The 128,859-nt window shown below is 38.6% G+C and overlaps 2 protein-coding genes across 5 annotated transcripts; both read right to left on the reverse strand.

Annotated features, from left to right (window-relative positions):
- Positions 1-39,912: 39,912 nt before the first annotated feature.
- Positions 39,913-65,147, reverse strand: Uev1A (Ubiquitin-conjugating enzyme variant 1A). 2 transcript variants are annotated; one of them, XM_083143582.1, is made up of 4 exons: positions 64,685-64,830; positions 52,345-52,487; positions 48,313-48,438; positions 39,913-41,557 (listed from the first exon to the last, which is right to left on the reverse strand). In XM_083143582.1, the coding sequence occupies exons 1-4, from the start codon at positions 64,689-64,691 to the stop codon at positions 41,417-41,419; spliced, it is 417 nt and encodes a 138-aa protein (XP_082999708.1). In that variant the 5' UTR covers positions 64,692-64,830; the 3' UTR covers positions 39,913-41,416. The 2 variants fall into 2 exon arrangements, with proteins under 2 accessions (XP_082999708.1, XP_082999707.1); XM_083143581.1 differs by lacking the exon at positions 64,685-64,830 and adding an exon at positions 65,028-65,147 and having other exon boundaries at positions 39,914-41,557.
- Positions 65,148-74,264: 9,117 nt separating this feature from the next.
- On the reverse strand, positions 74,265-121,636 carry LOC146004695 (protein arginine N-methyltransferase 7-like). Of its 3 annotated transcripts, none has more exons than XM_083143644.1 (10): positions 121,355-121,636; positions 112,628-112,817; positions 108,277-108,426; positions 103,771-103,992; positions 101,707-101,951; positions 95,890-96,204; positions 91,106-91,448; positions 84,568-84,804; positions 82,684-82,841; positions 74,265-74,663 (listed from the first exon to the last, which is right to left on the reverse strand). In XM_083143644.1, exons 2-10 carry the CDS (start codon positions 112,811-112,813, stop codon positions 74,390-74,392), a joined length of 2,130 nt encoding a protein of 709 aa, XP_082999770.1. In that variant the 5' UTR covers positions 112,814-112,817; positions 121,355-121,636; the 3' UTR covers positions 74,265-74,389. The 3 variants fall into 3 exon arrangements, with proteins under 3 accessions (XP_082999770.1, XP_082999768.1, XP_082999769.1); XM_083143642.1 differs by having other exon boundaries at positions 121,291-121,636; XM_083143643.1 differs by having other exon boundaries at positions 112,628-112,818; positions 121,278-121,636.
- Positions 121,637-128,859: the final 7,223 nt, after the last annotated feature.

Raw genomic sequence — 128,859 nt, forward strand, 5'->3', positions numbered from 1 at the left:
CAAATATGTATCGTATAATTTACACATATGTTTGAGGGGAAGGGGTTTGTAGATGGAAGAACTTTCTCCCCCCACCAAGTTTTCAATGATTTCGCATCCTGGAGTTCTACCCAAATATCACCCTTGCAGGCATTGTTCGTTCGACTATGTTCCCCGCATCGCCACAGACGCAGCGATTGATATTTATTCCTTGTCAAAATACGGAAAACCTTCAAAGAATCGAAAAACTCAAAGTTTTGACAGAAACTGCCGTTCAAAATTCCAAACGGCGTTTTCAAACCAACAAGCGATTCGCAGACAAGAAACACAAAAAGGAAGATTTTCCTATTGGTTCTGAAGTTCTCATTCTTGACCCTGTCGTCCATAAAGGAAAATCCAAGTCATTTTCCAGAACTTATTTTGGGCCTGGAACAATAAAGGTAAACGACATTGCAATATTTGTTGTATTCAGTGGAAATATGCGAAAGGTAAATTATGTAGATGACATACTAAGTATTACTCGCTTGAAAAAGTATTATCATCTAGGAACACAACAAACGTTTCCATGGTCCTGGATTCGAGTCCCGTTGGTAGCAAAGTTCACGTAGTTGAAGGCTCCATCGCCTCACAGGAAGCTGAAGTCATAGCGAGGATCTCTCCTTCCATCCGGAAATGATTCGTTGCGTGATCAACAGTCACACGTGGAACGTGCTGAAACGACAGATGTGCAATTTACATCCGCTCCTACCGCAAACGCTGACTACACATTTCACGTCGTTTCTCCTGTTTCTTCCAATCAGCAAGATTCGGAGGTTCTTAAGAAATGCTTCACGAACTGCTTAAGTAGAACTGCTCGTTGCGCTGAAACAAAGAAGCATCGCATTTCCTCTCCTGACTACCACGTCTCGCAACCTTGACGTGACAGCGTTAGCTGCAATGATATATATGATATCATTGGTTAGCTGTCACTGCAATTGTTCCCGTTCGAGAATTTCTTGCAAAATACAATGACCAAGTAGATGTCATAACATTCTGCGTTGACACTCAAGAACACTGGGAGATATTTGCGAAAGAAATCGAAAGCCTTTCTTAGTATAACAAAGCTTAACACCAAATTATATACAGGGTAGGGTGTACACCAAATCGCATTCTAATGTTGGTATAGTTAACATACTCTGTAACATCTCATCACATTCATGATGCGGGCTCGGCATTTGTTGTGACCAATGTACAGTTTCACTGCTACACCTCGGACACATACACATCAACATTAAGTAAGCTAAGCATCTAATAATAATCACTTTACGCGTTAAAAGTAATGCTTGCGATTTAATGTGGATCAGGTAAGGTATAACTTGACAAGTTTAAAAACAAGACGCTGCAAATAGCTGTTGCGCAGCTCACACCACATTTCCCACCTCCATTCTTCGCAGCGACGTTGGTACGCAGTGTTGCAACCTGGAGGGATAGGAATGGTCTGAGGATTTTCAACGAAATTTGTATTCGCTTTTTCCTGGGCTGTTTTCTACCTGTCGATGTACAGAACTTCAGCTCACCTTTCGCCAACGACTCTTTTCCTTCTTTTAAAACTTGAACTCCCCGGTGGCGCAGTGGTAGCGTCGTCGCCTTGTAATCAAGGGATCCCGCGTTCGATTCCCGGTGGAGGCACATAGTGGTTGGGATCTCACTTTAAACTGTAGATCCAGTCCCGATTAGCCTTACTGTGCATAAAGTAGACTTAAAACAACAAATCAATCCAATCCAATTCTTTTAAAACTTGAGAAACCATCCATTTAGATACTCCTTCTGATTTCGCAAATATGTTGCAACACTGTAAACAATTTCTCTGGCCTGTCCTCTAAGGGGCTTTCCAGAGCAGATTGTGGATTTCGTTGGACCCGGAATGATTTGATTTTTGCATTTCAAAAATATGCAGCCAAGAGTAAAGAGCAAGAACATTTCAGTACTTTAAAAAAGAACACAGGCAAGCGTGTTATCAGATTGCCTTCTCGTAGTGATTGTTGTTCGATAAACAAAAGAACCCCCACCCCACTCGGCTTTAAAAAAAAACAGGCCACTGTTCGATGTCACATTCAGGAAATGAAGTCATTCGCCTAGTAGTTTCTCTTCGTTAGAAACGTTAACGCGCGTGCGTAATAATACAGTTTACGATCCGCGCACCGCACGCATTTTCAAAGACCGGATTAAATCAAATGAACCACTGATAAACTGATATGAGCCTGCACCGACAATCTACACAGTAAAAATAGTTTGTCATATTTGTTTTAGCTTAATTTTGCTGAGTTGGCACCACTCGTAGTCTCAAGGCCAGACCAGTACGTAGACGAGTGGTGGGGAGGATGACGTAATAGGAAGTGCTCCGCAGCGATCTACGCATATTGGGACTTAACTTGTCAGACTTATAGCTTATTTAATTAAGCAGTTACACGCGTTTTCTTTGTCTTCAGTAAAGATTCTATAGTTCATACGAACAAAACAATGTACATTATAGACGATCGTCCTTGTACACATCATGTATTTGTTTATTACCCCCCCCCCCCACCCTGGAACATACGAAAGAATGTTCAATAAAGGAATATGAAAGGTATACAGTTATACTGTAAGAAATTACTAGTAAAGGAGACATTGCACATATGTCAGATTTTAAAAAGGGATTTGTTGCAATTACTATAATTTGATCATGTTATACCTTTGTTATTACCATAGGTAAGATTTAAACTCCAGTTGCAATTTTAACGTGATGAGGATAATTATTTGCACATAAAACATTTACATACCATAGCTACACACTTAGGACAGTCCCGAATTGCCGAACCATTTGTCAAGCTGCTCCAATGGGTGCGGGGCAGTTCAAAGCTACAACAGCATCCGTAAAATATTCCCAGGCAATGGGGAACCACAGGCCAATTGGCAAATGGTTTTGCAATTTGGCAATAATCATACCCCCCTCCCCACCCCCGCCTACAAATTCCAGTCCCTTTTTCTTAGTTTTATTAAACACACACCCACACTGGTAACATTTAGCTATACAGAAAAACAATTTGTGTGTACATAATTACCTTTTATAACTAGCTATGCATATAACTATATACACTACTAATGGCATTTTCAATTAAATACTCATAACATTTCCTTTTTCGTAGTCAACATGGAATTTACACCGCCTCAACCTTTTCTCCTATTAACAATAGCGTCGATATTTCAAATGACATGGTGCACTCAGGAATTCCAGATTGTCTCAGGTCTTTACCTCGCTGCCTGATGCTCTGACGTATGATTGATTGATTTGGTATTATAAGTCCACTTTATGCACAGTAAGGCTAATCAGGACTGGGCCTACAGTTTAAAGTGGGATCCGAACCAGTATGTGCCTCCACCAGGTATCGGACCCGAGGCTCTGACGTATGATTACGTCATTCCACTCACTTGTAAGGTGACACTGCAACTCCCCCCTCTTCAGAAGTTTGACACCAACCTTCGCAACGTCATGTGCAACTCCACATACAAAACTCACCCTCACTGCGTATGGGCTCACTGCCTGCAAGAAGTGCGAACTCATTTATTTAATCAGACAGACTTAATGCACACGTACTACTATACTCCATGAGGCCTTAAAAAGATCGCTTCGCGGGCTTGCAGCAGACGACAATATGGGGGTGTGTTTGCGAGAACCAATCAGGTCCGTGAATGAGCGAGCCCGGTTGCCACAGTTAGCTCGCTGCATCCTTCTGGAACGGTGAGTGACCTCTGCCTCTTGCTACCTCGGCCTGTTTGTTCGGTTGAGGAGCAGACGGCACGAGAGTATTGGCAACAGTGTGAGAGCTACGTCTGCTGTTAACCCGCGAAGCGCTCTTTTTAAGGCCTCCTGCAGTATATAAAGATACAGAATATTTAACAACCGACTCTTCTACTTCACACGTACGTAATAAACGTACCATTTTTAGTTTTGTTTCCTCCTTCGCAAGCCTCTGTTCTGATTTCGCCACAAAATCTCAACTAGATAATATTCGCACCTCCGAACAAAATGTAGAGCAAGACATTTTAGCAGTAAGACAATAACTTACGAATAATCACGTTTTTATTCAGACGGTCTCTGATGAAATAAAGGAATATGATACAAAAGTCAACAAAATTGTGACTCGCTTTAACGAGTTTGTTTCAGCTTTGGATGGCAAATTTTAAAATACTTCAGAAACCGGTTAACCTACAATTTCAGGGATTACTTTTAGAGCAAACCACAACATTAATGCAAATTTCTCAAATCCTTCAAATCCAACGTTTTCAAAGTACTTCAAAATCGTGCCGCATGGGATATTTGGATAGCGAAAGCATTCCCCTGAAGACGCTCCTCATGATCTCCGTAACGTAGAAGCAAATATTCTTCACGATGGATACGAATTAGCCATTCCATTAGAACTGATTGAAATTTTTTACGGCACGCCTCCTGACACAAGATTGGCAAATGGAAATTCTCTCATTGGATATCCCGACCTTTTAGGTCACTCCCATCCCCGAGTATAAGCCATTTTATAAACACAGTGATGTACCTATTTACACTCTCTGGAACCTGGCTCTCACATTTGCATTATTATGTATAACAGGTTTGCACAAGAAAAGCTTCAAACAGCGAGTTCAAGCCTTTGATTTGGAATCGCCCACACAAATGGTTTCTGCTTCTGAGTTGGTCTTTCTCATCCTTATCTTGTGTGTCATTTTTCTATTGTACATTGTCCTGAAATGTCCATGCCTTTTACTTTGGTGTCATTGTTCTAAAAACAGGCCACCCACTAAGTGAGTGACGTATCCGCCGCACTCGTATTTCTAGACCCAGAGCACTTCCACCGCTGCCCCCAGTACCTAAGGTGTCCACCGCCGTTCCCTCGAACCCAGCACCTCAGCCCCCTACATGCAACGACGCTTCTTCATATCAAGTTCCTCGCAACCCTCCCTCCGCCCATGTCAGATACTCCGCATACGCCGACATAGCTTCAATCATGTTCGACACACAATAAATAATACCTTTTCCTTACCCTGATTGCCTTTGTTTACGCCAGCACGAGCCCAACCGGACAAGCAACAGCAGCTTGGAGCCAGTGCAGTCAACGTCCGAGACATGAGGATCCCGAGTGTCACGGATACAAGTCTGGACTATCCACGCTCCAGTGTAGTTTTCTGGAGACCCAGTGGCCATTATCCCCCAGGATCGGACCTTGAAAGTGGAATCCAAATCACGGTGCTATGTATCTCCACCAGAAACCGAAACCAGAACCCTCTGGTTACCAGTCATACCTGAACTCTTGGCTCCGCAGCAGAATATGCCATACTATCAGCAGTGTGCAGTGAAGAGACTTACTTCATCTTGGACAGAAGACGCTCAGCAGTGACAAGCCCATGCACCTAGGGCCTGAACCATTGCTTATGCTGGTTATATAACAGCAAGAATTCTTAACCATATTTTGGAGATTGGAAATGATCGGAAAATCATTATTTGATGTTGTGCTCATACTGCTTGTGAAATTAAGGCACAGATGACAGAATTGAATTAGACAATTGAATTTGAGAAAGAAAATTAAAGAGTGCATAGGCAAAGTGATCATATAAAACCTGCTTCGAATGTCATGATTGATATTTTGAAGTCACCTGGCCAGCGTTATATAAAATTGTTTGGTCGACGATCCTAATTTAAAAGTCTAGTTTTCTGGATAATTAAATAATATTTCACCTATAAATAGCAACTTTCTATATCCTTCATGCCATCATTTATTAGTGCATGTTCTTTTTTTAATATTTTTTTCATTCAGACCTTCTTTTCAGGCACAAGTGGTAATTATTTTAATAAAAAAATAATTTACCCTTAATCCTACATAGAGACCAAGAATAGCGCACCTTTCGCGATAATTCAGTAACTTGCGAGGTTCTCAATTTTGTAATAGTCCGTAATTCTTAGTTTCCTTAATTCATTTCTTCAATATACATTTCTTAAGATCCGAAAGCATCATAATACTTATAGTTGTCCAGTATAGTGCACTTAATTTTAGAGTCCCATATGTATCTATGTATAAAAATACACATTATTTTATTAACCTTTTTTTAGATACGTCGCTGCTAATTAAATGTTGTGAAGTTTACACATTGCTGTTCATTCTTATTTAGTTTCTGATTTGCCAATAGGCGGTACTGGACTATAATCTGAATCAACAAAACTTAGAATGGTATTGATTTATGTTAGATTAGATATTAAGCAATTAACATCCAATTATAAGCATGCAGAGTATATTGGTAAAAAAGATCTCCATGTAAGGTTTAAATGAATGGAAACTTATTAAAGCCTACTAAATAGTATCGTGGGGAGCTCCTTGCAAACATCTATAAGATTATTAAGATATCAAACCAACAAAGTTCATCCCCTTCTGATAAAATCATAAATTGCACCCTGGTAGGTGATTATTTTCAGTTGACGTAGATTCATTACATACCTACATACATATATAGAACGTTACCTTGCATACCAGTGTCATCGGCTACAGATGAACTGTCTTTTTCAGCAATGAGACATATAAAGGCATGGCTAATGTCAACTATGGGCAAAACAAATTTTCTTCATCACTGTTGAACATTGAAAGGGAAATTGTAGTTGACCGACAGATTTTTTCGAGAATTTATACAGATGAGTAATAAACAGAGCATTTCTATTGAAGTTTTAGATAAGGTAAATACGTAATTAGTGCAATATCTTAAAACTTTTCTTCACGAATATAGTCGCAAGTGGTTCTCAGTTGTAGTAAAATTAGGAAAATGCGAAGTATTGTTGAATAGAAATTATATAAATTTAATTTTTTACTATTCCATTACCTATGTAGATTGTGCTTTTAAATACCTTGCAGCGTTATAATTTGCTCAGTACCATGAACAGAGGATTATTTATTAATATTATAACATATGAAAATTATACCTTCTTTATTTTAAAGAAGAAATGTTCTTTAATAAATTTGCAACCATCCATTATAGCCTATTTTTTCCTTTCCGTTTCTTTTGGATAAGATGATGTAGGGATCACCTGTCTCCCAAGGAGAATGCTGATGATGGTTTTTGTAATGGATAAAAGTATGAATAAAGTTAGCCCCAGGTAGCCTCCCCCCCAAGCATACGGGCAAAACTACGCCTATGATTACAACATATAATAGTTTAAGGCCTCTTAAGTATTTTATTAAACACGTCAGGCAGGCCCGTAGCCAGAATTTTATCTATTATATCTAGTGAATTGACATGGTTCCATATAAAATAATATTTTCACTTCATGATTTTATTCTATAACTAGCTGACTGCCCGGGTACTTATTTATCCTAATCTTCTATTAGACAGGAAAATAATGAATTCTAACTATAGCGTAAAATGAACTTGGAGTTGAACGGCATTGGGAGTGTCACTATTCATCTTAGCGACGCCGAAAACTATGGATTCCACACTAATATCGGTCGTTTTCGATTATTTTTACGTCACCCCCTTTCTCACCCCCACCACTAGGGGTGTCTTACCCCCCACAGTATTTCTTTCCAGATTGTAAGTCATATGTGTACCAAGTTTGGTTGAAATCGCTCCAGGATAGCAATATCGCACTTTCTGTGTAGGCAACCAACTTCGCCATGCTGTGTAGCGGGGTATATAACTTGCAGGGTATGACACGAATATGCCAAGCAACAGAATGCTATTTTATGTCCCCTTCCCACCCCCACCCCTAGGGGTGCCAGGGGTGTCTTACCCCCATAGTATTTCTTTCCAGATTGCAAGTGATACGTGTACCAAGTTTGATTGAAATCGATCCAGGCGTTTGAGAGTTATGCCGGAACAAACACACATATATATATATACACACATACATCCATTTTTATATATACAGGGTGTCGCAAAACTCTTTCAACAACGCTTGGGTACTGGTAGATATCATAAAACAAGTAACTTTTCCCTATAAAGTTAACCTCGAAAGCGCTTAGTTTCTGCGCTATAAGCGTTTAAAGTCTATCCTGTACGTATGCAACACAACACAGCAAACGCTTGCTCTGACATAACTACCAGGGGCGCGTGGCAGGTTTGCCACTAGCGTTCCTCGTTAAGAGAGACGACTTGAAATCAACAACTTGGGAGTCTTGCCTTAGCAAAATCCAAAACATTTATGATACTTGCGATGTTGTAAGAAGCATTCAAAGGATTTATAAACTGACCAAGACAAGACAAATTAATGGGCAGACTGAAATTTAAGATTATTCATTCTAATATATATCCATAATTGATTGACTGATTGATTTGGTTTATTTCAATTCGCTTTTCTGCCACATTTGGCTAATCGCGAAGATGAGGATGATATGATGAAATAACAAATGACACCAATGTCTAGACCAGGATTTACACCCGAGACACCTGCCGCCGTAGCGAGGTATTCTAACCACATAACTACGGAGTGTTTCGTGTATTATGCAATATACGGCGCCAGGTGTCTCGGGTTTAAATCCTGACCTATACATTGGTGTCATTTTTTATTTCATCATATCATCCTCCTCTTCACGATTAGCCAAAGGTTGCATAAAAGCGAATTAAAATAAACCAAATCAATCAATCAATTATGGAGATATTTTAGAATGAGTAATCTTGAATTTCAGTCTGGCCATTATTTGTCTTGGTCAGTTTATAAATCCTTTGAATGCTTCTTACAACATCGCAAGTATCATTAATGTTTTGGATTTTGCTCAGGCAAGACTCCGAAGTTTTTGTTTTCAAGTCGTCTCTCTTAACGAGGAACACTAGTGGCAACCCTGCCACGCGCCCCTGGTAGTTATGTCAGAGCAAGCGTTTGCTGTGTTGTGTTGCATACGTACAGGATAGACTTTAAGCGCTTATAGCGCAGAAACTAACTTAGGTTAACTTTATAGGGAAAAGTTACTTGTTTTTATGATATCTACCAGCACCCAAGCGTTGTTGAAAGAGTTTTGCGACACCCTGTATAATAGAGATTAGAGGAATAAATATAATAAAACCATGGCGCAACAGCAAGTGAGGCCTACCTACCGACTGCTGGCCTCACTTCCACATGCCGTGGTGGGAAATCATCCAACCAGTTATGGGGTGACGTGTGGTTAGCACGACTAACCCCAGTCATTGTTGAAGGTTTCCGTGACCGGGTTTACGCTACTCTTACTTAGCTCCTCAATTCACTCACGATGGTAGGTGGCCACCGATTGTGTGGCCAAAATCTCAGGAGAAAAGTTGTTACGCTTCCCCAGGCCAGGAGACTCGAATCTGCATGTGTCCCACAGCTGGAGCTTCGAAGCATGAAGCCCTAGATCACACGATGCCGGACCGTTTGTCATAGAGTAGGTTAAAAATTAAAGGGATCAACGAATTCTTAATAATCAAAGGAATAGTGCCTATTATTTTTTATTGATATATTTGAATACGGTTTTTATGTAGTACTTTGATTAGAAAATGGTTTCAGTAATTTTGGATATTTTAAGTATGTTGAAACAATCCATGAAATCAGGTGAGTCCCTTAATTGGAAGGACCAGGCCACCAGCGTCCTATAAACTTGCAACAAACCGTACAGATAAAATATATTCCCCTGAAGTGCGAAAGCTCAAATATGCATATATATGCACTATAAAACTTTGCCAGACCATTCCAAATCAAGTTAAATTAATTTATCTGTTGAAAGCATTTGAATTTTTCCCAGAGGCAAGAATACGTTCCTTCAATGTAAATAACATTACATGTTACAACCTGTTAGCTAAATTTTATACTTACAATGTGTCATTTTATTATAGGTAGTTCATGAAAATGAAGTCCAATATGAAACAGCAATTGAAAATGGTTCTGTGCATTCTATATTGTGCTGAATCATATTGTATGAAGATCTCTGTAACAGTGGAAAGCAGTGATAGATACAGTGAAAGGATAATGTTACTAACAAACATGATTTGCTCGAAATATTTCAAAGGGGAACGTTTCATGGCAGTAATCACATCTTCATTCCAGATTGGTTCTCGAAGCAAATATCTGAGTGAAGTCTTCTCTTTCTGCAAGATACCAATTCTGTTAACAAGTAGTGAGTTATACACCGCCACAACTCTTGAAAAAATAAGCTATTCACATCAAAGGATAGGCAAAGCAACTTGCTTCCTGTTAGTTCTAGGAAGTAGTGATAACATCGCTCAAGTAATCCAAACAGCTATGAGAATGCCTTTCTGGAATTCGAGGGCAAAGTTTCTCATTTTATACACAAAGGCATTCAGTGAAGTGTCCACATTCCTGTTTCAGTTTCTGTGGTCAATGAAAATCCTTAACGTTGAAGTGTTTTTTGGGACCAATGAGATGCCTCTGTCCGAGACTCTATGTCCAATGACATACAACCCATTTGCAAAGTTTAACAAGAATGATAAAGAGATTGACACTACAGTGATAGATATTGTACATCGAAATGAGTCTCAGGTCTGCAAGTTCCTATTTGAGGATAAAACTCAAAATCTTAATGGATTCCCTCTGGTAGTAGGTGAAGCTAATGTTTTACCATTAGTTGCTACAACACGGAATCAAGATGGCACCATAAGAATTCATGGCTACACAGGGAACATCCTACGAAGTATTTCAAAGTCCATGAATTTCACTTCCAAGGCTTCTGACAGTAAGATCCAAATATCACATCAGAAGTTCGGAAACGGTACGCATGCAAGAAAAATAGGAGAAGTGTCTACAGGTGTTTTGGATATGTATGCCATGCCTCTCATGGTCAGAGGAAAAAGAATGAAATTTGTTGATTTCAGCACTGTGATTTTTGTTAGCAAACTTATTATTCTTGCTCCTAGTGCAGATCAAGTTCCACAATGGATGATCTTCTTCATTTCATTTAATAGTCACCTGTGGTTCTGCATCATTGGTGTTTTCATTTTATATGTGTCAACCGAACGTTTGATGCAGCATATGGTGTTAAGAAAACATGCAAAGACTTTACTTGACATCACCTTTTACTTGCTTTCCATAGCACTACAAATATCTGTCCCACGAGAACCCAAGAATGGATACTTAAGAACCAACTTTATCCTGTCTGTAATTGGGTTTATAATAACTAGTACGCTGTTTCAAAGCTCCTTAGTAAGTAACATGACTAATCCACAATATTTTAGCGAAATTAATACGCTCCAAGATATATCAAGAGAAGAACTGCCTATTCTGTGTTTACCTCAGTTTCTTCCTTCGCTTAAGTCTTACTTGGCAAAAACATCATTGCATCTTAAAGTTCAAGTAATGTATAATTCAACTGAATCAGTTGAGCGTATTGCATATAATAAGGATGCTGTATCCATAGACGATTATAATTCAATATATTATTACCAAGGCAAATATATTACCAGCAATGGGCGCACTTTATTGCATCCTACAAAAGAACAAATAGGATTTTCTCTTATGTCATACATTCTACCAAAATCTTCTCCGTATATTGCAAGAATGAACAGGATCATCCTGAGTTTAATAGAAGCAGGTCTCGTTGACAAGTGGAAATTGGAATACAGAAATTTCTTCATTTCTCTTCAATCAAAACTCAATATACATCGCAAGATTACATTATCTCTTTATCATGTTCAAACTGCATTTTATCTTTTGTTAATAGGATTGTCTCTTAGCATATTATCATTTGCTCTTGAGATCTGGTGTAAAATTAAATGCAAATTGAAGTTCTTGTAAAAATAAAGGAGCATTTATTTTCTCCATATGATAATGTACAATCCTGTGTGATAACAAATATAGGCTTGAGCAAAGCTACTGAATCCAAATACAATAGAAGTGGGGTGATTTCCAATGGAAAATAAGCTAGGTCTGATTATTTTCAAAGGAAATATTAAAGCTGATAAATTATGACATGTAACAGCAAATCAGATTACAATTCCTCACATACATCAGGCTATTCAGAGTGTCAGTTTCATTAGATTTTCTAAAAAAGCACATGCATTTGTCAAAAAATTGTTTCAGTTAGAATTCTAACACCAAAAGGTACTGGAAAAGAAGCTTTGTACAAGTACATGAATATAAGCTTTCATTCACTCCACACGTGTGTCTGTTAAATGGCAGCGTTCTATCTTCAAAAATAAGCAATTATAATTAATTATTTTTCAAAAGTGGCAAATCAATCTTAAAGACGTTGTACTTTGTAGCTCTACTAAGCCAGATAGTCTAATAGTTTCTAAGATACCATTACAGTTTATTTACATGATGGACAAAAGAACTGTGTGTGAGTTGCTTCAAAGTGATCTTGTACAAACATACATTATTTTCAACAAATTTATTTGCAAAGAAAAAGATATAAGTGCTGTTTGAAGCTATTGATAGCTCACCATAATCTATCTTCATAGGTTGCGAATGTTTGAGTGCGCACGCACCTTCAGACTATGCGTACAACAGAAAAATATCACAGGTGTTCCGGAAAAGAAGCAAAGTTTTGGAAAACAATAACTTTCGGGAAATTTCGAAAATTAGACATTGGACATTGGACTCCTAATGGTTGCACGTTGTGAATATGTTCATTATTACATGTAAAGGTGAAATACTATATCAGCAAAAAGCAGTTGCCGAGGATTAAATAGAGCATTTATAAGATCTATCCTATAATGTGGTGAGCGAAAAATCTCCATTCTCAAATTGCGTTTGTTAATAATAGTAACAATGGATATATTCATGATGGATGCCGTAAATGTTAAGTATTACTTGCGCACTACCATCTCTGCTCTTTACGCCATACCCTTAGTGCATGAAGGCAATGAGCCTTCGAAATTAATAGGAAAAAATATCCAATTGTACAACGCAGAAACACGAAACTTCACGTAAGTAATGGATATATTGTGTTGTTACTCCAGTATGTCATGCTTTCATATGTATATAAATGAACCAAAAAGATGGAATTGAAATATCATCTGTATGTATATTTTAAGATTGAAGTGTTAATGCTGCCACCTGGAGGTGGTTTGATCGAACTGGCTGTCTGCTTTAGGTTCTAGTTAGGATGTTGGCTTCTAGCCAGGCAGTTTCTGGCATGCTGTCTTCCAAATTTCAGTAGGGGGTCCATTTCTGGTTGTTAGAAACCCCACATAATCTTCCTTACAATCCAATGTAACCACTCGAAGAGTGGATACTCAAAGGTCAGGGAATTGTGGAGAGAACAAGGGAGACATCATAAGAAACCATAATTTCCAATCCACCCATCGGAACTCTGTGAGTCGTAACAAATAACATTCCACTCCAAGATCAGCAGTGACGTAGGAAACGCACAACATTCTTAATTCACTGCCGGGTCCGACGGCTGAAATAAACAAGTAAACAGCCGCCGACCAGGAACGATTACTAAGCAAAACGTCACGCCGCCAAAGGCGTACAAAAACCTAAATGGTTCTCGACAAGGGACAGTTGCTAAGAATCCAAGAACCACGAGAGTCTGCGGGCTCTTGCGGCCTCAGGACCGCGACAGCAAGACAGCGAGCGTCGTAGAAGACAACCTCCGAGCATCACCATCGCCGCACAATCCTTATCCATTCTGATGGCCCGACCGTTTGCCGTCTCCTTCCCCTCCGCTTCATGGGACCGACGCTCGCTCATCATCCTTCACGTCGCGACTTCCACAGGAGCTTCCACTCATCACACCGAGGCCCTTCCATTTAGTACCAGCCGACGGGCCGAAGTCCATTGCCAGGCCGCTCCAGACGATCCACGATGGGCAATCGCCAGCGGCTGGTTAGCCCTGCACCTCGCCGGAACGGTCATCGCCAGTCTTTCGAGGAAGCTGGTCGAATCTGTGAGTCCATCCCCGACAGACTCCTCAGACTGCCTGACCGAGAGGCGAGTTGTCTTTCGACTGCACATCCCTTGCTTCTCTCCACACCTTGTCACGGGACTATCGAGGGAGATTGTGCGGGGACCGATGTACCATCTAACGCTCTATCGTCTGACTTCAAGTAAGTGTTCACCCATCGATCCCTGACAGTAAACCAAAACCCGGTGAACACATCATGGTGGAGACGCTTGGCGTCAACGTAATTTTGTACACTACCGCACAGTTTACATAAATTGTAAACCCTCCTTGGCTCCAAACACAACAAAATTTACTTCAGTGCATAACTTTATTGCAGCTTTTGGGCGCGACCGTACATGCAACTCTAATTCTTACAACTTTCTCCTTTGTTAATTAACAATGATCCCAACGTTAATCACAAGCTAATTAACAAGTGCGAGTGACATACTACCCCCACCCCTTGCTTTTGACAATAACAAAACATCAGGTGACAAACGTACATAGCATCGTGGAGATGTCGATTTTAGTGCATTTCTTGTTTTTTGCACTCAAGGGCACACCAACTCAACGTACCCAAGCCGTTACACCCACACCAAACATGCAAAAATAACGCAACCGCTTGAAATCTTTACGAACTCGGCTGTACATGTTTTCTCAATTAACTCCCATTCCCCCTTACACTAATCGTACAAGTAAAGCAAACAGAAAATAATAATATCTAAATAACCAGTGCGAGTGAAAAATAATAATGAGCCACAATAAATAATAATTAACAAGAATAACAATAATAATATTCCCCCGCAATCATAAACTAGTGCTCAAAATAACAGATGAACACATTTAAAAAATAATAATTAACAAATTCAACCACTGAACGAAATCTTCAATCCAAACCCTCACCCCCGAAATGTATAATAATATCCCCCTGGACGTTTTTAACAACCAAACAAATAAGAAGACCCCCGATCTTCATTCAAGAGTCAGGGGAACATAAGCAACTCACAGACCCTGACATTAGATGACAAATAATGATAATAATCTTCTCTGTATCTACCTTTTTCTCTTTCCCTCCATATTCTCAAACGCAATCTCACCTACTTTAAATGATCATACAAGGTACATTCAATAAATAACCGGAAATAATTTATTTTACAGAATCTATTATTCGAATGGAATACAACACATGATAATTATTCAACTTAGTCCCCCTCAAGTTCAATGCACCTGCGCCAGCGCTCCACAAGCCTCCCAATTTCACGTGCAAAGAATTATTTTGGGCATGTGGGTAACGAGTCATGCACTGCTGCCTGGACTTCCTCATCATCCTCGAACCTAGAGCCACTAAGAGCGTCTTTAAGTGGGCCAAATATGTGATAATATGAAGGTGCCAGATCCGGGGAATATGGGGGGTGGGGTAAGCAGATGAACTTTAGGTCATTGATGGTAGCTAATGTGACTCTAGCAGTGTGTGGTCTCTCGATGTCATGCAGTAACAGGACGGCACTGGACACCGGACCACGTTGCTTCTTCAAAATTGCTGGTTTCAAATTTTCACGCATAAGGTTTGCGTATGTCATACGGTTCACATATTGACCTCTAGGCATGTAATGTTCAAGAATTGTTCCCTTATGATCCCAAAACAAAGTCAACATGACCTTACCAGCACTTCTTTCAGCTCGCACCTTCTTGGGTCTTGGAGATGAAGAATGTCGCCACTCCATTGTAACCCGCTTTCGTTCAGGTTCCTAAAAATGTACCCAACTTCCATCTCCCGTGACAATACGGTGAACAAATCCCTCCCCTTCAGCCTCGTACTGTCGCAAAAGCTCCCCGCACACATCCATTCGCCTGTCTTTCATTTCTGGTGTCAAATGTTTTGGAACCCACCTCGCACACACTTTCTTGAACATCAGTACGTCATGAACAATATGGTGGGCTGATCCGACACTAACGTTCATCTTTTATGCAATCTCACTCACCGTAATACGCCTGTTTTCCCGTATCATCTCGTCAACTCTCGCAATGTATAAACACACTCGGAAAACCTATATATTGAACTGCAAGAATATGCCACGCGCGGACTTTTATCCATGAGAAAAAAGTTAAGAAACACCGTTGCCAAATGTCCAGTATTACAACCGATATATGAGCAGAAAGAAAATGTAAACAATTCAGAGCACAGCTTGACCATGAAAGCACGTGATAAATGATAATTACAAAACGCTGAGAATTGTTACCTTGAATCAATATGGAAAGTTAGCATATAAAGCATTCGGAATTGCATGTGAGGATTGTGGATAAATGAGGCCCTATGTGTGACCCATAAAGGTCACGCGTCTCGCCACAATCAGCTGAAACTGCAACTGCCTAGAATTACTGATGATTAGGGAGAGGAGGTTGATGAAATGTCATCTTTTTTCTGACATCTCGGACACAATGCCCATTAAATATACACAATATTACACTTCGTCTAGAACCCAAAAAAGGTAATTCTAAAGTGCATTGTTTTGCATTTTTCGCCAATTTTCAGGTTTCAGGTCATTTTCCCCGATTTTCGGCATTTTCCAGTCATTTTTGCAATATTCAGTGTATTGTTTCTTCATATTTTGTCACTTCTTTCATTTGGTAATATTCTTGAGTCTTTTCACCAAGGTGGACAAAGACCTATATATATCTCGCAGGATTGCAATTTACGAGCAAAAGAAATGCTGAACTGGTGACAGTCTTTGTTGTGACGTTTTTTTTTTTGTTGTTGTTTTTTTAAAGCAAGATTGTATTTTGTTTAATTTCCTTTTCATTTCAATATTTAACCTGAAACTAACAAATTTAATGGTCATTTTTTACGTCATTTCCCCCCATTTTTTAGGACATTCTATAGGTCATATACCTATATTTTTTAGGTCATCAACTTCCGCTCCTTACTGATGATACAGTTTTGGCAGGTAGGATGGAAACAAAAGAAGAATATTGTAAATAAATAATCATCCTGTACTGAATCAGCTATAATGCTGCAACTGCCAACGAATACTGGTCATGACACACTTTTGGCAGAAGTATATAAATGAAACAAAGACGTGAACACCGGAAGATCCGAATTGCTCGCTCAGGAAATATATGTATAACACCATTAAGCCTTGTTTCCATGATATGAAAAACTCAATATGCTGACCAAGGCAGAAATTTATTTTATTATAAAACATAAACTAAACGTTTCAACCTTCTAGCAAGGTCTTCTTCAGACTCTGCACCAAGTACAAATGTAACAAGGTACAAAACAGGACGATATATATACACAAACATTACTCCCCTCCAGACTATTATGAAGTTGTTCTGGAACATCCTAGCAGGTGGCTTTCCCTTGTCAACTGTACTTTCACCTAAAAGCAGGGAGTCGTAACGTACCCAATTTGCGTTACACGGTACGTTCCATTTTGTAGGAGGAAAAGTATGGTTCCACTGCTGGTACCCATGTAACGTAACGAAATGCAATATGTTATAGACTGACGTTACAAGGAACGTAACAAAATGTATTGTGGTAGATATTAACGTTATAAAGGAACGGAACGAAATGAGCACATTGGAACATAACGTAATATGCAATATGGTATATACTACCGTTACAAGTTACAAGGAACGTAGTAACGAAATGCAATATGGTATATACTAGCGTTACAAAAAAACGTAACGAAATGCAACATGGTAGTAAATAACGGTATACATAGGAACGTAATGAATGCAATCCTCCGTAACGGAATGAAGTGAAAGGCAATATGGTTAATTAACGTTACATAGGAATGTAACAAAATGTAAACCACTGTAGCGGAACGGAACAAAATGCAGTTGGGTACATACCATCTACATAAGGAACGTAAATAAATTCAGTATGGTAGATGTTAACGTTACAAGGAAAGAACAATTCACAAATGTTAGCTAGTAACGTTATAGGCGCGTGACGAATATAATCTATTTAACATCACGGAAGAAAAAGGAATAGCCAAAATCTCTTACCTTTCATTGGAACATTGCGAAAAATAACTCAGTATATCGTATGGGATTAATGTGAAATAGCCGTGAAAAATATGGTTGTTTGTAAACAAATGGATTTCAACCAGGGTTGTTAAAGGGTCAGGAATTTTACATCAATTCAATTCCGGTTCAGCAGGGAATATTAGCAAGCATAAATGGATCTGGACCGTAAAGAGCCTTTTTATGTATTTCAGATCGTTCCAGGGACCTTTTCTCCTGATCAATTGAAATACGGCAAAGGGACCTTCTTTCCGGATCAATTTAAAAGACGGTCTAAGTTCCATATTGAAATGAAAGAATACGCAACTTGGACCGAATTTAAACTGTGCGATAAAAAAGTTTCCAGTCTTGTTGCGGAACCCAATAGAACCCATTAGAATTTATGGGTTCGTGGACGTTTAACAACCCTCATTTGATATTAAATTACATTTTTGGCTCGAAACTGAATAAAGCTTCCAACTAGTGTAGAAAGGAGTAGCAATAGGCGTGCGCACGGGGTGCAAGGGGAGGGGTAAAATGCCCCCCTCGTCATGGACATCAGAGAAATATGCCATATGCAATTGCATATTAACCCGATAATAGTGTTGCCCCCTCAAGAAACACCACTTGAATTCGAAATTATCGCATTCCTGCATCCCCATTATAATAATTAATGTAAATTAGTATGACAAATCAAATTATACGTGTGAAATATATACTTTTAGCTGACATTCGTTTTCTAAAGGGGAGAGGTGGCCATCCTCGCCCCCCTTCCAGATTTCCATGCCCTTATATTATTATACTTTATTCCAGAAATTTAGGGTAGAGGAATCATATCGCCGGTTATTAAACGATATTATGCTCTTGAAGAAAATGAAGTATTTTGAAGCCGATGAAAGTTCACAAAGGAACAACGGCGGAAGAAGGTGTTGTGGCACAACCACAGGGGGCAGGGTAGATTAGCCCTCAAACTTGTACAGAAATCAATTCTAGGAGGTAAGGAAGGCAAACATTGGACTATAGAAAGAAAGGTTGCAGAATCTAAGAGTAGCAAGACAAAAGGATACTCAAGATGGATTTAGTTTTCACGTCTTTCGTGCACTATTTCTTCCAGACGGCAAGAGCACCTGCAAGGGGGCACAGAGGGGCAATTGCCCCCTCTCGATTTCTATCTTTATACCAATTTTAAAAAAAGTTATATAAACTTGGACAGTTGCTGCTGATTACGGTGTAAGTTTTGTCCGTGTAAGGTAATAAATAGATTTATTATTAATTTTTGAATTTTTTCATTTATAAACACACTGTATATGAGTCATTGTGAATTCGAGTCAATTTAAACATTTTGCGTTGTTGCGAGATTATCTATTAGGATACAATTTGGACATAAACAATCTAAGTAGAAAAAGTGCATCTTGTATATCAAAATTGCCATGTCCATCTGATCTCCGAAAGTAGTATTTAGCACGTCATTTTTCAAGTATATGATTGATTGATTTGGTGTTTTGAGTCCACTTTATGCACAGTAAGGCCAATCGGGACTGAACCTTCAGTTTGAAGTGGAATCCGAACCACTTGTGCCTCCACCGGGTATCGAACCCGGGACCCCTTGATTACTAGGCGACGACGCAACCACTGCGCCATCGGGGAGGCCATTTCAAGTATAGTCCATGATTGTATCTAGTATATGAATGAGATTTGTCCCTCCTCTCAAACAATTCGTGGCTTGTCCCCACCGAACGAAGTGTGTCACTTATAAATTAAGTTTCCGAAAGCAGGCATTATGCATGAACAGAACAAAAAATACTCCTGAGAAATTACAAACATTATAAGCCAGTTCGTGACCGGGAGTTATTGACGGTCTCCCCCCCCCCCCCAACCTATCCACTTTAGGTCCCGGGTTCGAGTCCTGGTCTGTAAATATCTTTTTTAGGTGTCTCTTCATCAATTTCATCTATTTATCATCCATCTTCATAGTTTCGATTAATTATAAAAGTGACAAAAGCAAAGCAAAATAAGAACAAATAAAAATAATTGCAAAATGACTACAATGTCAGAACTACATTTGAAAAATAAAATGCGAGCAGAAGATTCATTTTCAAACAGGTATTTGGGTAGAATTGTGTAGACAGACAGCATGCTCCCGAAAGTTGCCAATCCACGTGTAGCATGACCTTCGATACTGGGGTTGCGCTTTTTCAGGAAAGTTTTCTCGACCCTCCTCAGGCGTCTTATCAAGAATGCCTCAGTGTTCGTAGCATTGCCAACTTATTTTCCGTCGGAAAAAGTATTTTTCCTCCTATTTAATCTGCGGTTGGCTCTACAATACATACAACAACTGAATTACGGCGAAGTAGGTTAGAAACCCTGCGTGCTCAACAGCAGCTTCGATAAGGCACCTGATTGTTTCGAGCTGAACCAGGAAATGGGCGATCTTTATTCCCCAAGGCCATTCCGTAAAACTAATGCCACAAGAAGTTTTCTGTGTGGATTTGAGAGCATGAAATTGTAGGCTGATGATAGTACTAGAAGACGTCAAGTGGATTTTTTTTCTGTTTCGTTATGTTATATAGCTTTCCTACCTATATAGTTTGAATAACTAATCAATCATTTGATGAGTAGACAAACACGAAGAAGCCGATCCCGTGGCAAATTAGTTAGCGTAATACACTGCGAAGTCTAATGTCGGATTAGAAAATATGGATGGGTCATTTGTCTTTATACCACTTCCATCACCTATCACATCCTTTATCATCGCGATTAACCGAAAGTGGTAGACGCGAAATAAAAATAGAACCTTTGCATGAATGTCCGAAAAAAAGGCAAGGGCACGAACCACCTGGAAAAGGAAAGTCAACCAAAAATTATATATATCGCGCAATTGCATTTTAGCTATAATAATATATGTTAATTATTGCATGAACATGCTTGAGGGGAGGGTGGGGGAACACAATTTTTATCCCGAAATTTTGGAATTTTGAGAGTTAGCCCCCTCCCCCATGCCACATATTTGCAAAAATTTCTTATAGTCTGAATCTCTGGTTCATTCCGCGTACAACGGTATATCACTCATCTCTCTAGGACAATTAGCTTCCGATCTACACTTATTTAATTGAAACTCTGCATTTTGCTCAAAATCGGCTCGGTACCCAGAGGCTTACTTGTGAAAAAGGTCTTGGGCGTCAAAAGGTTAAAACAAGACAAACTTTCATTCTAACCTCAGTCAATTGTGGGAGCTGCTTAGAAATAGTAGTGTTGCTGGTATGGTGGACTTCGGTTCTTACTTTTGCTTTTAACAGATAGATACATTTTGAATAATAGTGAAATCAAAGTAATCGATTATTTTACCGAATGACAAAGTTATAATGGAATTGTGTTATCTCCATTACAGAACAACTACCTAATCTCATTCAATTCCAGTGTTCTATCTGGTAGATAGATATATCAACCTTTGCAATGATGTAAACTTTCAGTGCAATGGCGACAAAAGTCCAAGAACTATAATGTCAAACTTTAAAGGTTTCCTGACAAAATAAAAAAGGGACAGATCATTTACATTCTCAATGGACATGTTGAAAAAAAGACTAATATTCATTTTTTAAAATTTCTTTTTTTAGCGTAGGTAAAAGGAAGTCACTTGAATAAAGTGGGAATATAATCAAAATGTCCATCAGGTATTCATTGATTTCAAAAAAGCATATGATTCGGTCAAAAGAGATAAATTATATAATATATTAGTCGAATTTGGAATACCTAAGAAGCTTGTTAATATGATACAAGTATGCACCAGTGAAACAGAAAGTAAAATTCGTGTGGGTATTTATGTGTCTGACAAATTTACAATTCATGATGGGTTAAAACAAGGAGATGCATTATATCCATTGCTCTTTAATTTTGCCTTAGAATATGCTGTCAGGAAGGTAACAGAAACTAACGAAGGACTAAAATTAAATGGTGTGACTCAGTTGTTAGCATATGCAGATGATGTAGACTTATTAGGGGATGATATAAATACAATTAAGAATAATGCTAAAATACTTTTCAAAACTGCTAAAGACATAGGTTTGGAAGTTAACAAAGAGAAAACTAAATATATGCTTACAGGCCGAAACCAAGTGTTAGGTAATAATCAAAATATAATTATTGATAACAACTCGTTTGAACCAGTTTCCAAATTCAAATACTTAGGAGTAATATTAACCAATGAAAATTATATTAAAGAGGAAATAAAGAGTAGGCTTAATTCAGGAAATGCAAGTTACTTCTCTCTTCATAAACTTTTGTCTTCTAGTTTAATAACTAAGAAACTAAAAGTTAAAATATACAAAACAGTAATTTTGTATGTAGTGCTCGTATTAAATGGGTGTGAAACTTGGTCCCTTACATTGAAAGAGGAACATAAATTGAGAGTATTTGAAAATAAGGTTCTTAGGAAAATATTTGGACCTAAAAGGGATGAGGAGACAGGTGAGTGGAGAAGGTTACATAATTTAGAACTACATAATTTGTATTCATGTCCAGATGTTATTAGAATAATTAAATCAAGAAGACTTAGGTGGGCAGGCCATGTGGCACGAATGGGAGAGGAAAGAGGAGTTTACAGGATTCTTGTTGGGAAACCTGATGGTAGGAGACCTGTAGGAAGGCCAAGACGAAGATGGAGGGACAACGTTGACATGGACCTAAAGGAAATCGGTAGGGATGGAAAAGAGTATATAGATCTTGCTCAATATAGGGACAGATGGAAGGCCTGTGTTGCTGCAGCCATGAACCTTCGGGTTTAAGAAAGCTAGAGAGTTAGTTAGTTAGTTTAAAAGGAAGTAGCTATAAATGAGTAAATAAAAAATATTACGTGGCAGAGTGGTTAGCACAGCGCACTACGACGCCAGGGGTCCCGGTTTCGAATCCCGATCTGCACATGAGTGTTCTCTGTGAGTGTCCCTTCGTCAGTTTCAGCATTCGTCGCTCATGCTCATCCTCGCTTTCTGAACCGCCAGGTGTACAGCACCTGGCGCAGCGTTTCGCGTCCGAATTCCAGGAACAGGCAACTTACGGTTACCTGACCAAGTAGCGTTTCGTCCGAGGGCTACCATCCTAATAGTGTTTAATGAAGCAAACTCTTGCTAACACTCTTAAATGCTCCATCGAAGAAAATATATATTTTTTTGTTTTAATATTTCTTTCCCTCTGGAAATTGCAAATTTCACCTTCGTAGTTGACAGATAGTAAGAAAGTGTTGCCATCAGCCATGACTAAAATTTCTAGATCCAAGTTCACTTCCTCTCGACGATTTGTTTTGATTTGATTTGTTGTTTTAAGTCCACTTTATGCACATTAAGGCTAATAGGGATTGGACCTACAGTTTAAAGTGGGATCCGAACCACTTGTGCGTCCACCGGGTATCGAACCCGGGACCTCTCTCTCGACAATTTGTCTTGAGTCTGCACTCCGCTGTCTATGCAATGTAGTTTTAAAAGTTGTAAACCGAGGTATACTAGTCACCAATTCCATCGCTGCCAGTGGTTAGTCAAGGTGTGACTCATCATCAGCCAGGATCGAACAAAACGCAACTCATTAAACCGTCGCAGACGAACTGTAGCATTTTTCTAGAAATTTCGCTTTCGGACGAAACGCTACTGAACCGTACAGCAGTCCCAATGCCTACTCCAAGTTGCACAGCTGCTTTCGGAGCTCTTGGTTTGGAAAGGGGGTCGGGATGAGGAAAGGGTCTTGATTTTTTATTCGCGATTAAAATTACCACCTGAGCGCTAGTGTCGCTTCCAATATGCCCGCTCTAAGTAGGATAAATCTCTGTTTACATTCAGCAGTAGTACAAATAGCAGCGTGTTGTCATGACTGGTATGGTAGAAAACGTTTAAATTAAGCATTATTTTTAAATATTGCGAATGCGATGTGAATTCCAGGTACTCTATCAAATGTTAAGCTGTACTGAGAATGAAGCCTTTAATTATGATAGGCAAAAATAACACGGAAAATGCAGACGAAACTATGGATACACACTGGTTGTCGAAAGCATTGCTGTATCATCTGCACGTCATGTTGTAACTGGGGTTCTCGGAAATTATTTGAAAATAAAGGAATTGAAATTGACCTGTACTTGAAGAGTTGGGACAGGAGAAAATTGCGAACATATCGTTGCAGTTCTTTCTCGAGAGAGAAAGGCTGGTTTAATAATAATATTCACGATTTCATGACCAGGCTATACTCACTGGAAAAGGACATCTTACTGAATGAAACAGTAACATTAGCATGTCCACTTTTTTTTCTGGTTACATTTGACATTAATTCATTCTCAAACTATTTTCATCTTCCCTCTTAATCGACTTGCACCTGTTCCAAATTCCACACATACGTAATACCGATAATACATGGACGCATTGGGTAAGACGCTTAATGATTTTTCGAAAAAAAAAGCTTTATTTATAATGTGCAATTTAAAACTTTACTTTCATGGTAATATATATTTATCTCTCGAAAAATAAAGTAAGCAGACTCGTGCATTCTTTGTAATTTCCTTGCCCATACCAATCTTCTGTCAATTACGTTTTCCCTGATTTCTTAACAAATTTCATTTTGTTGATTCCACGGGGTGGAAACACATGACAACTTTTAATTTGTTGTGACCCATAAAACGATTTAGAGCCAAAAAAAACCTGAACAGTAGACCTTACTCTCTCGCATATTCCCCATGCTTTAAATGACTTCAACACAACGTATCCTACTTAGAGTACTTCCTGAAAATCCCACCAGATGGCATATCGGTTAATTTTAATCGCGAATACTGAAGCTCCTTCATTTCAGTCTCCTATTTCTCTTGGTTGAATTTTCTGAGATACGGAATCTACCTCATTTTGCTTGTCATTACGTTTTATTGCATCACCCACGGTACGCTTACATATACTACTTAACATTTTCAATTTCCCTGTACCCTTTGGTTAGGTACGGTAAAAATAAATAGCTGCCATTCGTCAAATGTTGTATTTTTGTTTTTGTTACCCATTTTTCTCGTACTTCAGTCAGGGAGCAATGCAGCTACTGGTAACAAATGTAGTCAGGAAGTAGCATCAATTGTTCCTTCCCCGCACTGTAGTTGACCAGTAAAAAAAAACGATGTAAAGCCTCGTTTCTATTACCACAAATTTGCCGCGCAACATGACGCGCGGCATGCGACGCTGCATGTGCCAAGCATTTGTTGAAATGGAAATTGTCTGCAACATGCCGCGGCGCAAGTGCCGAGGACAAAATTGCCCCAACAATTAAGACGCACAACATGCGCCGCGGACAATGGAAACAGCCTGCAGCAAGTTCCTGGGGCATGCGCACTAGAGTAGAAACAGACGACGCGACTACAATCTGTGGTCCAACAAGATTTAATAACAATGCAAAATCACTTACAGTCATTCTTACAAAGTTTTCGTATCCACTTTGAAGACGTAAGTCTCTCATCAACGAGTTATATGCTCCTTCCGAATTTCTTTTCGCTAGAAAACTTCTAATCCACCATCTAGGTCGTTTTCGCCTCTTATTTTTACAAGTTCATGGTACGCGCCTGCCATAACCACAAAACCCGCCATAGTTGTATTGTTCATCTTTACACAAGTTAAATCACTACCAAATTATTACAATACAAGAGAAGAAACACTGACTACTCTAAAGCACAATGGAACAACGCTACACTCAAGTCCTGCACTCCGGTGCTGTTGTAGGCGTATTTTGCAGAAGTAGTTTTGAATTGGAAACAGTGCACTGAATGACGCGCAACATGCGCCTGCACATGTTGCGCGTCATGGGTCTGGAACTTGTCAGAATGGAAACGTAGCTTAACAGAAACAGAAGGCTTTCACGATTTGTCTGAATATTAAAGTGATCTCTTTTTTCACACCCAAACATAAATAACTATTTTCAAATATTTAAACGTAACAGGGGTGTAAGGGGTGACCTTCCACGTATTACATCCAATCCTCAACTTCATTCCACGTAGTACGCCCTGGACTGCTCTTTCCAGACTAACGAGACTCTGGCGACTGGCCCTATGGCCAGTATAATTCTGTGTGTTCTCCTGCTTTCTGTCATATGCGCTGAGTGCCTCTTTACAGCCTCAGCTTTTAACCTAAGTCAGAATATTTTAATATTTCAGTTATGCGACATTACAGTTATGTTATTTGTTATGGTAAGGGGCTGCACCCCGTATAACGTGGCGGGTGCAAAATAGCCTAAGTGCTGACGCACCCAAATTTTTTTAAAAAAAGTTACATATAACTTTAAGAAATGCGTATAAATATTTCACCATCGTTTATATTTATGTACATGTTGTTAATTTTCAAATATTGTGAAGGAATGCAGCAAGATGCTACGTATTTGATTACTAATGTGAGCCACTGTATATGTTATGTTTTTATTTCATGAACAATGTATGGTCAAACATTATTTTGCAGAGCTCCGTGGCGGAGTGGTTAGCACAGTGCAATACGACGCCACAGGTTCCGAGTTTGGATCACAGCCTGTGCATTATTTTCTTTGTGATGTCCTTTCATCAATTTTGCCATTTCATCACCCATCCTCGTCTTCGCGATTAGCCAAAACTGGCATAAAACCAAATTTAAATATAACAAATCAAAATCAAACATTACTTGGCATGACAAGAATGGATAGGTTATTTTGAAGCTGCTGTTATTAAAAGCAAATTGTATGTAGCTTTCCTAGACAGAAGTTTCACACAGAGAAACTGATTGATTGGATAACGGCTGCGGATTCCTACTCGAGCAGAAAATATATATATTTCCATTTATTACTTACAACAATAGCAGACTGATTTCCTGCTAAATCAAAGAAAACTTGCATTCACAGTTACAAATTGACGTGTTGAATGAACTTAACTACAGATTTCTCTCACTCCAATTCTGATTAATCGAACAGCACACCACAACGTGGGTCATTATATATTTCCAGCTTACTCTCGAGTTCCTCAACTAAAAATAAATTGACTGCGAGACAAAAACTCCTCTCCGATAACACATTATATGCAGATTGTACGTAAGTTGAAATTCCATCATAATAATAATTTGAATTCTTCAAGTAGTAGCTACAAATATAATTTTTCATACATATTTTCTTAGCAAAATATGAAGTTCCTCACTTCACAAGGATAACATATACACAGTATTTCACAAGAGTTTTTAGTTCGAGCTAGTCGTAGGCCTAATATGAATATAAACGTCACTTCATTACTTAGTTAAAAAAAAAAGTGCCAGGCAATCAGAATTCAAGGGTATGCCTGAAACTATTTGTAGTATCTCATGTATAAAGGGGGCTTTTTAAGTAAAATGAAGGATACATACCACATGCTTTGGTCAATTCAGAGTAGTAGAAACGTAATTATACTGCATGTTGCAACTGAAACCGTAGCCTCGAAGGCCGAAGTCGTTTAGTAATCCATTCATACACTCGGTACGTACCAAACATTTCAAGTTCGAGTAGACATCTGGGCATGGCTGTTTTTTTTTATAACATCCCTTCATAGATTTAATATGATCATCATTCATCTTCATAGTCGCGATTATCTACAAGTGGCAGAAAAGCGATATAAAACATGAATAATACAAAAGTATAACAAACAAAAGAGGATAAAAGGATGAACTGAGTTTGAGTTAATTATAGGAAGTTTTATAAAATTACTGTTTCTTGAATAATCTTGTCCTTTGTTCCGATTGTATTTCTCAGTCACACGTTGCTCAATATCCATGTCGACTGCCGTTCTTGCGTTCTTGAAAATTACTTTCTTGTCTGTCTATGACCTTCTTTCGAACGTGGTAGGTAGGCGGGCATTCTGTCTGTTTCTACACCAAAAAGTTTAATGCACCTCCTGTCCAAGAAGACAAGAATTACTGAAAGTAATTTTCAAAATTGTAAGCGGATGAGGGCCCTTGTAAATGATAAAATATACTGTCATTTTATTCGCTTAGTTTTAAGAATCAGTTTCCATACAATTCTTGCCTTCTTGAGAGTCCAATGGCCCTGTCTAGCTACAGACCAGTTGCACAAACGCGGTTTCGTTTGTTTCGTACAACAATTCCATCTAACATTTCGTTTCTACGCATTTTCTACTTGCCAAAAGTGCCTTTCATATCGCCCCAAGGCGTTGTCTACTCGGATGCTTCGTGATCGAAAGTCACGTGTACAAAGTTTCAGGATTCAGATTTTCCGATTTTGCGTGGTGCTGCTGCTATCAGTTCGGTTCGCCTTCTCAAGGTCGCGCAACAAGCAATTATTTTTGGTCTTCCGATAGGAGAAAGCTTGCCTCTCGCTTAGGTGGACGAACGATTGGCACGGATGATTTTTTGGCTCGACCATGGTTGGTCCTTTATGTTTCGTCCTTCAGCAACTTAATCTAAGCACGAATCATTCTCATCGCCAAACAACTGTATTTTTTTTAAAAAAAAATGATGTAACACATGTAAACAGAGAGAGAGAGAGAGAGAGAGAGAGAGAGAGAGAGAGAGAGAGAGAGAGAGAGAGAGAGAGATGAGATAGATAGATATAAACGTTTTCCCTCAACAAACGTTTGCTTTGCTATCGTATAAAGTGAACGTACATGTTAAAATTCATCTTGCATAAATAATCAAATTAGAACAAATTCACATAAAGCGATTAAGTATGCAGAAAAGAAATATATTTGTGATAAATACATAGTTAATAAGTAAATTCCAATAACCAGAACTTTTGTCACGCCGAATCTTGTTTACGGATGTTTTCAAACGTTTTGTTTTACAATTTAATTTTTTCACTGACATCCAAAACGAAAATACGTATTATAACTTAGTGACTTTCAAGGGGTCAAAGTACTGTAATGTTAGTATGCTGCCGATCATAATTATGAGGCTTCTTCGAAAACGCCTTCGATAACGGTATTTGCTATTCGTAACGGATGTGTATCACTTTTTCGAAACAGACTTTTGTGGAGGAAAAGAACTGTAACGTTACAAAAGTGACGAGCACAATTATACGAGAGACCTATGTTATTCTCTCCGGAACACGGCATCGGACACGGTATTGCACATCGGAACGTCTGTATCATACCAGCTATAAATAACGTTGTTGCTTTGAGAAAAGGAGTGTAACGTTTTTACAACCGTGACCTCAATTAAGTTACTGGTTAATTGTAACGTTACTATCACTTTCCACACACACTAAAGTTACTAGTCAATACGTGACGAACCTCTTTCTTACCCTGTAACGTTACTGGGTGCCGGCAATGGATGTAACGTTAAAGTGTCACGTGAAGACCTACTCCTTTAGAGATCAGTTATGGTTCGGTACCGTTATGCACACCTGTAACGTAATGTTCATATACCTGAGGTAACGTTTCTGTTCACGAAAAAAGTTATTCTGTTTCTGGTTGTAACGTAACGGAAACCGTAATTGAAAATACCGTTCCATTTCGTTACGTTACGACTCCCTGCCTAAAAGGCTAAACATATTTACTTCCATCTAGAATGTGGTTGGACTCTTTATCTCATGCTCTTTTTCCTTCATTCTTCTCTCCTCTTTCTCTCTTGTCCTTTCCACTGAAGTTAAACAAAGAATGGAGGAAGGTGTTAGAAAGAGTGGAAAGGACGAGAGAGAAAGAGGAGAGAAGAAGGAAAAAGAGCGTGAGATAAAGAGTCCAACCACATTCTAGATGGAAGTAAATATGTTTAGCCTTTTAGGTGAAAGTACAGTTGACAAGTAAAAGCCACCTGAAAGAATGTTCCAGAACAACTTTCTAATAGTCTGGAGGGGAGTAATGTTTGTGTATATATATCGTCCTGTTTTTGTGCCTTGTTACATTTGTACTTGGTGCAGAGTCTGAAGAAGACCTTGCTAGAAAGTTGAAACGTTACGTTTAGTTTATTGTTTTATAATAAAATAAATTACTGCCTTGGTCAGCATATTTAGTTTTTCATATCAAGGAAATATATGTTCTTTTCGCTTCACATTGGAAAGCATATGCAGTGCGTGCAGTAATAATAATAATAATAATAATAATAATAATAATAATAATAAAGGAAAATAAAAGAAATCCCTTAATAAAACATGATCACTTTCGCTTAAAAAGTCCCGTCATAAATATACCCTCCAATTTTTGTTTCTCTCTCCCTTCACATAAAAAAGAGAAGTAAAAAGAAAACCCTATTCTTATACAGGGTGTTGCCTTAAAAATAAAAAAAGTGTCACTTATCAAACCAGGACTCCATCTCCATGAATCACCTTCTCTAAATCTATCTCCCCTCACCAACCTCCCCTCTCATGAAGCAGTCAAGGACGCCATATGACAAAATGACCAGCATTGGATCTGGTGAACAACTTCATCAACACCAATGTGGATATCAGTGCAGAGTGAAGTGATACACGGCGATAACACACTAAGAAATTAATACAAAAAAATTGCAACTAATACTGAAACAATGAATCAAAATTCAGAGAAGTAAAATGGCGAACGCTGAATATAAATTAATAAATAAGCTACCTAGAATGCCTAGGGTCAATTTAAATATTCAGGAGTATTATCATCACATGTAAATGTTACTTAAAGGTTAAATTAAAACCAGAGTAAAATAAAAACAGTGCATGCTAAAACAAAGAAAAAATAAGAGAAAAGAGAAAATTATTGTCATAATTCAAAGACTTGATAAACGAAATACTAAAAGGACACAGTGAAAAGAATGCCTACATAAGTTTTTACTTTGTTCCTCGATCAGTGAAAGTACAATAGTCCATATGATGAATTAATTGTTTATTCTTTGTTGTAGTACTCATGAAACATGTAACGTGCAAGGTTTTGTAAATATAGAAACCCCACATAATGATCCTCCAAGCTCAATGTAATGTAACCATCAGAGAGTGGATACACACAGAAAACTAAATGCATCATATCGATTGATGCACCGGAATGCATCGATTGATGCACTAAAGTGTGTTGTATGGCTTCTTTAAAGAATCAGATTCACATTTGATGCATTTGGGTGCATTTTTTGTATGTCGTGAAAGAAACACCAAAGTGCATCATTTGATTCAAGTGAGGATTTCTTTCAGTCGAGATGCACTTCAATGCATCAGTTGATGTTCCTTGATGCATTTTCATGCACCAGAATGCATCTTTTTTGATGATGCACTTAAACGTTTCGTCTGAGCTATATAAACTCTGTAATACCAGGTATCTATCAAACCTGCATCCCAACTTCCCACTATATTTTAAGTCTTCATGGCCATGCTCTAAATATAAGCTATAAAGAGTTTCATTACTTTATTTCAGTTTGTGAATCATTGTTTAAACAGGGCTTTGAAAACACCAGCAGAATTTTGAACTCACTCGCTTCATAGAACTATTAAAATTATATATATGCATATTTTCTAACTGAAGCTAGAACAGGAGGGGGCTGAGGTAAAGAGTACGCCGAACGAGCAAAGCAAGTTTGTAAGGAGTAAACATCCTGGGATGCTGTCGCTATGTTAAATTAATAATATGCATAATCAGTTTGCAAAGAAATAGTTCTAAAAATTTTCTTGCTCGCTTTAAGGCGAGGAGGGACAATTACTCACTAGTTGTGCATTTATTTCAATATCGTCAAATTGTGCACTGCTTTTTAAAAAAAAAAAAAGGTTTAGTATGCAAGAGAGTATGAATTTATTTCCATGTTGCAAGTGCAAACTGTTTTTCAAGTTGATTTGTAAGCTAGACATGATGTTTGAAACATATGATTAATAAGTATTTACAGAATCCCATGTGTTCCTTATGGGAAATCGACTTCAACTTCAAGTTCCGGCTAATCAAATTGGAGTTTTGACTTTTCCTTCTAATATGACATAGTTCAACGTGTCCTTTTTCTGTCCATGTACTTTTCTACGTCATTGGATGTTTGATATTCCCGAGAGAATGAATAAAATAATGGTCCCATAAACCTAATGTGTGAGGCCCGTACATAAGTATAAGTATCTCGAAGGCCCTGCACACACACATACTAAATATTTCTGAGCACGGATGTTGAGATTGATGTACATGATTATGCTAGTTTTGTGAGGTACGATAGAACAATGCATACGTAAATATTACAATATAGTTGAAGATTTGTCAAGGATTGGATTGGATTGGCGAGGCTCGTATGTAGTCTATACTGTATTGTGTAGTGTTACTCGTGGGAGCTTGAACAGATATTGCTCATTACATTCCAAATGGAAAATTATGTTATTGTGTTGATCAAGGGGGTGCGGGTGGCTGATGATGGTAATTCTCTTATCTTTCAGGCACGATGATATGGGCGTAAACACCTATTGTCTTCGCCCAGAAGCAGTACACGAGGAACTTCCTCGATTTGCATTGTCACACGGTCCACAGCCACAGTATTATTGACTATTCAAGGAGGAAATGTATAAGCATGTCGATTAACCCGTCACGGAATCTCTTCTATGCAATTATTTTCCACCAGAGTGATTCGAAAGGCACCATTTGCATTGTTATTGTGCCTGGACTGGAACGTTATCAAGCGGAGAAATATATTAGCGACCTATATCTCTCTGCTCTCTTGTAATTTTCTATTGCCTCTGCCTCACAGACAGTGACAGACAGCTTGGTTGTTGCCAGAACTTTTTGTACACTAATTTATAAACACTAAGTTGCTGACCAAGGCAGATTTATTAAGAAATATAAACACTTAACAAGTAACTTTTCAACCCTGTATCAGGGTCTTCCTTAGACGAATTAAACTAAAATGACGAAATACAGATACAGAAAGATTAAATACACATAGCAGGGTGACTAACCACACAAAAACAAATCATCCTGAAGGTCCTTATCTTGGATGATTTCTCCAAAGGAAATAAATACACATCACCTCTTGACAGTTGACTAATGAGCCTACCACACTGACAGGTGATTGACAGGTCAAGATTAGCCAGAGTCTGGAACTATCTGTTTATCTTTCCCCCACCCCTCCTGCCTTTTTGGATATGGTTGAATACCTACTCCCCTGGACTTCTTCTCTTCTCTTTCTTTCTTTCTTCCTTGTTCGTTCTTCTACTTTTTCCTTCCTTCCTTCTTCTCATCCTTTCAATTTTCTCTAACACATTTTTCCATTCCTTGTTTATCTTGAGTCCGCCATTCCAATTCATGATGTTTTCTCCTTTCTTCTCTATTTCTTTGGACTCCTTCCATTTTCTCACTAGTTCTCTCTTCTCTTTTCCTATTCGCCTAGCCGAATACCATTCTACTTCATGTCCCGTTTCTCTAGTGTGTTTGAATATGGCATTCCTGTCTCTCTTCAATCTCACATCATCCATATGTTGCTTTAACCTGTCTTTCAGCCTCTTCTTCATTTCCCCTATATATACAGGGTGATTCTTTATGTAGTTTACAACTTCAATAAATTATTATTATTTATTGGAACCACATACAGACTTGGTTTATATGTCATTATGCAGCAAAACACTTCAAGTTTTGATACACGTAGTGTGTAGTTGCGGAGTTGATCACATGCGGCACCACCGGTCCATCGTTGAAAATGGCGACTTTCACTGGTGCGGAAAGAGCTAAGTGCGTGTTCTGGTTCGAAGAAACCAAGTCAGGAACGAGTGTACAGCGAAAGTTTCGCACAGAAGATGACCATGATGGGCGCATATGGTGGCAACAAGATGGTGCCCCGCCGCACTACCTGACAGAGGTAAGGGAATTCCTTGATCATCGTTTCCCATACAAGTGGATAGGTCGTGGTGGACCAATTGCCTGGCCACCCCGGTCTCCAGATTACACTCCACTCGACTAGTGCAGAAAAGTGGCCATTTGTGACCAAAAACATGTCTGATTTTTTCAGATTTTTTGGAGGTCGTTTAGGTGGCGCGCATCGACCTTGAAGTTTTGATAGTGATTTGGTTATGCAACACGCACAACAATTACACAAAAATGTCATTATTTGGCTATTTCATATCTTTTTTTCTGCATTATGGTCATTTATTGTTTTGTTTATGACAAATATGTTACATTCGTGCCTTAGGGGTAGTTTCCTATGCTGTTTCTACCTCATAATCTTCATGAACTTCAAGATCGAATCACAACAGCCATCGCTAATGTTACCCCTGAAATGCTGGTTAATGTTTGGCAGGAAATTGACTTTCGTTGGGATGTGTCCAGGATGACCAACGGTGCACACATTGAACCATAACAGATTTCTAATAAAAAACTTAAAGGGGTTTGCTGCATAATGACATATAAACCAAGTCTGTATGTGGTTTCAATAAATAATTATAAATTATTGAAGTTGTAAACTACATAAAGAATCACCCTGTATATACTTTTGCATCCTCTGTACTCCACCTTGTAGATAACCCCCTCCTCTTCTTCCTCTCTCTTTTCTTCCTTCTTCTTGTTGGTTATACTTAACACAGTGCGTCCTCCCTTCCTGTAAGTTCTTATACCCACTTTCCTCAGCACTTTGCATATTTTCTCTGTGGCCTCTCCCATACTTCTTATACCAAACCATCTCTCTTTATCTTCATTTTCTTTCGGTGCTCTCTCTTTTATTTATTTCCTTCTTCTGTTGATGTGTCTTGTCTTTCTTTTCATAGCCATTCTCTTCCAGTTGTTCCCACAGGCTATTAATCTTGATTTCTTCTTCCCCTTTCTCTGTGCATATCTTCTTTATTCGGTCTTCCATGTTCCTTATATAATTACGTTTCATTGCATCACCCCACATCACTTCTCTTGTGACACTCTCGTGCCGAACACTTCTTTTGGTACCATGTAGCCACAATCCCCATTCCTCTCTTCTTCTTCATCATCATAATATCCAAGAAATTTAATGTCCCTTCCTGTTCAGTTTCGAGCTCAAGGAATATTCCTGCTCTCTCATCTTCTATGTCTTTAACTAAATTACTCACTCAGCTGCGTCTTCGTTCCCTTCTATATCCCAAAACAATCATCCACGTATCTACAAAACAGAATTAACTTATCTCCTCCTTTCACTATCACTTCCTTCTCCCATTCATTCATAACCAATTCCGCTAGCACAGGGCTCAAGCAAGAGCCTATATTCAGACCTTCACTAATCTTGATGATTTTACCTCCCACTCTGCTGTACCCAAGGTCCCAAATGGTTTCCAGTGCTTGCACCACTCTCTCACTATCCCATTCCCCTATAATGTTCTTCCCCATCTTCCTTCTAACTATATCCACTATGTGCCCCCTTTTGATGTTCGGGAACATGCTTCTAACATCTAGGCTGAACATTGCAGTTTTATCCCCAGTCTCCTTCAGACCTTTTATAAGGTCCACCACCTGCTCACTGTTTTTCACTGCTCTGCTTTCTTGTTCTCTCACTAACACTTCAATTACCTTTTTTAACTTCTTCTCCAAGCGTTCCATATTATTGTCCCTGCAATCCATCACTGGTCTCAACTTTATCTCTTCTTTATGTATTTTGGGAAATCCTTTTAAATTGGGTAGTCTTCCTGACTCCGTGGACTTTTTAAACCCCCTCCTCCCACAATCTTTTATGATCTTCTCTCTAATATTGCATTCGTCTTCCATTCCACAAATCTCCTCATACGTGTCCCCTCTCAGGTCTTCATACTTCTTCTCGTCCCATTCTTTTTCCATCACTAATGTGGCCCCTCCCTTACCTGCCTGTTCCATCTTGTAATAAAAGCAGTTCTTAAATTTTCAGATTTTGGATTATGTTCACAATTCTTAAACCAAAATGTCATTTTATATGCAGCTCTCGTTCCTATTTTTCACCTTTATAACTGAAATTTTATTCTTTTTACCGCTTCTTAAACCGAAATTGACTCTTTTTATACCGAAATTTTGCTCTTTAATTTACCAAAGATACGTATATGCCTCTACTTATCACCAGTGACCAGATTGGAGAAAAATGCCTGCCCCAGCGCATCGTAGAGTTCCATAAGCTCAGCACACACCTCACTCCAATCTCTGTCACATATCTTTCATTATATGCTTTGGAATCCACTCAGCAGACTTTATGGTATCGCAAACTTTCAATCATTGCCTGTGCTGACCCATAGGACACGTGCACTGCATCAGCAATTTCCTGGATGGTGATGCGTCTATCCAATCAAATGAGCTCATCAGTCCTGTGCCGGTTGTTGTCTGTGACCCACTGTCTGCTACTCCTTTGCTTGTCCACAATTTCGGTATCTCTCTCTCAACTTCTTTACCTAATGCTTAACATTGCTCACATTGATTACTGCATCAGCCAGATCCACACAGAAGGACATGGCAAACTTGTTCTGGGATGACCAAGGAATTTATTCAAACAGGTTTTGAGGCCTGTGTAAAATGCTGGCACAAATGCATCTAATGTGGTAGGAACTACAGAATTGGAAGGGTAACTCTCAGTGGATCACATTATAGGCAAACTAATTGTTTGTTCATTGTTTCAAATTTTGGATTATTAAACAAATTATACCTCAAAAGGCAAATTTTTTTGATGCACCCTCGTACATCATTTTCAACAAATTTATTTGCAAAGGAAAATATATAAGTGCTGTTTGAAACTATTGATAGCTCAACGTAATCTATCTTCATAGGTTGCGAGTGTTTGAGTGTACACGCACCCTCAGACTATGCATGCAACAGAAAAAGATCACAGGTGTTCTGTTGTGCACGGTAACCGGGAAATAAGCAATGTTTTGGAAAACAATAACTGAGAAATTTTGAAAATTGGACATTTCCTACTGGACCCCTAATTATTGCACATTATGAATATGTTTTCTTTGTTTTCATTATTACATGTAAAGGTGAAATATATCAGCAAAAGGCAGTTGCCGAGGAGTAAATAGCACATTTGCAAGATCTATCCTATAATGTGGTGGGGAAAAAATCTCAATTCTCAAATTGAGTTTGTTAATAATAGTAACAATTAGAGCTGAGATGATACCATGACCGATACTGACGTCGATACTTGTATAATTCCAGTACAAAATAACAAAGGCTAGTTACCGAGTCATACTAACTCGTCACATTAGGCACATATTTAGAAATATATAATTTGGGGAGCCAGTCAGAGCCAAGTGTCTCAGAAATATAGTAATAAAATTGTTTCTATTTAATATGTTAATATAATTATTTGTAATAAAGTGTTCCCCCATGCTACGAATGCGTATATGGGGTGTAAAGTTTCCACACTTTCTTGATCACGGCCAAAGGTGGGGGTCATGTAATCAGCACCATTCCCCTGGCTACCTTTACTCCCCAGTTTCCTCCAAGTACCCACTTTATATGACGCTGGGTGGATGCCGGAACCGCTTGAACATGTGGAAAAAATCCCGGTTCTTTCCTGCCGGGGGCGATCGAACACGGGTCTCTCTCATGGTAGTCAGATGCGTATGCATATGGAGTATTGTATGTAACCACAGACTAATAAACTGAGGAAAGACAACATTAATACTACTTGTTCTTTCTACCTTGACTAAAAAATATTGTTATTACATAAATAGCAAAAAAGACGATATAAAATCAGATATATTCATCATCTAGCTTACATGTAGTTAAGACCGCTAAAATTTTTCTAAAAACAACAGTCAGGGCAAGGAAATTTATGTCAAAGTAGTAAAAAAATTGAATATTTATTGAATAACAAAGAGTGATGGTACGTCCATTTGATGAAAAGTAAAGTTCCTGATAAATATGTTATGTATATTATTGTAAGTAGTAGTATACATAAATCTTCAGAGGGGCCTCTCCGAAGGTGTTGCCGTCGCCTTGTAATCAATAGATCGTGGGTTCCATACTCAGTGGAGGCACATAGTGGTTCGGGTCCCACTTTAAAATGTAGATCCAGTCCCGATTAGCTTATCTTTCTTAGTATTGTCATTCAGAGCCGTATGTTCCCAATCTAATCTCGACGGAAATTATTGATTGATTTGCTTTATTTTAGTTTGCTTTTTGTTCCACTTTTGGCTAATTTGCGAAGATGGGGACGAGTGATGATGTGATGAATGGACACTCGCAAACATCCATCCCAGGTCGGGATTCGAACCCTGGCATCCATAGCTTGATGTTTTTCCTACCACTTCGCCAAGGGGGCCCGCTTTCGGCAGAAATAAATAGCCATCATTGGCTGATACCGGCAGTCATGCAAAAGACAAAAGTGAAGAGGATAAGTATAAATTGCTGATTCCCCTTCGCTCTTGAACGTAGATAAAACAAAGCTAATTTCAGAGACCTTCATCCCTCTTTTCCAAGAACTCGGCAACTATCTGACCCGGCATTAGTGCGGCGGGAGGTTACAAACATCCACCTATCTTACAACCAAGATCTTCAAGCAAGAATTGGCAATTGCCTTCCTTCATGGTCACATTTGGGTTCAGCTTTCACTTACCCATGCTATTAATCTTGTCATCTGCTTCCCAGGAGGGTGGGGATTTATCCAATGTTTCTAGGAAAATGAACTTCCTGTGCTGGTCTCCCAATCGGTCGCAAGGAAGGGTGAATGAACTTTTAAAGGGACAAATGTTGAGCCGAGCTGTTGCCTTTGCCTGCTCTTCTAGCCACTGAAATCTTTGGTATCAGTAAAAGAAAATCAACCGATACTCACCGATATCGTTACCGGCTCAGCCCTAGTAACAATGGATATATTCATGATGGCTGTGGTAAATGTGGTTTAAGTATTACTTACACCATACCCTTAGTGAATGAAAGCAGTGAGCCTTCGAAATTAATCTGAAAAAAAAATATCCAATTGTGCAATGCAGAAACATGAAACTTCATGTAGGTAATGGATATATTGTTTATTCCAGTATGCCATGCTTTCATATGTATATAAATGAACAAAAAAAAGAGGGAATTATCATCTGTAGATGTCAAGAATGAAGTGTTAATTGCTACCATGTGGAGGTGGTTTTGATCGAACAGGCTGTCTGCTAAAGGTTCTAGATAGGATGTCGGCCATGCTGTCTTCCAAATTTCAGTAGCGTCTCCATGTCTGGTTGTTCTTTCTGGTATATTTGCAAAATGATGCACACTTGTCACTGGACTATTATATGTATGAAACATTAGAACTAAAGTGCTTTGAAAAGTACCTCTTACCGCATCTGAAAACCCGTTGCTTGGCCCCAAGGCCTCTGTCTGGGTTTGAACTACAATGGAACAATTTCCCCATCTTTCAGCAGAGATCTCACCATATCCATAAGGTTGAAAATCATCTCCTACGGGATCATAACCCAAAGTAATTTACCGCTTTGACTGAATTCTGTGCGAGTGTTCATGTAATCACTCAAGAAGAAATTAAGCACTTAATCCAGCTTTTTGTGAAGTAATGAATATTTTCAACAATTTCCATGTAGTAAGATTTATGGAAGAATGTGTTATACTGCTACACATTAATTAAATGTAGAGAGTAACACTGTCGACATCCACTGAGATTCAATTAAGTTAAAAATGGAAATTCTCATCTGCCAAGCAGTCAGCCTACTTCAGTTTTGGTCATGGTGGAGGTGATGGGATCAACACCATACTCCAACAATCTTTACTCAGGGTCGCCACTCTAAGACCACGATAAAATCCAAGTATAATTCCTGATTTTCAAGGCGATTTTTTTAAAAAATTGAAGGGTACAACCAGATATTTCAATTTCAACCTTATGTATTACCACTTCTCATACACATACACACAAAAAATATATTAATAATATATAAAGAGGTCTGAGTAATTCCAACGTATCCAAAAATTCTAATTTAATTCAATTAAGCGGTATTTAGGATATTTAATTTAAGGAAGGCAGTTTACATTTGCTATTTCACATACTCAAGACTCGAAATACATCTAAACACAAGTCATGAGTTACGGGATACCTTATCTTGAAATAATCTTCCGGAAAAAATAAAAGCTAAAGTATGAAAAACTTGCCTCGGGGCATTTATAAATACGCGTAAATTCAGAGAGATTTGGATGAATAAAAGTTTCCATTTTTCACATCTGCGAAGAAAAATTCATGCAGAATCCCCGGAGCTAATAATTCACGTGGGCTGGAGAGTCTAAGAGTTGCTCTTACAAGAATAATGACAAAAAAATCGCTTCTTCAGATCACCCACACTGGGATCTGAACCAGAGTTCCCAGTATGGCTGTCTAGATGCCCTACCAACAGGACAACAGAAGCTGTAACACAGGGAGTGGAAGGACAACACATGCAAAGAAACTATAAATAAATAAACCATTAATTTATGTGGGCAGTAGAACATGAAAAAGTACACGAGGAATGCACTTCTTAAAAACATTTATGCTTAACTTAGGAGATGTGTTTATTTTTGGTGCAAAATCAATCCAATATGTAACAAAATTTCAAGTTGGTTCACATCATCAACGTAAGGAGTTTTACACATTTTCAAGTATATTAACTCCTATGTCTGCAGAATACAAACAGAGAATTGAATGAACACAAGTTTGTATGTTATATTATATACTATTTATTATACATTCTAGCTTGCTTGTTGACTCTGTAACTCTGAGATTTATAAAATATTATTACTTTCTCTTTATTTTTTTGTTATTAAACTGGGTGGAAAAAAGCCCAGAACACACACGAGCAAGTCTTGGAACTGATATGACTTGCTAAAATGCGCCAACGATGAAATTAAAATACACAAAAGCAACATAATATACAAGTTGAGGATTTCTTAAACTCTTTGGAATATCCAAATGCTTAAACTACCAAGTACTCTATATATATATTTATAAAAAAATGACTACTCAGTTATTAAATTCCAATGAATTCTATTCTCATGATGAAGCATATGTTACAAGCCAGTGCAGAACAAAGAAGGAGAATTACAAAAAAAAAAAAAATTATATATAGTCACCTTTGCTATCACCATGTAGTTTTTTCTCAAAACCTGCAAAATGTAGATCACTCACAATGCAAAGGGTATTTCCTTTTTACTTTTAATATTGAGAATTATGAAGCTGCTGTCATGCAGGTGTTCTTTCCTTGATGTTATAGTGGAAGGTAGAATGTCACAAAAGGAATCAATGTATATACATACGGTATATGTCCATACACACATGTATTACATACACCTAATAGCAAAAAAGAGCTGTTATTGTTTACCTTTTCTGTTTCTAAGTATTCCCTACCTGCATGATGCTGTCGTTTCTTACAACTAAGTTCCCAAATTGCTGTGAAGGCATGCCTATTTTAAAAGTCTTTCTCAATTAAATATGTCTAGTCTCATCAACCTTGCAAATAAGCCGTTCCCAAGTTTGCAATCTTTTCACAATGTATAAAGCACCATACCTTTGCCCATTGTATTCTCTTTAGTCAGAGCAGTGCAGTGTGAAATAAAAACAGTGGTGCACGTTTCGTCCAGAAGCTTATACAGTATGGGCTAGAGTCGAACCAAAACAATTTTTTTCAATTTCTTCTTTTTTCCTACAGAACAGTTAATTTCTTAGAGATTTACAACGAAGTACAATGCACATACTCTGAGCCAAGAAGATACATTAATTATTGGGCCTTTATGTAAGTGTACACATCTTCAATAATATCCTACAAATTTCATCACATCTTCAATTTCATCTTCCATGTGGCTAGAAAGAGCTTCCTTCTGGGGGTTGAGACAGCTTCAAGTTTTCCTTCAATGTCATAAGCCTTCGGAGCTCCTGCAAGACAGTCTTAATAGTGTATTCACGTTGCCATCTCGCTAGAACAGGGACAGCCCTGTTATCAACCTGAAAAGACCAGAGAAAGAAAACATGTAAGCAGAGTATTGTACCAAAGAAACTAAACATGAAAATATGTACGCGGCTGGGCAGAATTATACTGGTGCTACATATGGGACAAGCAAAGCAAGAGTGGCCCAAAAGTTGCTGGTTCCCCTGCACTGTGTGGCAACGTCAACCGGGCTGCGTTGTGTAGTCGGAGCACCAGACCGACCTCTCTCCGGGGCACTTTTGTGTCATCCCTGACCTTTCGAGCCAATACTCTCAGTTTGTATCACATCGGTTACAAAAAAAACATCTGTACGAGTTCTCTTAAATGTGTTCTGATGTGGCAACAGCACAAACTTCTGTCACCTGCCTAATTTCATGGCCACGCATTTAAAATATCTCCCCATGTAATCAAACCAGGTTTGATTATTGTAAGCTGAACACTGCCACATTGAAACACTTGTCCCACGGTTCTCGTTCATCTGACCAATCAAATTCTCTTATCTTTCCAGGTTTCCCGGGCGTTTTGAAGTAATTTCCAGATCACTTTGGAATGTTTCAACTTACTTCAACTCTCCCTATGATATACTTTTAGTAGGAACAAACTACCAAAAAAAAATTCACCGATAACCAATATTCTACCAATCTGCATGTCTTTTTTTGAAAACAAAAAAGGGTGTTTAATACAAGACATGAGTATATGAATTATACCTTCATATTCATGTAAATTCATTCAGTCAGAATTATGCACTAAATTACTGGATATTATATCAGTAAGATGATCAGTAATGTTACCATAAAGCAATACACAAAAAAACTGAGTGATAAATAAATGAACAGTTTAATCTGACATTTCTAGGATTTAGAGAGGAATTATGAAACATTGGTTCCAGATAGAGGAGGTGCCATTTTTCCCTTCGAACACATAACACCTGTTGTAGCAAATTAGTGCTTACAATTACATGAAAAATACAGACAAAATTTGCAACATTATTATTTTACATTCCCTGATTTTTCTAGGGTTTCGGGAATGTTTATGAAGGAAGATGAAATTCCCAGATCTTTCCAGATCAGTGGAAAACGTACCCAATCTGCCAGTCACTAAAAAAAAGCAAGAAAAAAAGCAGCAGTCATCTGTTATCTTCAAACGCTTAGATTTTTCTCGAATGCTTTAAATTTACAGAAGATATTTCTTAACAATTAATCCACATCAGAAAAAAACTAAAGACAACACACATTGCAAACATAGAAATTCAAAATTGAAGTATTCAAATGCAAGTACAAGGGCCAGTCAATAAAGAGAGAGAGAATGGATTTGTTACCTAAAAAAAAGTTTAGGCAAGGCACCGAAGTATTCTCTGTCACGTTGGGCTTGGGCTTGCCAATTTTGGAGTGCGTGCTGAAATTTGTTTCACTACGACAGTCCCTGCTGTAGTTCGTTTTTGCTCAGCTAGAACAAATTAACTCCAGCGCTGAACTACCTGTACAATGTGTTCCTGATTAGCAGTAGTGGGAGACTCCGCACACTAGTATCAAAAGAACCGGGCCAATGCAAAAGTCTAGTCACTAAATACACTCCGAACTTTTTTCACTTGCAAGCATGTGGCTCACGGGGGTATGAACAGATAAGTTGCTGTTGCAGGCTCCAAGATGGCACTAACATGTGACGATGGCTGAAAAACTTGGAGGTATGGGTGGCTGGTAGTTACCTATATGCCATGCTGGTAAATTTGGGTTTGGATTGGCACGATGAGATTTGATCCAAATAGATTCCCATCTCTACTATTCGACACAAAGAAGAAGGGGCGATTCCTCCATGTAGGAAGTGAGGAACTTCCTACAGTTCATTTGTATTTGTTTCCAGTTCTCTACTTTTTAGGAGTTTAATGTTGATTAAAAGTTAAGTGCGCAATGTGTGTACACTTGACGAGGTTCCCTACTGTTCGCTATCACTCACTTACTCCAGCTGCCAGCCAAAGATGAGTCTTCCCTGCTGCTGAGGTACCTCAATCTTCCACCTACAGCGGGATGGGTGAGGAGTTAGGAAGGGAGGGGGTTGTTCGGTTATATGGTCCAGCAAGGAAGAAGCAGTTGCTTCCTCATTCAGTGATGCCAACCCTAGCATTATGGTTCTAAATCTAGCATAATTTGAACTTTGTTGGCACTTAGCAGCATGTGTTTGGCATAAGGGTAAAATCTAGCATCATTTCTAAACACACATCCCTGGGAGGTAGATAAATCGAACAATGGAAGATACTTTGAAGGATATATTTTTTAAAGCTATATCTTATTTGTACTTCTCCAACAAACTTGTTTCAACCAAAAGGAAGTATGACGACCAAAGGACAAGCTTGTACAATCACATCTCGGTACATAATATTCTTTTCATCTTTTCTTTATCCTCCGCGATTTAGCAAATTAACATTTTATGAAATGAAATCGGTAGAAAGTTGGAGGTCACAAATTAAACAAAAGCTGCCGTTTCCAATCGTAATTTTTGGCCAACTTTTTCAAGCACTATATTAGAATCCATTTAATTAGTTGGTTTATCTATTGTAATTGATTTGATGTGCGAAATTCTGAAATGTTGCTTAACTACAGTAAGTTCACAACTCCAAAATAGCTGCATAACTTAAAACAACATAATTAGTTAGAATAATTTAAGAGTTGAAGAAGCAATATTCTTATCACGGGATTGGCAAAACACACGACCACAGGCTGGAAGGACGCCACAAACACCAAACCACAGATAAACGTATTATACGTAATCTGTGGTCAAACCAATCAGCTTGGTCCACTCCAAAGTGGGTACAGTGTTGCAGCTAAATGGAATGGATAGTACAAGTGCCTGTTTAATTGAACACATTTTCAAAGTCTTTCCTCGGTTTGTTTACCATAACTTCCTACACCTTAAAAAATCCACATTTGTAACTATTACATGCATATTGTGCTGCTTGATTTGTTCGGATCACTTACGAGTATCGTGGAGTGTTTTTTTCACTTATGCTGTGATTTACTGGGACCACATGGTCCAAGATACTTTTATAATGATGCCTTGATGCACCAACTTACCATCCGTAGAAGTGCAGTGCAAAAAAGTTGCTTTCTGACTGAGAGTAAGGACTGCTGTCCACAGAATAATAAAGGAATGGTGGTTTCCTGTGATTGGCTGCTCAAGGCACCCTTGAAGCTTGCCTTCACGTTTTTGGGCCTTCCTAGGTCTGCTAGCCAGCCCTAAATTAGGATTTATTGGTGTTGATTACCTGGATGTAACAAATGAGCATCAAAGTAACATTAATTTTTAAAAAAATGTGTTTTCTTAGTAAAGTTGGGCCCTGGGATATGATTTTTGAGTTCCGCGAGTTGCACAGTACATGGGGAAGTGTTATTTCCAATGTTCTCCTTGAAGTAATTACATTTGTGAATTTTTAGTGGCTGCCATACTGGCATCTAATGAAAAATTTTACACTCTTTAGAAAGGGCTGTTTTTTGTTGATTTGATTTATTTATGATCCTAATATGCTTTTGGGAATGTATGGCCAAACTTTGGTTGATCATATGACATGGCCTTCAGAATGGCCTCTGCCATATTCACAAGAACTCCAGTTATCTAAATGTTTGCCTCTTTGTTGCATTTACAGTGTTGCTATGATTTTTTAATTATGAAATTCCCCGACATTTACAGGTTTTCCAGTCCGAAAATGAAATTTTTCTAGACATGTTTATCAGAATGATTTTTGGTTTAGAACCTTGTGTTTTTCAATATCATCTGTTAATTATTATGAATATTCACTTTCACAACTTTTTTTTTTTTGCAAATTTCATTCTACATGCACAAAAACACATGAAAAATTGAAGAATAAAATGTAAAATTACAATAGGAATCAAATGTATTGGGTTCTACCATCCTGTGCATCAAGCCTTCAGGCTAAGGTAACATTATTTTACCATAACAGATCTCCACAATATAAAAACAACAGAAAAGTTCATAAACCATACACAATTTTTCATTTTCTAGCAGCTTTATAATGCCACAGAAAATGCTGCTTTTTTGCTTACATTTATAAGTACACAACATCTGGAGTAATTTTTGTTGCATATAGGAATTCTATAGGAAATACCAAGAAGACAAAGATCTATAAAATAATAGTCGATAAGCTCATGTTCACCAACCTTTCCAATAATTATGATCACATTGTCAATGTACTTTAGTTATCAATCAGGTATTCTTTCTAAAATTAGTGAATTATAAAAGTGAAAATTTATTACAGAAATTTGAAGCAACCATAATTACACAAGACTGAGAATCATAAGAATGAAAGAAACAAGTTTCTGGACTGAATCCTTTTTGGGAGTGGAATCACAAGAACCGAATCCAGAAGTGGAAGTGAACTGCTTGTTCATTTTGCAACTTTTCCTCTTGCAGACTCCAAATTCTAGACGATCTGCAAAATTCCCTGACATTTCCCTGTTTTCCAGATCCGTAAGAACCCTGACTTACATAGTCCCAGTGATTTTCATCACCAGTGATGATAGACTCATAAACAAGATACTGAAGTTCCTTACACATTCTTCTGCTCAGCTGTAAGCAACCTTGGAACCCACCTTGCACAAACACTTGTCACGTGCTCATGTAAAAATAGTGACGGCACTGTCACTAGAGATGTGTAACATGTCTGTCACGTCATAAGGTTATCCTGTGATCATCACTAACAATGACAGCAGCTGTGTTTATCGTTAGCTTGTTCACAGCTGTAGCTGGAGTACTTGGACCATCTACCTTTGCTGTCTATACACAACTTTCCTTAACCCTAGAACACTACTATACGTAAAATTTACGTATGCTTTGCACTCAAATCCCTACCTCCCACCTTGCACCCACCCTCCCCTCTGCCTAGCAGTGCCTCAAGTTGTCTGTCTGACATAAGGCAGCACTGTGGTAAGAAGGGTGCAATTTTGTCTTGATTTGGTTTGTTATGTTGTGCACTGTACGTCAATTTTACGTAGCTGTAGTAAAACGAGAAAAACTTTCACAATTTTGGCATTTGTAAATTCGATTTGGATATTTAGAATTTGAAAACAAAAGTTTAGAAGCTTGCACTATTTTCTTGTAAGACTTTAAAATTACATTCGTTCCTTATTTTCAGTGTTATGAATATTATTATTGTTTGCTTTTCATGGTTTGAAATGTTCGCCTTCATTCGTAATGTACGAACGAGCTTGACAATCAAGACCTTCTCTTAAAATATTCTGTTTAATAAAACCATGTTTATACATTTTAAAATGACGAATAACACTCCAATATAAGGAAAAATAAGCAAAATAATGTTCACAAAGAATCGTAATTTGTTTTCATGATGTAGAGGTTGTTTTAAAAATCGATTCATTCATGTACGTAAAATTAACGTAGCGGTAGTTGCACTGTAATATTGGAACATGGTAGTGTTCTAGGCTTAAACTCTGAGAACTATCAAAATGCAGTTGATTGTGCCAGAGTATTTTCCCCTTAAACTTGCTGCAACAATTAATATCCTTCAAAGGCAGATTTCTTCAGCCAGACACAAAATTTCAAAGCAACATACTGTTTCTCCAGTACAGACTTTACCTTCAACAAGACAGCAAGCTGAAGGCAAAAACTGTCTGCTACTTAGTCACTTCAATACACGGCAGTCCATTTCTGTCGTTACACGTGGTCTACCTGATCGTGGTTTTGTTGAGTCTTCAGGGAGAGCGAACATAGGGAACATGCAATGAGAGAAAGGGACTGCCGTGCGTTGAAGAAAGTAGTTCGTCAAAATCGCCAGTCATCATGAGAGAACATCGCCCAGGAGTTCCAAAGAGCTATCAATTGTCCAGCGAGCACCATGACTGTTCCACGGTCAAGCAGCCAATCACAAGCCAAAAATTACTGCTGTAAATGCTGTGCCGCCTGCAGTGGTGTAATGAATGCTGCCACTAGACTGTGGACAACTAGTGACGAATCATGCTTAACCATGTGGCAAGCCTGAAGATCAATACCTGCCAGCATGTGTAGTGCCAACAGTGAAATTTGGAGGTGGTGTTTTTCATTGAATGGAATGGGCCCTCTTGCAAAACTGAATGCAAATGTAAATGTAAATGCGGAAGAGTAAATAAATTTGCCTGTATCAGCATGATAACACTCCTCATAAACAAGAACCTGTGAGGGAATGGTTTGCAGACAAGAACATTATAGAACTAATTTGGCCAGACCAGAACCCAGACTTGAATCCTATTGAACACCTTTAGTTTGAATTAGAATGCCAGGTTCGATTCAGATCACAACAACCCACATCATGACCTACTCTGGCTAGAACTCTTCAGAAAGAATGGGCCGCTATTTATCCGGAGATGTTCAGACACTTGATTGGAAGTCTCCACTGCAGAATTAGATCTGTACCGCAGCAGTTTTGTTTGAAAATTTCAAATGGCCAGAAGTTAATTCCTAATTGTCCTATAGAAAAAAAAATCAACAAAGGGTGGACCCACTCCGTATTAATGTCAATTACTGGCACTTGTGGCACAAGGTATGTCTGATAACAGTTTCAAGTAAGTGTACAGATAATTTTGATCAGTGTATTTTTATACACGGTCAAAAAGAATAATTGAAAAGATTAAAACAAGGCACAACACCCATAGCTTGCCTACGCATGTGTGTATTACATGTCACAGCACACAGTTAACTTATGCAGGAGCATGAAAATACAAAAACTGTTTCTACAAAACTAAAAAAAAATAATGCAAAATAGCCAACTTACCACACCCGTTGAATTGTTAACACAATTCATATTAATCCTAGAGATAAATTTAACTCCTGGTGGATCATCAGGATATCTTTGCCCACATTCTATTTTTAAACTATACATCCTATTTTCATATGGAGTCTGAAATAATATAAAGTATATTAAACATATTATATTACAAGGATATGTAAAATGTAGATGCATTCATTGACCAGAATCAGTAAGTAGCATACACTATCCCTTTAAAGAATAGAACCATTATGCAAACCCATTCAATGATTGTAGAGTAGAACATAAGTATACTGATAATACATATTTTTCCAAACTGACATAAAATGACAGGGTTTTACTTTAGTTCAATAACACATTATCACTATTGAACACAATATTTTCGCAGTTAACATTAGGTGAGTATTAATGAGGATAAGTAGTAAGTGATTTTCTTATCATTTTATTACAAATAATGTTATTCATGCTACAATTCATAATGCTTATAATAAATTTAAGGACAAACTTGAATGATTAAATACACTGAAGTGCCAAAAGTCATGGGATAGCGGGAGGGAACTAGTTATTGGCGTGGTAACATAACGGCAAACCAGCCGAACGTCGTGAAGCAATTGCAGTGTTGTCAGGTAGACTTCTGTGAGTGCAGTGAAACGTGTACCATGGTGATGGCAACCCAACAGGAATTTACGGCATTTGAGCGTGGGATGATAGTTGGTGCAAGACGAATGGGGCATGCAATTTCGGAACTGAAATTTTCTCGCTCCACAGTGTCAAGGGTGGACCGTGAGTACCGCATTGGAGGCATTACGACCCATCAGGGACAAGGCAGTGGCCACCCACGAGTGCTGAATGACCACGACCGGCGACATCTGGGCAGACTTCTCCGGGCAACAGTGCATGATCTGACAGCAGGAATCAATGCAGGACGTCCCAGGAACGTGTCTCAAAGGTCAGTGCAATGCAATTTGGTCTCCATGGGTATCACAGCCGAAGACCGACACGTGTACCGCTATTAACCGCTGTCCATCCGCGACGGCGGTGCACATTTGCTCTGGAACAGGTACATTAGTCTTAAAGAGGACTGGCAATGTGTACCGTTGCCAGATGAGACACGTTTCTAATTGGTACGCCCGGATGGTAGGGTCCGGGTGTGGCACAAACCCCATGAAGCCATGGACACAAGTTGTCAACAAGGCACTGTGCAAGCTGGTGGTGGCTCCATCATGGTGTGGGGCGTGTTTACTTGGCATGGTTTGAATCCTCTGGTCCTTGTGAATCAGACAATCAATGCTCATCGCTATGTTCAGCTGCTTGGTGACCATCTCCAACCCTGTATGGACTTCATGTACCCTGCCAAGAATGGGATTTCCCAGGTTGACAATGCACCATGTCACCGGGCCGCAATGGTGCATGACTGGTTTAAGGAACATTCTGGAAATTTCCAACACATGAATTGGCCTCCTAGATGGCCAGACATGAACCTTATCGAGCACATGTTGGATGTCATCGAACGCACTATTCGTGCCCAGGATCCTCCACCTGCAACAATGACCGAATCATAGACGGCAATCGAGACTGTATGGCTGCACATCCCTCCAGCAGAATACCAGCGACTTGTTGCGTCCTTGCCACGTCGAATTGCTCCACTTCACCATTCTTGAGGGGGTCCCACTTGTTATTAGGTAGGTAACCTATGACTTTTGGCACTTCAGTGTAATTAGTGAATAACTCGTAAGTTCTAACTTAGAAAAGTTGTTGCATATTATTAGGATGAGACAAGTGTGACTGAGACAGCAAAAGCAATTATTTGGCATGGCTTATTTTAAATCCACTTTATGATCATATAGACTAATACGGACTTGAACTACAATTTAAATCGGGATCTGAATCATTATGCAATGTGTCTCCACAAGGTGGGGTTTGAACCTGGGACCACTTGATTAAAAGGCAACAGTGTTATCAAAAATACACTGAGGAGGCCTTTTCTTGTAGCTGAATGATCTTGCCCACAAATCTCGGCATGCATCTATAGGATGCAAATGATTGCCAGGTAGGTAGCTACTGCGAAATTGAAGGAAACGTTAATGAGGAATGGGAGTTGCAGGGACGTGAATTAAAATGAATGCTCCAATAGAACAATGTGGTGTAATTTGATTTTTGATGGTTCAAGATGTTTGGCAATGTGATAATATTGCTGCATGTCCATGGCAAAGCAATGGAGAAAATAATTCAGGGAAGTGTTTCAGAGCCAGGACTGGGGCAAAACGATGCTCAACAACTATAAAGGCCAGTTGGATGTGTTGATCAGATAAAGATCACTGACAAAGTGGATTTAGAAAATGTCGATCCCCCCCATCATAATTTTGGAATAAAATTTTAATTCACTTTGGTCTATTATAATGGCGACAAGGGCATGTCGAATACCAATTGTTTGGGTATTTTCTTCTTCTTACTTTTACTTTCATTATCAGGAAGTACAATGTATAAATTTCACCTACACTAAGACTTGTCACTGACATCTCTCAATGACACACACTTCTTGAGCTGCATTTTTTTTTATCACAGCAACTGCAAAGCACACGTTTGAAAGATCCCATCCAGAGAGGCTCCCATCTATAATGGTTAATCAATTACCACCCTATTACTAACACATGTACATGTTTTTTGTTACTATGGCATTATAGACTAAATTACTGTACATTTCTCAGAGTTTGTTTACAAGTCCTCTTTATACACAGAAAGGCTGATTGATGTGTGTTTACACTGGGTATCTTAGCAAGGACCCCTTGTTTATAAGGTGCCGACATTACCACTATACCAGCAGGGAGACCTTATTCAAGATTAAAATTATCCGATATGCCATCTGGTGAGATTTTCAGGAACCACTCCATTTAGGATACTTTGCTGTGTTGAAGCCGTTCAAAGCATGGGGAACATGCGAAAAAGTAACATCTACTGTTCAGTTCTTTTGCTCTAAATCATTTTGTGGGACAGGACAATTGAAAAGCTTACATGTGTTTTCCACCCTGTGGAATCAACAAAATTAAATTTGTAAACAAATCAGGGAAAACAGAACTGATTGACAAGATTGGCATAACTGAAATGTGGCAAGGAAATTACGAGGAATGCACGAGTCTGTTCACTTTACTTTCCAAAAGATGATTTTATTACCATGAAAGTAAGCTTTAAATTGTTCTTTATGAATATAACATTTTCTTTTCCAAAATTTGGAACAGGTGCAAGTCGATTAGGTGCGAAGATGAAAATAGTTTGAGAATTAATTAATGTCTGTAATCATAAAGGTAAGTCAGAAAAATGAAATTGACATGCTACTGTTGCTGTCTCATTCAGTAAGTCATTTATCAGTGAAGACTGAAGATAGCCTCAATGAAATTGTTGTTAATTATTATTATGCTGTGTTGTTACTAAAGCAGCCTGCATCTTGGGGGAAAGAACTGCAACGGCATGTTTACATTTAATTTCCTACCCAAGCTTTGCAATACAGGTGAATTGCTTTATTTTCAAATCATTTTTGAGAGACCTAGTTACAACCGAAGTGCAGATGAAACAGCATATACATTAGTTTCGTCAGCGTTTTCAGTGTTACTTTTGCCTATCATAATTAAATGCTTCGCTCTCAGCACAGCTTCCTGAAATTCACATCGCATTCGCAATATTTAACGTAATGTAAACATTTCTTCTATACCAGCATTGACAACACGCTGCTATTACGTACTACTACTGAATGTAAACAAATATTTATCCTACATAGAGCGGCCATATTGGAAGCGACAATAGCGCTCAGGTGGTAATTTTAATGGTGAATAACCTGATTTATACTGATCAAAATGGCATATCATTCGTGACTCTACTACCATTAGTTTCAGAGATCAAATGTTAGGTAGTTAAAATTTCACACTGAAAACAGGCTTGGCATTGACGGTTATTTGAACTAAAAGCCTTAATGCAGTAATAAATAATAAACATGATTTTTTCTTAACAGCAAGGAACAAGAAAAGGCATGATTGAATTACTTACTCTTGGGGGTCCAATTATCATCCCAGTCCAATGAGTGAGTGTCATGTCATCATCACTTTCTAAGCCCCAGCTGATAGTCCCATCGCCAACTCCTTTTTGCCCTTGCTCCAGTTCCTCTAGAAGCCGGAAGTTTCTTGGCACAACTGAAAGAGAAACATCACAAATGAGATAAGGTCCATGTTCCGATTGTATGTTTCTTTGCAAGACCTACAGTTTAAAGTGCGATCTGAACCACTGTGCCACCACAGGGTATCGGACACGGGACCCCTTGATTACAAGGTGACGATGTTACCTCTATGCCACCAGGGAAGCCCTAGAGTGTGAGTGATAACTAACATGATTTTCCCCTTCTGTATACTCCCATATGATTCTTTGTGAACAACCATTCGTTTACTGTCGGCCAGAACTCATCATCAGAGATGACCGTAAACCAAGAACGATTGCTTGCCACAAAGTGAGATCACTTGTATTCGTTACTTTTCCATTTATAATTTCTCTTGTAGTGAAGGTTTTAAAATACCAAACACTAATAAGTTTCTCCAAGCTTCTAACTTACTTTCACAGTTGTTTCCAGTATTCTAAAGCACTTCCTAATACTCCTATAAAATTTGGGGAAATCATTAAACATTTGGAATCGTTATCAAGACAAATTAAATTTCATTGCTGTTCAGGAGAAGGATCCAGATTTGGGCTCATTCTTCGTTAGAAACGTATTTCATTCAAGGTTCTGATTAACCTTTTGAGTCCCAAGGCCATTTTCACATGTAAGCCTCTCGGTCCCGAGCCGATTTTGAGCAAAATGCAGAGTTTCAATTAAATGAGTGTAGATCGGAGACGAATTGCCCTAGAGAGATGAGTGATATACCGTTGTACGCGGAATGAACCAGAGATTCAGACTATATGAAATATATGCAAATTCGGCGTATATGTGGTGGGGGGAGGGGGCTAACTCTCAAAATTCCAAAATTTCGGAAAAAAAATTTGGTTCCCCCACCCTCCCCTCAAGAAAAAAGTACATGACAGTGTCACATGCACATGGAAATGATCGCTGACATGTAAGGAACACAAAAATATTTGCATTATTATCATATGACCAATGTAACTTGAGTTGTACCCCCAAAAGGAATGGTCGGCACGCCACTGATTCAAGCTTCAAAATGCAGTGGTACCTTGAAATGACTTTAGCTCAGAAACTATTTGCCCTGGAGATATGAACGATATACCGTTGTACGCAGAATGAATCACAGATTCAGACGATATATAATTTATGCACATTTGGCGTACATATGGAGGGGGAAAGGGGGGAAATCCCCTGAAAATACTATTTTTTTAAAAAGAGATGCAAAAGAGAAGTCCCTTTTCCCACCTTTTCACCTCCATTTTCATGAAGAAAAAAAAAGGTGCAAGAAACATTTCTGTTAAATACATGTGTTAGGAACAATATATATATATAAAAAAAATTGATATTCTAGCCAAAAATAGAAAAGTTATAACGTAAAAACTACGACCTTGACACAGCATCTCGATCGAGACACTTGGGACCGTGAGGGTTACATTTGGGTATCTCGATCGAGATGCTTGGTAAACTAAAGGTTAAGTCATGATTTGTTCAAGTTATACAGGAAGATGAGGAATGCATTTAGAAAAGATTGTTGAAGTAAGTTTGAAGTTTTTAGTGAAGCATTCCAATGAATACTAATGAAATCAAACCTAAACTAATTAAAAATACATAGATAGTAAAACAGCAAGCACTCAGAAACATTATTATATAGCATAAAACCCATCCAACCTACTCGCATTAGCATATAAAATATTGATGAAAACATTGTTCAGCACTAGGGATGTGCCAAAGCCGATTACAGATGTATAAAAATCGGCAGAAATTGACACATCGGTATCGATATTTAAACTAATACAGATTATACCAGAGTTTTACCTTCTAATAAGTTTGATATTTTAATTTTGTAAGATTTATTGAAAATTAGGTTATGATTCCTCATTATTGTAGAGTTTTTGTAATAAAATTATTTCAAACTCTCATTCAGAGGATCAACCTAACTCAAAATCAGAAATAAAACAGTACATTGCTGAACCAGGATCTGCTGTTGTATTGGAAATTCAAAAGTGAGTATTCAAACCTGAAGCAAGTGCTGAGAAAATACTTGGGCATACCTGCTGCATCAGTATTCAGTGATTGAGTGTTCCGTGTTGCTGAACAGATTTGCGATAAGAGAAGTAGTAGGCAACTTCCTGAACTGCTTCTAAAACTCATCTTTCTGAAGTTGAATCTGGCAGCAGTAAATTTCCAACATTAAGAACAGGGATTCATTTTGAATTTCAAAGAACTGCTTGTGTAAAATCTCTTGAGAATCCATGTTCTTTTTAAAAGGTTCACATAACCACCTTTTGTAGATGCAAATGTACATTCGCATCTCTTGAGAATATATATGTATATACATATGATATGCAATACAAATGTACATAGCAAATTTATTTTTGTCATGCTGAAAATAACATCCCATTTCTGTTTAATAATCTTATTATCGGAATCGGTTAAATATCGGCATTGGTATCGGTTCCAAAAATTATCGGTGAGTACATCGGCATCGGTAAATTTAGCTTCGTCACATCCCTATTCAGCACAAAAACACAATGGGAAATCAGAAAAACTGTTCACTATGTACAGGGTGAGTCGAAAGTCCCTTAAGACCTCCTATAAAATGTAAAGGAATTATGCTGAGTACAACTGGTTACGACAGAAACAGGCTAGGCTAAGGACAGGGTGACCAACTCTCCCATATTTCCCGAGATCCCCTGCAGTAGTGCTATTTTTCTTTAATTCTCCTGACTCTCGAATTGACATTCTTATTTCTTCCGTGTACTTCATTAACAACCAAAATCACGAAACTTCAACTAATTTTGAGTTCGGTGAGGCATAGGAAACTCCAAGTCAACTCCAAGATCTTGCATGTTTAACATTTGGCGGAAGTGATGTCATATCTTGCAGTAGTTGATTGACACTCATTTCTGCAGTAGCAGTGGACAAATACATATGGGTTAGGACTAAGACACTTGCAAATTTGAAAATGTTTATTCTCTATTGTGATCCGTATACAGTGTGGCCACTCTAGGACCATGAAAAAATTCAAGTATAATTCACGGTTTTCAAGGCGAACTTCCCAACAATTCAAGCATACAAGTAGATGTTTTCTCTATTTCAACCTTACGTATTATCACCTCTCACCACCCACACACCTACAAAAGCAAATATATTAACATTATAAAGGGTCTATGTGATTCCAATGTATCCAAAATTTCTAATTCAATTCAATGATATATTGGGTTGGCCCATAAGTCCTGGCATTTTTTTTTTTAAGTGAAAATTTTGTGTGAAAAATAAAATGTGTTGGCAATGCGTTTTATGTTATTCGATAGAGAATTATGTGCTCTACAAAATAGTGTTTAGTTTTTTTTATGCTGATATACTTTTTGTTCTTTTCAGGTCATTAAAATGGAGTGTCAAGTTGACAAAAAAGAGCATTTTCGACACCTGCTGTTTGCGTTTAATCGAGGTGCCAAAGCCACAGAAGCTGCTCGAGAGATTTGTGAAGTGTATGGCGAAGAAGCTCAAAATTGGTGTAATATTGACGTAGGCACAATTTTTCGTCGCCGGTAACAATTCGGTAGAGGAATCGTTGCTTGGGTCGATGAGTTGACCGATGACGGGCATGCAAACCAGCGGTCGTAGGTCGTTGATTTTTGTTGTTGTCGTTCAAAGCATGCGGAACCCATGTGCCCAACTTTTGAACCTTTCCCATCGAGTGAAGGTGACGCTCTATGGTACTGTGGGAGCATTCCATTATCTCTGCCAATTCCCTTGTCGTTTGGCGTGGATCTTCGTGAATAAGCTGAGTCAGTCGCTCCTCATCGAACTGAACGGAGCGTCCGGTGCGATGCATGTCCTTGAGGTCGAAATTGCCGTCTTTGAATTGCTTCAACCAATTTTGAGCCATCCCTTGAGGCATTGCTTCTTCGCCATACACTTCACAAATCTCTCGAACAGCTTCAGTGGCTTTGGCACCTCGATTAAACGCAAGCAGCAGAAGGTGTCGAAAATGCTCTTTTTTGTCGACTTGACACTCCATTTTAATGACCTGAAAAGAACAAAAAGTATATCAGCATAAAAAACTAAACACACTATTTTGTAGAGCGTATAATTCTCTATCGAATAACATAAAATGCATTGCCAACACATTTTATTTTTCACACAAAATTTTCACTTAAAAAAAAAACGCCAGGACTTATGGGCCAACCCAATATACAGGGTCTGTATTTTAAGTAATGAGAATAAATCCAGAAAACAAAATTTATTACAGATATCGCTACAAACCTTTAGTAGTCTTCAAAGTATGCCCCTTGAGCGTCAACACACTTCTGCAGTCGAGTTTTCCACGCGTCGTACGCTCCCTGAAAGTCAGCAACTGGAACAGCCTTCAGAGCACGCATGCAAGCCGCTTGACCGCATCCAGGGTTCCGTGGTGGTGTCCTTTGAGAGCTGTTTTCACTCTGGGAAAGAGGAAAAAATCTGCAGGGCCAAGGTCGGGGCTGTAGGGAGGCTGAGGAATCTTTGTGATGCCAGATTTCGTCAGGAACTCTCTAACCACGAAGCACGTGTGACATGGCGCATTGTCATGATGGAACTTCCAATCGGCGGCAATTTCTGGTCGCACTCGGTTGACCCGTCTCTTCAACCTTTTTAACACCACCACGTAGAAGGAGCCATTGACTGTCTGTCCTGCAGGAACAAATTCCGCGTGGACCACACCTTTCTTGTCGAAAAACACAATCAGCAATGCTTTGATTCTGGACTTGGACATGCGCGCCTTTTTTGGTCGAGGCGACTGCGAAGTGTGCCATGCGGTGCTCTGCCGTTTCAGCATGCCTGTCCACGTTCAGCAAATCTCGCACACGTTGTTCGTTGTCTCTGGTTCTTGAGGTTGACGGGCGCCCTGCGCGGGGTTCGTTCTCCACGCTCTCCTGGCCTTCTTTGAACATTTTGTGCCACCAAAACACTTGCGCTTGTGATAAACTGTCACTGCCGTATGCTTGCCGAATCATTTCCAGCGTTGTGGCACCAGATTTTCCAAGGCGCACACAAAATTTGATCGCATACCGCTGTTCCATGCTTTGCTGCATTTTGCTCTTGCACACACCACTTTGCAGACGTCCACGCCACGCGTGATCATGCCTCGACGGACGCCAGCAGGCAACTGCTGTTTGGAGCACTTTCAAGGTCACACACCCCACTACCGACTCCAACCGCTCCCAGAGCGCTCTGACATCTAGTCGCAGCAGAAAAAAAATATTCTCATCACTTAAAATACAGACCCTGTATATTTAAAATATCTAATTTAAGGTGCGGAGTTTATATTTGCCATTTCACATACTCTGACTCGAAATACATCTACAAATATGACTAAATTATGAAAAATTGTTCATTGTATGACAATTCCAAATTTAAATTTACCTAACTAACTTCTAGATATCTTATCTTGCAATAATAGTTTGTCTGTTAGAGACCTTTTTCAGCAAACGACACTAACAAAGTAAAAGGAATGATATGTTTTCTTTTCTACGCAGCTTTCTTTTCCTTCCTCAATAAGAATAAAGGCTAAACTGTGAAAACTTGCCTCAGGACATTTATAAATATGTATAAATTCAATGGGATTTGGATCAACAAAGATGTAATTTTTCATATCTATGGAGAAAAATTCACATAGAATTCACGCATAATCCTGGAATTCAAGGAATTCCCGGTGAGTAGCCACCCTGGTATTTTGTTCAATATTATCTATTTCATAAAACATTTGCTCATGCTGCTAAAAATGTGCACAATTTGCCATGTCTAAATCTCCTATAAATTCAATGTCGAAAATTAGAAACCAACATCCAGGGAGAATCATAGTTGTGTTTGTCACGCTGAAGTCTGCCATACTGAATTCAACTCAAAACTTTAAAATAACAAAACAATGGAACAGTTACCCTCCTTTAAAACTTCCAAAAAAACAGTCAACATTCTGAACCATTGCTACCCAAAACACACCTATTAGTAACGGTTCAGATTGTTTTATAATTTTTTTCAAAATTTCCTGGAAGAAAGACAAATTATCGTAGAACGTTGGCAGTGATTGTGTCACGAAATTTGGACCTTCCTTAAGGTAATGAGCAATGTTTGGATTACAAAAAAGTAGCTATTAATGATAAAATAACTTTAAAAATACCTTACGCAGGCATGTTTTCTTCCAATGGAAAAGTTATTTTCTGTTTATAAAAGCGTCAAGTACTGGAAAGTACTGGGAACGAATGTGAATGTAATTTGGAACCTTACTGAAACTAATATCACAGTTTTCATTTCGATAAAGTCCAAAGCATAGGTGAAATGAGTTGTTGGAATCATGTTGCGCAAAAATCGCAGTTTTGCAAACTTGACGCATAACACAGACAACAACCGGAAGCTGTTTTCCTCCTCTTGCGAGTCCACAGGGGTTTCATGTTTGAGAACAGCAGTAGCGACATCTGATGTAATACAACTGAACGTATCAAGTGAATAGTAATTTTGCAAATAGGATTATGAAGGAAATGCTATGGAAACCTAACCACGAAAGGAGCATTCCCACGTAGGCAATCCTAGTCTGATGACTGAACGCAAAGTTTCTGTAGTGTTGTGCGATAAGAGAAAAACCCAAATGGCTAGAATTCGTGTACCAATACCGGAAACCCCTTCGTACCTCACACATGGGAAGAAGACAGAAGCAGTTAGTAACCAAGACGATAGTAAGCAAATGGTGGTTGTCAAGTATCGGATTATATGGAAATGAAAAAAAAAAAGTGTCAAGGAAACACGCAGTAAGTAATCGCTAAAACTCAGCAGAATGTTTTAATAGACGTAATTTAAAATCGAACCATGTAAAAATTGTGAACGTAGCATGATGAAATCACAATACAATGAAAGAAACTTGGGCCTTTTTATTTTCAAGAAATGGTAGAGATTCTTATTCATACTCATTCTGGGAAATCAAATTCACCGATGTTCCTACCTTTTCCAGACAATTTTTTTAAAAAAATATTCTTGTACTGTTCTCTGCTGTTTTAACATGCTAATAAAAATAACTTTTAAGTCTTAAACTACACTTGTTAGTTTATGTTTTATATTAAAATAAATTTCTGCCTTGGTCAGCATATTAAGTTTTTCATAACAAAAATAAAGTATAAAAGCAATATTATGCCGAATATCTCTCATCAATAGACTGGATGAACACACAAATCCTCTAAGTACAAACAATACTTATTTTCCAGGCTTTCAGGCAACTGGGAACCTTGTGAAACAAAGACAAAGTCTTTACTAGAACTAGATAACGGATGTTTGGATGTTAACATGCACATTTGACCTCTGATGAGAATACCAACACAAAAAATGTTTATTTTAAAGGAATGAATGATCTCGAAGTGAACTTCAGCCATGCATGTCAGTCACTATTTCACTATAATTTCTTGACTTGTATATTCAAATATTAGTTTGAAACTAAGCACTTAATGCACGTCTTTGTTTGGATACAGTGGTATTCATTAGCTTCAGTGAGCAGCCATGAACATGTACACATCAATAAAATGTAAAATGGCTGTACAGTGGGATCTGAGTACTAACATTTAAATTGTCCATCACCATGTTCGTACACTTGGTAACACTTTACTATACCGGAGACGGATTTCTTCAAATTTACAGGAGAAAGTACTTACGCAAATCATTTTCTGTAGCATTGTTGATGTACGGGAATGTAGTTTTGATCCATTTTAATGCGAATACATGTGGTTTTCTATGAAAATCTATTTCCGATGCGCTATTGCTGCTGCCGCCACGATGTTGTCCGTATATGCTAAATTGAATGAAAGGAGTGCTAATGGAACCTAACCTAACCTAGTAGGCATACCTCGTCCCTGTGATGGTTCATGGGGCTATCGTGAATTTTTGGGCTAACGTCAATGGCTTTTGGGGATACCCTTGGATGGTTTGTGGGAAATAAGGAACAACAGTAAGTACTCATTAATGTAAGAAATAGACTTTATTTTAGTTATAAATTCATTATTTCACCTAAAGAACTGTTTCGTAATGCGGAAGAGTATGTTAATGTAAAAAAGGTATACCGTAAAAAATTGTGAAATAAATCATGGTAAAAATTTACTATCCTTCCGTCACCTCAAATTTTTTCATTTCGTCAATTTTTGACATTCGTACTTACGTATCTGCTTCGCGGAACATTCCTGAAGGTGTATCAACGTTGTTTTGATGAAATTTGAACTAAAGTGAGAATCATAGAACTTCAGACCTTCTGTAAACAAAAGCACGTGTACCCTAACAGTGTTGCAAACTTATGAAAAAAATAATCCACATAGCCTGCAAGGTGTAAAAACATTCAATTTGTCAACAGATGCGGAATAAGCAGTGTATCACTGATGACCTGTTGAAAGTTATTGAATGTATGTTAAAAAAAAAGTTAAAAATGTACATCTTGCCTGGGTGGCCGACTTTCAGACTCATCACCGAAGTTCCGGCTCGGGTGTTATTTGTGAGTGTCCCTTCATCAATTTCATCTGACGATCACTCATGCTCATCGTCGGGATTAGCCAAAAGTGGAAGAAAAGCAACTCTAAATTTAAAAAATCAAATACAAAATTTACATCTTATCCCCCAGGAGTAAGACGGTTCCGTACCAAAGGATTAATTTTCTCTCATATTTTACTAAAAGAAACCTTGCTAGAAGAATGTGACACATGAGATAAATTACGTTTTGAAACCGGGGTCTCTTCATTAAATTTATTTCATGTTTGAAAGTGTTATGATTTATTATTATAGATAATGAAAGTAAGCTAATACATATGATTTGATTGACTAAATTAATAATTATTAATTAGATAAAAATAATGGAAATAACTCATTTGGTTTGATTGATTTGCTTTATTTTACTTCCCCTCTTGTGCCACTTATGGCAAATTTGCGATGGGGATGAATGATGATGATATGACGAAATCGATAAATGGAAATTCACAAACATCCATGCCCAGGCCACGATTCGAACCCGGGACCCCTGGCGTCGTAGCGCGATGTGCTAACCACTCCGTCACGGGGGCGGCTAACTAATTTGGAATTCAAATATCACCTATCCCTCATCGTCTCCTTACTAATGACAAATGTGCGTGTCGATCTACACCTCAATGTCACACATTCCAGTATCTTCCAGAGTGTACTTCAACATCTCTAAAGTTACTTCATCCAAAAACACACTCGTATGTCCTTATCATCCCGTTCAAAAATGCTGGATTATGCAGTAAAGACACCAAGCGAAACTTAGAGAAGCATAAAAGTGGGGAAAGAAGACTGTAGAATACAGAAATATTTTGAGGTAGTCACATTTTATTGTACGCTACATATAAAACAAAATGCATATTTAGGGGTGAATTTTTAAATATTGTCACATTTTTCTTCTCCTTTGTTGAGAGGTGTTCATTTTAAATCAACCTCCCTCACCCTACGGCCTGCCCTCCTTCACCCGCAAAAGTATTCCGGGGTGTGAGGATGTCACCATGCGGATGGTAAACACCTTTGGATTATAGATCGACTCCTGCGTCCCACCCCCTCCCCCATCCCCGGAGGATCGTCACTGACAATGTGAAATCACACTATCATATGCCGACATTCGACATACCACTTACGTTTCTGTACTTGACTTAGTGAGAAGTATTGAGGTTGGCAACAGCCTAATAACGGATTTCTTCGCATCATGTAGTCCGTTCTATGAAAGTAAGCTAATGGAAGAAGAATGTGTAAATTACATTGCATTATACATTTTAAAATATATTTTCATTAAAGGTTTCTGTCTATAATAATAATACGTGGTTATTGTATAAATTACAATCGATCACGTGAACAGTAAGAAAATAGCGCCAGTTTCGAACATGGCGACTTCCATGCGTGCAGGAAGGTCTCCCGTGTTTTCAGAGTAGTCTTTCGGAAATACAGCCGTTTGAAAAGTGGCAAGAAGCAGGTTGTTCTTAACGTTTATGTGACGTTGTGTCGGTGCTATCCTGAGCAAGCAGTGAAGTTGGTGTCCAAGTGTAATTGTGTGTCTGCGTCTTTGTGTTTTCGGTGTGGTGAAATAAAGGAAAACGACCGGTCAAGTTGTGAGTCCCGCGAAAAAAACACGTTGTTGCTCGTATAAACAAGTACACCGATTTTGAGAAGCGCAATATAACGCGAGGTGCTTTCGTATTCTTTCAATCAAAGAGCCGTCCTGTCCACTGTTGGGAAGATGTTGATAGTGATGATTGATGACGATCTCCCCAATTTTAGCAGTCGACGTTAAATCGCCTCTTGTGCCACGTTGAGTTCCTTTTTGGGAAGCAAATTTGACAGACCGTACTGTGACAGGATGATGTCTAGCGCCGAAAATGCCTCAAGTTCAAAAAGGAACTGCTGAATCAAGGTAAGAAAATACATTACTTGCTTGAGACGTGCGTAAATAATGTGCTTATTATCGTCTTCTTGTTTTCTAGTGCACAATAAACCGAGTGAAAGATAAAGAATCTCTTTTTATTCCCCGCCTTATCTTTGTTTAGCTTCTGTTAAAACTGGCGGTATATTTGTTGCACAAAGGAGAAAACAATACTCTACATGTCAACAATGTTGGGCAATAATTTGGTGGAAGAGGAAGCAATAAAACCAGAAGGCTTGAATTTACTGAAACGAATATCTCACTCTCTTGTACGTATAACTTTGGCGTTGTCATACTGACAGAGGAGGGGGGAAGGGGGATCTGTTAACCCAGTGTCAGATAAATGGGACTTTTGGTTTGGCGTAGAAAAATATGTTCATTCTTGAACAAGAACACGTATTTAATCACTTGTAGAAAATGTATTATTCTTCAATGTGTAGATTAGTTAAAATAAGAATAAGTTTTTCCATGTTACGTAAAATTAAAGGTTGCGAGTGAGCAGCATATGATGGCCGTGTCATTCACGAACAGCTGGCGCGGAGTGATACGTTACTCGAAGTGAGACGGTTGTTTACAGAAGGTCGGAAGGTTCGTGATTCTTACTGTATGTTTCCTAACCTAACCACGTGCCAATGCTTCGTGGGGCTAGCGCCAATGGTTCGCAATTATTTCCAATTTCTAGATCCTGATACTAACACGACACCAAATTTTAACTATGTTTCCTAACCTAACAGAACTAACCTATCCACGCGCCAATGGTTTGTGGGGCTAGCTATTCTCCGCCGGAGAATTAATTTTCAATGAACAACATGAATTTCAGCTATGAAACATTCCCACATCACACAAAACACCTTCCCGATGTTCGACAATGCTACAGGAACTTATTACGGTAAGTAGTTTCTTCTATAAAAACAAATAAATGTGTCCGAAGGATAGTAAACAAGTACCTAAATCATTGATAGGTGTCTCCGGTATAGTAAAGTAGTACCATGCACTTTATTTGGTCCAATATGAGCTTCAAGAATTAAAAGAAAACTCAAAACAAGCTGTCGACAACTTCTGCACCAGCAAATATAAAAATCCATCGGTTAAAAAAACACATGTAAGAGAAAAATTAATGAAAATAGTCAAACAATTTGCACAGTAATACTCATGGATCCCACTGTACAAGGCTAGCCTAAAGTTTCGTCCTTCAAATTTACAAAATATTCAAAGCCAATAGGGCACTTTGGAAACATGAAAATTATCTGGAAAAGGGGGGGGGGGGATAGCAACCTTCAAACACACAATTACATGAACTAATGACATGAAACTATTAAACCTGCCATATCTGCAACTGCCTTGTAGGTAGACCTTTGCTTCGAAACCAAAATTTCAAGTGAATACAGACATGGAACAATAAAAGTGACACGGTGCTCTAGTCTGTTTTGGCACCATGATTTCAAGAAAAATGAAAACTAACGTCTTCTGCCACGTCCATTACAACAGGAAAATAACTAACACATAAGTATATGGATGAAGAATTTCAGGCAGATATAAATTTTATGACTTGAGTTATGAAGTAGCCTATTATTCGTCGTATCGGTCGTAATAAATAAAAATAATTATATTTATTCGAGGAGGTACGATCAGAAGCATCATTAATCTTTACAGGTATTAATATGCAGAGCAAAATCGGAAAATAAACAACATATTCCTCTTTTCTTTAGGTTGGTATCATCCACCCTTCGCATAGTTTACACAGAAGCTGCACACCAACAATCGGTAAATCAACATAACGTGCAAATACTTACTATACATCAGCGCAATATACTCTTGATGTGTGGATCAAATACTATTATTCACAAAATATTTGTGAATAGACAACTCAGCACTGTACTTCACTGAAAATCGTTCTTCTAACAGCAAGTTAAATTAAGCTATTTCATGTTAGTGGATAACCCTAAAAATGGCGGGTACTTCGGCAAATTGTATGGAAAGCTAGGAATCTACTGCCATATAATTAAACATTTTCATGCTCTACAGAAAACATATTTGGCCATGAGAAACAAATTATATTACATAAATATAATAACAATTATCCACATGATTTAACGTCTCTAATTACAAATATTTAAAAGTAACGTCTGCACATACCCACACCTCCCGTGGATGCCGCCATGTTGGTTTTTCACCAGTGATGACCACACACAACCGTAGAATCATGACACAATAATTCACCAATTTTTCCGATTAAATTTTATTTTCACTAGAAAGGGGGCAGCAGCTAAAGTAAATATTTTTGGTTTGGTTTCATTCCAAAACAAACATATACATTATTACCTTTAGGAACATATTAAATCTATATAAGAACGGACATCGTAAACGAAGGGGAGCGGGGGCGCCTAGAAAGGTGTGCCATGCGATAACTCAAAAAGCGTTTAGCTGCCTCGGTGACAAGTGCATTGTCGCCGCACGGACCACACCGAAAGTTCTATCCTAGATTTCTGGCCTAGTTCCTTTGTGTGTCCATAGTTTTCATCTGATAATTCAACGGCGGCAATTAGGGAGGCGAGAGGGCAGTTGCCCCCCTCCCTAGTTTTTGCTCCTGCACTACATCATCTTAATGCTAAGCCTTGACTTCCAAGAGAAAGTGCACCTCCGTTTTGGCACCCAATCGCCGCTACCAGTGGCGTGCCCAAGGGGGGTTGGTGGGGGTTATAACCCCCCCTTTTGGTCCAGTATTTCTAAAAAAGAACATCAAAGGTAGGAAAAGATGGCAAAATGAGAGCTGACTACCAGAAAAAGTGTACGTAACCCCTCCCTTTCGAAAATCCTGGGCACGGCACTGGCCGCTACTGCTAATAATCATTGAAACCCATCGACGCGCTGAACGGAAATATGCAGAAATGTGACATGTAAAATAAGGGCAATGCAATACGTTTATCCCTCACTGAAAATGTCACATTAACCATCAACGAACCATGGAAACGTTAATTTTGAATGACGATAATTCTTATTAGATATAAATTTTCAAATACCGAAAACTTTTCAGTTTAATAGAATATAAAGTGTACCGTCCATTTGTGAGGAATTGTAACTTGCAATTCCTCAAAAATGGAAGAATGTAATGAAACAACAACAAAAAAAAATAATCAGAACATATTCACGACGCCACAGCATTGGAAAAAGTTAGTATAGAGTGAGATTACCCTGCTTGAAATATCTACTGTTTACAATAGACAAATTCTAGTGTGTTCAAATGTCTTCTACTGTGTACTATGAAATTTACTGAAATCCTATTGTAGATCTACTGTACAGCTAGTGCACTCTACAGTAGGGCAACTGTACTGACAGTAGACTTTGTAATCAGGTAATAATTATTTTAGCATCTCGTTCAACATGCAACTCTTGCTTCGAGCTATCAATGTTCTGTAACACAACTTTCCCACATTTCCTGCCCTGCCAGCCTTTGCATGGAAGACGAGGAAAAGCCACAATTACCCTATCATTGAAAGATGCAAAGTGTGTTGCCTACCCTTCTGCATTACTTAATATTACTGAATAACTAGGGTGACCAGACGTCCTCTTAAATCAGTAAAGTCCTACTTTTTTTTGGAAAGAGTATAGAATCGACCGTAACAAATGTGCTCCACAGAGAACGTTTCCACACATAACGATCATCCATCATATCACTTGGGGCGCATTAAGTATTCGAACAATGCTCACCTAACATAGGAGCTGAACACTATCACTTTCCCGACTGAGTCATTAGTAAGGGTGTGTGGGATCCAGAAAAGTCGGTACCGGGATCGGTTTAAAAAATCTGCCATCCCGATTCCGACTTCTAGAAATGATTTCCAGACTTTTCTGGATTCCGAGCAGTCCGGAACTTCCAAATGGCAATTTTTAAAAGTGGTTCATTCTTGATGTTTTCAGCATTGTAAGTGTCCTTGACACTTCCCGGAAATTATTAGATTTTTTATTTTTTTTAAAAAAAAAATAATAATAAGTGTAAAGTTCGAGATTTCCACAGCGTTGGAATTTTTTTTTCCCGTCGAGAAAATGTCATGACTTCATCGGGAATTTGTGAATTTTTTCCGTTCTGAACGTCGGGATTTAAAACAATTTCCCATCCCGAACAAACAAAGTTCTGTCCCCCAACTAACTTGTTGCTTTGCAATCTGATGAGGATGAGCGATGATATGATGAGATGAAGGAACACTCACAAAGAACACCCATGCCCAGGTTGGGATTCGAACCCGGGACCTCTGGGATGCTCCACCAGAGGTAAAGTGTAAGGTGGCTGTCAGTTTCCTCTGCAGTTGATGAGTACTAGAAATGTTTGTGGCATTAAAATCATATTTTTTGACCCAATCTAAACTACAATGTAAATTAGGTTCTTGGAAATAAGTTTCAGCGAAGCTTACTTGTTACATTTGCATTCTAATATCCAAGAATTGGCAAAAGAGTAAAATTCTGTGCTTCAAAGTATAGATATCTTAATTATGATTGTCATGTGTTAAATAAGATTAGGAGATTGCTTTCGTTGCTTGAAAGCAAGAGGAAATTTCAAAGTATTGAAAAAATCATCAGAATTTTATGTCAGCAAAGTGTTGGTACTTTATTTATTAATGAAATTATGAGTAACGGCAAATGAGTCGCCATTTTTTGCGGTGCCCTCTTTTTTATGACATTGTCCTCCTTTTTTTGAATGTGTGTCTGGTCACCCTATGAATAACTTTTCCATGGCTGTACATTCCAAGGAATTTGTATTTGATTCTTCTTTGATCCACCCAATGCTTTACTTATTTGAAAACTTTAAAAATTGATTTTCTACTCTCTGTTGAGTGCAGAATATAAATTGTTTTTTACAAACATATCACCCTTTCCAAAAGAATTCAAACCATTGTAAACCAATTCTACTATATTATGGTACTATATAGTTAGTTCACTTAGCTGGTGCTCTTGGAAATCTTTTTTAAGGAGATGAAAATTGCTCGAAATGATTGTGAAAGATGTGAATATAAGACTCATCCTAATTTTTCACAATTGAAATTTGGATAAAATGTGCAGCTTATATTCGGGCCAGTACCATGGACGTCTGCAGGATTTTTTCCAGGGAGGGGAAAGGAAGGTATTTTTTTCCAGAGTGGGGCAAACAAGGCAGATTTTCCCCAAAAATAGTGTTGTTCCCTAAAAAAACATTGCTTAAATTTGAATTTATGGTGTTCGTGCAATAATTAACACATATTATTGTGGCTAAAATGAAATTATATGTGTCAAATACATAATTTTTGGTTGAACTTAATTTTCCAGGGGGGGAAACTGAAGGGATCAAAATGACTGTATGTGACTACGCATCCCAAAATTTTAATTGATCATCAATAATTGCCTACTTCTTTAGAAAAGTGTACTCTCCCTAACCCCTTTACATTAGCCTGCAGTGTGATTTCCTAAAACTAAGCCTATATTTCGTCAAATCATATGCTGTTAAAAATGTGCCGATTTCTAGTTTGAAATAATGATAATGCAACAATAGCATTGTTGTTACCAGTATTCTCTTTTCTTCCCTCGGCTTATATTCGGGTATCATCTTTTTTTCCTTTTCGCTCTTTCAAATTTTAGGGTGCGGCTTATGTTCAGGTCAATACGGTATCCTCTTATCTAAAATCCTAACCTGAGAGTTAAAGAAGGTGTGAAAAAAGCCCCTTTATAAAGTCTAAAAGTGTAAGGTTATAAAGGGACCTCCACACAACAAACAACACATTAAAAAGGTGAGGATACACTAAAAACATTATCAGAGACAGTGGAAGAGACCCACTCTTCTCAAAAAGCTAAAAATACTACTTAAAACTTTGTCCCCAACAGGGATAAAAAACAGATGGGAAGATTAAAAGTACAAGGAAAGTAAAATTGGCACATTCAATAAGAAAATGCCGTACAATTAAAATGACATTACATACACGGCACATTGGAGTGTCCAGCCCTTTTAGCAAGTCACCATGGTTGAGACAACTGTCTAATCCAAGGCCAAGTGCAGAATGACTTCATCTTGACAGGACGGATGGTAAGAGGAGCAATGGAGCATGATAGCATGAAGTTTGTTCCTCATTCCCTCCTACCACTCTTCCTAAGAAGTGTCAAGAAGGGAGCAACAAAATCCATCGATAAGATTTAAATCTGCTTTAGAAGAGTACATGACTGATCTCTTTTGAAGTTTTCAATTTTCAGTACATAAATACATTCACAATTGCCACAAAAGAAAAAGTGGGGTTTTTTACTATGAAATTATACGAATTATAACCTTTCATATTCCATCGTTATAAGCAGAATTTATGTTTTCCCCATTTATGCATACATAAATTCATTAACGCCAGGGGTCCCAGGTTTGAATCCCAGCCTGGGCATGGATGTTTGTGTGTTTAGTCATCAATTACACCATATCATCACTCATCCCCCATCTTCACAAATTATCCATTAGTGACACATAAAGCGAAGTAAAATAAAAAAAAAAGTTAAAGTGCTCTCTTGTGCTTAGCACCACACCATGAAGGCATATAGAAATAAATAAATGCATTAAAAATGTCACAATTTTATCATGATTTTTCTATTTCTATTTAAACTGTAAATCTAGTCCCGTTTAGCACATACGAGCATAAAGTGACTCTGGAATGGATGCTGGGGGGCTCCTTTCTTTCGGGCAAGGGGGGGAGATAAGAGGAGAAAAAGAAAAGGGGGAGCAGGGGGAAAGATGGTGGGAAGAGAGACATCTCTCTCTCTCTTCTTCCTTACTTTCCCTTTGTTGCTTGCCTTCACCCATGGGGGATCCCCCTTCTCTCTCATCGTCCCCATTTGTTTCCTCCCCCTCTTTTCCTTTCATTTTCTCTCTGCTCTCTCTCTCTCCTTTTCAAGTTTTGACAAATTTATGAGTAGAGACCGAGATGATAACAAGTACAAACAAGACCGAGAAAGTATTTGTAACACAGGAGATAAGACAAGGCTCGACTCATCTTATCTCTATGCTATTCTTAGCTGAAATGGAGCATAGATTTCCTAGACCTTAAAACAGGGAAAGGGGTGAACTTATTAGGTTTACTATCTCAGTAAGCTAATATATGTTTGTCACTAGTTCCCCAGAAAAACAGGTTTCCATTAATTTGAACCTCGCATGCAAATATACATGTTCCTGTATGTTTGATGGTTTCCCAGTTGCTTTGTCAAGGGCAAATTTTTCTTCATCAAAGAAATGAATTGAAAGCCCATTCATGTCAAGAAAAAAACAAGTTTAAAAGTATTGCAACTTTCTCTGTTCAGTTAAGGTTAGATTCATGGCACTTAACCTGGTTTTACATTCAGCAGGTGCAGATATCGATACATTTTCGATTGCACACACAAGATCTTTGAGTGAGGTATGTACCAATGTGTTTTGGATTTTCTTTGTGGATGCGAAAATGTTTAACTTGTGAAACAACACATGCTTTCACTTACATCAAAGTTCGCCATTTCACATAAACAAGGGGTTGACATGTCACCATAAAGTACATGTTCACACCAGTGGCATGCGGTGCCATTTTCCGTTGGGGAAGCCGATCCAGAAAAAAATAAGAAAACCAAGAATTCATTGCTTCTACATGGTACGTTATACTGAAAGAAATTAGCACTCTACCTGATACTGTTTCCTTAACATCCCTAAGGGGAAAGATTAATGTCTTGGCGCAGTTGTTCATTTATTTGAACTTCATTTGGTCTGTTGTCAAACGTATGTAATGCAGCAGAAGATCGAGGATGATTGAAACAATTTTCACATGTTGCAATATCCACAAATCCACTTTGGCACCACGTAGTTCTTTCCATAGAAAATAGGAAACAATACCAACACTTACGTTTTTGAAGCTTTCGGTTTCCACACAACCCCTCGAACTTCCCGTAGTTTGAAAGTTGGTTACATTTGAAGCCCTTCTCTGCTGGCACATTTCAGGAATAGCTGGAGTTGAACGTCCAATTTTACATTTTTGATTGCACAACACACACTCACTCACACACACACAGAGAGAGGGACAGATAAAGAGAGAGAGATGTGCAAAGACAAACAAAACAAATAGAAATTCATACGAAAGACAGTAAGTTTTGCCTCGCAAAGCGCTTGAAAAATTTGTGTGACAGCGGCCAGCCAGTGTGTCTATGAACGTGTTAGCTGTCTCAATAGACCGAACGCTCTGAAACGTTTATCTTCACATATAATATGTCATACGTATGTCAGCAATCATATTTTTGTGATTCTCATGTCCTTTGAACGCTGGCAGTATACAGTGCATGTGGACACTTAATCGTGCAGTTCGCAAGACTGAGGACATCAGAAGACTATAACGATGGTGCTCTGGGTTTCTTTTCCAGCCCTCTATTGGAAAACAAAGTCCCCCGTCACATAACATACCCCTTCCCATTGGATCCTCAAGGCTGCGTGGTGAGTTTTCTGATCGTTGCTGGCTTTGTAACCTACAGGCTGGGTGTCGCAGATGTTTTGTCAACATGCCACAAGAGGGTGTGGATGGCATCATATCGGAACCTTGGAGGCTTGCACAAGGTTGATTCTTTTGCGGTAACAGGGACGAAATAATGAAAAACCTGGATCTCCCACGTAGCAGTCAGATGCTCTACCAACTAGATCAACATGGCTCCTTGTCCACCTTGAAAGAAAATTCTTTTGAACGTAGGTTTCCCTCAACTACTGTTGTCATACACAATGAACCAATCGTTTTCAATGTTACAGGAGTTTTTGTATCCTTTCAATTTCTTGCTTTACTCTAAGAACTGAAGGATTTCGATTTAGTGCAGCTATACAATTATAGTACTTTAAGTACTTCTAGAGGCACACAAATGTCAACCTCATGTTCACATAGTACACTCTGGACTGCATTGTTGCAGCTTAACGAGATTCTGCCACCTGGCCTCTCAGTCAGTATAATCCTCTGTGGAGCCTGAGTTTGTCCTGTCCATGTGTGTTCGTGATTCGCCAATTTCATCATATCACAATTCATCCTCACTTTTGCAATTAGCCAAAGTTGGAAGAAAAGTGAGGTAACATAAAATAAATCAATCAAAGTATTGTAGAACATCTCATAAAGTAGAGTTCGTTCCATTATAAATAATAATTTTGTCAACGTCAACTATTTACCAGTCCTTCAAACTTGGGAAACCGTCATGACTCATTTTTCTTAAAAACACTACAGCACTCAACAAGTGGTCGAACAGCATTGAAGGACGAAGTGACCTAAATGTCAAAAACACTGAACAGTTTTAGATACCCATAGAAATAACAAACTGGCAGAATTTTACTCTATATTCCAGGCTGTTTATGGCCATATTGGAATGCTAAAATCACCATACCAATTAATCTGACCTATCCCTACAACAATCAACTGGTGGGAGATGTGCTCCCCCCATTTTGTGTTGCTTCAGGTTCCAAAGTGCTTGTCCTCTGCTTGGGCGACACCCAAGAGCCTAAAAACATTCCCATTTAATAATCATATTGCAGTTGAATCAATGTTTAAATTATTTAAGTTGTCCTCCAATAAGCATTAACCTTTCTGGTCTGAATACAACAAATTGTTGGAACAATTTCCTGACATTTCCATTATCCTGCACTTCAAGTTTATTAGTAGGGAATGGATTCTAAGGTGCAAAATTAATGGTCGGGAAAGGGAAAAAAAGGTTCTGAAAATAAAAAATGTGCTGATAAAATGTCTTTTTCAATGCTCTCAATTTCTGCGCCTTCTGTATATATTGCACGTGGACCGCATAGAGAACTGTGGTTTTGACGAATAGGTTTTGTTGAAGTTCGTGTATTCTCTCGCGGGTTTTGCTACATTGTCTCAGAAACTACTGGGGCAGCAATGATTATATTATACCATTTTATAGCTCTTGTTCTGCTCTACAAAATGAGACTATAGAATTTTATGTAGCTGCTTAAGAAGAATGAAAAGCATTAATTTTTCTGTCCAATATTTTAACAAAAAAATGAAAGAAAATGGTGCTGAAGCATCAAAGAGGGGGTACAAAGGTGATAAATGTGCTAATTTCACCAAAAGATGCAACAAAGTGTGTTCATTTTACTGATTTCATGTCCTAAAATACATATCTCAAATGGTGTGAAAACAGCTATATTTTTGAAAAGGTGCAGCACCATAAAATCCGTTCCCTATTTATTAGTTGCAGCCCCAGAAGAATATACAGGGTGGCTATAATTCAAGTTCCCCTATCCAGAACCAGTTCGAAGCAATGCATTGTGCTGAAACTTGGTATAGAAGCTATGGAGACTATGGGGAAGCAAATACTGAAGAAAAGAATAGTTCAAATTTTCACGTCCAGGTGGAACAGTAGTGCTGAAATAACAACCAGACATCGGACATGCACATCTTTATTTTCAGTTTATGTCAAAACAACAGTCTTCAATATGGTTGCCATTAACGTGAATGACCCTTCGGAATCATGAAGAATCTCCCAGGATGTATTCACTCTGTACCAGATATGAGCACCACATTTCCACCTAGTGGTGACAATTTGAAGTATGTTTTTTACATCAGCATTCACATCTCCGTGTACTTTATAGCATCTATACCAAGTTTCACCACAATTCGATGTTTCAAACAAACTCTGAGTAGGGAAATGTGAACAATTTTTCAATATTTTTCTAGCTAAGACAATGTATCTACAATTCATGGTTGTATGGAAAAAGTTTCATATCTCCACATCCCTCGAGAACCTACAACAAAACTGGTAAGAACTGTCAAAATTAATTGGTGGCAAGAATAATGAGCAACGCAGAAGCATTTCCGAATGGTATTTACAGTTATTTAACTGGCACTGAATGAATTAATTTAAACTTTTTGGCCACATGTGGCCAATTTCCACCCCTCAATGTGTATGGGGAAAATCTTCTTATCTAAAATCTTTAGCTGAGAGTTAAAAAACAGGGATGTTAAAAGTCCTTGAGAAAGGGACAGGTTGGAAAGGGACCTGTACAGGACACACACAACACATTAAAAAGGTAAAGACATACAAAAAAAATAATCTCCGAGAGGGGGTGGAGGTTTCACAAAGCTAAAACTGATCATCCCCCAACATGGATGATAAATCACTGGGAATGTTAAAACACTGTCGGAGAAAATTAAAATCAGCACATTCAAGAAGGATGTGCTGAAAACTTAAAACAACATTCCAGACAGCACAGAGGAGGGTTTAGCCCTTGGCGCAAATGACGATGTGCAAGATGGTTGGGAACAATTCGAAGCAGAGTTAAAATAACCTCTTCTCAACAGGATGGATAGTACGAGGAATGCCATGGCACTGAACAATGGGTAAATTAATTTTAAAAAATGCATAAAGTGCTGTGTATATTTTTAATAACATCTTGACTGACAACATTCATCATAAACTAGAGACAAAAATATACAACATATTTTCTCTTACAGAGGCTTAATCTATTTTCACATAGATTACAACAAATATTGCGCAGTTCATGAACATGGTTTATCCATCACATCAAAACCAAAGATGATATCTCCAGTATCAGGTACAAATTCAGCCGAAAAATCCATACTGCATGAAACACTATTAGCTCTTACTTTTCTGGAATCATTGAAGAAATATACACCCTGGCGTGTGTGCATGTCCCACATGATTTTTTTGTTTATTTGCGGTGTGGCGACTGGTCCTGTCGTAACAACATATTTCGAGTCTGGGTCCAAATGCCAGTCCACCCAGAGGGCCACACCATTGCAGGTGCCAGATCTGAAATTAAACACGTGAGGAGTAAATGAGTGCACCATGGAGGAGGATTAGTCAAGCACCTTTAGAAATAATTAACACTTTGTTGACAGATCCTGACTAGACTTGGTGGAGATCACTGTTGCCAGATTGCATGTAACCTCACATTTTTGACAAACTGTTATTTTAGGCCATCTGCAACTCTTGAAGTGATCGGTTCATTCCAGTATTGTACCCAAGTTTCCCACTCATTTTGCTGATTTTTAATCCCTGACTTTCATGTATTTTGAAATTCAGAGAGAGGGAGAGAGAAATGTTTTCCTTTCTCCATTTCACTCTCCCTCCCCCCATGAACAGAGGGAGGGAAAGAGAAAGAGAGAGAAGGAATGTTTCTTATAACTCTTTAAACACTATTTTTTAAGTGGAAATATGAAATCACTGGTTCTATATGCAAGAGATATCATTTCATAAAGTTTTTTCTTTTAAAATACAAAGCACATGTAATAAAACATTAAAATGCTGACCAAGGCAAACTTTTATAGTACAAAGGCTGTCGCAGAGAAGGTGAGACAGATTTTATCCTGGCTTGGCAACACTGCCTATGGTTTCATCACTAGTCACGTCGTGTAGGATGACTCATTCTGTTTCCGTAGCAAGTTGTCACATGTTGCGAAACCACGTTAGTGAGCAGTTGTGTTGATTTACGTGGAACGTGTTTCGTTTACCCCTCCAGGTTTTTGTGCATAACACTGCTTGTCCTGATGAGTATTCAAGATGAACAGCGACATGCCATAAAATTTTGTTGGTGTTTAGGGAAAAGTGCTGTGGAAACATATGCAATGTTTCAACAGGCATATGCCGATCAAGACAGACTGAATAGAGCCACAGTATTACCAAGGAGTCATTGAGACTCTGTGCCAGCACATGGCAAAAAAAGAGGCTGCATTTGAAGAACTCCTTCATATTGCACCACGATAACGCACGCCCGCATACCACGTGGGCTTTTCAGGATTATGCGACTAAGAGAAAAATTGAAATTTTCCCGCATTCAGTATACAGCCTGGACCTTGCACCCTGCGACTTTTGCCTATTTCCACTTTTAAAGGCCGCTTTACGTGGTCGTCACTTCATGACAAACAAAGAAGTGATCACCGCAGCGCAAGTTTTCTTCAGTTCGCTACCTGACGACGAATTTTCAAAGACATTCACAAAGTGGCAGGAGCGTATGGACGCTTGCTTAGCTGTCAATGGTGCCTATTTTGAAAAAGATGTACGTCTACTCAATATGGCTGATTCTGAATAAAAGTTTTGTGGTTTGTAAATTTTTTTGTTTCATTTTAATGATTCTTGGAGGGGTCCATGTACATGCTTGTCTTTTAACTGCTACGCAGTCACAACTTTTTGACCTATTGCGCTCATTTTGGTCTCAATCGGCAGCTAATGAACCAAATTTTCACCCTAGTACATTTGCTAGCCAATGGAGGTTGCTGTTTTCCTACACAGGAATTAGTCTCACCTTCTCTGCGACAGCCTTTGTATAAAAAATATACAGTAGAGCGTCGATTATCCGAAGTAATTGGGGGACATGGGTGTTCGGAAAACTGGTTTGTTCGGATAATCGAACTGTACATGTTTATTTGCCAAAAAGAAGTACTGTACAGTAAATTTATTCATAAAAACAGGCATCTCTTTAAGTATGTATTACAAAGTAACGTACAAAGGCAACTTTAGTAGGAATATATAGTATGTGGTACAGTTTATTAAACAAAAATATGTACATATTACATACGCATTTTGCATGAACAATACACACAGTACACAAAATTAACGTTTAAAAAAATCCTTTATTTTGGTCTGTCTAAGCAAGCCTACACGCTTACGAGCAGCTAAGTCACGTACTTTTTTCATTACAGATATCTGAAAGTGAGCAAGTACACAGTTCGGTTAAGCGGTCGTTCGGTTGACCGACGTTCGGATAATCGACGCTCTACTGTACATAAAAACCTAACATTTCCACCCTCTAACAGAGTCTTCTTCAGACGAATATTCATAATAAATTGATGAAAGATACAACCATCATCTTATATATACACTCCCAGTACAGGGTCCATACAGAAAAGAATACGACGGCACCAGTTCTAATGTTAGGACATTTCCTGTCAGTATGAGAGTGTGTACATAGGGGAAACAAGAGACTGAAAGACAGGTTGAAGCAACATAATGATGACGTAAGATTAAAGAGGGAGAAAATGCTATATTCAAGCACACAAAAGAAACGGACACAATATAGAATGGGAGAAGGCTAGGTGGATAGGGAGGGAGAAGAGAGGATTAGTGAGGAAGTGGAAAGGGGCCAAGGAAATAAACCATATATCTAGCACTATAAAAGAGCTAGAATGAGTGGAAAGGATGAAAGGATGAGGGAAAGGAAGGAGGAAAGAAGAAGGAAGAAAAACGAAAAAAGAAAAGAGGAGGGAAGGAGTCCAGGAGATAAGGAACGTGTCTATGTCCAGAAGTGGATGAATTGATAAGGCACAGACTCTCACCAGGTACCTGTCAATCACCTGTCAGGTAGTGTCAATTACCTGTCAGGAATTCCAGACAAGAAATGTCCTTAGATAAGAACTGGTGCCTTCCTGTTCTTTTGTGTATGGACTCTGTACTGGGAGTGTATATATAAGATGATGGTTCTATCTCTCATCAATTTATTGTAAATCTTCGTCTGAAGAAAACCCTGTTAGAGGGTGGAAACATTATGTTTTTATATATATTTTTTATACCATAAAAGTTTGCTTTGGTCAACATTTTAATGATATGATTTATTTGCAGCCAAGGACTACAATTTTGTACAAGTAGGTACATCTGTAGTATAGCACATGTCAAATAGAAATACATGATAATAAAGTTCGGTAATTTTAACATTATACACACATATACCGGATGTCCCAGAAGTCTTTCCCTGATTACAAACTTTATTCATATCCCCTATATGCAAGGTAGAGATGTGAAAGTGGTGCTAAAATATTGGAAAACTAACCAAGTTTTTTTTGTTGCAGGTTTGAGTAACGTGGCTGTAGTGTAGCAGTGTCAGAGCCCAGAAAACCGGAAATGTTCACAAATCAGGAAAAAGCTCAGCATGTCCTCTGGTATCAAGAGACCCGGTCACCAATAACAGTGCAGAGGAACTTGAAATGTACAGAATTCTTTCGTCTAGAATATCTGCCACCAATAAGTTGGTATTTAAAAAATGGAATTTTTCTTCATCCCCAAATCCTGTTAAGTCCAAGAAACATTGTATGGAAAGATGCCACCTGATGTCAAGAGCATGAATTCCGGATTCCTTTGCACTGACACTGCTACACTACAGCCACACTACTGAAACCTGCAACAAATAAACTTGGTTAGTTTTTCAACATTTTGGCACCACTTTCACATCTCTACATTGCATATAGCGGATATGAATAAAGTTTGTAATCAGGGAAAGACTTCTGGGACACCCAGTATTATTGGTGTATCATAACCCTTGCATATAAAGATATGACAATTTCAGTTTGATGTGCAACAGCAAGCTCTGCATGTATGGTAACTAACCATACCTTTTAACATTTATTCTGATTATTAGAGGCATGCAAATTTCGTTTTTGATGAAAACAAGAAATATGAAATAACATGCTGTAATGTTCATTTTTCATGTTTCTGAAAGGTCTGAGGTGCATTTTCTACCCTGTTTTGTCACGAAATAATGCGAAATGAACTGCAAAACACGAAATTTACCATTTATATACTGACGCGACACTTTCTGAAGTCTGAAGTATCCTGTGAGTTATGCAATTCATGGAAAGTTGATTAATTCATCTGTAAATATTTGAGAAGTAAAAATGGACTCCTTTACACAGGAATAAACTTAATACTCTGGTAACTACATAAATGTGCTATTAGAAGTGATAAGTTTATTTTGTGTATTAAGTGCAGTTTTTAAATCAAATTTACTATTATATTCACAATTTTAAAACCAAAATGTCATTTTATATAGCACTTTTAATGTGATTATTCACCGCTATAACACCGAAATTTTATTTTATTAACCGCTTTTAAACCCGAAATCGACTCTGTTTTTGTACCAAAATTTTGCTTTTTTATTTACCAAAAATATGTGCCTCTACTGATTACACTTACACAAGACCTTTAGTTCTTCACACTCTGCTCAATAGATATGTCTGTATGCATTCAAAAGATGAGTGTTGCCTCTGTATATTCTTGTATGCTGTAAAATGAATGTTTAATTAGCATGGTTTTGATTTTATTTTTAAACCTTTCCACTTTTGGTTCGTATCTTAACTCTCTGGGCAACTTGTTATACAGGTCAACTGATGAGTTTTAGGTCCCTTCTTGTAGAGAATAAGATAACATGGCAAGTCTTCATTCGAATTTTATCTTTATTTCTCGTGTTCAGGCTATGGATATCTTCATTGGTTTCAAAAGTACTAATATTTTGTTTGATGTATACGAGACATTCACAGATATACAAACAGGGTATTGTAAGCAAGCGGAACTTACGGAAGAGATTTCTGCACAAATATTTCCCATTGACCCCTGCCACAATTCGAAGTGCTCTTTTTTGTAATTTAAACAGTATGGAGCTAAGTGCCCTTTTTTGTAATTTAAACAGTATGGAGCTATGTGCCTTGTTTCCCCAGCTCATGATTCCATACCTTATTACTGATTCAAAGTTTGCTACAGCTACATAGAGACTTCTGACAGACCAGACTTTACTTAATTTTTGTTGAAGCATGTCGATGTGGTTTGAGAATTTCAAGTGTTCATCTAAAACAATACCCAAAAATTTATTTTGGGACTTAACATTAATATTTATTAACGTGGAAACAAGGCTTAACAGTATTACCAAAGCACATGTAGTTGGCCCTACCCTCAGAAAAATAAAAAGCACTTGCTTTGCCAAAATATAGTTAAATTAATACATTTACGAACGAGGAGATTCAAATCTCGTAAGCGTTCGAGCTTACGGCCGCCTCAATTCCTGCACTGCATCCCCAGCTGTTCTCTTACTTGCTCTGGACCAGCATAGTCTAGCCTATGCGCAGACACTCATGTGTTGCAACTGACGTTGGAAACATTGAAGACATTTTCTGTACAAAAGAATTGCCTAAATATCAAAGGGAATTTGCATCACCACGGGATTTTTTACTTTAATATTTGTAGAAAATCACAAGGAAAAATCTATCAGTGTAAGAATTTCACTTGGAGATATAATTAAATTTCTTGCATTGAATTCTAAAAATTGTAGATCTACAGTTCATTTAGCAGATAATCATATTTCAGTTGTTAGTAACACCGATTGTTTAAGTACCGTCTGCCATGCTGGGGTTGCAAATTATAAACAAAGCAAGGCGAGAATACCGTGATCGACTCGGTGTCTCTAATTGTTCAGTGTTTTTCTTTTTAGTGAAGTGAAAGTGTCCGATGGTGTGTGAAAGGAAGGGTAGTTAGTAAAGATGAGTCAGATTAAAGCATTATTACATACACCGTTTTGCAAGGTACTATACGATATTAAATTTAAAGTTAAACAACTTGGCTGTCCCATGCCAGATTTAAACATCAATTCTATTTAAAAATATAAAAAAAAATGGTGAAGGTGAAGGCATCGAAATTTTAATAGTCGCATTTATTTCCTAGAAACTCTGGCTGACCTCCGCACAGCATGCTACGACGCCAGGGATTGCGGGTTCGAATCTCGGCCTGGGCATCGGTGTTCTTTGTGAGTGTTCACTCATCCTTATCTTCGCGATTAGCCAAAAGTAGTACAAATGCGAAGTAAAATAAACAAATCTTAGGAACTCTGAATTTTTGTCTGCAATATTAGTAAACAAAGTTCCATTAAAATTACCTCTTTCATTAGATTTCTATGACATATGCTAGCAATTTTTTTTCGATTTTTTGATCACGTTGGCACTACCCATCATACTAGCTGCCAGCCACAACTGCTTACAAATACATGGAAATTCACATACACTGAATTTACAATAATGATATTTTACATTCCCTGACTTTTCCAGGACAGTGGGAACCTGAGAACATCAAGATACCTATGATTGTTGAGAACTGATAAATAACAGTCTGTTGCAGTGACAAAGCATGCAATATTCTTAATACAGTACATTGATAACCATGAAAAGGAGTGGTAATTATCATACTGCCAAACCACTAATTTTCCTAAGGAAAAGATAGAATCAGTGGCGTGTGGTGCTAAATCAAGCAGGGGAACAGGTGCCCTGCACTTGCCCCCTCCCCTCCCATACTTGTCGTAATATAATTCAGTAGACCAAGTAAAATTCAACCCTTGTTGAAATGAACCAAATAAACAAATAATACATATGTTACAAATTGTCAGAAGTGACATACATGAAGCATGTTAAAATTATGACAATACCAATGTTAAAGCAAATATGATATAATGTAAAGAAAACATTAAAAACAAAATTGTTCATGCACAACAAATGAAAGCAATTTATGAGTGATCAGAGAAAAAAAAATGTTTTGTCGAAACCTGATTCATCTCTCTATTTGTAGATTAAGTTGACTCTTTTTTTTTTCTAGTAAGAGTTAAGCATTCTGGTAATTCAAACGTCGTCAATGCAATAATGGCAATCAGATGGCCGAGATTTTTCATGACGTTCGCTAGATTTGTAGAAATTGTGACAAAACGCGAACTGTTCCAAGCTCCTTTCTCGGAAACAAACAAGAACAACAATAATTTGCCACTGGAAGAGTATCCAGATAATCATTTTACAGAGTTGTAGTAACTTGTTTGAAAATACTTTGTGTACAATCCAGTTTTTATTTCGGTTAGGATAGGTGTTGGTTTGCTGTATTTTCTGTAAAGTTCAATTATGTGTTCAGCCGGTCGATCATACAACATTCGCAACCTTACGCTCGCAACATTCGCTTTCTTGTCCTGCGCCTGCCGCTGGGTCCGTCTTAGGGCTGTTGGAACAGGTTGACGCGAGCTGTTCCCTTGGAAGCTATTTCTCAGCGTTTAGCCAAGGCATTTAGCAGACGCTTAGACTGCAGAAGATTTTTCCAGTTCGTTATGACTGGCAGATGCAATTTAGAAATGAGATTAGAAAACTATATACTACTACTCAAAATTATCACTACGACGCAATTAAAATTTTGCACATAGCAAAAACTCGAAGGAAAACGAATTCGCTATATCTCTCGTAGGGAACAGCTAGAGAGTTCAGCTTCCGTGGCACCATGGGGATCGTTTGCCTTCGCGCATGGTGGGAAATACTTGGCGTCAGACCAGAGGGTGGGACGGACGACGAGGGTAAGTGAAGTAAACAAACGCCCAGTCACGGTGAAAGTTTTTCTTCGGCGTGTTGATTTCGGAAGAAAGAAGTGTTCTTATTATGTCATTATAGGTAATTTAAATGGCTAAAAAGGGCGATAAGTACAAGGGAACAGCCTGCCCTCTGTTCCATGGAGGGACTGCCACTGGATAGAATAATTGGTAAATGATATGTAGAGCCACATATTTCTGGTGAATGAAAGATTTTCCACCAATTGTAAGAAGTCCCAGGTTTTGAAACAGGCACACAGTGGTTCTAAGCCTACTTTAAACTGTAACTGTCCTGATTAGTCTATCTGTGCATAAAGTGGACTCAAAACCCAAACTCATATAAAAAAAAAAAAACCTCACCAGCACAAGACAACACTCACTTCATCATGCATGCCTTCCACAACTATAAAGCACAAAAACAAACTACAAATATTAGCAATAATTAAAATATTTAAGTGTTATCGCTAGGGTGCAGATTTGGCACTAAAAACTGCAAAAAGTCTAAGTCCCAGTTAGTTTTCAGTATTGATAAGTTATAAACTGATACTGTAATAAAGGTCAAACATACTCTGTCCCAATTATCTCTGGAGCAACTATGCACGGCCTTACTCCGTATATAGCCAGGACAGAGTATAGTACTCTTAACGTGAAAAGCATAACTGAATTCCACTGAACATTGCTTACCCTTCTATCACAGCCGAACCAGATGCAGTCACCTTCTTCTTGACAACGGGCTGTGTGAAATCAAACTTCATCACTTGAAACGGCCTACTCAAAGCTCTGCAGGGATACTCCCACAACGGATGGGCTTCAACTGCAGAATCGCTGATGGTCCGTGAGTCCTGAAACAGCACAATTTTCATCTTGCATTGCTGTGGCCAATTCGTCTGCTGAGCCATCTGCATTAATTGGGAAAGAGCTGTTGAAGCAATGGGATCAAAATACTGCATGGATCCATGGATTACTGCAACAGCCAACACCCAAAGATTGCTGCAGATGAACTGGCAACATTGGTGCAACTAACATCTCATAGCACACAATATAAACTTTAAGCTTACCAAGCAGAAAAGTTACAAATGGATGGTGGTAGTGGTCAATGAAATTAATAGAACAATAAAAATCAGTTTTGGCAGAAATGTAAGTACCTCATGAGTATATACAGGGTGTCCCAAAATGATTATCAGGGTAATTGTTTGATTTCCCTTAAATGTGGGGTACAAGGGCGAAGCTTATGTGGGAATGAACAACAAGTGGAAAGCCCAAGACAGAGATGGAAATTGTAATCAAGAAGTCCTGGTGGAGGCACTCTAAACTGTAGGTTCAGTCCCAATTACCTTATCAGTCCATACAATGGCCTTGAAACAAAATTTAAAGCACTTTTGTGTTTAGGAATGCCAGAGTGTTAGAGTAAGTTAGTTACCCATCTGACATGACAAACTTTCTTCTTCATAAGTTTGCTGGAAGGGGGGATGGTAGCATTAAATAGTGATATTGAATATTTACCGTATTTACACGTGTATAGTGCGCATGCATGTATAATGTGGTTTTGGATGGGTAAAAGTGACAAAAAATTATATCTCGTATATAATGCGCAGTACAATCCAGTTTCAAGAAATGGCTTTCTTAGTTGTAGGTTGTAAAGCTGTTGCTATGCGGATCAATAGTGAATGACATCATACCTATTCAATTGCTCATTCTTTCTTTTTCAAAATATATACTTTTTCTTTCCGTGACTAATGTAACATTTATACGAGGCAAATTCAGGACCTTCCAAATAGCAGTTAGCAGCACAAGATTTCTTCCAGTAAGGAATTTACACACTCCATGTATGTCATATTATTTGGCCAGTAATACATTTTAATTTTCATTAACTTTTTCCTTATGTTTTCTTTCATCCAAAGTACCATAAAAATCAGAACGTTTCTTCATTTTTTGATGAACTTATTTCAACCGCATTTTACATTAGTGTCGTTATCTTGAATGGAATACTGTTTCCATATTTAGAAACTGCAGGATTCAAGCTTTACCACGATATATAACATGATAGGGTTCCGTAAACATGAAAAATCAATGCAAGTGTCCCAAAATCATGGAATGACTCTGTACGGTTTCATGTTGGCTGTCTGAATTATTCCGTGCATAATACACACCACAGTTTTTAGGGGCAAAAATTTTGGAAAAAAAGTGCGCATTATACATGAGTAAATACGGTATTACTTTTCAGCTTCTAGAGGTCAAGAAACATCATCCTTTCATTGGTGCAAGTTTGTAGTGGAGGTGCCATCTTTAAAAGGACAAAATAACATATTGCAGCTCACTTACAGACATTTTGTAAATAACAGCTCACACCCATATAAATCTGAGCTGCATATAACCTGTTCTATTATTTTTGTTGGACTTCCATGACTCAAATGTGTGTCTAGCATATAGTGCCATTGCTCTATCAACTTAGCTACAAAGGCAAAACCAGGGCTGTCCTGGTACCTCAGTTGGTACAGAAAATTAATACTTATTTATGTACATAAATTTTAACCATGTTTTTGCTATCAAAATATTTTTTATTATTACCTCAATCAGCATATCAAATCTCTTCATTTTGAATCCTTCAACATCATGAAGTGGGGCTCGTATTTTCCACAGATCCAGAAATTCAACTGCCATTCCCCAAACTGTTGCATAGCAGGGCACAGTGACTGCTGTCTTGTCAAGGAGATGCCCAATATCATTTTTCCAATACCAGAAGTACAGATTGTGCCACGGTAGTAGAGTGGTGAAAAAGTGTGGCTCTCCAAATACTAGCGTAATCTGGAAAAGGTTAAGGGAAAATGTTATTCATGCACACTGTGACCTTTAAATTAAAAAATAAATAAATAACCAATACAGATAAGACAAACACGGGGTGATTCTCTTGCTAGAGGCCCCAAACTATTGCCAATAAAAATTATATTATTGAGATAATGGCATGGAAATTCATACCGGGTGGTCCAAAAGTCCCAGAACGGTCATATATCGTGAGAAATACACATCGAATCATCGGAAAACAAAAAAATACGTGTTTAATAAGTGAAAGAAAGCTATTCAATATCATCACACTTGATTCCCCACCCCCGCCCCCTGTATAAAAAAAATAAAAAAGTGAAAATTTCATAAAACCCAAAAAAAATTCAAAGGGAAGGGGGTCTACCATATACTCTATTGAAAGGTCTTGACGTGCAGATTTCGAATCTGCAATCGCGTTCATTCTAGCTCAATTAGGGGCAGAGCGTGCCTTTGAAATTTTTTTGGGTTTTATGGATTCGGAATGAAGTCCTCTTTTCGATTCTACAATACAAAATGGGGGTTTCCATTTAAAATTTCACAGTTGGCCCCCCACCCCCGGGGGGCAGGGTGAGGAATCAAGTGTGATATCATTGAATAGCTTTCTTTCATTTATTAAACACATATTTTTTTCATTTTCCGATTCGTGGTGTATTTCTCACAATATGTGACCGTTCCGGGACTTTTGGACCACCCGGTTTATCATACAGGCAATGATGCAAAACAGCATGGACACCCACTGTGCACATGTGATATAATGAGCTCGTCCAGTGACTTTCATCTGTCTTTATTCTGTGTCCCTGCATCTCGGTAGTTGTGAGTCAAATGTAGTGTGAGTAACAATGTATACAGTCGAACAGCAAATGTTCCTGGTCCTAAATACTAGCAAACAGATTCATTTAAAGCATGCGAGGTGCCATTCTGAACTGAATTTGGTAAAAAAAAAAAAACATACACCAATGAAGTGTTGCATCCAGAAATTGGTTAAAAAGTTGGAGACAATCAGAAGCCTTCTCACACAACATGCAGGAGGCCGCAAAATGTCCGAAGAAACAATACATGGTGTAAATGAGCGATTACTGGCATCATCATCCAAATTACCATGAAAACTTTCCACAGAGACTAATCTCCCACACTCTACTTGTCAAAGAGCTGCAAAGAAAGCAAAACTACACTATATGCCAAGAGATTCAAGCCGTTAACGTACACACTTTGAGAAAACTATTCCAGAATTTGGAGAAACATATTCAAGTGTGCTTTAATGTGAAAATACACCATTTTCATTATCAATTATAAGCAGGTCCTGTTTTGCATCATTCAAGGTAAGTGTGTATACATTTTCAAGTCATTATCTCAATATCATGTTATTATAGGTATCAGTTTGGGGTCTCTTGTAAGAAAATCACCTTGTATAGGGTGAGGCAGTCAAACAGGAAGATTTAAAAAAATCACAAAAAATAGAGAAAGCAAATATTAGTTAATTTTTGAACATGAATGTACTGTACATGAGTTGAAATTGCTAATGTACCTGAAAAATGTTCATTTTTTTTTAATATGGTGTCAGTAAGATGGCGTACTTGGTTTTGCACACATTGTCAGAGTCTCAGAGTAAATCCACCCATGACGTTATGCTGACATAATGGTAACCTTTTTCCTGAATGTCCTCGATGACTATGACCCAGATGAAGAAACACTCTTCCAGCAAGATGGTGCAACTAGCTATACTGCCAGTGTCTATGGATGTGCTTAGACTCACATTTCATGATCGACTCATCAGCACATTCGGCGATATTCAGTGGCCTGCCCGTTCACCTGATTTGCCGGCTCCTGACTTTTTCCTTTGGGATTACCTCAAATCCAAAGTATTCAAGGTCAACCCTCCAAGAACCAGAGATGATTTGAAGGAGCGAATTCGGCAAGAGATCCACAACATTCCGTTGGAGATGCTACGCAATGTCATGTGCGGATTTACTCTGAGACTACTACAATGTGTGCAACACCTAGGATGCCATCTTACTGACACCATATTAAAAAAATGAACATTTTTCAGGTACACTCATAATTTCCACTAGTGTACAGTACATTCATGTTCAAAAATTAACTAATATTTGCTCTCTCTATTTTTTGTGATTTTTTTTAAATCTTAATGTTTGACTGCCTCACACTATATAATACAACTTCTGAAATCGCTAAATTAGTATATTTTCCAATCTGTTACAGGAAATGGCATACAATGAAGTAAGATGGCATTAGATTAAAACTTGCAAGTTAGGAGGCAAACAGGAAGACCAAGTAATGCCTGGAGGAGCATGGTGTAAAGATAGGCAGACACAAGGTGGAAAAGTTGGATGAAGATTAAACAGATAGCAAAGTAGAAAATCCATGGCTCTATGCTCCCAAGAGGAATGAAAAGAACAATAAGTAATAAAATTGTTTTAAGTCCAGTTTATGCACAGACAGGCTAATCAGGTATGGACCTACAGTTTAAATTGGGATCTAACCCACTTTGCATGTCTTAATCTCTTGAGACAAACCTCTGCCTTACACACCGTTTAATTCATACTAGCTAGTAATGGGCCATTAGTATGATGTAATTAATAAATAAAGCAAGTCTAATTGCATGATAATTTATTAAAAAGTAAATATTTATTTGTAACTAATAACAAAATTTTGCCTCAATTTAACTAACTTCCCCCTGTCGTAACTTTGTTATTCATGTAATATTTATTTAACAGGTACCTTTATGCTGTAGATATCAAATTTTTATTAGGTTGTACACCAGAGATATTGCGGCTCAAATCTTGAAAATGAAAATGAGCATTTTCAGAGCCATAACTACAAGAGGGAACCAGAAGCAGAGCTCAAATATTTTCAGCTAAAACTTTTGGATGTAGATTTTCCCTCTAAAAAAAATTATAGTTCTGATGTTACATTACTTTCCTGCTAAAATAAATTCTAAACTTTGATTTTTGTTCAAAATCGAATATCCGTTTTGGCTCTGAATTCAGCTATTTGCATTCAGATTGTAAAAAAAGATACAGAACATAAAATGTACTTTGAACTATACTGAAAACAATGATTTTTACCTCAACTTTCTATTATTCATCTTAGCTGAATTATATAATTATCGCAACTGTCCGCAAAGGCCAAAAATGTTGGATGCCATGAAACAAAAATGACAATTTTCAAAGGAATTCACATTTTATAGAAACAATGTCTGTTTTGAACTACCCTTCCATAGGGGTTACAACAACAAGGAAATTATTTTTTCAAATTGTGAAGCAACCAATATTTTTTCTCCTTTTTTTTTTACCATTAGGTATGGACTGACCCACGAAGAAATTGTTGGTTGAATTGGTGTTTTAAGTCCACTTTATGTACAGTAGGCTAATTGGGACTGGACCTACAGTTTAAAGTGGGATCCAAAGCACTATGTGCCTCCACCGGGTATCAAACCTGGGATCCCTTGATTACAAGGCAACGACGCTACTACTGCACCATCGGGGAGGCCGTACCATGAAGAAATGAAACAGGTGAGTGGAGAAGTTTATATAATACTGAATTCCAAAATCTATATTTGTCCCTTGATATTATTAGAATATTCCTCCTCCATGGCCATGCGGTCTAAAGCATTGTGCTTTGGACTCCGACTACGGGACGGCATGGGTTTGAGTCTGCCAGGGCTTTTGATCTGTGTATAGGACCGAAGGCAACCCACCATTGTGAGAAAATTGAGGAGCTACGAGTGAGTAGTGTAACCCGGTCTGGGAGATCTCCTATAATGGCTGAGAGTTCGACGTGCAGACCCCACGTCACCCCATTACCAGTTGAAGATTTCCACACCTCTTGGTAGGATTGTGGGAGGGAGACTGGCAGTCGGGAGATAGGCCAAGGCCCTTCCAGGGCTGTAGCACCACGGGTTATTATTATTAGAATAATTAAAGCAAGAAGATTTCGGTGGGCAGACATGTAGCTTGCAAGGGAGAGGATAGATAATTTACAGGGTCCTTGTCAAGAAATACGAAGGAAAGAGAGGAAAATCAAGATGAAGATAGAATGACAATATTAATGTCTTACGGAAACTGGAAAGGATACAATGCAAGACACTGACAGATGGAAAACATATGTTGCTGTGGCAATACACCATTAGGTTTATGAATACCAGTGTTAATTTATTAGTTAGTGTTGGTTTTTGACAGGAAAAAGAATTAGGTTCATGGTAGTTATACTGCGGGGCATGAAATTGCGAGCCTCAAGGTCACGTGTAGCCAGGATGCTGTAGTCATGTTAGTTGACGCTCTCCCCCTCGGATTCAATTTTATATTTTTACGTTATTATTTTATACTTCTTTTATACTCTTCTTTAAACCTAATAAATGACAGAAATTATTAACGAATGAGTACATGTAAAATACCGAGCACAATACAAAACCGTCAACATACACATACGCCAACACTATTTAAGTCTCTGACTCGTCGGAACTGAGCCACGGTAGCTTAGTCATTAGGGCATCTGACTACCATGCAAGAGACCAGAGTCCGATCCCGGCGGGGGAGAACCGGGACTTTTTCAACTTGTATAAAGTGGATACCTGGAGGATAACCTGGGGGGGTACTACTTTTTTGGCTCGTCGGAACTGTCAGGTTCTTAACAGGAAGGAAGCCTGTGTACAAACGATATCTCTTCTTTCATCAAGAACTTTTATCTGTTGTTGTACTAATCTGGTTAAATTCCTCTATCTTCTGTAGTGTTTCCATGATGTATGGAAGCAGGCTTCATTTCCTTCCACATCCTATATGGCCCTTTTAATACTTTGAACAGTCGTTCTGTATGTGCCACATGTGTCACTAGCCATCTTTTGAATTTGTTTCAAATTAACAGTATTTGCCATTTCTGGATTATCAGTTAATGTTTGAAATAAGCTTTACACATGTGCAATAATACTTTTATACTTTGTTTATTGAGGTCGTGCTTGCCGAATTGTGTCCTTTGTTGCTGTGCTGTATAAGCTTTTTACCTACTTTATCAATTCAAAAGTTGTAAGATCCTTAAGAGTTTTGAGTCTTTTAGCATAATTGTATGATCTTAAACTTTGATATTGCTAAAGTTAAAGAACAATCAAAAGACAATCCTATTTTTTATGTAAATTAAAAAGCAAAATTTCGGTACAAAAGCAAGAGTCGATTTCAGGTTCAAAAGCAGTAAATAAAATAACATTTTGGTGTTATAGCGGTGAATAATAACATCAAAAGTGCTATATAAAATGACATTTTGGTTCTAAAATTGCGAATATAATCCTAAATTGATTTAAAAACTGCATTTATAAACTTATCCCTTCTAATAGCACATTTATGTAGTTACCCGAGTATTAAGTTTATTCCTGTCTAAAGGGGTCCATTTCTGTTTCTCAAATATTTACAGCAGAATTAATCAATTTTCCATGAATTGCATAACTCACAGGATACTTAAGACTTCAGAAAAGAAAGTGTCGCATCAGTATATAAACGGTAAATTTAGTGTTTAAGAGTATATTTCGCATTTTGCAGTTCATTTTGCATTATTTTGTGACAAAACAGGGTAGGAGAATGCACCTCACACCTTTCAGAAACATGAAAAATGAACGTTACAGCAGTTATTTCATATTTCGTGTTTTCGTCAAAACGAACTTTGCATGCCTCTAGGTATATTAGCACTATTAGTGTCACTCATAGAAATAGTAACAGCCAACGTTACTAACTGACATCAAAGAACTGTATCCGTTCATGCCGAGACGAAGCTACAAATTTATTTATTTATTTACTCAGAGTTTCAGATACAGTCTTATTTGGCCATTTTACACTGAAACAACATAAAGTAGAAACAAAAAATAACAAAAGATAAAAACAATAACAAGATGGGATAGATTTACATGTTCTTGTTTAGTAATATACAAAAATTGCATTCTGGAAGGAAAATATCTACATTCAGGGGAAGTTTGTTGTAGATTTCTGGGAGCCTGTAAAACAAGGAGCGTTGTAGAAGGGATAGCCTAGTGGTTGGGTTGTGGAAGAGTTGAAGGTTGCACGTTTGCTTTTGGGGTACCCTAAGTGTGAATTTACTAATTAGGAGATCTGTTCTGATTTTGCCATTTATTATCTTGTATAAAAATTTCATGTCAGCTAGATCACGACGAAAGGATGGAGTGTGAATATTCAGAGCAGCCATGGTAGGGTGAAGAGGGGAGCGGGGAGATGGCTGACCTTGAAACTCGCAATTTCGTGTCCCTCAGTATAGTATATTTGAATCTTACCTTTCCTATCATATCTGCATCATTCATTTCTTCCAACTTATTGTCAAGAATAACAACATTCTTAACGTGATGGTGTGAAATGTATGCAGCAAGAACCCTTTGTGCCAACGGATTAGTTTCAACACAATACACAACTTTCGCTCCCAGCTTTGCAGCAGCTACGCCATAGAGTGAACCATCACTTAAGCACAAGCACACACTGTCTTCTGTAACACAGTCACTCAAAGCACTCAGATATAACTGATGTCGTTTCTCATCGTTCATAGCACCGATGCGAGTCCGACTAATGGCCATATGCAAACCACAGTTGCACACTGGTCTCATTGTGTCACACGACAATTCACTGGGATAAAGAAAACAGGAAGTTGTGTTTTAGAGAATGTACACAAAAATGGATCATACAGGGTGGAACATATTGTGTCTACCAATACATATTGTGTCTACCAATGTGTGAAAGCAGAAGCACATGTGTAGAAATTAGGGTTGAGATGATACTGATACTCCTTACTGATTTTCATGGATACCAATACTGTTGTTTGAAATTTGTAATACAGTAAAGCCTCGTTAATGCGGACCCCGATAAACCAGACTTCGCTTAATCGGGACAGACAAAAGGAAAAAAAAAAGCAGAATGCAAGGTTTTAAATGTGGCTAGCAGTCAACAATCGCCGGGCACATCATCATAATATGAGTATCGCATATGTACGTACTGCATTGTCGTATTGCTTTACATTTTATTGTACTGTATAGTGTATTTAGGCCTATGCCCTATAAATACAGCATAATAAACATGTTAAAACGGAGTTTTAATGAACTTTCTACTGTTCTTTTAGGTTATTTCAGTTAATACGGACTTTCATTAAACCGGTCAACTTATCCCCCATTAGTCTGGATTAATGAGGTTTTACTGTAATTAAAAATTGTTTAATATTAGAGGGTGATGTATTCCAGTACTATGATAAGTAGAGCTTGGAAGTTGATGACCTAAAAAATCTAAAAAAAAAAGGATCTACAGAATTACTACAAAATTATTAAAATATGACCTAAAAATGTAAGTCATTCACCTCCTTTCAGAATGGGCCTTGCACGATACAGTAGTCAGCAACTGAAAATACAGTTGTGTTTCGCATACATCAGATTACAATATCTTTAATATTGTGACCAAAACCAAAGATTAAAGCGATTATAGTGGCCTGCAAGGGAACCTCAAAGTAGTCTTCACACAAAGTATTTGCTGGAGGAAAAATAAATGTACCACAATTAATTATTTAATCCATTGCCAAACTTTAAGTTAATACAGTATAACCTCGTTAATCTGGACTTCGCTTAATCCGGACAGGCAAAAGACCCAAAAAAAAGAAGCAGAATGCAAGGTTTTACACCCGCCGCAAAATGACTTCAGACCTCACAACAAAGGCACAAAAAATTACATCTTTATCACAGGCTGGAGGCTAAGTCCCGAATCATTGATTTGTTGATAAAAGCAAAAGACTTGGTAGGATTAATTGTTCTATCATTAACGATATTTTCAGTCGAGTAGCCAATCGATATCTGCGCTCCGTCGGCCGCCATCTTGAAAATAATCAGCCATATTTGATATTTTTGGATTTAATATATCTCGGGAACAGTGTCTCCTATCAATGTCCGGTTTTCTCAGAAATGTTCCAAGTGAAAACGTTCATCATAAATCAATAAATCTATTTTTGAAAAATAAGAAATAGAAGTTTTTCAGAAAAACTACAAAACATTTTATCAGAATAATTGCGAGTTGAAAGTCTTAACAATGATTCTTTTTTCAAAAATTATGATGACTTGTTTGTAAATTGTATTTCTCTTCCAATGTTATTTAAGGTAAATGTATAAATCTAGAAAAAATAGGGGTTCAGTTCGTCTAAAGACTTCTAACAAACACTAAGTAATCTTAACAAATAAAAAATCCCATTGTTTGCTTAGAGAATTATTAATTAAGACTTTCTTTAAAACTTCTATTTATTATTTTTCAAAAATAGATTTATTGATTTATTTTGAAAGTTTACACTATTTCGAACATTTCTGAGAAAACCGGACGTTCCAGAGATATATCAAATCCAAAAATATCAAATATGGCTGATTATTTTCAACATGGCGGACGTCGGACCCCAGATATTGATTGGCTACTCAACATCTTTAATGACATAACAATTAATCCTACCAAGCCTCTTGCTTTTATCAACAAATCAATGATCGGGACTTTGCCCCCGGCCTGTGATAAAGCTGTAATTTTTTGTGCTTTTGTTATGAAGTCTGAAGTCATTTTGCGGTGGGTGTAAATGTGGCTAGAAGTCAACAAGAGAACTTCCAAAAGAAAAGGCAGTCAACCAATAATGAAATTCTGTTTCCAGCAGACTTAATACTGCACTGTATAGTGTGTTTAGGCCTATGCCCCTTAAATACACCATAATAAATGTGTTTGTTGCTATAAACGGAGTTTTAATGCACTTTTTACTGTTCTTTTAGGATATTTCAGTTAATCCGGTCAACTTATCCCCCTCCCCATTAGTCAGGATTAACGAGGTTTTACTGTCATAATATTGTGCATTTCCATTGACCGTGTGGTGAATTTGCTAAAAAGACTATGTCAGGAAATTTAAATACATAAATTATGCTAGTAAATGCATTTAAAATTCACGAAAGAACAGGGGAGAAGGAAAACTGATCTCAAAAATGAAGAAAACTGCAAAATTAAGACAATGTTTTCTGGTACAAACTTATGTGAAACAGACTGATCTCAGGTTTAGCATTGTTTTTCAAGGCCTAGAAAAAAGATTTTCCACCAACTTCTGAGCTATAATTATAACCATGAATTTACAAGAGTTTTGATTTAAAATATTCAAAATTTACATCAGAATATAAAAATACCTGTTATGTAATCACAAAATACAGTTTTCTCGCATAATATCGGTGCAAAATTAATGGAAGCTTTGAATTTTGCATAGCTTTCAGGATAATTATGTTCTGCAAAAGTGTTGTATCATTTTTGCGAACCCCATGAACAACCAAATGCTGGACAAGTATCGGTAAATAAAAATCGCACTCATGGTGTCTGTATCAGCTCAGCTTTAGTAGGTGAAAGGCTCACAATGAGTCTGCCATGGAATGTTGGCCTGTTCAGATACATTTGCTTCAGTGCAGATGTTCATCCGTTGCACTACACTGACACTGGCTCTCCATTGGACCATTATCACTGTACCACTGCATCTCCTTAATGGAACCTGTTCGGATGAACACCTCCACTGCTGCAATTCACATCTGAAACAGCGAACACTCTATGGTAGACTGACTGCAAACCTTGCAGTTACCTAAGGATTGAAGATTCCTCCACATGATTGTGTTCTGAGGGGGTTAATAACTGAAATTGGTAGATGCAAAATGTGTCACCCTGTATATAGATGTGTAATAAAAGTACATTTAATTCTTATTCAAAAAATTTAAAAATGATGGAAAAGGTTATTTTTTTCACACATGAAGGCTAAAGTAATGCCAATTGAATACATTCATATACTCTACAGCAATTTGAAAATTTCACTAATGCATCTACCTCTTTATAAATATATGTCACTTGGTAGTTAGTAAGTTCTCTGTTTATCAACTTATATTCATTTGAAAATTACGAAAAGTTACCAACAAACAACATAGATAAAAGCTATTAATCAGTAATGTTTAGCGTTTACGTTAATATACAGGGTGGCTCAAAAAGTCACTTAACACCCTCGGTACAAGGCCACTGCGGCGGGCATCATGGAAATGGTGATGACCAATCGTTTTCAGGCCAAGGGGGAACCACATTGACGCTATCCGCACGGTCGGCGGCCATCTTGATGTCCGCCATCTTGAATTCAACTTCAGAATTTTAAATGGGAAGGGGGTGATATGATATATCAAATCAGGCTAGAATTTCATGAGAAATGCAATGGTGAAGGTTTTTTTGACGTATCTTTAACCAGTAAAAAGTTATGACTGAATTCTTGTACCAATTTGCTCCTTTTCGAGGTGATGCCTTAAAATTTGTTTAGCGCATCGATAATGCATCGAGATCAAAGTGATGTCTAGGGAGAGAAGTTCGCATGCCATTGCACATGATTTTAATCGGATACATCCACGAAGAGCTGTGCATTATGAATGGTTGTCGCGAACAATTTACAGTGTGACGCTTCCATTGAATTAAAAGCCCTTCCCATTTAAAATTCTCAACTTGAATTCAAGATGCCAGACATCAAGATGGCCGCCGACCGTGCGGGTGGCATCAATGTGGTCCCCCCTTGGCCTGGCAACGATTAGTCATCACCATTTCCACGTTGCGCGCTGCAGTGGCCTTGTACCGAGGGTGTTAAGTGACTTTTTGAGCCACACTGTATATTTAGATATTGGTTTAGTTTTACACCAAAATTTTGATCACACAAGACACAAGCCACATGCTTAAAAAAAAAAAAAAATACCTACAGTTGAGCTGACCACTTTGAAAAAAATACCAAAAACAAGTGCCGATAGTTGAAAATTGTAACAATTCAAAGCAGTTTAGAGTATATAATTTTTAATTGTAAAGCATTTAGAGTATTTATACTCAATGAAAACAATAAAAAAACAATTGAATAATTACAATGACACAAGATAGTGATACTAGATTACTGATTACTTGCTCTAAGCACTTAAAAATATCAAACTGGAAATCTTTCAGACACATTAATATGCCATCATTGACCAATAATCACGACCAACATATTGGTTGGTTGTGGAATGCTACTTACTTAACACTATTTCCAAGGGAAAACCACAATGAAAATTCATCATGGCAGCTTACGAGAGCCACTTCTTCATCCTTAGCGAGAGGAACTTCTTTAGGTAGGTAATATAAAGCTTGCATCCAATGGTCCCGCCATGTCAGTTCTTCAGGGACTGGATGGGCCCATTTGGGGGCACAGCTCAGTATGATCTTCCCCTCCGTGTCCATCACAAGGTCCCACCACATGAACACCACTTGTGCGACTCCACTCTGCTTTACCTTCACCTGCTGAAAGCAGGTCCTCTCTCTTGGAATAGGGGATGATTTGCTCCAGTCAAACCTTTGGATGCAAAAATAAAATTAAGCTTCCTTATACAGTATTAGACCAAAGTGCAACACTGCAAGTTTCTCTATTGAGTACATACAGGTATTGACACTGAAACTGAAACACCTGCGCAAATAGCCTGGGATGTTGGCGAGACTCACCAGAGCCATCTGGTAGTTGAAATCGTACTTATGGGCAATGAGTCACGTTTGCGGGTCCTTGGTAGTCACTCCAGTAGAAGAGGTTCGTCAGTGAACATCAAATCGTGTGTGTAGAGCGGTATAATGGGGGACATATCAGACTTCAAAAGAGGGCAGATCGTAGGGGCACGTCTAGCAGGTGCATCTGTGTCCAAAACTGCAACACTTTGTGACGTCTCACAAGCTACAATATCCAGGGGATGTGTGCATATGAACAGGAACGACAAACCACATCCAGGAGGAGCAACTGCAGGGGACAACGGAAGTTGTCGGAAAGGGACGTCAGGGCATTGACTAGGATTGTTGCACGAAAATGGAAAACCACCGCATCGGCAATCACTGCAGAAGTGAATACACACCTCACAAAACCTGTGTGCACGAAAACAGTCCGTCGATACCTGCATTAGGCCAACATTCACGGCAGGGTTGCTATCCCGAAGCCTTTCATCAGTAGCACAAATGCCGTAAAGCGGGTTTAGTGGTGTCAGAGTCATAAAAACTGGACGTTGGACGACCTACACCGTGTCATATTCTCGGATGAGTCCAGCTACATGTGTTCCCAACAACAGGGAGAGTGTTCGTCTGGAGAAGTCCCTCTGATGCATACAACCCAGACTGCTTGGTACCCACAGTCAAACATGGAGGTGGATCTGTGATGGTGTGGGGTGCAATATCGTGGCACACTTTGAGCCCACTAATTGTTCTCGAGGGCCGTGTCACTGCCACGGACTATAGGACCATTCTGGAGGACCATTTACACCCTATGGTTAAAACACTCTTCCCGGACGGTGGTGCTGTGTTTCAGGATGATAACTGCCCTATTCACACTGCTAAATTTACCACAGAGTGGTTCGATGAGCATGACAGTGAGGTTGAATATCTGCCATGGCCCGCTCAATCGCCGGATCTCAACATTATTGAGCCTGTATGGGGTTTGTTAGAGGATCGAGTGTGGAAATGTTTCCCTCCACCACGTACACGTGCTGAACTTGTCACTGTGCTTCAGGAGGAATGGCTCCAAATCCCTCTGCACACGGTGCAGGACCTCTATCGATCCTTCCCACGTCGTGTTGTTGCTGTACTGGCCGCCAAATGTGCCTCAACACCTTATTAAATAAAAATTATGGCTTTCTACCAGGTGTTTCAGTTGCCATGTCCAATACCTGTATGTGCATCTATTTTACTCTATATTATTTTACCTTGCATTCTTCTTGTTCTACTCTTTTCATATATCTATAGTGATCATGTATGTTGTACATGCATTACATATTTGTTATTACTTATTTCCTTTCATTATTAGAATGTTATTACATCCAACAAAAATATTATGTTTCTGTGCTTTTGGTTGTCAATGTTTTTACAGAAGGTAAAGGAATTAACTTATTCTGGGTGTTTCATAAATAATTTAGGGGTTACACAGATTTATTCCAAGTAAGCTCTTGAACTTACGTTAATGAAACCAGTCCAGAACGATCGAGGAATGCAAACAGTTTGTGTGTATATGTTTTGTAAAGCTGAGAGTTCATATTCCTGCTGCTAGATGACACTCAAATCACTCACAGTGTTTTGTGCACTATTTAGTCCCCAAGATCACCAAACCTTACATCATGTGACCTTTTTTGTGGGGTTTCATCAAAGATGATAAAAGGTCACATGATGTAAGGTTTGGTGATCTTGGGGACTAAATAGTGCACAAAACACTGTGAGTGATTTGAGTGTCATCTAGCAGCAGGGATATGAACTCTCAGCTTTACAAAACATAAACGCACAAACTGTTTGCATTCCTCGATCGTTCTGGACTGGTTTCATTAACGTAAGTTCAATAGTTTACTTGGAATAAATTTGTGTAACCCCTAAATTATTTAATTGAACATTTGTGGGGTATTTGAAGGCCAAAGTGCTGCTAGAGTCGTTTTCACGTTCAGAAGACACAATGGGCTCTTATGGGCAATGCTTTTCTTATGGGAAATACGAGCACGCTGTTGTCAAATTTCTGGATTTACAAATTTAGCTTAAGTAAAATCGGTACCTGCAGTTTTGCAGGAAATTTTGTAGAGAATACGATGGTGAACACAAAAAACTGGTAACTTGCTTACATAATTTTAGATAAATTAAAAACGCAAATTTTCCGTGAAAATACAATTTTTACATCGTTTTCATTCCTAACGTTGAAACATGCCGTAAAATTGAAGCATTCATTATGAAAAAAATTGACACCGTTTTTTAATTGTCATAGGTGATGGTGGTACTCAGAATTTATGAATACTTTAAAGCATATTCACATTAAAAAATATTCAAATAAAGTATATGGAGATTTTTTATATTCGTGCAGTAGAAAATGTCGTCGCTGGCCATTTTTTGTTCTGTACTTCTGTACTAAAAACTTCCAGCGACAAAGTTGTGGAGAAAATAATGAAATTATTTTTTATAACCACTCAAAGGTTCCCAGAAATATTACTTCCATGCATTTGGAGTTTCTTTTTAACCCGAACCGCGCGCGAAGTAAGGAGACGTTGTCTGGCCATCTTGAGCTTACTCACCGCAGCATTCCGCCTATCACCACCAAGTTTTCGAGTTGTTACTTTATTTCCATTCAGTAAAAATATGAACTCCATGCAGTTTGTTATAATAGAATTGAAATTACTTAAATTTAATAATTGACAATTATTTCCAATGCTGCTGTTGTGAGCAACATTAGTGCTGTCGTAAATACACGTTCTTTTTGTTTACATTACTGTCGACATTAATACTGAAATGAAGATCACCTTTCAGTTTCCAACGTACACATAAATTCATAGACACCATATTAACCTTTGAAAGGCTTTCCAACACGTGACAAAATATGGGGCTTCAAGATAGAAATATGACATGCCTTGCTTGAGTCATTCACGTGGGCCATAACTGATTTGTTTGTTTGGGTTGCAACTTGAATCTAACCCATGTGCCAGGTTCCCCTTACTTGAGTGAGTGAGTGCTTTGGTCTGTTTAGACTTTTTCCCTCTCTCGAAAAAGTGTATTCAGTTGTGTGAGCGCTCAGTGATTTTTACTTTTTTAAGTGATTTCTGAAGTGTCATATTCGTGCATTACACTCGCGTGTGTAGTGATTGCAATGGATCATAGTAAAAAGGGTAACTGTAACGTTCACAGTATAATATTAATATTAATAATTACATATAATTATCATTATATATACAAAATATGTAACACCTTCATTGTGAAGGAAGGTCATCATTTCCCGGCGACATGCGCTAGCGCTGTATTGGCAACACTGTGCGGTTTCTCCATAAGCGCCATTGTGTCTTCTGAACGTGAAAACGACTCTATGTTTATACCATCAGCCACACTTTTTGAATTAAAGCCCGCTATCCATGAGGAATGGATATGCATTCCCTTAAACATTGTACATGTCCTGCACTTGTCCACCCCACGTCAGATAGAGGCTGTAATTTCAGCCAAGGGTGGGCCAACCTCCTATGAATAAAGATTTCCATATTGTATCAGGGTGTTCATATTTTTGTTCGCCACCTGAACATATCCAGCTACTAGATTACCACCTCATCAACCAAGTATCTTTTCTATTTGTAACTTTTGTGCCTTCCTCTTGTACCTCTGGTCGATGTTAGACAAGAGGATAAGAAGTAATTCTTGAAACTATCCTGGTGGAAAATGATGAAGTATTCTCAATATATCAGCCAGGTGATTTCCGGATAGGTTTCCGAGCTTTCAAGAGCTAACATCACTCTTATCTTCAGTGATTGAAGTGCAGAGATATGTCAGTGAAGATAAACCTCAACAGGGACACAGGACTATAAATGGACCTAGCCTGGTTAGTGATAGTCAACTGGGAGCGTGGATGTCTTATAAACGCCACCTGATTGGCCAGCCACCTACACCGGACCCCTCCCACACCAAATAACCTTACCCTGACATATCTCTGCACTTAATCCCTGAAGATGAGAGTGATGCATAGGCATGCGCACACGGGGAAGCAAAAAGGGGCAATTGCCTCCTCCCTAATCACGGACGTTCGCAGGTTTTTCCACATAGGGACAAGCAAGATATTTTTCCATGGGGCATATTACCCCGATAATAGTGCTGCCCCCTCAAAAGCACCACTTGAATTTGAAATTATCGCATACTTGCATCCATCCAGTACATAATAATTAATGTAAATTACTATGACAAATCAAATTATACGTGTGAAATATATACTTTTAGGTTCATATTAGTTTTCAAAGAGGGAGATGTGATCATCCGTACCCCCCTTCTAGACGTTTCATGCCCCTACATTATTATACATTCAACTAGAAAATTAGTGTAGGAATCTTATGACTGTTATTAAACTATATTATTGGAGAAAATGAAGTATTTCAAGCGAATGAAAATTCAAAGCAACTATGGGAAAGGGGTTTGAGTGGCACAACTACAAGGGGCAGAGGAGCATTGCCTTATCCCAACCTTGGATGGAAATCAATTCTAGGGGGGGCAAACATTAAAGTAAGAGAAAGTAAAACTAGCAGAAATTAAGAGTAGCAGGACAATAGGATACTCAAAATGGAATAAATTTTCATGTCTTTCTATCATCATTTCTTCCAGACGGACAGGAGCACTTGCACAGAGGGCCAATTGCCTCCTCGACTTCAAATTTTATACAAACAAAAATACATTTCGTAAAATTTTCTTGCTCGCTTCGCTCGCAACATCTACTTTTCTTATGGTCTTGACAAGTTCATAGTCATAGCTAGGGGATGGCAATAGTTGCCCCTGGATGCCGAACAATCTGAATGAGAAAAATTGTAAAAGAGAACGCCATGGTGTCCCGTGAAACTATTTGTGCCATATTAAATCAATACTGTTTTCACTTTGTAAAAATTTGGATCGCAAAATTTTCTTGGTCGCTTTGCTCGCAATTTATTTGCTGTAGTACATTGTAAATTACCAGAGACAAAGTAAGAACAATTAAGTACTTCAGACAGTTGCTCCTATAACAGCTTGGTTTGGAGGAAAAGGAGTGTGCATATTTCAGAGACAATTTATATCATTTTTGCTTTTGGTTTGTTATGGGGTGGATGAATTGATTATGTAATGTATTTAAATAATGTTACACACACACACATATACCCATCAATCCAATAAAACTAAAGCAGTGAGATAAAGTGAAGTTTTTCCTTCCCGACTGAACTTTCAAGGCTTTGCCCCCCCCCCCCCATAATCAGAATTTTTTCCTAAAATTAAATAATTGTATCTAATTACAACATACGAAAAAAATAGCAAAACAAAAGAAATTAAAGCTAAATGAACAATCATTAAAAATTACTTGAGAACTGGTACTGGTGCAATTATGGTTCTAAATTCCTCAAATGGAAACTGTGTGAGCTGAAGGTCATGAACAGCTGCAGCCCCTGGACACGTGAGTAGCTCAGGTGGAGTGCTCAGGAGCTCTCTTCTCTCAGTCTTTGCATCGAAGCAGAGGGGCGTCAACTTATTCCACTTCTGGGCCAGTTCACTTTCAACAACTTGTGCATACACTGTAGCAGATGAAGGAACCACGATACAATCCTCCTGAAATACACATTGCAGCTTATATTAGATGATGTGGAACTGAACAACACTTCATAACAACAAGACATTAGCTTTCAGAACCTCTTGAGACAGGAAGTATTCCGCTCCTAACAAACACAATGAGGTACAAGTAAAGAAAGAAAAAGGGGGGGGGGGCAAAAGAATCCCAACCTCCACACTAGTGTGCTGCAATGAGCGTTTTTTGCTCTACCGGCAAATAGTTCACACGGATGACGCAGCATTAGGAACTAACAGCTCTTCGATCACCATGACGTCACGAGCAAATTTCGCTCTAACAGTCAAAACTATCAGTATACGCTCTAAACCCAGTAGTTCACGTGTAACTGTAATTTTTCTGTAGTATTGGCCCTTCAAACATGGATCGTGAAGTGAAAGACACAGTGAATTTGAAACTGAAGTGAACAGTCATCATTTCATGCTAAAATGTAATTTAGTCCATCTTTCCAACACATAGCAATGTGTGAAAATGAATAGATGATTATGGACTGAAACTACCAGGATGGATTTTTACACATATAGTTGTATGATTATTGTACCATTAAAAAGATATTTGATATTCTATATATTCGAGCATAGGAGATTCGATCGAGTACTTTCGAGTAAAAGTGGTCCAATGAAGTACTCTACTCCACATGCATACATTCAGGGGTATGCGCTTATTGCCCTGGTGCATTTAAATTAAATTAAACCCAGATATCAGAATGTGTGCATTATCGTGACAGTTTTATCGTTTCATAACATTCCCCGCCTGGTAAACGAATAAAAATCCTGTCAGGACTTGTCAAGACTTGCTCCTAGAATATTGTAGAATAATGAGTTTTACACAGGAAACTGAGAGGATGCTTACCTTTAGCTAAGGTGAAGGAAATGGAACAAAACCAGGTGAGGAGAGCGGCACAGGGTCTTTTGGTTGGTAATCGTCTGAAAGAGCAACAGCTGGAGCTATAGATTTATTTGTTTACCGAGCAGGGTAAGTTTACTTCCTTCACACCCTAATCTGCCATTCTCATTGCTGTCAGAAGTGTTTAAATCTAAAACATGAGTTTTACATTAATTACTAAATGCTAAGCTAGGTATCCAAACCTGGTCCTTTTAGGGCCATCTCTACCATCAAGTGCTACATTCGGTGGTGGTGAGCAACATCCCTTGGTTCAACTGGCTGGAAAGCTATGGTTTATCCGTTTTACGGGATATCAACATATTATTTTATTTGTCAAGTTCGTATTTAACTGTACATATTTTCTACAAATCCTTTACCAGACTTATCTGGGTACCTGGATATTCAGATTATCTGGCTATGTGAATTATTAAGATTACCTGGATATCCAAATTTTCAAAATATCAGATATCCAGATTATCCATTATTCAATTTTTTAGGCCATCTTTAGAATTTTAAGTATTTCGTTCACTATTGTACAGAAACTGGAGACTGTGCAGCAACTGCATCCAATGTTTACCCAATTTTGAACGTAGTTTTACTCCCGAGCAGCTCAATTTACAAACTTAATGGACCGCATCAGCATTACTCTAGATTTCTCCATACTTGTTATGGAATCCTTGCTAACAAGCATTAAGATTGATTGATTTGAGTTTTAAGTGCACTTTTATGCACATAGAAGCTGATTGGTGTGGACTTATGGTTTGTTCAGGAATCCAAACCACTATGTGCCTCCACCAAGTATCGAACCCAGAAACAAGCATTAACAATAACTAGAGTTTTCGATCATGTCAGAGCATCAGACAATTAACTTCTACACTGAAATAGCAGCTACAGACCCATTCACTATCAGCACATTACCTCCAGAAGCTCTTGCCGAGCATGGTTTAGTGTCAGAATAGCCCCCTCTCCTATGAGCTCAGTGTCAAACACTTCCGTCACCAAGATGTTTGCTCGGTGCTCCATGTCGCATCCACTGCCAACTGTCAACTCAGTCGAGCGTTTTGGTATGAGGCGTATTTTCTCTGACAATCCATTGTCCTTCATTACTTGATCAGCGCATTTCGCCATTGGAAGGAACCCCTACAAAACAAATTATATAACCATCATTATTGAGTCAAATTGATTCTTCTTTTTAATATCAATCTATTATCAAAAATTTTTAAATTACACCATGAAAAAAATAGAGACTTTGCTGATCAATTATTAAAAAACTAACAAATTGCAGACAAAAAAAAACCTGACTTCTACTAACTTCACTGATCATGTTCCATACCTGTTGTCAATACATACTTCATATCCTTATTCACTTTTTATTAATTCTGTAATTTTTTTTATGTATTTTCATTTTTCATGTATTTTTTATTTTATTTCTCTTATATTATCCCTCTTTAATATTATCATTATTATTTTTACCCAAAAATATTACTATTAGTATTAATGTTTATATTATTGTCACTTTTTATTAATTCTATATATACATTTTTAAATTATTATTTACCATGTATTTTTCTCTTTGATACTTTCCTATGGACAAGGATTGATTGTAAGAGTGACCCAAGAGGCCAAAACATGCTTACTTTAATACAGAAGATTATTGTTATTATTATTATATCATATCCTCTAAATATTTTTTTTCTGGTCATTTTCAAACTTCTAAGTTCAGCATAAATTTGCATGAAAAATTAAGTATAAATATAACGAAGTATAAATAGTTAACTTTAGATACAGTAAAACCTCATTAACCGGACCCCGATAAGCCAGACTTTGCTTAACCCTGAGACGAGGAAGTGAGTTTTGCCGGAAAACACACAAACGACGGAGTTTTCAGCGGGAATTTTAAATTTCTGCATGCTTTTACATAAATTTTTATATCTCTGGAACTAAGAACACTACAGTTGCAAATTATAACTCGTTTTATTCAGTACACATGGGGCTATAAGCCTATGGCATAAAAACCAAATTTTCCATTATCAGTTAGAAGAAGAAGAAAAAGAAAGAAAAATTGATTTTTTTTACCAAATTTGAAAATTGTTGGCATCCCGTCCCATTCGGCAGCGCCAGGACGTAAATGTGCAAAATGATACCTGCAGATTCCCTGATATCTTTGACATTACCGTACAAAAAATCATGCAAATATTCAAGATACTTTCTGAGAAAAAAAATATTTCCCAATGCGAAGCACGTTAGTTTTTTTCAGCAGGAAATTTGAAATTCGGCGAACGTACAATAATTTTTTAAACTCTGGAACTAAGAACACTGGAGTTACAAATTATAGCTAGTTTTGTTCAGTACACATGGGGCTATAAGCCTATTGCATAAAAAACAAAATTCCATTATCGGTTAGAAGAAGAAAGAAAAATTGATATATTTTTTTTACCAAATTTGAAAAGCGCAGGCCAGGACGTAAATGTGCAAAATTATACCTGCAGATTCCCTGATATCTTTGACACTACCCTACAAAAAATCATGCAAATATTCAAGATACTTTCTGAGAAAAAAAATATTTTCCAAAGCGAAGCACACGTGTTTTTTTCAACAAGAAATTTGAAATTCGGCACATGTACATTAATTTTTTTTTAACTCTGGAACTAAGAACACTGGAGTTACAAATTATAGCTCATTTTGTTCAGTACACATGGGGCTATAAGCCTATGACATGAAAACCAAATTTTCCCTTATCAGTTAGAAGAAAAAGAAGAAAAAGAGAAAAATGGATTTTTTTTACCAACTTTGAAAATCAAGGGGCTGAAAATATTCCGTCATGTGTCCAATAGTCAGTTATTCTGTCCAGCTTGTGATGTCCCATTCCCAATAGAACGGAAAAGAAGATAAAGAATTTGTGAATCATAAAGGTAGTTGCTGGTCTACTCTACTTGTCCCATGTTTTGCAACATGCTGGTCATAATATCTTTGGGATTCCACCACCAGTAGATTGAAGTAAGTTCGTAAACAAAAGTCTGAAGAAGTCCAGGAGGGATGAATTTGCATCCATGGGGTCAGTCACACAGTGGTTACTGTAAAGCAGTAATTCGTCGGTCCCGTCCAGTTGGTTTTCGCCATGTCAAGTCATCAGGTTCAGAGTCACTGTCGCTGTCTGAAGCTGTCCCTGTATCATCGTCCGAGTTGTAGTTACCCAATGCCGTAAGGTCGGGATTGTTGTCATCGTCTGGTTCCGAATCTGTATCTAATGCACGCAACTCTTCAGCAATATCACTTAGTGACAAACCAGGACTTCTTGCCATCTTACATACATATTCTCGTGTTGCAGGGGAAGGAAATGGAAAACTGGCACACACTCCACCACTGATCTATATAAAAAGCCGACACAAGACCCCACAAACAGTCCGCCACTCATCTGTATAAAAAGCAGACACAAGAGCACACAGTTCGCCACTGATATATATAAAAATCAGACACAAGGGCACACAAACAGTTCACCACTGGAAAAGTACACCCGACCACTTGTAACCCTGAAAAGACAGCCACCAGCCCCTCCCCCCCTCCTTTCTCCTCCCGTGGCCTGGATAAACACGTCATTGAAACCAAAAATAGCATAGCACTGCTGAGGAGAGACTGGAAATCCTTTCTTTTTTGACATGTTGACGCCTGTTTGGAAGTGAACAAAGGCATCGTAAATATTTTGTGCCAGCGACGTGACTTCTCTCAGCAACTTTAAAAAAAAAAAAACTAATGCAAGATTTTAAATATGGCTAGAAGTCAACAATCCCATTCATCATATTGCTCCGTAACGGAACTCCATTCTATTGCGTTACATTTTACTGTACTGTATAGTGTACTTAGGCCTATGCCCTTTAACACTAGGAGGACGGTGATTTCCTAACTACCTATTAGGACGAACTTGTCATTTTGATGGGTACAGTTTTTCCATACAATATTATTCACTGCTTTTATTCTGAAAGTGAAACAACACCTGTGTTTCTCTATTACTTTTATTTTCACATCATTATAAACAGTCATTACAAAATCTGCCTCCTGCAGTGGCTAATAGAGGATCACAAAAGGAACAATTTGACTGGTCAGAAGGACCATGTTATTCATATTCAGTTAAATCATGGAAGACGAAAAGTTAACTTAACATTGTCAAAATTATAATTAAATATATTCTGTATGTAAATACGATAAATAAATCACCTGTCAACATCATGGTGTGTGTGTGTATTTCTTGCATTTATTCCATTTATTCATTTATTTACCCGTATTTATGAGAGTATTTTATTTATTTACTTATGGTGTATTTTTAAGTTTTTGTGTTTGTAGAAACATTTTTCCTTACCATTTAGACTACATATGCTTTTTTCATTGGTGGGAGCTTTTCAAAAATATAATTACGTATTCTATCACAAAAGTTAGAAATACACGAACACACACTTGAAAAGGAGAAAACACCGGCTCCCGTCATGTAGTGGTTAGCACATCACGCTACTATGCCAAGGGTTCCAGGTTCGAATCCCAGCCTAGGCATGGATGTTTGTGAGTGTCCATTCATCAATTTCTCATATGATCAGTGATCACTCATCCCCATTTTTGCAATTAGCCTAAAGTTGCACAAAAGCGAAGTAAAATAAACAAAAACAATAAAAATCAATAAAGGAGGAAACATCAATATGCTGACACTCACATGTATTGTCATCTCTTGCACATCTTCATCTGAAGAATAAATGTAGACAAGTTTGTAAGTAGTATGTAACGAACATCTATTCCGGTATTGTCAATATCTACTCTGCACTCATCATATTCATGAATATTGTCCTCCCTCAGATTCGATATCTGACAAGATAATGAGGTAGCTAGCTACATCATGATCCAGTAAGCCACGTATATAACATTCAACTTGAAAATATGTCCCTTAAATGAACAACAATGAGCAAAGATGAAATAAGGTTCACTCACACTTAGAACATGCTATTGCTAACAGGTTTATCTACCTAAGAACTGTACCCGTCAAAATGACGGGTGATCGTACTTATAGTAGTAATCCAATGTAGTAGCCTTCACACGTAAGATAAAAGTTTAACTTTTTACACAAGAGTAGAGCACTAATATTCATTAAAAGTCACAGAACATGGAAGCTGTGGAGCAAAATTAACATTGTCAAAATTACAATAAAAATAGGGCCACTCGTCAAAATGACGGGCTCCGTCCTTCTAGTGTTAAATACACCATAATAAACGTGCTTTGTTGCTATAAACGGAGTTTTAATGCACTTTTTACTGTTCTTTTAGGTTATTTAAGTTAATCCGGACTTTCATTAAACCGGTCAACTTATCCCCCCTCATTAGTCCGAATTAACGAGATTTTACTATATATGCAGAATGACTTAAGGAAACCCTGTATATTACATACCTCACAAGCTACAATTGTATCTGCACCGCACTTAGCAGCCATCATTGACAACAAACCAGTTCCAGTCCCAATGTCCAGAACATGAGCTCTCCTTCCCACGGCATGCATTTTCTCAATGGCTAACTTGAGGGCAGCATGGTATTTCTTGTTCTGCAATTGAAAAATTCAGTTACAATACACACACTAGTCAGAACATTTCGATTCTACCTGTAATCTGATGGTTGAGAACCTGTTTGGGTGGTGCCAGGATCTGGGATGTAAGAGTGCAGAACTTGCTATGAGGGGTGTAAAGTGTATTGTATTGAAAAAAGCACCATAAATTATACATTTTTAAAACTTCTAATTGCTGGCTGGTTCCATTCGGGACCAGCAACTATAAGCCTCACACATGAATCTTAAGTTTCTCATTATTTCTCCTGAACAAGTATATATATATATATATATATATATATATATATATATATATATATATATATATATATATATAGAGAGAGAGAGAGAGAGAGAGAGAGAGAGGGAGGGAGGGAGGGAGGGAGGGAGGGAGGGAGAGAGAGGGAGAGAGAGAGAGAGAGAGGGAGAGGGAGAGAGAGAGAGAGTGTGTGTGTGTGGGAGTGTGAGTGTGGGAGTGTGTGTGTCACATACTTGGATCATAGACAGTACTTTTCTGTGATCATTTGGCGAATGTGAAGTCCCTGGGTCAATAAATAAGAACTTCTGCACCAAAGGTCATTGGACATTCTTGAAGAGTGGTGCCATAAGCTGCTGGAATATCATATGCTACTGAGGTGTCATATTTCCTACAGCCGTGAGTCAACTCTGCAGAAGGCAAAGTGAAAACAAAATGGTTCTTAAGAGCAGGAAGTTAAGCAAGCAATTATATACAGGGTTGAAGGACTAACAAGAAAAAAGTAGCAGGAAATTATTGTACCCATGGTTCCAGGAAAAGAATGTTTGATTGATTCATTTGCTTTATTTTACTTCACCTTTGTGGCACTTTTGGTTAATTGCGAAGATGGGGATGAGGGATGATGTGATGAAATTGATGGACACTCACAAACATCCATGACCAGGGCATCGTAGCATGATGTGCTAACCACTCTGCCATGGGAGCCGGCAGGTGATAAGGGTGATGTTGTAAGGTACTGAAGAGACGTAAGGTCTAGCATGATCACATGATGATTGATATCACTTTGTTTTGGCATTGGGTTCAATCCCCGCAACCACCACCTCTTGGTGGATAAAAATGTAATACAAAAAATATACCTTTCATTAGACCAGACTGCATTCTCAACTGGTAGGTGTAAAGCAATTAATCAAAAATGTGTACAATTGCATTTGTCTCCCATCGTTTACTTCCATGTACTAGAGTGTCAAACGTTACCAATGTTGGAATATAAACTCAAGCCAGAGACATCCCATGTTACAAAATCAGGGGCAGATTAACAAGGAGGGCAACAGGGGTGCCCTTCCAAACTGTCCAAAACATACTTTTGTGGAATGTAATATGCCTGGCAATTAAAGCCTTGTTGTATGTATCAGGTCTTCTCCTACAGTTTACAGGCTTTAGAAGAACAATGTCACTCTGAATTTGTACCTGAATTAATAGCTTGTGCAGTTTTTCTGGCTGATTGTGATGAGAATGAATGGTGATTAGATGAAATTGATGAAGGGAGCACCCATGCCCTAGCAAGATAGGGAGTTGAGCGCTACTAGTGGTTGGCCACTGAGATGGCATAATTGGTCATCAAGAATAAATTCCTGTTTCTTTGTTTTTAGTTTTACATAAAATGCTTAGGATATACCATTATGTTTATCACGACACGTGGATCAATTCTGGTAATGATTAAAGAAAGCAATTAATACACATGCCCTCTCTAGAATTTACCATTCTATATGTTAATCTCTAGACCTATGAGAGTTGAGTTATTGTATTAAGTTCACTTTATGAACAGATAGGCTAATCGGAACTGGACCTACAGTTTAAAATGGGGTCCAAACTAATATGAGCCTCCACCAGGTGTCAAAACCGCAACCCCTTCATTACAAGGCGATAACATTACCACTATGCCATCAGGGAGGAGGGAGGGAGGGAGGGAGGGGGAGAGGGAGAGAGAGAGAGAGAGAGAGAGAGAGAGAGAGAGAGAGAAAGAGAGAGACAGAGACAGAGAGAGAGAGAGTTGAGTTAATTGTATTAAGTTCACTTTATGAACAGATAGGCTAATCGGAACTGGACCTACAGTTTAAAATGGGGTCCAAACTAATATGAGCCTCCACCAGGTGTCAAACCCGCAACCCCTTCATTACAAGGCGATAACATTACCACTATGCCATCAGGGAGGAGGGAGGGAGGGAGGGAGGGAGGGGGAGAGAGAGAGAGAGAGAGAGAGAGAGAGAGAGAGAGAGAGAGAGAGAGACAGAGAGACAGAGAGAGTTGAGTTAATTGTATTAAGTTCACTTTATGAACAGATAGGCTAATCGGAACTGGACCTACAGTTAGAATGGGATCCAAACTACTATGAGCCTCCACCGGGTGTCAAACCCGCAACCACTTCATTACAAGGTGATAACATTACCACTATGACATCAGGGAGGAGGAGGGGGAGAGAGAGAGAGAGAGAGAGAGAGAGAGAGAGAGAGAGAGAGAGAGAGAGAGAGAGAGAGAGAGATAATAGTTATGGGCCAATATGAAATATAGGCCGATACCAATAAAGTGCCGATATAAAATTTACCGATGCCGATAACCGATATTCTACCGATCCGATATAAAATTAGAAATTGTCCTTGAAGAACCTGAAAGGTTCGTTGACCTCCTTAATAAATGTGTTTCGAGGTGACTGTAGTGCAAAATAATCGGTATTTTTACCTATAAACCGATGATACACCGATATGCCTATATTGGCCGATACCGATATTGTACCGATTAATCAGTCCCATCCCTAATATATAATAAAATGAGAGACAGAAAAAAAGAAGGAATAATTACTTGGCTTGAAGTTGTTGACTAAAATTCGCCCCACTCAAGTGTCATTTCTGAATCCACCCCTGTACCAAAATATACTGTAATAATATATGTAGAAATTTCAGTGAAAAATGAGACTCAATTATGACTCAAACATGGATCTCTGGCATATCGTGACATTGCTCTACCAACTGAGCTGCCGAGCCAGCCCTGGTTTAGCCTGATTTTTAGCTCCTTGTCATTTTACCTGTGTACAATTGTAGCTCAGTTGGTAATGCAATGGCATGGTATGCCGGAGACCAGGTTCAAATCCTGGTCAAGCCTGCATTTTTCATTGAAATTTATATGTAATACATTTCCTGTGTGTGCCAAAGAGTACTATAAAGACATAGTTTACTCTGTCCCATGGTTGCAAACATGAACGTTCCTAAGACCCCTGTTCGGAATGGAACTCAATGGGAAAATAGCAGTCAAATGACTTTTGTTCATTGTACATCCTTTTAACATGCATTCACAGCAACAAGCTATACATTGCAACATTTCTTTAGGACAGTCGATATTGTTCCTAGAATGTTCACATCATAACTGATATTGTGGACTGCTAAAGAGCACATCTCAAATACAACAGACTGATAGAAATGGAGTGGAATATTGATATTATGTTTTTTACAGGACAAAGCTGAAGAAAATTAAAATGCAGGAAAATCTAGACCCAATGTTTTGCTACATTTGTAGCATTAAGATTGAATGTACAGGGTGTGGTATAAAAAAATGGGTATTTTTGTTTACGTTGAGAGAGTTCCTGTAATGGTGTTAGTAACACTTACTGATTGTCACTTGCATCAGCATTGTATGTCATTTACAGACATGGATTGCTGAAGCGAAGCTCAACATGCTGTAGCTCTGAGGGCATTTTATAAAAATGGTAACACTGTTGCCTCTGCGAGACAAGAATGTCGACATTATTTTAATCTCGGAAGACATGATCCTATTCCATCGGCCAATGAAATCAGGATGTGGGTGAAGAACTTGGAAGCGATGGGAAGTGCATTGAAGCAGAAACCGACAGGCTTCAGATGTTGGAATGTGCCATGGACGATTTCCATCACAGATTGTTCGACGAAATGGTGGTTACCTGTGGGACGAAATTTTCAAAATATTAACGTGACTGTGCATATTTCGCAAATGGCAATGTTTAAGGATGTAGTTGATGTGTTTGTATTTTTCAAAAACTTAAACCTAGTATTAGTTTCATTGCATTTAAAAAAGGCCATTCTTTTATGGCACATCCTTTACAATGTGGGAAAATATAAAATCTGGGAACTTAAAATTGGGGTTCCACTGTAATCTGGCATTTAGTATAGGCTGTTTAGTACATGCTTATATACCTACCCTCTCCGTATCATGGAGCATATCAGCATATGCTGATCGAGCAACTTCTTGATGGAAATCATAGTCTTCTCTCTGAAGCTCCCATTCCATTCTCCCTGTCACTGGATTCATTTTCTGAGTGAATATGTTCATGTCGTTGTCGACCAAATGAAGAAATGTCCTTACAAGTCTAAAATTTAATCTCATTCAACTGAAAAAAATGAACAAGGCAATGTTAATCAAACTTTTGCAATGAAACACAGAATCAGATCCATAATACATGTAAATGTAATTACTGTGATTGAATAGTTCCCGACATTTAAGAATAAAAAAAGAAAACATTCATTCATGACTAGCATCTCATGTGCTGTTTGATGTGTTACATCATGCTAATTCATCGATCATCATTCATAATCTTCTTATTGACATCCAAAGTTAATAAATGGTCATGCAAACAAAATAAAATTTTAAAAGTTTTCCAATTTAGTACATACTATATACAGGGTGTATCATAAGCAATAGCGCAAACTGACACAGTTGAAAGTACACGATAATAGAAGCAAAAAAGTCTCAGTAAACATGGGTCTGCAAACGAGCCATTTTCGAGATAATTGCGAATGTGTAGTTACAAGCCGCCACTGACTTCATTGTTTGTAAACATCGTCCTAGTTGGTAAAATGCTAATAATGTGTGTGAATGTGTGGTTAGAAGCCATCAATGATTGCATTTTGTAAACATCGAGTGCTTTACCCCTTGCAAGTTTCGAGGTTTGGTCTTTATTTACAAAACAGAACATTTCTGAGAGGTGGTGTTGTAATCAAATAGGATGGATACAATCAGTACACAGTCTAATCGTACTGTGAGAGTCACATCAGTTGTGCTGTAATGCATAGTAAAAATGGAACCTTACAGCAATGAAGAGTACATTTTACCAACTAGGACTGGAAAGTCTTACCTGATTCTTCTTATAAAAATAAAGTTGTGAAGAGAATTAGTTTTTACTTTACTGATCTGTTACAGAATACATTTGGTCATTTTTTTTACATAGTCACGATCATGACTCAGGCATTTGTCATACTGTACGACAAGGTTTTGAAGGCCTTCACCAAGTCTCACCTCCCATGAGTCGGGCCACGTGGCAGAGTGGTTAGCACATTGTGCTACGACGGCAGGGGTGCCGGGTTCGAATCCTGGCATAGGAATGGATGTTTGTGAGTATTTATTCATCAATTTCATCACTCCTCCTCATCTTCACAAATTAGCCATAAGTGGCACAAAAAAATGAAGTAAAATAAAGGAAATCAATCAATCATCTCCCATGACAATGTGATCAAGAAGTGAGTCCCCTTCATTAGTAACAGGTGATGGTGACATTCCGTACACCCGCAAGAAACTTGAAAATTTTTAGTGCGTTGGGAAGACTGTCATTCATATGAACGTTTCTCGTTGTTTTTAGTGTGCAGAGATGTGTTACAAGCGAATAATTAGCGGTTTTATGTGGTGTGATTTATGTTGTCACACACGAGGAATGCCTACATTGTTAGGATAGGCCTGTAAGGTTTGATTCTCTTAGTATAAATATAGTTGAGGTGAACGTCGTGAGTGGAATGTGTGCTACCAAACATGTTGTCACGTTGTTCTACGATTATTTCAAATTTACAATTTCTTCAAGAGAGAGCCTGCAGTGTTTATTCATGAGTTGCAGGCAGAAGGTTTAGTGGTCCAGAACAAGAAATGTGTGCAGTGTAGGAGACTGTCATTTTTTAAAAAACATGTGTTTTTTTTGTTCGTGAAAATTTATTACAATAACAGTGAAAGTGATAATTTACAATTGTTGGTACGTTAGGATGGTTACTTTTCATGGTGATAGTAATTACGAGTTATCTTTCGATATCCGCCATTGATTTCTTGCGTGTATGATGAAAATTTCTTCAAATAAGTGGCAAAAGGGGTCCAGGATGCAAAGGATTGGATGTGTCACAGTCACATTTCGAAGATAAATATCTCACTTATTTCTGGTTTCCGCATGTTAAAATCACTTTCAGGCACCTTAAAACATTGAAATGTGAAGATTGGAAAGAAAAAGTTTGAATTTTCAAGGGTGTACGGTCGGCCACAAGCTCCCGAGTAACATTCCAAGAACGTGACTGCAGCAGCAATGCGGATCTCTTTGTGTTCTGCAGTTAGCATTTGAGGGATCCATCTCACACAACATTCACTGTAGCAGAGATGATTGGTGACATTGTCATATAGGATCATTCGAGAAGCCTCAGGGAAGTACTCCTAAAGATCGTCAAGTGTGTTTGGTTCTTTCTGAACTCTTCAATTCTATGCTACAAATTATCTGTAATAACAGATGGATGCCCAGAGCACTTTTTGTTATGAACATTTGTCCTTCCTTCGTTGAACATCCGGCACGAACACCTGACAAATGATTTATCCAATAGGCCCCTAACCATACACAGCTAAAAACTGTCGATAAATCTCAGTCAGATGAACATCTTGTGATTCAGAAATCGAATCACCAAAAGCACTTTACACTCGGTGGCAACTTCAATTTTCAGTCTCATTTCTACTGTTAACAAGACAGGACTTGCCAAAAACATGGCCAAGGAATGACTGAGGTGGCATATGTTGGGAGAAGTGTATTGATTGATTGATTGATTTGGTGTTTTAAGTCCACTTTATGCAAATTAATGCTAATCGAGACTGGACCTACAGTTTAAAGGGGGATCCAAACCACTATGTGCCCCCACCAGGTATCGAACCCAGGGGAGAAGTCAAGGTCCTGACTTAAAGAATGACCCTCGTAATTTTTAATAAGCTCACCGGACAAAAAATTAGTCATCCCTGGAGACGTGACTCTAATACCAAGTAACACCACCTCTGGCCCTGATAACCGCCTCGATTCGGCGAGGTAAGGAGTCCACAAGGTTCTGCAGGTATTCCACATCCAGTTGACACCACTCGCTGATCAGAAGATCACGTAAGGCCTCCAAATTGCCAGGATGCTGATTTCGGCGTTTCACCCGCTGTTCCAAATAGTCCCACAAATGGTCTATGGGGTAAAGATCTGGTGATTTAGCGGGCCAGGCAAGGTGCGATAGGGTGCCTGAGTGTTCATCAAACCACTCACATACATGTGCTGCCCTGTGAACATGGCAGTTGTCATCTTGGTAAATGGCGGTGTTCACAGCGTGCTCATCATGAAGATGTTGACTGGAGAGAAGTACCTGATCACCGAGAATTTTCAAATAAATATACTGGTTCATGATCACCTGAATGAGTGGGCGCAGTACATAGTAAGAAAAACATCCCCAAAACATCACAGATCCACCCCCTGCCTGAACTACACCCTCCACACACTGCGGATGAAATGCCTCATTTGACCGTTGGTGCACTCGACTCCTTGCGTCATTTGAAAAGAGGCAAAATCGCAATTCATCAGACCACATTACACGCCTCCAGTCTGCCACTGTCCAAGTTCAGTGTTGTCTGGCCCATGTCAGACGTGCAACTTTGTGTGTTGCTGTGAGCAAAAGCCTCTTTCGAGGCACGCGACTCCATATGTCCATGGCATGAAGTTCTCGTCGCAATGTTCACTAGGAAATTAGTTGGGATGGACCTTCATTCACTGACTGCAACAATTCCTGTCTGCTTTGAAACCGATTGTCATTCACAAGATGTGACACTCGTCTCCGGTCCCTCTGGCTTAGGATCTTCTTCCAACCACAGTTCTGATGCCATGTTTCATTGCCAACAGTGGTACACCATTGCTTGTACACACGTTGGACAGTTCGCATCGATACCCCAACAAATCTGGCAAACTTCACTCACTGTGTGACCATGGGCATGCCGACATATGCCTGGCTTTGCCCATCTTGACACACTATTCCCGTACTGGACGTCTTCCGCACTCAACGTTACTGCTATAGTCACACAGCACTGATCCAGACATAATGCACCATGCCACTCCTCTGCAATGTCATCTGTAGGGGCATCAGGAAACCACCTTGCTTTTGCACAGGGTTGACTAATTTTTTGTCTGGTGAGCTTAGTTTTAAACTTGTAATAACCACTAGCAAACTGAAATTAACTAAAATTGGATTGATTGTTTGATTTGCACCATTTTAGAAGGCACATGTCAAAAAAAAGGGCTGAGAATTTTTTATGCGTGGTTTGCAACACTGATGAAGTTGAGCATGCGCAGGAGCATGCCCTAGTATTCTGTGCTTGCAACAGAGATAGAATCGTCACAGTGAGGTTGCGTACATGCAAGTAGCAGTAAGGTGAAATGGCTGCCGTAATACAAAATCCTGCCAAATGTGAAGTAAGATCTGTCATACAATTTCTGAACGCCAAAGGACAGAATGCGGTTGACATCCATCGTGAATTGTGTGCCATTTATAGACAGACAGTGATGAGTGAAGGGAAGGTCAGGCAATGGTGCAGATAGTTTCAGGAAGGGCATTCAAATGTCCATGACGATGCACGTAGCGGAAGGCCTAGTGTTCAGATGGACGATCTAGTGGAATGCGTTAACGAGAAAGTGTGTTCCAATCGCCGGTTCACAATATCTGAACTCGCCAAAGAGTTTCCAGAAGTGTCTGCGAAAACAGTGCATCGAATTGTGACTGACAACCTGGGGTATCACAAACTGTGTGCGAGGTGGGAACCAAAAATGCTGACAGATGCTCATAAAGAGCAAAGAAGGACAGCTGCACGTGATTTTTTGGCCCGCTGGGGGGGGGGGGGAGGATGAGGATGACCTCTTTTCGCACATAGTGATGGGTGATGAAACATGGATATCGTATGCCACTGGGGAGTCGAAGCAGCAGTCAATGCAATGGTGGCACTAAAGCGAAGAAATTCAAACAAACACCATCAGTTCACAAAATCATGGCAACCGTGTTTTGGGACCAAAAGGGTGTGATTTTTGTGGAATTTTTGGAACCAGGACAAACAATTACAGCAGAGGTGTATTGCGAAACACTGAACAATCTGCGACGTGCCATCCAAAATCGAAAGAGAGGAATGCTACGCTCTGGAATTTTTATGATCCATAATGACACCTGCCCACACACAGCTGCTTGTACTGTTGAGACAACTGAAAGATTTCGATGGGAACTATTCAATCATCCCCCTTACAGCCCCGACCTTGCCCCCAGCGATTTCTTTCTTTTTCTTCACCTGAAAAAGTGGCTTGCATCAAAGCGTTTCAACGACAGTGACGTGCTCAAGACATCAATTCTGGACTGGATGCACTCTCAGGCGGCCGATTTTTACGCAGAGGTTATGCGGAAGCTTGTGCCACCCTATCAGAAATGTCTGGAGGATAATGATGACTACATCGAAAAATAGCCAAGGTATGTACTTGTTTATCAATCACAATAAATTTCTTCTCCTATCATTTTCTTGTTTTTTTAAAAAATATATTGGCACTTTTTTTGTACATGTGCCTCCTACTTCACCTTGTGTGCCACTTTTGGCTAATTTGCGATGATGAGTGATGATATGAAGAAATTGATGAATGGACACATACAAACACTCATGCCTAGGCCGGGATTCGAACCCAGGACCCCTGGCATCATAGCACAATGTGCTAACCACTCCACCATGGGGGCAGGCTGGAAATTAACTAAACAGGAAGGAATATTAAATAATTCTATATTAACAAGTTTAGAATTAGCTATTACAACTTGTTTTATCGCACTCACATCACACAGTATGGTAAAAACTGTTCCCCTGTGCATAGCACCACGCCATGAAGGCATATAGGGGGTGTGGGGGTAACGCCCCACACTTTCTTGATCCAGTCGTGAGTGGGGATGATGTGATCAGCATCACGCCCCTGACCGCCTTTACCCCCCCCCCCCCCCAGGGTTTCCCCCAGGTACCCATGTTATTCGACGCTGGGTGGGCGCCAGGGCTGCTTCCATCGTTAGAAAAGTTCCCGGATTTGAACCGGCCGGGGATCGAACCCGGGACCTTTAGCATGGTAGTCAGACGCGTTACCGACTGAGCCACACAGTATGGTGCAATTTGGTTATTACAAGAAGTGTTGATGTCAGCTAAAAGCTATAACAGATTTTAAAAGATCATGTTAATTCACATGTATTTGTCTGCACCATGTCTAGATCTACCTTTTATAGTTTTCATGACCCTCCCTTGATAGGTACAATGAATAAACAAAAAATCTTTAAATAGTCTAAATTCTAAAGGTTATGCAAGTAAAGATAAGTGGAAATTGTTGCATGCTCTTGCTAATTTTTGCAAAACTTGTAACAATATGTAAAGATTATAACATACATTAAAAAGAGAGAGAGAGAGAGGGAGGGGGGAGAGGGAGACACGTTACAGACTCCTGGGACATGTTACAACCATGCCAATATTGTGGAAAGGGACTAATATGGTTGTGTTCTCGTCTGGGAAGGCATCATGTTAGGATCATGTACGCTGTTGCATGTGTTTCCACGGAGTACAGTGATGACTGTGGTCTGTAGGATGACATCCTGCAACGTATGCGAGACTTCTCCATGGTGCTTATGGACCTGGTCTGATGGACGACAATGTCATACTACACAAAGCGTGCCTGGTGGAGGAGCATCTGCAGAATGCGGACACCTGGAGTGGCCTGCTTGTCACCTTACCTCAATCTGATTGAACATGCATCAGATGCTCTAGGTTGCCGGATTACAGCCGTAATTCTGCCAAAATGGACCATAGTAAATCTCGAAAGGGCGCTTGTCCAGCAATGGAACAAGTTACTGCAGGATGACCTGATTCATAGTATGGGGAGCCGTTTCATAACATGTGTTGCCATTCGCCAAATCTCGTATTGAATGGTTCTGACACCATCCACCATAAAATGTATGCTACCGACAGTGATACCACACCACGTAAGTGCTGTCCATTTTCCACTTTTCCTGTATACCTTGTATCAGTATGATGGTGCCACGTGTTCAGGGTGACTACAAAAAAGCAGAAATGAAATTCCCTGACTTTTCCAGGATTTCCAGGACAAAATTTACATTTGTCCCTGACAAATACAAACTAAACTAAATCAATGTTTTTGCAAAATGGAAATAATAAACTCATACAGATCCAGGTATGAAATTGACTTAATATCTCTATTGTCTATGGTTTGAATTCAAACTGCAAAATAGTGAATTTGGAAAATTATTACAATTCACACACTAGGGAAGGATTACGGAATTTTATCATACGCAGTAAGTTTAAAATAAAATACTTGATTATTTTTAAAGTTACAACTAAATGAGATAGAGTGTGAACAGTGATTGATTAAGAAATACAATTTGTAATTTATCATTCTCCTTATACATCTCGGTATTATATGTTGATATTTCCACTGAGGTTTGGAACCCTTTGCTGTTTGGAACCCTCTGCTTTCATGAACCATGCGTGCGGACTGATTTTTCGATGCATAAAACTACTTACTTCTTCTCTGTAAAGCAAACAACTTAACTCTTGAATATAAGTGAAACAATTAACTAAATTCAACAAAAGAAAGTGTCATATTTCCTTATATTATCAATGGGATTTCTGCTTCAGTACAGTATATCCAAGTGAAGTACGGTGAAACTGACAACATGCACATAGGCATAGTTTCGTTCGTCTACTTGGGGGGGGGGGGGGCTAAATGGGGCTAACATTATTCATGTTTTTATTCATTACGAAAATCATCATAGCTATTCTCCAGAGGCGCAACCACATCGGTTTCTATAGCATTATCGAAGTTCGTCAATATATTTTCTTTCATCGTGTAAACTTTTTTAGCGTGAATTCATGTTTTTTAGAAAAATGAATTTTTATCTCTTTGCCTAACCTAACCGAACCTAACCTTACCGTGAATGTTTTTTGGGGCTATGCGTGAATGGTGTTTGGGGACATGCATGAATGGTTTGAGGGGCTATCCGTGGCTAGAATCTACTTTATGTCCATATTGCTTTTTGGTGGTAACCGATGGGAGTTAACAACACTGCAGGCTCGCCTTTGTGTTCACGTTGTGAATGTGTGTGCTTTGCTCGTTTGCGTCCTGCTTGGTGATTGCTTCTTTGCGTTTGCGGTGTGTTGTGTGTGTGTATGGTGCATGAAGAAGAACAGGTTCCAAAAACTTGTAGATAGTGTAAAATACGTTTATCCCCAGTAATAATTTAGTGCATCATTCAAAACGGTGCTTGCAGACAGTGTAAGTGCCTTTTTCTTTTTACACTTTCTGTTCACAATAGCCCCACTAACCATTCACGTTTAGCCCCACGAACCATTCACGATAGCCCCACAAACCATTCACGTTAGCCCCAAAAACCACGCACGGGTAGCCCCAAAAACCATTCACGTTAGCTCCAAAAACCACGGGTAGCCCCACGAACCATTTTCGTGAGAAAAGCATAATTCCACCCTAAAGAATGTTCCTCAATGCAGAATACGTAAGTAGGAATGTTAAAAAGGACGAAATAAATTCGTTACAGGTGTTTTCACGAGATGGAAGTAGTACCCAAACGGGTACCACACACAACTTCTGCATGCTCTATTTTCGCTTTATATCATAGTCCAGCTTCTGAGAAACAGCCTTGCATTTAAAATGCATTCGGTCATCCGAGAAAGTAAATTAATTTTGTAATCTGTTCATTGCGAAAATCTTTACTCACATATTAATTCATTACCGCATACATCGCTTCAACTATAGCACCGCACTGGACCTGAAATAGACTGCAACTGGCAACTAACTTGTACAATTTTAAACACAGATCTTCCATACAAATAAAAGACGGATCTTCCTTATCGCACAACATTTCTGCAACCGTGTGTTCTGACGTCAGATTAGAAATATGTACGTTGTTCGGTTACATGTGTTATATTTGCTTCTATTAGGACAAATACACTGCAAATATATTATTTATGCTAAAATAACTAAACATAGCTAGCTTAACTAACAAATTGGGCATTTAACCTAAGAAAAAATCTTCTAGAAATTATGACGTCAGAACGCAAGATTGCAGAAGTGTTGTGCGATAAGAGTAACCCGCAAGAGACGTTTTACAACCTTCTAAGTTTGCAACCCACCATTTACAATTTACATGACGTCATGAATAACCTAATCTCTCGTTATCATAACACCTTAGTCTCCTTCGAGGATAGGCATGTGAGAAGGATTACCTAATATTAAAATTACAAAAAAAAGTAAAATATACCATAAACATAGATAAATGGATCAGAAATTCTTAATTTTTGTACGAATTCACAAAAGTGATCATCGGTGTTAAAAATTACAAAATTTAGCTCAATACATGCATGCATGCATTTTCCAGACGGGTTTTACCAACGTGCTAGAGAGTAGAGATGTGCGGACATAATTTCTTGTCTCGGGACGGGAAACTTTTTAAATCCCGACATTCTGTACGGGAAAAATTTACAAATTTCCCGACAAATCGGGAAATTTTCGGGACGAGAAATTTTCGATATTTCCCGAAGCTCTGGAAATCTCTAGTGCTACACGTTATTTTCAGCTTAAGTGTTTCTTTTTGCATTTCTGGTACAAAAACTAACAATTTACGACAAGTTCCAGACAATTACAACGCAGAAGACGTCGAGAATTAACAACTTTTTAAAATGACGATTCGGTATTTCCCGACTGCTCGGGATCCTGCACATCCCTACCATAGAATCCCTACTAGACATGCAACGAGGCAGCCATCTTGGATACAAATTGAGTGGGGAGCAGGAGCAGTAATCTGTGGGTAGCAGGCAGGCAGGCAGGCTGAACAGGGCGCAGACGTTAACAAGCAAAAACCCATGCATTATAGCTAACTTGAAACCAGGGTTGGCAAAATTTGTGTTTTTTTTTTTAAAAAAAAAAGAACAAAACAAACTGTTTTTTGTTTAAAACATGTTTTTGTTGTTGTTTTAAACAGTTTTAAACATGAGCTTAAAAAACATGTTTGAAACATGTGTTTTAAACATGTTTGGTTTGAGTTGCTGTTTTAAGTCCACTTTGTGCACAGTAAGGCTAATCGGGACTGGACCTACAGTTTAAAGTGGGATCCGAACCACTTGTGCCTCCACCGGGTATCGAACCCGTGACCCCTTGATTACAAGGCAATGACGCTACGACTGCGTCATGGGGGAGGCCTTGTTTTAAACATGTGTTTTAATCAAAAGAAAGTCAACCTTTTCCCAGTAAATTATAGTTAAAGTCGTTAAAGAAACAAATAGGGGTGTGCGGGATCCCGAAGAGTCGGGACCGGGATCTGGAAAAAATTTCCCGACTTTTCGGGTTCCCGAGCAGTTAGTTTCTGTACCAGAAGTGCAAAAACAAGCACTTAAGATGAAAATTACGTGTAGACGGTGTTAAAGGCGGAGCTACTGCGGAGCATGCGCACTCGTCTGGTCCCCCTCGAATGGCAAAGTGGAGCTTCTTTTACAAGGAAAAACGGTGTCACCTGTGTAGCATATGGTTGTACAGTTCGATCGGGAACAAATTTATTGAGTTAAGTATCACTTCGTAGGTTTCCGAAGGACGTAGAGAGACGAAACCTGTTGATACAAGCAGAACGAAGAAAGGATTGGTACCCGAAAAGGATTTGTAAGACTTGCATTTTGTTACAAACATGTTGATCGTTTGTCTGCGTATTGTGTTGTGGTGAAAAGCACGCCTCTTAGTGAGGTTTCAAACCGAAGCGACACGCGACAGCAGTGGTTCGTACCGAGGTGACAAGCACCACAGGCCCATTTAGTCTATAAATAAGCATTTACCGCTCATGGGAGATCAAGTCTCAGGCGGCACAATACACGCCATTGGAAATCTGAGCGCCACGTGCAACTTGTCGTGTCGCTTCGGTTCGAAAAAAAACATTGATCACTGAGGATTCACTTTTAAGTGGCACGGAGATTACACACCGAAGCGACAAGCAACAGCCCCTTTACTCTAAAGGAAACAATTCACCTTGCATACGAATACAACAGACCGAGGCGACAAGATGCATGGTACTGAGAAAACATCAGTCCAGTTTAAGCGACACGTGCATTGGTTCGAAAGGAAGCTTTCAAACTGCAGCACTGCGTGTATCTTGGAAAACAACATTAAAAAATAAACAACATCTTCCGAATTAAAGAGAGACGACAAATTGCAGGTGTCGGTTGTCACTCGGAATGGGCCGTTTTATCAATACCGTGCATTGTGTTGCCCAGGCCTGTTATTTTCGCAAACGTGACTGGTGAATGGTTTACTTTAGATCGAATGCTTCTGTACGAAATTCCGATATCGCTTGTCGCTTCAGTCTGAAAACTCCCTTGTTGCTTGAAGTAAATTCGTGCAAGTGAAAGTGGCATGCCATATCATAGGTTTTCCCTAAATCCCTGAAGCGGAAAGGCGACGTTGAAAGCACATATATTTGCTAGCATTTGTTATGTGTCATTTGATTACTTCTGCAGATTTGTTGGCATAATTTGTAATATAATAATATCACTAGTTTTATAAAATTATCTTTCCCTCACTTTTCCATTTACAAAATAAATGAATATATCTAAACTTTCGTATGTTTTGAGTTCGCGTGCGTGTACACGAGATACTTGTATGTACTATGCTATACAATTGGCGGCCACAAAGACACGTCATATTTTAATAATCTGCTCTGCAGTTGATCATCCGACGGATTCTAGACGTCCACTCCTTCATAGTAGAACTTTAACAAATACCTTTCTTGACTATCGTCGCACAACTGATGAAAACAAGCGCCAATTTCTTACTTCGCATGGCGGTGAATCTGCACTGGCAACAACGAGGAAGTCCCAAACCGGAAGTTCCGGGGGGACCGGGCAAGACCTCGCCAATGTTTATGTTTACCTTTTTAACACGGTCTGGAGAATTCGAGATTTTCAGAGCTTCGGGAAATTTCGATCATTTGCCGTCCCGAAAATTTCCCGACATTGTCGGGAAATGGCGAATATTTTCCGTCCCGAATGTCGGGATTTTAAAAATTTCCCGTCCCGACCAAAAAAATTCTGTCGGACACCCCTAGAAAAAAAAACATTTTTATAAATGATAAAGTATGTTACTGAAGTACAGTGGCTGCAAGGACAGTTTATATCCCTTTGGAGACAAGGTTTACCATACTGCAGGGAAGGGGTGTGCGGGACAGAATTATTTGGGTCGGGACGGGAAATTCTTTAAACCCCGACATTCGGGACGGGGAAAATTCTCAATTTCCCGTCAAAGTCGGGAAATTTTCGTGACGGGATATGTTCGAAATTTCCCGAAGCTCTTGAAATCTCGAATTCTACACATAATTTTCATCTTAAGTGTTTGTTTTTGCACTTCTGGTACAAAAACTAACAATTTCCGATACGTTCCAGACATACATTTACAATGAAGAAAATGTCGAGAATTGACGACTTTTTAAAATGACCATTCTGTATGTCCCTACTGCTTGGGACCCCGAAAAGTCGGGATCGGGACGGGATCCCCCCCCCCCCCGATCCCGGTACCGACTTTTCGGGATCCCGCACACCTCTACTGTAGGGACAAAAGTAGGGGGTAATAACCCCCTTTTTCCGCCACTGTTGAAGTAGGTTAGGATTCATATTCATCTAAATTCCAAGAAACTAAATATTAAAGAATTAATATCTTCGTCGTGGAAAAATAAGGGTGAAATATTTCCTGCTGCCTGAACAGTTTATATAGGAGAAAACAACCTGCAGTGTTATAATAGATTCTCCAGATCAATTTATCTATCCAAAGTACAAAATTGTGTTACCAAAAGTAAGCGTCTGCGCTTCATTCAGTTATACAAACCAATGAATCATATAGCAAGAGAAAAAAAATTCAAGTCAACATCAAAATGCACTATGCATCATGCATTGTGTATTCAGATACTTCCACCAGTCTCAAACTTACAGGACGGTAGGAAACAAAGAACTGAGAAGTTTTGATTTCTACAGTAAAGCACGGACCCTTCTTGTCGCACAACAGTTTTGCTACTTTGTGCATACATAGCTAGCCTGTAACGAGTGCACTCACGATCCCCGAAATGACGTGTCAATCATACCCCGGCACGGGGCCAAACGTCGTTATGAGTACGGGAGACCGGTCGTGACTCTCGGTCCAGGTTTTCAAGTTCGGTACTGAGACGGTCGTTTATTGTCATACTATTGCGAGGCGGAGATTAATACCTTGAAAAGTTACACTGTTTAGTTTACCTTTGATATGTAGATTCGAACAATCAGAAAACACTAATAGCATAATATCAGGTACCTGAAAAACGTCAAATAACAACACTGACGAACGGTAAAAAAGTGAATATATATTGTAACAACAAAAAAATATTGCAATCAACAACTGTTTACAAAGCCTCCTCATTCTCACAACATTCACTCTATCTCTCTTTCACACACATGAGGTATTTTTACATGTGAAGTATGGATACAAATCATGGATCTCATTAACATACCATTCCTTTTAATTTTTAAACCTTTATGTGAATTTAGGGCATTTGTCTGCCAGCTCCTGTGCTCTTTTAAATTAACTTAAGTGCCAGCCCTCGGAAAGCGGTTAACTAAGACAATTGGGTCGGCGTGGTTAAATCATTCGTTCGAATGAACGTACGCATCGAGTCGTAAGCACGACATTATACAAGTTTCTCGGACGGGGGTTTTACACACAAGCCTCTCTCGTCCAATGAGAACAACTACTCAATTACATAGTGATGCAAAAACTTAATTGGCTCCAGCTGCCGGAATACACTAATCAATCGTCGGCGCGAGCAAAAATTACCTTAAAAACCACTATGCAACAAATAATACTATTTCACGCACACGACCTTGCAATAAAAACAACTACGCTTTCCACAATTAAAAGGACTCATCAGTCAACTATTGACAAATTAAATGGCGCGACGGGGCGGTCGGTTACACAAAAAATGGAGCACACTTTGACAATTTATACTAAATACTAAAGAAATGAAATGGAGCTTCTAACGCTGAATGCAGACAATTAAATTAGAACATCTGAACATGAAATAACCCTTTTTTACAACAATACCAAAATTTGTCAGACACGGAAATTAGTTTCGGGGCTTCCTGAGTGACTTTGCTAATAAGTGAGACTTCGGCGTTATCTGTACGGTGTTGATACTGACGACGCACGTTTACATGGACATGAGACCCTCTGAAGTATACTGTACCAGACTCTGCTACATGGCGTGGTCATTCATCTCTCCTGGACGCGGGACTTGCACACGGTTCCTTTGTGGCGAAATTGTCCTCCAAGGTCGATCGCGACGAAGAATAATTGCGACGATCTGTTGTACTTGCACCTCCTCAGAACTTCGGGCGTTCATCTCGTCACTAGCGTCGGGTGTACGTGGTCACGCGTCGGTTCGGAATCTCTCTGGTGACGGGCTTCGATTCGGCGTCGTTCTGGAAGCGTCGGTCTGGAGTCGTCCTTCAATCTCTCCCTCTGGCTTCGATCGGCGTCGTTCTGGAGTCGTCCTTCAATCTCTCTCTATGGTGACGGGCTTCGATCGGCGTCGTTCTGAAGACGTCCTTCGGGCTTTGGGCAGTGGTTGGTTTTGGCGTCGTCTGGCTGGCTTCTGCATCGTTGCAGGCGTCAGGGGAGTCGACGGTCTCTCTTCTCTTATCTTCTTTAGCCCTCCATCATTATGTAGTCCACGCTTGGCAAAAACAAATCACCGCGTAATCTTCACCAAAATAAGGCGCACACTGGTAACTCTCTATCTGCAATTCGCTCACGGTACGTAAGGAAACAAAGTTCACGGACACAAAACAATGATCACGCGAGAGTGTAGCGCGGAGCTGCTCTCTCTATGAAATCCGGGTCAAAACTGTGTCTGGAATCATAGTACTGCCTATATATAAGAGATTCGAATTCTTCCGTTGAAAAGGACGCTCTAGTGGCTTCGCTTCGCTTTCTCAGGGGATGGAAATGACCTCTGTCCATTGTCTTGAAAGGCGCGGTCGGCGACGTGTCCTGGATCCTTGCAGGGTTGGGCTCCAGCTGGTTTTCCTGATCATCCGTGAACATGGGTTCGAACGCCTGCTGCGACTCAAGCCCGGTAGCGGCGAAAATAATCTTTCCTTATCTCCACGTTGGTGCAAATATGTCATGTTCTAAGCGGCGGCTGTCACTCAAGAAAAACCCCATCTCTCAACTCCCGCCGTCTGGCTCGGATACAAGTTTATTCACAAAATAAACAACCTCACACTTTCAAGTTGGTGCATAAAATGAATCAATAAACAAAAAATAATTTTTATCGAACTGCGTTTTACATGTCACTAGATACCGTGACAAGCCTGCCTAACCTAACAACGTAGGCATTTAGCCAAATTTACAGGCCGAGTCTGCTGCCACGCACGTGTCAGCAGTAAGAATAAGCATCAAATTTGCTGCTGCCACGTAATCCGTCTGCTAAGAGGATGTTACAAATCTTAAGAACAGATTAAGACGAGAGAAATGCAAGTTTATGGTTAGTGGGAATGAATGTACAGGTAATTTAGAACCTTTTTCTTTAGAAAGCATTTAACGATATAAAGCCCCTATCACACGGAACTAGATTTCTAGTTGGAATGCCCTAGTTGGCGATGAACTGACTTTCTGGGTAGTAATCATGGCCGCCTGGCTGACTGCTTGACTGGTTTGGAGGAATAGGACATGTTCTAATTGCTACTAACTTCTTCGACTAGATTCTGTGGAACAGCCAATCAGAGCAAAGTTTGGCCATGTGAAGATATTCTGTGAGTTTGTAAAGTAGCCTTTTCTTGTCTGTGGCTTCCGAGTGCATACAACACGAAAGGCATGTTTACAATTGAAAAAGCTAAAATATTCTTCCATACGTGTATAGTAAACGTTGTAAAGTATGTATTTTATCAGCGCCGTTTTTCTCTACCTAAAACCATTTAATGCGATGCGATATTCCTCTCGGTTGAATAGTTATCGTATTTCAAAAGTGTGAAGTGATACGTTGTTTACATATCGCGCGGCCGCCATTATGGGAACGAAAGACTATCGACAAGTACGGTATAACAAGTACCGTGTGAGGCGAAAACTAGCAAATGGGTAGCCAGTCCAGCGTCAACTAGAGCATTTCAACTAGAAATCCAGTTCCGTGTGATAGGGGCTTTATTTTAATGCTAATAGAACTTAACCTAACTAGGAGAGCATTTAGGTTTATTATTAGCAGAATGCTGAGGGACCAAATCTTAAAACATTTTTGTGAAAG

This window comes from Lepisma saccharinum, chromosome 22 (genome assembly GCF_977018435.1).
Source record: "Lepisma saccharinum chromosome 22, izLepSacc3.1, whole genome shotgun sequence".
In the NCBI taxonomy this organism is placed as follows: Eukaryota; Metazoa; Arthropoda; class Insecta; order Zygentoma; family Lepismatidae; genus Lepisma; species Lepisma saccharinum.

What these genes read in the sequence shown, in the direction of transcription:
- Uev1A (XM_083143581.1), bottom strand. Translation starts at nt 65,052, where the DNA reads ATGGCGGCATCCACGGGAGGTGTGG. An exon ending in GGCATCCACGGGAGGTGTGG is followed by an intron (nt 52,488 to 65,027) that starts GTATGTGCAGAC and finishes TTTCTCTTTCAG; the next exon opens with TTGTGCCAAGAAACTTCCGG. An exon ending in TGATAATTGGACCCCCAAGA is followed by an intron (nt 48,439 to 52,344) that starts GTAAGTAATTCA and finishes ATATTATTTCAG; the next exon opens with ACTCCATATGAAAATAGGAT.
- LOC146004695 (XM_083143644.1), bottom strand. Translation starts at nt 112,813, where the DNA reads ATGAGATTAAATTTTAGACTTGTAAGGACATTTCTTCATTTGGTCGAC. An exon ending in TCCCTTGGAAATAGTGTTAA is followed by an intron (nt 91,449 to 95,889) that starts GTAAGTAGCATT and finishes TCTTTATCCCAG; the next exon opens with TGAATTGTCGTGTGACACAA. An exon ending in GATTTGATATGCTGATTGAG is followed by an intron (nt 82,842 to 84,567) that starts GTAATAATAAAA and finishes GTGCTGTTTCAG; the next exon opens with GACTCACGGACCATCAGCGA.